Genomic DNA, 121,765 nt, shown 5'->3' on the forward strand with positions numbered 1-121,765 from the left:
ACTATTCATACTTTGCAGTTCTCCATGGGTTTCATTTTACCTTTAAATAACAAACTCGGCATTATCTAACATGCTGCCTCTAAAAATTCAATCAGCAGCACTTTCTTCACAGCCTATATTTAATTCTTAGCACTTGAATAGTATTCTACATCTTCAAAGCAAGCACAGTAAAAATATTTAAGCTAATCCTTATGACGCTTCAAGATCTACATGAGGTAAATTATTTAAAACAAAGTGAAAGGATTTCTAATACAAAGAAAAAATAGTTCCAGAAAAGGGAAATAAATACAACATACGTTCATTATCCTGAACATGCATATGAAACTCCAGGACTGCTTGAGAGACAGCATGGCCCACACAAGTGAAGATATTCTGAAATGTGTTAGTAGTAGAAAGCCAGCACTGCATATGTAATGTCTCAAGAAAAAAAACACTCCTAATAACACCTCACCAACCCAGCTTCATTTGCAAACCAACTTTTATCAGCACATCCTACTCCTTCCACACTTAGCCAGCATAATGCTCAACTTGGTCTCCTGAGTGCAAACCCTGAGTGAAAAGTTGTCAGAGTAGAAAGCAGCTCCCTCCCCTGGATTATATATTATATGTTGTTTATATTGCTACATCAGTCATGGAGATCAACCTGCTCAGGAAGCTTTTGGCAGCAAATAAACCACCCCAGCCTTTCATGGGTAATCCTAGGGCAGCTGTGACTGTCACAATCAGAGCTTCTGCTCTGCAACGGTTTTGCAAAGTCGATGTATTTGTCTTGTCCTACCTGCTCACTTCATTAGTAACTGTGGGAGGTTTACAAATTCTGTAACTCCTGTGTACATTTAAGCATTTTAAGGACCAGATTTTCAAAGGTTTTTAAGCATATAACTTGCTTACTACAGCTAAAGTCAGACAACTAACTCTCTCCAGCTCTTTGCCTTAGTTATGTACAAACGATCATCTCCCAGCTCCAGTTAGAGTTAATCTGATTATTTGACACTAACAACTCATTTGTGTCACTTTCTCCAGTCAGGTTCTTTTTGCTTCCTTTCCCTGGCTCTCTCAGTATGTATTGGCTTCTTCTTTCCTTCATGTTAGATTATATAGTTCAAATTGATCCCCACTTGTAGCTTATTTCTGGGACTCCACTTGGTATCTAATTTCACATTCAATTTATTTTTAGAGTAGATGCTATAAAACCAAGGTGGACAATTGGGATCTAATTTAGGTAATCAAACTATGCTGATGTTGCCATCGGCTGACCACTTACTTGGAGTGACCATGAGAAACTCTTCCAGTTCATAAACTGTCCAAGTTTAGTAAAAACAATTTTGCTGCACCTGGCAAGGCCACCACCTCCTTCCCTTGCTCATATGACTGTCTGGAAAAATACTTCAACCACATAGGATGGAAATGTCCTCTATAAAGTTGTTTAGGACTGATTGTGCAGAACTCCTCAGTTCCTCCTGCAGAGAGAAAGGTTCAGGTGTTGCTCAGGGCTGGCACATCTGGAGCTGCTCTTGCAGTGATGGATGCTGTTCTTGACCACAAAGCCACACGTAGTAAACCACTGTAGAGTCAGTCACACAACCAAGTAGTCCCTAACTTCCCGTATCAACTTGATCGACTGAATAGCCAAAATGGAAATGGAAAAATCAACAGTATCTTTTTTTGCCCTTCCTGGCAGTTGTATCTGCCATATCAGAGAATCTCTCTCAAATTCTTTCATACAGTTTCCCAGATCTGTAGAGCTGGAAACTTGACTGCAAAAGGGAAAGATGTGGGAGGCAAAAGGCACAGATTTTTTTTTTTCCTGAGGAAGCTTAATTAATTGTATTTATAACACATTAATGATGTTAAAATTCTTTGGAAGTGCCAAGTTTTTTTCCCATTTACTACCACAAACAGTCATGGAGAGCAAGAAATAGCATTACCACTGTAATTGGGGACTGATTTTACGTTGTGACTTAAGTGTTCTGTAGCTTTTTCTTTCAACAGATAATCACAGAGCACATAATGCTGTAGTGGAAAGCTCTTCTAGTACAAATAAAGGATGTGTGGGGGGAACTAAGAAAAAATGCTCAATTCCTGCCCCCTCTAATATGTTTCTATGGTATTGGAGCCTCAGCCCGCCTTTTACCTATTCATGTCCATGCCGGTTTTATTCTGTTCTGAAAATATCTTTGTTCTATTAGAAGGCACTGCTCCCAGGTGAAATGGCTAAATACAAAGGATGAGTTGGCAATTAAATGTTGCTTTTCTTCCTCCAGCTTCTACACAGGGTTCGTCCTTACTTGCAGTCCCAGCTAGAAGACTACAGTGCCATCTCTCTCTCTGAGCAGTGTTTGCAACATCATTTTACCTGCCTTGGCCATGGCACAGAGTTCTTGTCAGGATGAATTATGTTGGTGTATGCTAAGCAGGCAACCATTGCAGCTACTGTGCATCCCAGCATCTCTTTTATGTAGCTACAAACACTTGCCCCACAGCCATTTTGCTGTGGCCATTCAGTTTCAGTAACACCATAGTGAAAGAATGTGAAATCCATTATTTAACATCCTCTGTGCTATTTGATTGAAATACTGCAGTTATGTAGCATATCAGAACAACTCTGTTCTGCAGAAACAATGGAGCTGGATTACAATGGAATATAGGTGAGACAAATAGGCTTACCTGGCATAGCTCATGAGCAGCCTTTGCTGATGAGAGCATTAGGCAGGCTGGTAATGCATTGCTGTGTTCCAGGAACAAGCACACATAGCTGCAGCCAGCACTCGTGACTACCACCAGTTACCAGCCTGAGCAGGGGCAAAAGTTCAGTGTCTTAAATAGTGAAGAAGAGATTTCTCAAAGCAAGCTGGAAGCTTTCCTGGGAATATTGCATATCTGGCTCGGGAAGTTCATCTCTAGAGATGGTGAGGTTAAATAAGTTGAAAACTGTGTGACCACAGAACTGCAGAAACAGTCTTGATGTGTTAGGTCTGTCCACTGCAGAAAGTATTTGATTTTTGTTCATATAGACCGTTACCCATATTTAAGCCAATATGATTTAGAAAGTGTCTTTGTCAGCCTTAGGTTGCAGGTCATATGAGATGGTGATCTGCCTAACAGGACATGTTAGGAAAATTATGTTAGGAAAACACAATTCCAGCTAGTCCTGTGAATTAAAATTCAATAAACCTGTACAGATACTAGTGAGCAGTGCGTGACATCATGCAGAGTTTAAAACACAAACCCAGTACATCTTTCCCTGTGTCTCTCACAAGATAAAGTTTTTCCCATACAATTAAAAACTCCAATAGGAAATGAACAGTGTTTCACTGACTTAAGAAAGTTCAAAGCTACTAAAGCAGCAGCTCAGCTCAAGTGAGCCAGTGCTTACAAAGAACACATGCTACCAGTTACACACTTGGAGACTAATTTACTGTAGTGCTGAGTGCTCACAATGCCAGCTGCAGCAGCACGTCAGAAGATCAGGCTCTTTGATTTAAAGAGGCATAGAAAGCCACCAGTGGGATGAAAGTGTGGAAGACAATGACTGTCAGTAAGAGTCAAACATTTTGGAAAAACAGGCTGAAGCCAACAAAATTATCTGATCTGTGTCCCACTCCTCAGAAAGGTATAAAACTCAGCACTCTAAGAACCTGGGGGTAAGAAATATCAATAGAGAGGGAAAAAAGTGGTAAGTGTTGCAGTAGCTGGGTTTTTAAGGTGAGTGCTGGACAGATGCTTGATGGGTGTACCTAAAGGAAGGCTATTATGTTCTCCAACTGGTAGAACCCATCTCTGCAAATAGTTGGTGTAGGAATTCTTGTATTCTTGCAGAAGCAGAAGCAGATACCCATGTACACAGCCCTGTGACTTGTCTGCCCAGCTGTTCAGCAGTTTCCAAATCTGCATAAATATAATAAATCATATTTTACTGCAAAATATATTCTCTCGAGTACCCATAAACATGGCAGTGTCCTCATTTAGTAAATGCTTCACCTACTGACAGCTACAGCTCTATCAAGATGATCCTAGTGATATTCATTATATAGTTATATACTAAAATTATGTCACACTCTACTCTTTCCCCGTGGTTTTTGGTAACCACAGAGGAGGAATTGAGTACATGTATATCAAACAGCAGCAACATGTTACAGGTTCTTTGAGTTTGTAAATTAGCCCGTTCCCACTTGTGTCAAACTGCAGGCTCTGGATTGGATCAATGATGTCCACAAACGTGAAAATGAAGCAAAGTCTTTCAGACTGTTTTGTCAGGCTGGAAAGATTCAGTGCTGACCTTCTTTTTAATGTTTCCTTTACCCTTCCTCATCCTCAAGACTATCTAATAGTAGATAATGCCTTCACCTGTGCCCTGCTGCTGTTTCTCAATTGTTACCAATTTTTTCTGCCTTGAGAAATGCAGAGAGAGCCTGAGTAAACTAGACCACACCAGTATATAGCAATTAAAAAAAAAAAAAAGCCTCATTCTGTTGGATGTAAAACATAAAACTAGGAGAGAACTACTTTGTAGCTCATCCAATATTTTTAAGATAAAAGTGTCTCCACCTCTCCTATCACTTAATAACAAAAGTTGAAATATACACATCTGGAAAGTAGGATGCTCCCAGAACCTGTGAGAATCACTGGACATCCGCGTGAAGCTTTTCTCTTCTATTTTTTTTCTTTTCTTTCGGTGTGATCCACACCATAAATCTTTCAAGCAGTAAACTCCCAAAGCCACCCTGATTGCCTGCATTCAGAAGGCAACTGCAATGTACTGCAGAGGGAGAAAAAGCACTAGTTAATACAGCCTCAAATGCCTTTAGATAAGTAGAGGCTTTCATCTGGCTAGAGAAATAGATGGAGGCAATGTATTTAACCTGGGAGAACAAGTCCAAGATAAACTTCCCTGTGGAAACTGGACACAGAGAAAAACAAGGGGATTCCAAAAGGTAAATAGGATATTCAGAAGAGGCTTAGAGGACAGCAAGTGAAAAGGAGGTGCCATTTTCTATTTCTTCAGGAAAGATAATCTTTCATGGCTCCCTAGTCACTGAATGCCAAATATTGTGATAAGTACATTGCTAGTATAGTAAAACTCCAATTAAATAGTTTATCTCGTCACACCAATGTCAAGTCAAGTCTCACACATTGCAGTAACACATTTTGAAAGAACAACATTTATGGCTCTTTGTAGAGAGGAGATGGATATAAATGTCTATAATTTCTTTGCTGTGTTATGCATTAATGCTTGTTATCAGTTCTTACCAGAGCTGAGCAATTTGTGAATATGTTATTTTAAGCCACCCCTGTTGCAGCCTGTGGATGCCTTGAGTTTTGCCTATATTTATGCAATTAAGCAGCATTTAGGTTTCCACTGCCAGGGGTGATTTCTGTGGTAATGTGTTGTGAGCTTCTCTCCAGGACAGGCTTTCAATAAAACAGATCCAACCAAAGCTTTAGTGTAAACACACTGTTGAACCTTGAGGATGAAATGCACAGGATTTGAGTACTAAAAATAAAGGCAAGTTTGGTATCTGTCTTCGTGTTTTTTCTTGGCTGGATGAGCAAGCTTTGCTGAACAGGAAATGATCTTGCTATGAATTTAATCAGCCTTGCATTTAGTGTGCCCTAAGTTTCACATCTTTCCATATTTTCCCTGGCTATAACTGTTTTCCAACAGCTGTTAGTGAAAACTGCAAGAAAAAAACCCCTATATTCTGACAGTCTCTTAAATATATATGCACAAATCTGTATATACCTTCTCATTTGCTTTAACACAAATTTGGATAGGACAATAGGTCCTACATGTTCTCAATGTTCCTTGTAAGAAATTGAAGGAAGAGGAATAATTAGAAAATAAACATAAGATGCTTAGAATTAACAGGTTTCTCTAGGATAAAGGAGAACATAATGGTGCCATTAAAGTTTGCATGTGGTTCATGTTTACGGTGGATCATAAAGCTGCATGCAAACCCTTGTGCAAAGCTCCCACTGAGGCCTGCAGGGGACGTTTAATGTCATTTAGCCATAAATCACACTTTGCAGAAGACCTAATCAGCAAATTGATAAAATACACTGATACTACACTTGCTTAGCTTGAAATATCCAAAGTAAATGTCTACATACTGGTTTATGTCTGACCGGAATGAAGATAACACAGTTTACTCTGTGCATCCAGGCTCCCAGCTGCAGTCCCTACAAGCCTGATGCACCTTGCCCAGTAGCTCAGACTGTAGCTGAAACTGAAGACTAGCCAAACTCAAGAAGATGTGTGTCTTTCTAAACACCAGTCACATTAAGCAACTTAAGGAAAGGGTTTTGACTGAAAAAGAAATGTGAGAAATTTATGCTCTTTCTCAGCTGGCGTACAGGAAAAATACCAGATAAGATGGATCAGGTAAAAAGTTCTACCAATTACAGTTAAAACAAACTGGACACAAAATATTTGCAAAAAAATTTTGTTTCTTTTTAGGGGCAGTAATTAGACCTGTTGTAGCCATGTCAATGTGTATGTGTTTTGAGGATACTATACTCTCATCTTTCAGGGAAGAAGGTCAGGGCTTGCAAAAGAAAAAAATCAACAAGGAGTCTACCCCACATCCCTGAACAAGTGTAGCTGCTTTCTGAGTGACTTAGATTGGCATATTTGTAGAAGGGTAGTCCTTCATTCTCTGAACAACCAGATTATAAAACAGTAGACATTGCTGAGGGCAGGAAATCAAACTCGATGTTCTGATGGAATATGGCAATTCCTAGAGCACTACCAGTGGTTCATTTCCATACAGAGTCCTCCAAACAGCCAGATAAGAATTTCACCCTCCCTTGGATATCTCTGTCAACAGAATTTGAATTGCATGCAGTATTTATTACATCCTTCAGGCATTCCACGACTTGTCTTACACTGGCATGTGCACGTGTCCAGGTGCATGTCATATTCCCTGACGGGTTATGGAGGAACCCCCTTGGCACAAGAACTCCAAAGGGCAGTCATGGGACTAAGTATCAAAATATTCAGTTGGGAATATAGTGAGACCAGAAAATATTATGAATTAGCTCTGTGAAAATACCTGTTCAAGGCAAAAATTAAGACACAGCAGGCATTCCACATTAAGAAACAGTCTGGCACACCGATAGCTAATTGATTGTTATCGTTTAGTGTATTTGCAGAATGGAGCATAAGGAAACAATTAAGCCTGCATACTGCCGATAAGCTGTAAAGTGATTTTTGAAAATCTTGTTTGATAGAAAATAAGAGCAGTCTCCAGCCTGCTAAGTAGGCAATGCAGGTTTCTTCTGATGTTATATCACTTACTTAGCATTTAAGATCAGAATGCACACTCTTCCCCTGCTTTTATTGTCAATTATCTTCTCTTTAATAAAACTGCATGTTTTAGAGGCAGAAAACAATCCCACACTTCTAAAAAAGTGAACTGAACCAGAGCTGTTTACTTTGGAGTGTTTAGTAACATCAGACCAACTTCACTTCCCTTCAAACAAAGAGCTGGGTTTTAGTCTATTTCCCGAGCAGCATTTTCTATTCAAATATGTGTTAAGTAGCATTTCCCCCCTCAATTATTGGAAAGTATGCAAAACAAATACTAGAAAAAATGTGGTTTTCATTTCACTCTAGAAAACATACACATTTAGGGGTTTAGCGTAAGTAAATTCCTTTTGAAATAAGGAACCCCCAGCTAAACTCTAGATGAAGGGAAATAAAAAGAGATATAAAGCAGTTTTCTCCTTTGTCATCATACTAAGCAGAGAATTCACCTGTGATTTCTAGCAAATATTTTCAATGAGAGCAAGATGAGTTCTTTATGAACAGAGAGGTAAAGACAAAATATGCTTCACTAACTGAGCTCTGGAAATAAAATATCTTCCCTTTGGTAATTTTACCAGGGTGTTGTGTCTTTTTCCATTTGTTTGGGATGAAATCTATTTGTTTATAACCAGCCAGTGGACATTTCATCATATCATGTGTTTTATATACTTACATGTAGCACATATTTTTTGTCATCTTTAAAATGTCCTAGAAATGCCTTCTCCACCCACCTCCCCCTCTTCAAGGAATCCCTCGTAGCAAAACATAGTTCATATGAGTCAAAAAAGATATCCTGAAACACGCTGCTAAGTTTTCTTCTGTTCCAAAAACTTGTCTACCCGTGCAGTGCATCTGCCCCTAGCCACAACTTCTTTTCAGAGTACCTCACCATCTCCCCATTGGCCTGGGATGCATCTGACAAGGGTTTGTAGTCATTTGTGTGACACCAGCACTAACTTCCCCCTAATGCTTCCTAATGGCCTCTGAACACACTGTCCCTCTGGTGCCCCAAGGTGAACCGACAAGCTGTTCTGCAGCAGAGAGCACAGCCAGCAGCTCCTTTTGGATTTGAGCTGATGTCCCTTCTGTGCACAGCATTGCAAACACTACTGAATGGCTTTTGCCTGGGTGCTGCTCCTATCCCCTCTTCCTCAACATCATCACCTCCATTTTTATACTTCTGGCCACTCCACAGTGACACCAAAGGTGCTGAGGGATGATCTTGTGCCTCTCCCTGCTCTTTGAGACGCTTTCGGACCACACTGGATCTCTTAACTATCCCAAAGACCCATAGGCATTATTGAATCTGGAAAAATACTTGGTAACTATTCTAAATTTACTTCACCTGCATGCCTTGAGGTAGACATATTCCTAATGATTCTATTTCTCTGGCTCTAAACAGAATTCTTTAGATGCTGTGTGCCCTCTTCATCTTCACTGTTTGACATAGCTTTCACCTCACCTTGATTGCCCTCTCCCAGCACCTGTCAGAGCTTGGTACAGTGCTGAATGTGGTTTTTTGGGGGGTTGGGCTTTTTCTGTTTGGTTGGGGGGTTTTCCCTGCTTTGTTTTGGGGTTTTTTTTTGGTTTGTTTTTTGTTTGGTTGGTTGGGTTTTGAGGTTGGTTTTGGTTTGGGGTTTTTTTGGTGATTTTTTGGGGTTTCTTGTTGTTGTTGTTTGGGGTTTTTTTCCTAAGAACATCTCATGAAATCCATAGCAAGGGTTGTTAAGGGGTTTATAGCTCTTTCTCATATTAGTGTCCTGATCCCAAAACTGAGCACTGCAGGATGATCCTATACCTTACAGTTATTGAATGAATGTTACACTTAGGACTTTTTTTGCCTGAAGTTTCTGAGGTATTATTTTATGGAGGCCTTGACACTTTCAGGACAAATGTCAAAACCTGATTATAATTTCTTCTGACAATGTTTCTGTTGAAATATATAGGGCATCACAAACAATATTTTTGACCTTGTACTTTTTGAGATCCAAGAGTGCACAAGACTTCACAGGAATCTGTCAAAAATATTACTGGATCTTGAACATGAACTTAAAAATGTTTCTACAGAGCCCTTTTTATCCTTTATTTTTAAAACAAAAAGAAGACATTTCTCCCAAAGTTTAACTGACAGCAATAATTATAGCTAATGAAGACAAAGGGACAACGTTTATGAAAGTTTGTCATTTTGACATGACTGAATCATCTGATGTGTTCTATTTTCTGTGGGGATTTTTTGTTAAAATAGATACAGCTTGCTACCATCACAAGTGAAAGGGTTAAGGTTATAGCAAGGTCTCACTCATCTGGAGAGGAAGCAGGTAAAACCCAAACAATTTCAAAGCTTCCTTCTTTGTTATTAAGTTAGGTCTGGTAACGTCTCTCTGCATTATGCACTGACATTGTGACAATTAATTACTAGCTTATATACTCTCATACATTCTTTGCCACATCTGACAGCCCCCTGTATCAGAATCATAACAAATTTAAAAGAAAAAAATCAAATAGTGCAATATTCAATGATTATAAGTGAAAAACTACTCTTAGACTTATTATCAACTTATTTTGCCTCTATAACCATTTCATAAATTATATACTAGTCAGGCGCTTAGCTAAAATATTCCATACAAAATCTTATGATTTGTAATAGAAACAAGCATAAAATAATCATATAGGAAACAGCAAAAAAGAAATTTTACACATCTAAATGCAATCTCCAGCAATTCAGGTCTTTTCTCGTGCTTATAATAGAACTGCTTAGATTTAACAGCAGAAGACAATTACATGTCACGGAGTAGCCTAATATAAAATGAGAAATCTGTAATATCTACAAGAAAAATGACATTATTAGCATTCATAGCACAACCAATAATGCACTGTATTTCCATTACTTAAGAGTAGCATTTTTTAATCTATTCAGAGCAGTTCTGGATATGAAGGTCTAATTCCTGGACACAATCTTATTACAGCATGCAAGATCAACAGGACTATTGCTGCCTTTCCTCTGCTCACAGGACTTGTGGGCACAGGCTGTGAGGACGTATTCCTGTTTAATTATAATGAAAATGTCTCATAAAGAAAAAGAAGGGTGTTAAATCACCATACAAAGATTTAAACTGGAAGCTGGTAAGGTTTTAATAACACTCTGTGAATTATGCTTCCAATAACACATAAATGTATTATGGAGCTTTAGCTGCTATAAGGCAGTTTCTTATGGTTTAATGTATTTGAAATGAGAATGGCTGTACTTTGTGGTAACAGAAACACCACTTATGAATCAAACTCTTAGTTTAATTCACCTAATGATAGCTGCAGTTAAGGCAGATGTTTAAATGCTTAAACGCTTTCTCTTCAGTTTGTGAAGAGAGACAATATCCGTTCCCCATATTTATGGGAGTGCAGTCATGGAAGCCTCTTTTTGCTCGGGGATAAGAGCCTGCCCTGTCCTGGAGCGGCTCCTGCCTGTCCAGCCCCGCGCTGCTGCCGGCAAGGCGCTCGCTCGGTCCTCGGTGTTCCGGCGTCCGAGCCCGGCGCTGCTGGGAGCCGCTGTGAGGAGGGGTCGCGGCTGCCCCGTGCCCCACCCGGCCCCTTCCAGACCGAGGGGGAAAGTGCGGGCTGCGAGGGGCAAAGGAGCCCCGGGAGTACTCGGGTCGGAGGCGCACGGGGAGGAGATGCTCCAGCTGCCTGTGCAGCCCCCGGAGAGAGCGCGGCGGAGCAGACTTCTCCCTGAAGGAGCAGAGCCTGTGGAGAAGATCCACGCAGGGCAGAGCAGAAGAGACACAAGCTCTCGGCTGCGCAAGCTGGGGACGGCACCGGTGATCGCTCTGCCATGAGCCGTGGGAATCGTCCCTGCACAAACCCAGCCCGCTGAGCCCACCGCAGCTGGCCTGGGGCAGCCTCCTGTGAAAAGCTGCTCGGTCTTCAGAGTCTTCTTCATTTGACCGACTGATGAAGACAGGAGGAGTATCTCTGTTCTTCCAGTACAATCACCACAGTAAAAAGTTGGGATTTTTTTTTTCCAATCCCATGGTGACGCACTGAGTTCTAGCTCTAGACAGTACCTCTGTAAGAAAAATTATGTTATGGAGAATGTGGAAGAAGGGATATGTATTGTATTACAAGATTTTTTAGCTCATGAATAGGGAAACATTATTTCATTTTAAAAAGGCCTCATCATAATCCTGACCAAAAGGGAGTCATGACAGAGCCTGACTGTTCAGATTTGTCCTGACTACTTATTTAGGATTTAAATAGCAGCCTTCACACTCAGCACCCATACCTCTATCTGCTTTACCTGGAAGTGAAAACATCCAAAATTTACACAGATGGACACCTTTTGGCCTCAGAACAGCTGCCAGCCCTTCAAAAGCCACAGCAATTCTGCTTCCACAGTTCCATCACTGAGAATGCATCCACAATATTTCACAGAGATTTAGTACTAAATGAAATATTGATCAACCTTTTCAATTTTAAGTTCTGTTTGGCATTTTATCTTAAATTGCCACCAACCCAACCCCCCTCCCCAATACAACTGGAAAGATTTCATTCCCTAAGTCCATGAAAGCTATAGTTGAGTTACTTCACAAGATCACAAAAGTTTATTTGCATTTCACAAGATCACAAAAGTTTGATCTTTTGCATTGTACATAATCACCATTCTTACACTCTAAATTATCTTGCAATTACAGAGGTACAGGAACTTTTTAAGAGGTATTAAAAGATTTGAACCAGCATTATCTCGTTGCTCTTATATGTTCAGTCAATAAATTAATTTATTGTCAATGACTGGACTTGCCTGGCATATTTCTTCATCGCTTTCTACCCCAACAGTAAAATTCCCTTTAACATTCCGGGCATTTCAGATCTCACACTTTAACGTCCAATGCAACACAAAGCCCTCATTATACTGTAGCATCCCATCTTTAAAATCCCACAAGAGTGCTAACTGAAACTAGCCCCCTGGCCAAGCACAGGGTTTGGGACTTGCCTTCCCTAGGCTCCACCTCGGTACTTCCATCCACTCCCCACAAAACTTGTTTGAAGAAACAATGTGCTGATACATTAAGAGCCTCCCTGAATAATAGTCACACTTCTGTCTTATACTATTGTTCCCTCCAAGACTCTACCTTCTCAAGGCCAGAAAAAAAAAAAAAAAAAAAAAAAGCAACAAAAAACCAAAAACAAAACAAAGAAACCCAAAACAAAACAAAAAAATCCCACTAAAAATACACTTAAAATACATTTTGAAATCATATCAAAGTCTGTTTTCTGTTACGTTAACCACTGGCTGATCAACATCCTTTCCTGGCTTTAAGGAGAGCAGCTGCCAAGAAATGGCCTTCAACTTGCTTACAGTGCAAAGGCTTTTTTAGAGAATTCCCCTGCAAGAGACAAGTTCCAGTTGGATATTATTTCATGTTATTCCCATATGTAAAACATTTTAAAATATACAAGTTACTTTAGCTTTAAGCAAAGTGCTAAAATACAAAGACTAAAGCTTCTCCTTTATTAAGAAGACAGTGCATTAGTTCTGCTTGTCTCTGCTTTTGCTGAAACAAGTGAAGTTACATCTTACTTCACATGTCCTTAGCCACTACTCTATTGCACATTCAAGTTCCACCTTATTAGTCAGACATATTTTTTTTCTGGGAGAAACTCCCATCTGAATGGGAGCCTTAAACAAGAGGTGGTCCCTCCAGCACCCATCTCCTCTCACGCCCCTCTTGCTCATGGGGTAATGAATTTTCACTGTTCTTACAGTTCCACAATTTTGGGTATAAGATGCAGGACTTCCTCCTATTTTTAAAAAGTGACAGCTCATTTCGAAAGGTTAAAATAAAATCACCTTATTGTGTGCAACAGACTAATAAAAATGCTATGTATCAGCATAACAGGCAACATGCAGTTCTGACAGTTCTGCTTGTGGAAGAAGTTATGCAAAGCCTCCTGGTGGTCAAGCAGCAAGAACAGCTCTTCTCTTGCAGGCAAATCAAGTATTCCAGATTTTTAGCACTGCTTTCCCTTGTGTCAGCAGCTCCTGTGAACAATCCATCCAAGGAAAGAGGACACACTTTCCATCTCTCAACAGTGGTATTCCTGAAGAAAGGCACACAGGTTTCAGTCTACATGTGCAGAGAATTAAATACAATTAGCAAGCAGGAGAGAACAGTAGGAAAGTCACTCAAACAGGATAAAACCGTAGAAACGTCCCTCAGACACGTCCTTGTTGAGTCATTTTGTTTGCTAGAGTTGTATTTGTGACACAGGAGTACTCCAGGCTGGGGGCTCAGAAGGGGTCTGCAGAAGCCTTCCACGTTGCAGAGATGGGAGATGGAGATAGTTCTACATATCCAGAGTCAGCTGAATGAAGGAAATAAATCTCCTTTGACTTTGCCTATCATCAAATATACACAACAAGATCACTGCATCTCAGCAGTCTGTGTTGACACCTCACAGAAACCAGAAGAGCATTCTCAGTTGCATTTCCAGTTCTCCTTCTCATCAGCCTCTGAATGGGTGTGTAGCGAATCCTTTGAGAAGAAAAAAAAAAAACAACAACCAAATTTATTTTGTACCCACTTCTCCTTCCTTCCTTACTGCAAGAGGAGGATCAAAGAATCCCAACCCATCCTTTCACCAGGTAGTGTTACACAACCCCAACACTACCCTGGATATTTTGTCACCAAGAGCTGCCCTGCTACATGCCCTCTCTGCAGTTTAATCTCTCCTGCCACTACAAGTGTCGATCTTGCTTAGGAAGAAGAAGAAACATCTTGGTGCCCACATCTCTCATCCTGGTTGCACAAGGCAGGCTTTGCTGGTGTGAGATTTTTCTTTACCTGGGTTAGGAGCTGATGACGTCTCAGCTGTCTGTAGAACTGCAGCACAGCAGGATCAGCTCTCACTACTTTTGGGTCAAAATCCAGAACTCTGAGACCTGCAAGGCTTCGGGCTCGGGAGAGGGCTACATAAGCCTGCCCACTTTCAAAGACACGAGACAGGGAGATTTCCACGCAGTCTAAAGACATGCCCTATAAACGGCACAGAGAGCTTTGTTACAGAGCAAACAAACCAGAACATTGTGATGTATCAACACTAAACTAGTCCTGTGAGTCTGTCCAAGGGTAGCATCTTTGGTAAAAGGTTTTGATTTTAAAAAAGGGAAGCAGTAGAAAGCAAAGGCATTTTTCTACTGTCAGGAAATTTCTAGTAGATAGTAGGATCCACTAACTAACTCCAGTGAGGCTCTTGTTGCATGAAACTCCGTAAATCCCATCTAATCAACACAGCAGGGAAAGAAATCCTGCTGGTTTCACTCTTAGTTAACTGGAACAGGCACCATTCTCAAGCAGTCCTCAGGCAGACCTGAGAGAGAATTCGGGTAAAGCCTGGCCAGCCCTGTCTCATGGGTTGTCCCAGGTGCAGCAGAATTTACGGCATAGCCTAGTTTAAACTGTGGCATGGGAACAAACCCACACATCACTGGTCTCCTGTTTCACCAGCAAGGCAGGCGCACCCAGGAAATAAGGTTTATAATGGTGTAAAAGTCTATAGACAGTTGTACAAGAACACCCACCTGACTCTTGTGAATGGAAATGGCCCATGCCAATTTTAAAGGTAATTGCTGACGACTCAGATGAACTCCGGATGGTCCTTTGATGACCCATTTCTCCATTTTTATGACCTGTGTGACCCCACAGAGAAACCTGACCTTAGGCAGCCCTGTAGGAGTGGGAGCAGGAAAGAAACAGACACACTCAACACTGACACTCAACAGCTTAAGAACACCTTTTTTCTGCCTAAACCAAACCTAAATCCACAGACCGTTAATAGCATGTCCTGAAATGATGTTTGACGCCTACTTAAGCAGGAGAATTAAGAGCAGGTATTTTACCACTTGAGATGCAGAGAAAAATACATTTTGCAGGTAGCAGAACATTATTCTTTGAGAAAAACAAACAAAAATCCATCAGAACTTGCTTCAACAGAACAAACAGGTAATTCAAATGAGCATACACATTTACACACAGAATACAGAACACAAGAGGCCTACAGATAGCTATAGCTGATGCAGTACATGACATCTCAACTCGTGAGAGCCCCAAGCTTGCAGAGATTGCTCTGCTTTCCCTCAAATTATTACCAAGCCGTAACCAAAATTAAGAAGTCATCAGCCACCAATGACAAACTGTTTTGTTATTTTCCCACTTTTTTCAACAAAAGATCAAAAGACTGACTTACCCTTCTGTTCACTTTCAAACCCTACAACAACACCTCGTGCCCCATTCACCAGCCCTTGAGACACATCCAGGTTCTTTGCTAACATGACCTACAGAGGAAAAGAAAAATCTTTAATGCACTGCTTCTACAGCCTGTTCAGCTACCTGCAGCCAAACTTCTCACCAGGAAGCATGAGCACATCAGGCTGATTTGGCCAAATCATTCTATCCTGCCTATTGCAGCACCATCTTCAATTTGATTGGAATTATTTCACAGCCTTTCCTTCCTAGGATTCCTAACTACACCATTTTACAGCACTGAACACTTTACTTGAACTATTTCTGTCCACAGCTGTGAGCTCAGATCCAGGGAGCAGTTTTCCCTTCGCCAGGCATCACCAGCATATGCATATACAGATTTTGGGAACAACTAAGGAACAAACTTCCAAAGCAAATAGTGCTACTACTAAGTACAATCCTACATCCTTTCCACTCTGACAGCCCTAGCTCAGGTGCCCAGTCCAGCAAACATGGCAAGCTGTGCCATACATTTACAGGTGGGGAAGGCTGCTGTACCTGGAGCTGAGACTGCAGGCAAGGACTGCTTGTGCTCTCTGCTACTGGAAAGCTTCTAAATTTGATTGGTCTGTCAAAGTCACAGCAAACACCACTGTCCCCAGGACATGAACCTGAACTCATCCTCTGTCTGGATAAGATTCTAAGCAGAAAAGATCCAAAGATTAGGATAGAGTCTTCTCTTGGCCTGGCATAGACATTCTAGACTGAATTTGCATTCTATATATTAATCTATTCTATACATTTCTCTGATATTCCTCCATTTTTCTTTTGCCATTTGATCTGGTCTATCACACATGTATTTACACACACTTACCTGAGCTCCAGGCTTTAGCTCAACTCTACCACCCACAGGACACTGAGCATCAATTAACTTCACTAGCATTGGGTCACTGTCCAAAGCCTCAAACACATGCACTTTTCCTGTTCAGGAAAGAAGGACAGAACTTAACAACTGTTGAACATATTCTACACAGCATTTCGGGAGGTTCAGCAATTATTTCTAACAGGAATTCCTCTTTTAACATACATTCTGCTCTGCTGCTAGGACACCCTCACACAAATTTTGTCACATCTAACAGCAGAGAGCTCACTGTTGCCTCTCTTGCCTAAATAACTTCTGGAGCATGAAAAAGCACAGGAATGAAAAGTCAGCAGTAAATAAGAACTGAGCAGACAGCATTTTGAGCAGTTTGGCTCCCTACCAACACCAGATCTCCAAAGCAGACTAAGGAAGAATCCAAGGGCCAGCCAGGGAGGCAAAAAATTAAATAGTCTTTAATTCAATTCATAGCTGGATAGAGCATGGCCTTTCTAAGATGCTATAGAAAGAAAAAGCAGGGGTGTGGAGGCAATAAATTACCCACCCTACTTCACAGCAGGCAATGAGCTTGCTGTCTCTTACAAACCAAAGAATGACATTGTGGATTTTTAAACAAAAAACTGTGATTTTTTTTTCCCCAGAAACCTCAATTCCAACACATAGAGCTTGGACTGGCACTGCTGTGCATGACAGAACACTAGTTCCACCCCAGTACCCCCATTGCATCCACACAGAGCTCAGCCCCAAAGCCAGCAGTTTCCTCCACCAAGTTCACCTGGTAGCTGCTGCAAGCGTCTCTCATTGGTTATTTCTACATCATCTTTATGGGTGCAGAGCCTGGTAGCCAGGATCCCATCACGCTCAGACCTGTGAGCAGCTGTCTGCATTAGCTGTCTGGTAACCTCTTCTGTGCACCTGGTAGCCAGGAAAAGGGAATTCTTCTTTAAAGTGATCAGGAACTGGTTAAGCAGCAGTAACCTCCACACAGCTAGATCAGTCTGTGCAAGCTACAGCTTCCAGAGAGGACAGAGAAAGATACCTGCATAAAATCAGAGAGCAGAGCCAGTATGTGCCCCAGCCCTCCCCTGGCCACTGCCAGCTAGGGTCCTTTGAATGAATTCACAGAAATTGCAGAGGGACCCTAAGAATTGTCCTTCCTTACCAGAGCAGCATATGTGAAACCTGTCTAGGTTAACTAAGGCATTTATAGCTTTTGCCCACAGCTACACATTTCTGACAGAGCACAGAAAAGTGACAAACTGCTCTTTCCTCTTCTCCATCAGTGGGGATCAGGGATTACAAAGAGAGAGGAGTTTCTCCTCACCTGCCTACACGAATTGCACTGAGGAGTGAGACAAAGGCCTTGTCAGTCTGTCTCCGTACTTCAGTCAGCTCCATATTTATGTGGATGCATTTCTTCCAGCTTTTTGCCTGAAAAATCATTCTCTTGTTAAAGAAGAGGCAGTCTTAAAGTATGAGAATGAGTTTCGGGACAGTTTTGTACCTGGAAGCAGAACTTGGTTTCTTCATTAGCCTTGCAGACTGGAGGTAGCTGTAAGAAATCCCCACAGATAATTAACTGAATTCCTCCAAAAGGCTCATCCCGTTTTCTGACTGCCCTGAAAGGGATGGAAGAGAAATTTTCAATGTCTCCAGAAGGTGGACATAGCCATGTCTCAGATGTTACTTCTTAATCTGTCAGTATATTCAAACCTAGACAATCTGCAGTGAAAGATGTTTATCCCCAGCTGCCTCAGAAGAGGTCAAATAATTAAGCAATGCTAGTGCAAGACATTAAATTTGCTTTGCTTACCTACCCCAGAGGTCATTACCAGTCTCAGTTCTTTAGTAGCTGTTATACTACAGCTACTTCTCTCTGCCAAGAGAGACCTTTTGGGCACAGCTGTATATTCTGGACTCAGTTCTACAGACAGCCCTTAGCTCAGGAGACAGAGAGTACAACCCTAAGAGCCACAGCTGTGAGTGAGGAGTGGACATGACTAAAACCTATCTCATAGTAAGGATCAACCCAGATGCTATGATTTCATGCTTCCTTACAGTCCTGTAAAAGCAGCTGCCTTGTATCCATTCACAAAACTAGAGAAAGGAAGCAAACTGAAGTTTAGGGAAATTTAGCAGAAGTTTAGGGAAATTAAGTTCTGCTGGTTTGACCTAACAATTTCTCACCTTGCCACTGCCTCCAGCTTGTCAAAGAACTTGCCATCCACCATTGAGATCTCATCAATAATTAAGTGCTGGCAGGCCAGCCAATGCTGGCGCACCCCTGGCCTCTCTGCCAGCTGAATGCACTGTTCCAGCGGTGCCTGCCCAGAGCCGATCCCTGTCACAGGACAAAAAACGTAATGCTTTAGGATACTGCTGATTCTTTGAGAAGGGAGTAAGAGCTCCCAGCTCCTCGCCGTCGGGCAGGCCAGCACCTGCAAAGGCGTGGAGAGTAGTGCCACCGATGTGACAAGCCGCCACTCCCGTGCTGGCTGTAGCGTAGGTGATGTTCGGAGGGAGGGAGCCCACGATCCTCTTCAACAGGAACGACTTCCCAGTCCCTTCGAAGGAGAAGCAACAAGTCAACGGCCAGGACTTTCCCCCGGGGAGTCGATGAGAGTCGCCGGGGCCCCTCACCTGCAGAGCCGGTGAAGAAGATGCTCTTCCCGCTCCGCACGGCGCCCAGCACCGCCTCCTGCTCCGCCGAGAGCCTCGCCGGGGGCCGCCTCTCCCGGGGCACCTGCGGGACGGGCGGGGGTGAGGGCAGGGCCGCTACCCGGGGCCGCCCCCTCGCCCCGGGACTCACCTCCGCCGGGCGCTCGCCCCGCTCTTGGCCGGCGCGGCGGCGGCCGGGGCCGCACAGCAGGTCCCGCTCCTGCACCGGGCTGATGAGGGAGAAGGACGGCGGCGGCCGGTCCAGCAGGCGGGGGCGGCGCGGCCCCTCCCGCGACCCGGCGGCCACCTTGAGCCGCAGGAGCCGGAGGAAGCGGAGCAGCGCGTCCGGGGGGCAGTCGGACAGCAGCACCTGGGCGCCGTCCGGCGCCACCCGCACCGCCGCCCTCCCCTCGCCCGCGAACCGCGTGAAGAGCCGGACGGCGTCACCGGCCAGCACGAAACTCATCACCGCCGCCGCCGCGCCGCTGCCGCCGGCCACCCGCAGCACGGGCTGCCGCAGCTCGTTGCGGCCCAGCAGCACGGTGGCGTCCCGCATCACGCGGCGGCGCGGGCCGAGCCCCCCCGGCAGCGGCTGCTCCACGGCCGCCGTGCAGCGCAGCTCCGCCGCCTCCATCGCCCCGCCGGCCGTTCAAACGCGCCGCGTGCGCCGCCGCCAATCAGCGTCGGGGGCTTTAACTCGGCGGCCAATAGGAGGCGGGAGGGGAGGGGCGCGAGGCGGAGCGGCGGGCGGCCAATCACGGCCTCGCCGGCGGCAGGCGGGCGTTGCCAAGGCCGCGGGACGCGCGGGGGCGGCGGGGCCATGGCCGCTCGCCGCACCGGGAGGGAGCCCCCGGACGCGCTGCAGAACCGCTTCCACGCCGAGCGGGCCAAGAGGGAGCGCCAGTGGCAGCTGCTCTTCACGCAGTACACCGTGAACCCCTTCCGTCCCAGTGAGGCCTCGCGGCCACAGGGAACTGGCGTAAAGCCCCGGGGGCAAGACAAGGGCAGTGGGGGGTGCCGGAGGCGGGCCCGCGGCGCTCTGCTGCGCGTCAGGGACAGGCAGCTGCACCCAAGCGTGGCGGCAGCGGCCACTGAGAAGGGTAAAGCTGGAAACGGCAACTGGTGGGCTCCCCTTTTGCCTGGGGAACCGGTCTGCACACTCACACTTGCGCAGATGGTGCCTTTAGTAACCACGTAGAAGTGAGGCAACTGTTTAGGATGTGGAACTTAAAAATTCTGTGTAAATACAGAGCCAAGATGGGGTCGAGGGCCCCAGCAATACACCATGTTCCTTCAGGTCCTGATCTGCTTTCTACCTGTCAATTCACACTCTGTGCTAGCATAGGCAGGTGATGTCAGTAGATTCTTTCAGGTCTAGGTTTTGCAATAAAGCAACAAGGGAAAACAATTTCGAGACTTGGCACTCTGCAGGCCGCCCCTTGGGTGGGGTGGGACTCTGATATGGTAAGTACAGCAGCATCCTGTTGAAAGGCCTTTAGCACACTTAACGCCCTTCCCTTCCTAAAAGCTGCCATTAATCAGTATTTCTAACTCATTTTCTTCTATGCACATGCAGTTCAGTAATACATATTCTGTACGTGGCTGTGATTCCAAATTCACATTAAAGTCATTCATTTGTCTCATTTCTTTCCAGTTCACATGGTCGCTAGGAAGCCAATGTCTTGGCATGAGAACATACATGAGCCAATAGATGGTAAGAAGTCTCTGAAAAGCTTGTGATAACTACGTAAGAAAATTATTAACACATAAAATTTAATACTTGTAATCAGTCTAACATATCATGTATGTGGAAACACCTCTGTGACCACAAAAGTAAGTTAAACTCATTTATGATTTTTGTTTGTAGAGCAGGTTTTTTTTCCACTCTTAGGCCCTTTCCCGTTACTTTCCAGTTTCAGCACAAGTTTGCATCCATGCAATTACACCCTTATTTTTGTTTTTAATTAAAATATATATAAACTATAAAATATATAAAATTCCTCATATTCATACTATCACTTTTTGGTTGAGAATCTAAAGCTCTCAACCAACACCATGTAGTGTAGGAAAAGGAAGATGCTGCAGTACAGTAGACAGGGATACCAGAATTAACAGGACAGTACTGTCAGGCAAATTTTGAAACTTCCTCAGGAAATATTCTAATAGAAACATCACTGTGCATTCTAACAGTATCATTCACAGAAGCAGAGAGGCTGCCTCTACCCTTGGAGTTCTAGTTGTTGCTTGGACAGTGTTAAGATGTCCCATTCTAACACATGTCCACAGGTGACTGATTTTTAAACACTTTGTGTTTGTGTCTCTTAAAACAACAGATGAATTCCTGAATCTTCTTCACCGTGCAGCAGTGGTGCCAAGAGAGAAATACTCAGAGCCACAAACTGAAGGCCAGGAAATTGGCTGGCATACAACACCTTTGGTGAGTAGGATGCTTAAAGACTCAGCTTTTTACAAGATTCAGAGACGTTAAGCCAGCCACACTGGAAAGTACTCATACAGGAAAACAATTTGTGACAAACAAGGAAAACAAGAATTACAGGGAATGAACAGAACTGTTCACAGAAAACAATTTTTTTTAATTTACACCTAAGAGGACTCTTCACACTGGCATAGACTTGTGAACAGAGAAGCAGCACACTTCCCCTGGGAAACCTGACTGCAAAGCATCTAGTGACAGTGACAGCACACTGCCAAATGCCACAGGTGTACTCAGGGCTGTTTATTAGAGCATTCAGCCATGAAAAATGGTGTAGTGAGCAATGTGAAGTGACATACAGAAGTACTGTGAAAAGAAATGTGCTCCTGCACAGCATCTTTCAAACAAATTGCAAGCAGAACCATAAAATTAATAATCATGTAAGTATACCCAAAGCAGATACACCAGTGAGGATTCATCTGGGGAAGTGTGAATAAACAAGAGGAAAAGAAATATGATTAACAAGCTGAGACATCAGTCATATCTGACAAACAGCTGTGATGATGACTGACTTTGTGGATTGGTGTTCTGGGACAGGCAAATTTTGGTGTGTTATAAAGAAAACTAAGATAAATAAGAAAATAAAACAGTCTTCATTGACTTTTCATATTATACATCAAGTAGTTACTCATGACAAGGGTAGAGACAGACATCCCAGCTGGGCTCTGTGGCATTAAGGAACTGCTGGTAGGATTAGTCTGACAGGGCAGAGGCAAATAAACTTGTGTGTAGGGGAGCAAGTTCAGTTTTTAGAGTCACAACTCATGATGTTGTTTAACTTGTTAAGTTTTCCTTTTTCGGCGGGTTTGACCATGACAAAGCAGTGAACAGTACAGTGGTACCCTGCTTTTCTGTCATTTGGACATTTCTCAGCAGTGGAACACCTTGCATTACTCTCCCCAGGAAGGAAAACTACTACTAATTTTAATAAAAGCACATGACTGTTTGTCATTTTTGTTTCCCAGGTTCCTTTGGACCGCAGTGATATCAGATTCTACTTCCCACGCCAGACAACTGAGATTACCATCCATGGCTACCCTGCACCACGGGGAGGGAAGTCTAAAGACTAGGACAGGGGGAAAGCCACAGAGAGAATCTTAATGACATCTGATGTCTTAGGCCCTGCTCATTATCTACCAAGTCTGGCAGGTTGCTAATGAGAGACAACAGGAAAAAGAAAAGCTTAATCTGTCCAGATTTGCAACCTGACAAGTGACACAAATAAACCTATCTGTAAGGCTCTGTATTCGTCTCACTGCTGTTTCTATACCCATCTACACAAATAGTCTAAAAAAACCAATATAACATCTCAAAAAGCTTCAGACTTCTTATTTTGACCTTGGCAACATGACCCAGAACTCAAGGTCACCAACTTCATCTTAACAGTAGTGGTGGAAAAAGCTGTCAGAATGACGGGAACAAAGGGCAGGCTTCAGCCACCATTCACCGAACAGCTAAACATGAGTTACACATAGTTCTGTGCAAACCATTTAATGCGTTCACACACCACAGGTTCAAGTAGAAAACAATCCTTCAACAAGACAGACAGTAAGAAGAAATTAGTGATAAGGCACTGGTTTCCACTGACTTTTTTTCCTTGCCACTGCAAAGCATCCAGCTTGCTCCACAGCTGCTTAGTGACAGCAGAAACACATCTTGCAACAGAAAGAAACACAACAACCCCACTGGGGAGCACAGTTCTCTCAGCGGGCTCGGTTCTTCATTTTCTGCCTTGCTCTCTTTCCAGGTCTCTTCTGCAAAAAAAAAAAAGAACAGATTCAGATCTTTATTTTCATGTTCTCCTTCATTGTTCTAGCTCTATAGCTTGGGAAGGATACCAAGGAGAGGGTATTTGTCAGAACATCTGGAGAGGGAGGTTTTGGCACACGGGTAGCAAACAGCACTTTTAAGTTCCCCTTCTTATTTTCCTGCTGATACCAAACCACTGTCCCCAGCTCTGTTACTAACTGAATTATGCTTAGCTCCCAAAGACAGGCATCACTTCCAGATGCTGGAGGCACCCATCATGCACTTGTCTCTCCCTACCAGACATGGCCTGGCTTCCTAGCCAACCAGGATCATTTTCATGCAACATTTTACTTACATTAAGGGCTTTTTTCCCTCCTTTTCCTCCTCTTCCTCCTTTTCCTGGGCCTTTGTTGTGAGCCACTTTTGACTGGAAGCTGGATACGTCATTAAAACTCTCCTTTGTGTTCCACTTTGAGCCCTTCTTCTTCCCACCAAAACCAAACTTCTGATTTTTGTATCGTCTTTTGGCATTTGGTCTGAAAAACAGCCAACCAGAATGACTGCCTATATTCCTTGTTTCAGAAAACTCTAAATACACACATATATATACACTCATGGTCTCCCATCAACCATCATAAACCTTTCCCCTCTTAACAAAGATGCAGAAATTAGTACATTTCAGTCTCTGTTCCATTTTGGCCATAGTTTTCTTCTCTTTAGGGACAGAAAGGCACCTTGGAATTACTTTAATACTAAACAGAACAGTTTTCTTGTTCCCCAAAATTATCCCCTAAAAAGACTGAAAAAATCAGACATTCTGTGTTTTAACTATCTTTTGTTTCTGGTCTCACCCCTTCTTTGTCCGTTGATTTGCATTCCCTTTTTTATTCCCTTGAGATGATGTCTGCTCTTCATCTAGAAAGTCCAGCTTGTCAGTGAGACCTGCAAGAGTGAAATACAAATTTTCAGTCTAAGCAAGTAATAGCAACAGGTCACCCTCACTGAAGAACAGCTGCCTGAGAAGCTTTTGACTGCCACTAGCACACAATTCTGCACAGCAACAGCTTTCCAACCTCAAGACCCAGAACTACAGACATAGTGACCACATCACACTGCCCCAGACTGCTCACATACACTACTGACCTCACACATTTGCTCTCTTAGACAAGTTGACTTTACCTTTCTGGTACTTCTTGACTGCATTCAACATATTTTTCTTCTCCTTCTGTCTCCTCTGCAGAATCTCAACTTGCACCTGAGATTAGAAGCAGAATGTTAGTGCTGATCCTTGCAGTGTCCCATACTTTTTTTTAAAGGAATTCTATCTTTTTTTCTGTTTTCCTTCAGAGCACCTAGACAGAAGACTAGACAGATTCTGTGTGGTTTAGCCAGACTTCTGTGGTCTCACTTTTCCAGCTCCCCTCTCAGGCTCTAAATCCTTGTCACCGATCCTTTTGCATATGTCCCTTTGATAGCTCCTCACCTTCTTGCCATATTTTCTCATTGCACGGAGTTGTTTTGCTTTCTCAGACCTTTCCATTGCTTCCTGTTTACTCTTAAGTTTCTGTCGAATCTAATTAGGGAACAGAAAAAACAAAATTTACCAGTAACACAAAAGAAAAAAGAGAATTTTATAATTTCTGTGCAGTCCTGAAGTCAATATTTGTGAACTATCTATGAGTGTAAAAAAGAAAACATCCTTTAATCAGATAATGCCTATAAGGCATACCATCCTTTCAAGTCAAGGAACAGTTATCACAGAAATTCCTGAACTGATCTGTGGCGAAAATCTGGCTAAAAAGACAAAACTCACACAAGAGAGAAGACAAAGCCTTATAATGTGCTCTAATGGAACAGAGAGTATCTTGTCAGACTGAGTCTATCTGGGTGTATAAAGAAGACTTTATAGTTTCTTTCTTGTTATTATTAAAAGTAAAGCACTGAAGAAATGTCAACAGTCCTGTAGAAAACATCTTTTCTGTTCTGTCCTTGCTCACAAACATTTTTATAAGGATGCTGCCTGATGAAGAATTACTAATATTTCAATACAGATCTTCATGATTCAGTCTAGTGACTCCAGTAGGAGATAAAAATTGTTCTTCAAATGGAGGTCAGCAGAAGAAGAGTACAGTAATGTGCAGGATTGACTTAAGCCTTAGTACGAGCTAATTATCGTTCTTCATCTTATCTAGAAAGGTTCCATCAGAAAGCAAAAGAGTGACCCAATGATACATGAATCTTCAAACTACACTGCAGCTCATGTTTGTTTAATATATACAATGTAGTATTTTTTCCAAATCTAAACCAAAAAATAGAGTACCACTTTGAACAAAGACTACAGTCAAGAAGGAAATGTGTGAAAGTCTTATTTCCTATGCCAATCTAATTTTCTATCTAAAACAGATTCATTCAATAACATACAGTTTAAAATCACAGAAAAGCAGAACACACTGACAATAAACAAAAGGTGATACTTAGATAGGAAAAAAAGGATTGCCTTAAAACCACAGTCAACTACAAGTTTTATGACAAAGAGCAAAAACACAGGCAACTTTACATCCACTGTTACACACACTAAGAAAAAATTCTCCCTGTTTAATATTAAACACATTCAGGACAAAGTATAAATCATGCTTTTCTACTCTATCATCCACCCTGTTATAAAAATCCCCACGTTGCACCAAAACACCTTAACAAAAAGAAATCTCCTGTCACAGAGTTTCAAACCCAATCACTGTCACAGGAATCAGAAAAGAGATGAAGGTCAGTACTCACACATCAGACCTTAAATTTAATACCTACCACAGACCAAAACACACACATTACACAGGAAAGAAAGACATTCATCGCATGTACCTTCTGCATCTGTTGGTCTGATTTGGCCATCTCTGCAAAGTAATCATCCGGCCTCCGTGTCGGAACTTGGAGCTTACGCAGCCGAGGGAGAGCTTCCAGGACAGCTGCCTGTGCCTGCCGGTAGCTGGGAGAGAGCACAGCACCAGCTGTCACCGCACCAGCCCTGCCACTGCCCCAGCTGTCACTGCACCAGCCCTGTCTCCACACCAGCCCTGTCCCCACACCGGCTCTGTCACTGCATGTTGGGCACCTCTCAGTGCTGACACAAACTGCTCACACAAGCAGACTGATACTGGCATCTAGCAAGCATTGGTCTGGAATTGTATCAAAATTCCGTGCACATCCAGTGCAGCTTAGGTGCCAGTAGAGTATTTATATCCTGCACATATACATTTATCTTATTTTCAGTTATGTTTGGGGTTTTTTTGGGTTTTTTTTTATGTTGGAATATTAAAGGCAAAGCAAAACAAGAGAACTGTGAGAACACCAAAATAAACTCACAAAGAAAAATCCATATCTTGCGTTAAAGCGTTAGTCCTGCTATCAAGGCGCTTTTAAAATAAACTTCTCAGCAAAGGATGAAGTCTGCTATGAAGACTGAAATTATTTATTTTCAGTCACACAGCAGTTAAATATACTAGTACTAATTTGTAGTTATTTTGGAAAACATTCAGAACCATCAAATGTAAAATAACATGGCCCATGAGTACCACAGTGACAGCCAGTGTACTGTCCATAGAGCATTGGTGAAACGTAACTCCAAAAACGCAGCAACACATTGGGACACTGCATGAAATCTCTTTTTGACACTTACAAACTCATCTCTCTCTGGAAATCATTCTCAGGGTCAACAGCATCAGACGTAGAAGCATTCTGAGAAACGGGGTCCGCGACCGGGCCCAGGGTCACGTCCAACCTTTCCACCCACGTGAGCTGCTGCCTGAATTCGGCCAGGCACTGCTTCAGGCCGTCCTGTGAAAGGAGCACAGCTCAGCACAGCACCGCACGGACCGATCCGCACGGCTGGCCCGGCTCAGTGTCGCAGTCACACCGCGGGCTGCTCCCCGGGGCCGCGGGGACACAGCCGCAGCGCACAGCACCGCAGCCCGCCCGGCCCCGGCCCCGGCCCCGCCGCGCCTCCTGCGCCCCGCAGCCGGCGCTGGGGCCGCGGGCCTGTGCCGGGGTCTTCCCGGCCCCCGCATTCCCCGCTCACCGTGTCATTGCGCCGCTTCGGCCGCTCCTCCAGCACCACGTTGAGCCCCGGCTTCAGCTCGCCCCTCGCGAAGGCCTCCTGGAGCTGTGGGAGAGTTCGGTCAGTCCGCGCCGCCGGCAGCGGGCGGCCGTTCCCCACCGGCCTCGCCACCGCGGCCACGGGCTCACCTCCGAGTCCGAGAGCGAGGAATCCTCCGAGTCCGAGCCGGAGTCCGAGAAGGACCCGCGCCGCGCCAGGGCCGCCGCCATCGCTGCCGCCACCGCCGCTTCCGGCCGCGTGCGCCGCCGCTTCCGGGCCCGCCGGGGCCGCGGTCACCAGGGCGACGGCGGCAGCGGCAGCATGGCGGGCGCGGACGTGCTGCCCGTGGCCGTGTTCGGCTGCCGGCCGCGGGTGGCCGGCGGTGTCTGCTTCCTGGAGGAGCAGGTGGTGCTGCACGCCGCGGGGGCGGGCTGCCTGCGGCTGCACCTCGAGCACAAGTGGCACAACTTCATCCCAGGTGGGACCGACCCCGGTCCCGACCCTAACCCCCGGCCCGGTCCCGACCCCGGCCCGCCCTGACCGCTCTGCTCCCCGCAGGCACGGAGAAGAGCCGGGGCGTGCAGGCGCTGGCCGTCAGCCCCGACCGGCGGTTCCTGGCGGTGTCGGAGGCGGCGGGGGAGCAGCCGGTGCTGGCGGTCTATGAGCTGACGGCGGAGCGGGCGCGGCTGCGGAAGGTGCTGGCCGCCGACGAGCTGCCGGCGCGGCCGACCGTGTCCCTGGCCTTCTCCCCCGACAGCCGGCTCCTGGCGGCCGCCACGGGCCCCCCCGACGGGCACCTCACCTGCTGGCTCTGGGAGAAGCAGCAGCTGGTGGCGACTGTCCGCGTCCCGGCCGCGGGCGACGGCCCCTGCCAGGTAATGGCTCCAGCTCCGCCTGCTTCCAAAACTTCCAAACCCGAGCTGTGCCAGCCTCTCTGCGGCCTATTTTTAACACTCCCCTTCGCAGCTGACTGGCTCTTCGGGAGCATACTTCACTTTTCGAAAAGGTGGATAAAGTAAAATTTAGTTCAACGAGTAGCAGGTGCAAGGTTGGACACATACATTCATCCTTCAGGACATGTGTACAGTGTATTTTCCCGTGGCCACGTGGCTTTTATCCATGGCAAGAGGAGGAGAGGGCTCCACACTAGATTTCATACAGTTTCTCCGATCTTTCTTGACATCTGCTGTTGGCCTCCCTCAGCAACAGGACACTAGGCTAAAGTTTTGCAGTGACCCATAATGGACATTCGCATGTCTGTGTCTGTTGTATCACATGAGATTCTCTTATATCACATGAGATCTATGCTGCAGGGCCAGTACAACAGGCCAGTGAGTGTGCAATGTGTCTCTTGTGTCCCTGCGAAAGCACACACTAAGTGTATAGGCTGTGCTCAACTTGAAAGCTCTCAGTGCACCTTTTCCCTCCTGCAGTCTTCTGTGTTCAGATCAGAGAAGAGTGGCTAGGAGCAGGCTGATGGCACACAAATGATTTCTGCATCCAGCTTTGGGTGCCCCTTTTTAGATGCTTTCATGTAGGGAGGTCAGATACTTTCAGTTCATGTGTTGGTTGAACTCCAGCTGCCAATTTTTCTGGGGTACAGCTACAAGCAGAGGTTGGCTGAACTACTGAATTCATGAGCTCAGTTCCTAAAGAGAGGAGAGTGTAAAGACTCTGACTGTCTAAAGTCCCATTAACCATAAAAAAATTACTTCAAACTATCCTTCATGTTGAGTGTTGTGATGGCTATTCCATCATTTTCACAAATAAACACCTAATTACATGAATTCATGTGCACACTGTTAGCCTGAAATATGGGAATACAGAACTTATTCCTGGCCTTTTGAGAACAAATGGTTCCACTTTTCAGGAAGCTTGCTACTGGAAAAAAAATGTTAATCAGTAGTTAAGAGATATTTGGGCCTTACTTTTGTAATTTAATTTGAATAGACACACTTTTGAAAGGGGGAAAACTGCAGTATGTAGTTATGGTGGTGAATTCTTACTCTCTTTGGTGTTCTTGTATGTTTCTATGAACCATCTTCCCTTGTTTGTTTTCCTTTATCTGGTATAGAAAGTCTTCAGAATAGGCATAATATTTGCTTATTTGTGAACATAGTTGAAAAAAATGCTTCTCTTTTTTATTCATAGGTGAGCTTTAATCCTCAAGACAATACCCAGGTTTGTATCACTGGAAATGGCTTTTTTAAACTTTTCAAGTACAGTGAAGGATATTTAAAGCAGATGAATTTACAAAGGGGAGAGCCAGAAAACTATTTGTGCCATGCCTGGCTGTCCCAGGAGGAAGTTATATGTGGCACTGACACAGGCAAACTGAGCTTGTTTGAAACTGGAGAGCTGCACTGGGAGACACGTTTGGAGTACAGAAAACCACACAGGGAACTAGGAGATACAACAACAAAAGAACATGACAGGTAAATCTGTTAAATATTATTAGTAATAGTTCCGTGCTTCTGCCTGCAGATTAGTTACCTCCTTCTTGTCCAGTTTATGAAGTCAGTTGATGCTTAGCAATTTTGATTTGTGCTTCTTTATTTTTAAGTTGTTATGCATTTCCTAATTGCATTTCTGGCGTTTCTAGCGGACTGGCCTTTGAAGATAATGCTTTACAACAGAATTCTGTGCCTCAAATATCTGCAGTGGCAGCATATTCCAAAGGCTTTGCATGTTCACCTAGCCCAGGAGTTGTTCTTCTGTTCGAGAAGACCGTGGAAAAGGAGCTCTACAAGGAGAGTCAAGAAGTCTGGGTAAGGAGGAAAAAAGCTTTTATAAGCAATTGTGCAGCAGAGCCCTGTTTCTGATTCAGTTATAAATAATATATTTTAGCACACTGCTAAATTGCATTGTAAGGATTAACTGTCCTGGTGATGTTGAAAGGAGTTGCCAAAGGTCACACTGAAAGTCAGTGCCTGATGACCTTTTGCAAGGTAGTTCTGTATATTCCCTCCCCACATATAAAATGTGCTTTGAGGCTTCTAAACTTCAGGAAAACTTTTAAGAAACTTTAATTCATGGAGACTTTTGGGACTAAGAGATAGTTTACATCAGTTTTGAAGAACTTGGTTGCTTGTTTTTTTCCAAAGGGAAGCTTTTCGCCCCTCAGGTACTTATTAGAGCTGTCATGAGACCTGTGCACTCTTAAATAATCCTTCTGTTATATCTATCTATCTGTCTATCTATCTATCTATCTATCTATCTATCTATCTATCTATCTCAAACTCTATGCATTGATCTACTGAAATATCTGGGTAAGAACATTTAACTCTAATGAGCTGTTCAAGACTTCATACGCTCATTCTAAAAGGTCAGATTTGCCCTATGCATGAGCCTCTGTAATAAGACTTACCAATCTTAGTGATACATTACAAAGAACTGTTTTTCCGAAATCGCAGGTTTTAGGCAGCTCTCATTCTGACACTTGCTAGTTTGGTTTTTTGTTGTTGTTGTTGTTGTTGTTGATATTTTTCTACTACCATTTTAATTCTTGTTTAGTGCAATACTTCAGATTACTGCTGAAACGACCCCTGACTATTTCAGCTTTAATGTTATAGATACCATCAGGTTGTCCTCTTGTCCTCTATTCCCCACCTTGCAGTAGTTATATGCTATTAAATATCCAAGTTGTCTTGCTGATATTATGTATGTGCTTATTAGAGGAGCATTACAACAAAAGTTTGTGTGTGTGCATGCCTACTACCAAAATATGGAAACCTGGCACAACCCATGGGATGCCTTTCTTGTGCAGCTTCCTCAGGACCTGTTCAGCACCCAGCCAAAAAAGTCAGGCAGACAGGACATTACATGTATATGCTTCAGCCCCTCTGAGGAAATGATGGTCGTTAGCACAAATAAAAATCAGCTCTACATGTTTACTATGTTCTCCACCAAACTTAAAAGGGTAAGTGCAGTTCAGTCACATTCCACAGCTTTCATGTCCAGTATTGTAATGATACAGGCGAGTCAGTGTTGTTTTCTGTGATGCATTCTCATGAAATCCTTCAAATGGACCCTTAAAGCTCAAGATATGAAGTGCTCAGTGTGCTTCTCTGAGGGCAGTGTTTCTGTAGCCCCTTGCTCAAGCATCCCTCCCTGTAAATACCTGATACTATTCAGCAGAATGATAGAGGACACTTAATATCATTTAAGGGTGCCTGTTACTGCTGAACCACTTCTTTAAGGCTTTAACTGAAATATCCTCAATGTAACTGTGTGGTCTGTGCTCCACTGTAATATGCAGAAACTTTATTGCAATGATAAAGCTGGAACAGCCATGGGAAGGAATCTCATTCGACTCTAAAATGATAGTTGTTGAAGTCTTAGCTAGAAGTGAAACCTCTTTGTGAAATACAAACATAATGAAAAACCTTCCCTACTCTGAAGGAATTAAATAATACAAAGACAAGTGAAAAATGTGTTATCGTGAAATAGACTTATATAGAACTGAGTACCTAACCTGTGTATGGACATACAGAAAGATCCTTACAGGAAGAGGGGCTGTAGTTAGGGGTCCGATTTCCACATGCAGCCTAAAATTTTATCGGTGCTTCACTTCACTACTTGTGGTAGCTAGACATTCTAGTGAAGATTTCTATCACTCAGCATTGACTTTTTTTTTAAATATCTGCATGACCAGAAAGTATTAACTGAATTCTTGCAGGTCCAGTTTTATTTATTTATCTAACTTGCCTTTTTTAATATATCTACAGTTATGTTCTGCTCTCACTGCTCTGCCCTGCATCACTTTTCTTGTTTATTAATTATAAACTTAAAACTAACATTGTTAGGTTTTTAGCATTATTATGTTCAGACCAGTGCAGTGAAAGGATTAAGTGGTTCCCTCAGATCTATTCTACAACTGTATGCACAAACTATGATAGATATTTTTTTTATCTGACTTACTGCTTGCAATGAAATATTTGTGATTTCTTAATGTTTTCATTCCTTCTCAGGAGAAGACATCTTATTTTTCATACATGAATTTCCCATTGCATTCTAATTCAATCACTGGTCTGGACATGTGTACATGGAAACCCATTCTTGCCACATGTTCCCTGGATAGATCTGTCCGCATCTGGAATTACAAGAGGAAGTAAAGAGTTGTTTGTATTTGTTATTACCTCTTGCTTTTTTGTATATTGTATTTAGGAGGCAGCAGCAGCAGCAATCTCATATGAATGAGAGTGTTGTTCTAATAAAATTCTTGTGTGGTGTGGGATGTAAATGGTATTACTGAAATAATTTGGGGAGTGTGAATATGCAGTGCCTTTAAAACTGGTGCCAAAAGAACACAAAACCTTTTCTATTAAGCTATTTTTGTGTTAAACTTCTTGTGTTTTTGAAAAAACTCTTCAGAAAAGTTTCATTCGACTTTGTCTTAAGATACTGTTGTCCCATATCCTGCTTCTTAGGCATGGTTCTTAAGCAAAATTACTCCTCTCTTGAGATTCCCTGGAGGGAAAAACAAATCTCAAGAGATGCTTGTGTAGGATTGCAATCAGCAATTCATTTACCTTCTTCATTATATTACAGTACACAAGGATTTGCTCTTGCACCTTCCACACCTTCTCTGTGAACCAGAAAGTCAAATTTGCTTTTGTTTCCTGTAACATCTCTGTGACCATTACTTAACTGAAGAACAACACAGTTCCTCAAGGACAAGGCAGAGTCAGATTTTAGCTGCAGGTGTCCTTGCTGGGCCAGATATATCCTGTCAAGTGTGCAATGGGGAGTTTGTCCTATTCCATACTGCTCAATGGTTTTCTCTTTCAGCACTTTGGAGCTGTGTAAGGAATATCAGGAGGAAGCATACACAGTATCACTTCATCCCACTGGCTTTTTCTGTTTGGTTGGGTTTGCTGACAAACTACGATTTATAAGTCTTCTGTATGAGGACATGAATGTTTTCAAGGAGTTTGCTGTGAAAAAGTGTAGAGAGGTAAGGAGTGGTGCAAAAATGAAGTTATGGGGGGAATTATGGGGAGCAGAATGGTGAAGAACATGACAGAAAATAAAAACTTCTCCAAACATCCTAGTAGGCTATAGGATGTCCTATATCAAAGCTTAGAGAAATTGATTCTGACTATTGAAGAAAAGGCTCAGGGGCTGACGTGTAAGTGTGGACCTGGGAAGCAGCAGAAGGGATAATTTGCTCAGAAATACTCCAGAACTGAATTTTACAGGGGAAAGCATTGATTAAGAAAACAGTAAGTGGCTAATTATGTCATGGAGTTTTCTTTTCACGCAACAATTTGATATTAAAAGATGTAGTTGAAATTCAATGCATGAATGTTTTTATCCATTCCGTCTACAGTAATGGGTGGTTATGTTCTTTTTGTAGTGCTCGTTCAGTAATGGAGGCCATCTTTTTGCTGCAGTTAATGGAAATGTGATTCAAATTTATTCCACCATCACCTTTGAGAATGTTACCAATCTGAAAGGACATACTGGGAAGGTTAGTAAACAAATCGTATACAGTACAACTTATTACTCTATTAACTAGTTGATAAGATGCATTTTGAAGAGGTAAAGCACAATTTTGGATCTTGAGATGGCCCCAAAAAGTAAAAACAGAAATAGAAAACTCAATTTTCATTGGTCAGAAGGCAAAATGTTCATGCACATCTGAAAAGTCTGCCCTTAAATTGGAGGTGAATTATTGGCAGCTGGCTGATCAAAATAAAATATCCCAGTAATATAAAAATAAAATCTACTACTCTGTATTAAAATTAACTTTTTCCTGGTAGTGTGTTCATAAGGTAGTTCTCACTCGGTTTGGTTTTTTCTAATGCTAAAATAGAATTGGTTGAGAAACATCAAGAGGTTTTTCAGTAAGACTTTGAAGTATGATTCTGAAGTTGTGGCTTTACCAGTACAATGACTCCATGCTGTATGTCTGTAATATACACATCAAACTCCTTGGTGTGTTTTGATTTTGGCAGGTACATGCAATTAAATGGAGTGCAGATGACACGAAAATTGTCTCCTGTGACACACATGGTGCTGTGTATGAGTGGAATTTGTTGACAGGTAAAAAGGAGTCAGAGTGTGTGCTCAAGACCTGCATCTACAGCAGCATTTCCCTGACTTATGATGCCAAAATTATATTTGCTGTTGGATCTGACCAAACTCTCAAAGAAATTTCAAAGTCTTCGGTGAGCTAACAAACACTCTAGGATTTTGCCACTTTCTCTGGGGAGAATACTGGTGCTTTGTTTTCCTTAGTATCCACTTGGTAAATAGGAATCAGTCTGGTTTTGTAAGTTGTGATGTAAGTTGTGATGTTTACTGACAGTTTTGTGTTCTTATGTACTTAACAATGAAACCTGAGATTTTCTTGTAGTTTTATATTTTTGTAATTTTACTTGGATTTACCTAGAGATCTTCTAATCCAGCTAACAAGCTAACTAGGCATATTTGTATCAACTGTTCTGCTGAAATACCAGTGTATCACATCTTCCACTGTATCTACATGCATTTTCTTCCAGAAAAGTAGTAAATTGTATGTGATAACCATTACGTCTTTTAGATCACACATCAGCTTGGCTTGAAATTTTAATACTGCTAGCTTTAACAAATATAGAGATTTTATATCTAAATATTTCTTCTAAATCTAAATTTTAAAAAAAAAGTATAAAACTTAATACTAATTACTGTTCAGGCTATACTTCTATAGGCATATAGATTCTTTTAACTGCATTATGTGCTGCAGGCAGAGGTGTAACAATTGCTCATGCAATATGTAATCAAATACTTAATGTAACATGGTTTAATGGTTTATATGGTTTAATCATGGTTTTATCTGGTGGTTTGTGGTGTTGATTTATGTTTTAGATCCAACACGAAGTCCCTGCTTATGATGTTGTTTACACAACTGTCGCTGTCTCTCGTTCCGGGCGCATGGTATTTGTTGGTACATCCCTGGGGACTATTCGAGCTATGAAGTACCCATTACCTCTGAAGAAGGATTTCAGCGAGTACCAGGCCCATGCAGGTGCTGTTACAAAGGTAGCACAGAATTCTTTCTTTTCCCTGTGGTGTCAGCTGCACACAGCTCCTTTGGGGCTGATTCTCCTTCTCAATTCGTAGCATAATACGTTAAAAATTCAGGCTGAGTCTGCACATGGAGAATGAATATTGCAGCATTCACGGGAGTCCTGTCTCTAGATATGTCAGGGAATAAGCTGTTGGCTAAAAAGTAGCTTGCACCAGATTACAAAACATAGCATATTGGATGAAGACCTTTGATACAGTTTCTTTGGAAAAGAGGAAGGTAATTTTGTCATAGAATCATTTAGGTTAGAAAAGAGCTTTTAGATCATCAAGTGGAACTGTTAACCCAGCACTGCCAAGCCCACAGTAAACCTGTAGACCACAGTAAACCACGTCCTCAAGCGCCACATCTGCACATCTCTTAAATATCTCCAGGGATGGTGACTGCACCACTTTCACTTGTAGAGGGGCATCACATTTGCCCATTTCCAGACAGCTGAGACTTCTCTAGTGAGCCAGTACTGCTGTCAAATGACCGAAAGGGCTCAGTGAACACTTCTGCCAGCTCCCTCAGTGTGCTTCGGTAGATCCCCATACTCCAGAAAGCCACATGTTCTGTGTTGTTAAAACTGGTCATAATTTTGGTATTTTAAGTATCACTGTCAACTACGGCACCTTGACTTATCCTTGCACAGTCCAACAGTAGAAACTGCACTCCAGTTACTGTAACTCTACTTTCACCTCAGTTGCAAGCTGTATCAGCTCCCAGGTACTCTATGCCAGATCAGGCAGCCACAGGAGGTCTGGAGGAGGTGACAGCAGTTACTACTACATAGTTCTTGGTGAGCTTAGTTGTAGTTTCAAAAGAAAACATTTAGCCATCGGTGGCTCACTCAGTCACTCACACAACTTCTCAAAGAAAAACACTAGAGACCTTGGGAATTGTCATATAAATTGTCTGTCTGCGCTATAACTGTCTAGAAGGTCTTTTCTGTTTCAGTTTTTAAAAGTCTTCCTGTGGCTTTGAGACCAGAAGCAGATCCAGTGTCTGCACATATTCTTTCCCTTCCCTTTGTTGTTTCAACCAGGGTCGAACAGGAGTAGGGGACATAATCAAAATGTTGGTAGTGGGACTGTGTTATTTCCACTGTTGTCTTTCTGGGGTAGAAATGAAGAGAGTATGTGGGTGGGGAGAAAAATGTGGTGTAAAATAAACCTGTGTCTCCATTCTTCCATGTCTTATCCATTATTTTGTTGTCTCTTCCTTCTAAGATGACAGTAACAAGTGATGACCAATTTCTACTGACTGCCTCAGAGGATGGCTGTGTATTTATCTGGAAAGTGCATGATAAGGAAGGTGGGGGAGTGGAAGGACAGGAACTTGAGTATGCCGAGGAAGTGTTGATCATGAGATCAGATATAGATGAGAAGGTAGGAGGAGCAACTTGTGAACATAAACCATAGGGTTTCTGTGAACTGCTTTTGCATAATGCTTGTTACCAGCCAGTCCTACATGGCTTGCATGGCTTTGGTCAAGGAGGTTACAGCAAATTGCTGCAGTGACTTGTCAATATGCAAACAGCATTGTGCAAACAGCGAGTGTGGAGAAAGGTTTAAAGTTTTCTCTAATAGTTTCCGCAATCTCTTGAAAATTCTTTTAATAGAGTAGAGAAGTCAGATGATGCACTTCTATAAACCATCTTGTAAGACAGCAAAGGAACTTTACTTCTAGAACTTCTTGGTCGTCTGTTTGAAGATTCTCTGTAAAGGCTGTTGGACATAAATAAGTGCATTTAAATAAAACATCCTTAACAAGCTGTTGCTAATGGCAAATATTCTCTCTCTTAAAACTGTTTTCTCATCCATGTCCTAACAGAGTCAGGCAATACAAGACCTGCAGATTTGTGTGAGAGATCTACAGACAGAAAGTGATTACGAGCTACGTCTCAAGGACATGTACTGTGAAGGAAAAATAAAAGTATTGGAAGAGAATTTCACTCAGGAAATAAACTCCCTTAAAACTAAACACCAGGTATAATTCATGTTGCAGAACCAAATACGAAGAAATCTTCCACTGAAGAGTTGAATTCAAGCTTGCATTACATATGTAGAAATGCTATACAGCATCTGAAATCATTCCTTTCCAGTTTCAAATGTTCTTGATATTCATAAAGCATGAAGCTACCTTTGAGTCAAGTATCTTATAGGTACAAGGGGATGCAAGAGTTCTCTTAGGTAGCCTGTAAGTATCTTCGCATAAAACCAGCACAATAAATACTGCCTGAGACTGAGGATCAGTAGTAGAAATGGCACTGTGCCTTAAAAGCTCCTTTCCATATAAGGTTGCAGCTGCTGCAGGATCTAACAATTATTCTCCTTAATGCTGCCATTTTTATGTCCTGTCTGCTTAGATCTTTAGGAACATCTGCTGAGGTTTCTTGTTTATGTTTTTTGAAAATAAAAGTAAAATATATTCCCGAATGTCTTCTGTTCATGTGCTTATTGATTTCTTTGTGGTCATGAAGCAGGACTCCCCTGAAAAGCAAAGGCTATGATAATTCTTCCCAGTGTCTTATTTATCTGTGTCTGATAATGCTATTCTGTCCATCTGTCTGGTGCACACACTGGATTTCTGACCTGTAATTTATTATATTTCTGGACTTCTTCTAGATGTAGAAGGCAAGGGATCCAGCAGTAATTTCTCTGGCAGTAAAACAGCTTGAAATAAGGGATTATGTATCACATGATTCAATCCTGTCAACCTCATGTTCTTTTTGAGCTTTTGGGTGAATATTGTCCTGTCCTGGTGATTTGTTACAGCTTATTTTGTTGAGTTGTGCATAGTCCCTTCAAGCAGTATTTCTATTTGACTCCACATACAGGAGTTCAGTATGAAAGCTTGCCAAGTTATTTATTAGTTGTAGTATTTTACAGGTTTGTAATTTTCAAGTGCTCTTTTTATACCTCTCTTGTCTTTTGGCCCTACAATTGTTCTAGGAAGTTTTTGATATACAGTTTTTGAGGCGATTTAATTATTCATTTTAATGTTTTCTTCAAGTATTTTTTCAGACTCTTTGGCTTGTCTCATTGTGGGTTTTGGGCTTTTTTTGTCTAAATAACTTGAGGTTTAACCTTTCTATTTTTCTTCTCTTTTGTAGAACCTAACCTTGTACAAGAAAGCCATTTAAATTCTTGTGGATTCCTCTACTTCTGTTTTATCTCTGCTGGGTTTTTTTTCTGCAGTTCTTCAGGTCTTTTGATAAGTAGTGCTTGGCTATAAAGTTATAATAATCTCAGCTACACTGACAATTCTTTAGACTTCTTGATTATAAGCTTGCAAACAAATGCTTTTAAAAGTGAATAAAAGTTCTCTAGGGAGGCAAGTTGTACTTCCTGTCCAAGTATCAGTACATGTTAAGATTGAACTGAATGACAGCTTTAAACTTGAGGCGAACCTTTCTAGTTGTATCCATCTGACAAATGGAATATTTCTGCTTATGCAAGACCCATGCAGTTCTTGCATGAAGAAAGTGAAAATATTGTAACTATGGTACAATTCCTGGCATCTCTGGGAAATTTCTCAGCTGTTTTCTTGCTCCAGTTCTTTGTGCTTTTTTAGAAGATTAAGTAATTTGTAGTGGCAGGCTGACATTCCAAGCAAATGGCATTTAAAATTCACTCTTGCTTAGGTTTGTGTCATACTATGCAAATGCCAGCATTTTAGGACCTCAAAGTTGCCTCGAGTGAGACAGGAAGCAGCTTGAACTTTAATATCTGGACAATAATTTATGGAACTGCAAATTCTCCTCAAGCAGGCATAAAGAAAGGAGTGGAGGCTTTTGTAGCTCACAAACTTTTCTTTTTTAGATTAGGATCAGTTCCTTGTATTATATGAACCCTGTTTGCTGCTTTTCCGTAGCTTTCCTTAGCTCAACTTGTCAAAACAAGTGGGAAATATGTGGGAAAATATATGTGGGAAAAAATAATATATGTGGGAAAACTTGTTTTAGTGACACATGGCATCTCAGTTTTGGTGAGAGATTTCAAACATATTTCTGTTGGGTATGTATTACTCACCAGGGGCAAGAGCACAAAGAATTTGGACATTGCTTTGTCTAGTTTCAAATTAAAATGTATTTTTCTTAATTTTTATCCCAGATTTTAGAAGAAGAGAAAGAAAAACAGGAGCTACAGCACCAGGTTCAACTGTCTGAGCTGATGGATAAACAGGCCAAGGAGGTGCAACGGCTAGGTTAGACTACAACAAGTTTATGTAACTAGAAACTGGGGAAAATGCTTTATTGATAGCAATTGATGTGACAGGGAGGGATTACTAGAGTAGAGGTATAAAGAAATATGGATGTATGTCTTGTAGGTATTTGGTGCAGACCAAATGGTTGTCTAAACTGCACCATACATGTGCCCATGATGAGAACATGCACATGGGCCCTGTATCTTAGAGGTTTGGTTCTTGAGATTAGTCATGTCTTCATTTATTTTATGCACAGCTCACTGTGCAAAAACAGTGCAGTCATTCAATTCAGCAAAGAGGTGCACACAGCCTGGAAATACCTGGACTCCAGATTTGTAATCAAGATAAAAATACTGCAAATTACTACCAAAGTGTCCCCCCAAAAAATAAGTCCATTGCCTTTGTAGCAGTTGAGCTTATTCAACTCTGCCATGGTTGTCATCCCAAGGAAATGCCTAGATGAGTTGTCAATTTTGCATGGCTACAGAGTCTAAAGTTCCTGTATATCTGATGAAGAAAGTAATGAAATACTTCTACTTGTAATTTATTGCAACCAGCTGCCAAAAAGACAGTAAACAATAAGGCAGTGATAGCTGCAGAAGGGTAGGATTCACTCCGCTTTTCTGTTAGTTTTAGCCTTTCCATATGTTTCCTGTTAACAGAATCTGACAGTCGTCAGAAACTCTCAATGCAAAATGAGAAATACCAGGAGCTTCAGGTGAAATCCCAGAAGATGGAGGAGGAATACGAGAAACAATTGCACAATTTGGAGGAAAGCAAAACCAGGGCTGTGGCGGAGCTAAAAGAACATTACGAGAAAAAACTTAAACATAAATCTGTTCAGCTGGAAGAGGTAGGAGACTTGATTTGCAGTTTGATTTGTCGACCAAGTTTATCTTCAGCTGTGATAAAATGTTGCCTAGGACAGGAGAGGTTGGTATCTTCCATGTAAATCCTAATCTGCCTGTAACCATGGGAAAGTATTTTGACAGGTAGAATAGTAAGAAGGAAGATCCAGATGAGGTATCAACTTTTCAGGGTTTCATACCTTGAGTAACTTGCAGGGATTAATATCCTTGGGCTTTCTCAGCTTCATCTCCATTTCTCCTACATCCTAGAACTCCTGTTTATTAATGTGACCTAGATGATACGTTTACACTAATTGAAGAAAGAAAGATTCAATCATGTTGTTCTACTGAAGAGATAACATTTTGAAAACAGTGAATTACATTCCTGAGTCCTTGAGGTTCTTACCTGCATAATTTGGGGAACAAAGATAAATGTCCTGAATACTTAAAAAACTCCTGCACACTGAGGTCAAAGACTTGGCTTGACAAAAGGCAGCCAGATAACTGATAGTTGCATATTTAGAGACAGAAAATCCAATCACCATTACTGTTTGCAGCCCTGTGTTGCAATACCAATCTGGAAAGCATGTAGGAAGAGAGGTACAGAGACTGAGGCAAATCTGAATGCTTCTTGGTCCTAATGCATCAGAAATAGCAATTTGAAAAGATCCGAGGTGATACTGGTTTGTGATTTTTGCAGCCAGAACAAGTTTGCTTATGTTAGTATTTGGGCCAGATTCCTAACTTGAAGCTTTCAAGTCTTAAGAATTAATTAATTAAATAAATAAATAAATAAATAAATAAGAACCTCAATATGGATGTTATCAGTTTCTAAAGTGACTTTAATCCACTAAAAAGTTGTCTTAGATGATATTGCTGCAATTGAATATTCCACTAAACATAGATTCTCCCAGGAGAAACACAGTTACAAGTAACCTTTTATTTCTCTACTTTATTTGTGTCTTACTCTTGCCTTCTCTAATGTTAGTTTTCCTTAACTGCAGGCAAAAGGCAAGATTAGGAAGCAGATTGAAGTACATCAAGAAATGGAGAAACAAATTTATGAAGAGGGAGACAAAGAAATCTTGGAACTCAAAGACAAGTATGAGAGACAGCTCTTGGAAGAAAAGGAGTCCAACATACAACTGAAAGGAGAAATAGGAGTCTTGAATAAAAGGGTATCTTTTATTCCATGCTAGTATCAGACCTGCACAAGAAGACCTATAAGTGAGGATTGAATGTGATTAATGGCATGTCAATTTAGTCCATTAATCTAGTGTGTAAATATGTGGCATTTCATATGAGAAACAGTAGCCCATTCTTAGGTTAGTTTGAATGTTTAGAGTATTTGGGCAGAAGAAGAAGCTCTCTGCTGATTGTATTGCTGATATGATTAGAAATAGATGATAAAGGAGGTATGTTTTTATTAGTACACTTTCTCTGATCTACATAGTTTTAAACTATAAATAATATTGTTCATCCTATGACAGGAAAGAAATTAATTTTTAATTTTTCTAACATCAAATACTTTGCTTTATTAGTAAAATATTTCTACTGCTTCGTTCGATGCAATAATCCCTGTGTTTTGTTTGCATCATAATTTTTTATTTGCTTTACTGGGATTTTTAAGGGGGTGTAAAATATTTTACTTCTTTTATTGTCTGAGTATTACATTTGCCTAAGGATGTTAGAGGGACATTTTTTCTTTTGAATCTTCTTCAGTATCTATCTGGAGACAGAGAGGTTCTTTTCATATCCTCTACTGTCATGATACTGTCTTTAGTTTCTTTGTCTTTTAGACCTCAGGGATTTCTTCATGTGTCCTTATAGTTTGTCCAGCACCATTCATTGGTTCCAGCTTTCTTGGCTATGCAGATCTTAGTACTGAGGCAGGGATTTTGAAGGTAGCCAAGAGCTATGAACTGGGCACTCTTCCAGTACTCCATCTTTAGAGACATATTGCCTCTACCTTATAAGAATATTCTGTGGATTAAGTGTTATCTGCAGCTGATACTTAGGTATCCATAATATCCATACCCTTATTGCTGCTGGATGCAATTTCCTTCCTTCCTTTTTTCCTTCTTGTGCAGTAGGTATTCTCGTCAGAATATACAGAAAAAGCAAAAACGGATACTCAACCCCCTTTTTGGGCTTAGAGGCATTAAAGTGATGTGCTGCTCCTTCATCATATCTTAATTTGGTCTCCTTTATCCCACACTGTCTATAAGATATTTTACAGAATAAGATGGCCAAGTTGTGCACAGCTTTTGGAGACTGTTAAGTTCTGACTAGTTTGCCTCTCTAGTTGAACAGCCTACAGAAAGATCTCAAGGACCGAAACAGGGATATTGAGGAAATGAAACTGGAACAGCAGAAACTGCAAGACATCATTAAATCACTGGAAAAGGACATCTTGGCACTAAAGGCAGATATTAAAGAGAGAACTGAAACTATCCTAGAGAAGGTGAGAAAGTGGACAATTGGATGAGGTCAAAATCACCTCCATTAATTAGAGATATTTATTTTAATAGTATTTGTTTTGATAATATCACATGATTGGAAACTCAGTTTCAACTTAAGGAATTTGTGATCTCCAGTTTGGGATTTTGGTTTTTAGTTGGTATTCTAAGCTTTTCTTGGGGAGCTCAAGTTCAGAATGTTGACTTTCTCATCCCCTGTTCTGGGATCTGCAGATGGCTCAGCATTATTTGCCCCCTCCCATCTAAGCTGTAGATTTGCAACTCGAGTTCAGTCTTCCACAAGATCTGTGACTGCTGGTTTTGCCTCTTCTATATTTGTCCCTTGCTCTAGGGGTCTGTTTGAGAGTTCTGGGTCTGATTCAGATCTCTGTACCCATTACTTCCAGGAGAAGCATATATACGATCTAAAAATGAAAAATCAGGAACTGCAAAATTTCAAGTTTGTACTGAGTTGCAGAATAGAGGAGTTTAAGAAGCAAATAGAGTCACGTGAAAATGATATTGAGACAATGAAGAAACAGATCAGTGAGGTGAGTAACACTCTCATTTGGCCTTTGCTACTAAGCCCATTGTCTAAATACAAAGATGACTCAACAAGTCCATGAAAGATTCCACCCCGGTTGTTTCTTGACTTCTTTCAAGGATACACAGCACTGATTCAATATCCATGCAGCTAATAAATCTGTACACAGTAGCTATTTAATTTGTTTCTTTTCAGTATCAGGTTCTAGTTATTGTTGCCCATACACTTTCCAGTATTGACTGTCCATTTCCACCTCATCCATTTTTATTCAGATGGAACGGTAGAGCTCCCGTTCAGCTCAAGGAATTTAAGGGGTATTGCATAATTTAAAACAGTGTGACTCAGCAGGGAGTTGCACATTCATTTGTGTCGTTTCTGGATATTCTGACAGAGGGCAGTGTTGTTACAAAATTGTCGTTTCTCATGTTGCCATGCAACCTGAAGGGGGACCTATTCCCTCAAGTCTGTGTTTCCAGTCTCTGGTTTTCCTGTTATGTGTTGTTTTTTCACATCTCCTTTTAGCCCTGATTTCCTCCTCCTGCTTTCTTTCAGATGGAGAAGGAGCTGGAACAATTCCGCAAGGAGAGCATAGAGCTGAAGCTGAAAATCATACAACTGCAACAGAAACAGAAGGCAACTGCTCGTGAGGTGCACAGAGAGATGGAAAAGGTATGGGGTACCCCCACCATGCAGGTCCCACAGAATGACATTGGTAGGGACAGAACACTGGTAAGGCATTAATCTGAGTAAACACTTACTTCAAGGGTGCTGTGTCCAAGGATCAAGAGAGTCTCTGGTCAGTGGGGACAAAGACACAAAACTTCCAAGCCTGCAACCAGCTTAGAGTGTTCATATTTTTTTAAAAATCCAGTTATTTATGCATGAACACATATTGTCCTGAGTTTAACAGAACAGTGAGGCAAACGCTGAACTGCATGTTCCTGCCCAAGCCTGAAATCAGGGAACACTTGGCCTAAACAGGAGCAGTATGTAGGATACCACCTAGGCATTAGTAGGATGACGTAAAGGAAGGTCTCATTAATGGAGGAGTCAAAGATATGTTTGACAACATATCAGACATGAGGGAGGAAAAGGGACTGCAGGCAAAGGTGGAGGAGCTTAGCAGGCAGTGCATGAGTGAGGAAACAGGTAGAGAGGCTTGGCAGAAACCAGAAGAGAATGAGAAGGCAATCTTGATGTGAAATCAGCAAGATGTGCATGTGTCTGATGTGTTTTTTGCCTTTTCTTCGTAACTGTTGGTGTGTTGTTTCTAAATAAGGAGGTAGGACAGCATTTGGACAATGCTCTCAGGCACATGAGGTGGCTTCTGGAGATGTCCTGTGCAGTGCTGAGTTGGACTCAATGATCCTGGTGGGTCTCTTCCAACTCAGCATATTCCGTGATTCTGTGTTTAGGAAAGGACAGTGGGCAATAGCACAATGAGCCACTGTTTTTCAGATGTCATCTTTGGAGGCTGGCACTGATATTATCTAATGAAAGCATCTTGGCTTATTATTACTACTAAAATCTATCACTGTTGTTCAACATGTAGTGCTCACATTCCCAGTGAGTTTTTAATTAATTTTTTAAAAATTAAGTGGAAGAAAGTATATGAGAGTTTTCACCAGTTCCACTAGACTTTCTAGAAAATTGCACGATGGAATGTTCTGATGAACCAAATAAGGATGTGACTACATCATTCTTGCAGAAGCAAGATATGGAAACCCTCATCAAACGATTTAAGGCAGATCTTCATAATTGTGTGAGCTTCATTAATGATTCTAAAAAAATGAAAGATAATATTCGTGAACTCTACACCAAGTGTGTGCATCAACCAGACATGGTGAGTCAGGACCTTTCCCTTCTCCTTTCCCATGACTTTGTCTGGTAGTGTAATTACTGAGGCAACATGCTGTGCCCTCTCAGGTGGAGGCTCAAGCAGAAGATACAGATTTACAGCAGCAGCACAAGAAACAGCAAGAGCGTAATGAGAGGCATTTGGCAGTTATAAGGAAGAGGGTGATGAAGGATAAGGAAATGCACCACACTGCTTACATGCGTGTCATCCAGGTAACAAGCTTTTTCCCTGTGGTATGGAGGGGGAACAAAGGAAGTGGCTGCACAAAAGAGTCTTCAGTAACCTTACTGTTATGGTTTCTTAGGACTTTGAAATAGGTTTGGTTGGCTTTCTTGCCAGAAATTCCTATATTTTTCAAGTGCTTCCATTAACTTTTGTGAACAAAAAGAGCAAGATCTCTGAAGTCAGAAATGGCTGCTGTTTTGTGGATACTTTTGTTTAACTCCTTCTCCCTAAAAGGAGATAGGGAACTTCTGTTGCATGGATGTTTTTAAGGAAATAATGTACTTATTTTTTATTTCAAACAGTATTTATAATTGCCATCATAGTCAATTTGCCCTTGTTTGGATATCAAGCCGTATCTGCTTTGTAGTAATGTTTAGAAAGTAATTTTGGAGGAAGAAAAGAAAAAAAAAACCCTTCTTTGCCCACATTGTCCCATGCCTACTGGTGTGAATTGAGAAGAACTTTCTGCTTTTCACATCCAAAAATTTCAAGGAAGTTCAGAAATATGAGGGGAATGTGTCTATTTGTACTAAGATCTCTTGCCCAGAATCCTTGTTTTACAGAGCAAAGTAAGCTTGTGACTGCTGGGGTCAAAGATCCAATTTGTTTTCATCTGGAGTGGGAGGACCTAGAGCCCCACACCAGACATCCTAGAAGGACAGCTTTTCTAGTCTCCTCTTAACATGATCTCCTTCTGCTCAGTCAGCATTTCCTTTTAGCCCTTTCTGCATTGTTACTTTATTATGCTTCCTCAAGATCATTAAATCTCAGTCCCCTCCTAAGTCATCTGTTGTTTGCTATTTATTCATAATTTGCTTCTTCAGGGCTAGGCAGCAGCAGTCTTCTTTCCTGTCACTATTTTAATTTTTTTTTTACTCTTTCTGTGAGTTAGATGTTTCCTTTGGCACAAAAGGAGATAGGTTCAGAAAATAACTTGAAGAATTTCCTTACTAGAATAGGGTGACAGATGGTGTTCATAATGATAATACTTGATGTCTTGGATCAGTAAGCCTAACATGAAATGATGATTAAAACCAAATTAATAAAACATCTGGAAGATGAAGATATCAAAGATTCTAACCAGCCTGGTTTCTTGAAAGAAAAAGCAGTTCTCTGAAGTCCAGTAGATTAATGAGATTTTACAGCCAGCAGGAATTATCATGGCCTTCCAGTCTTTCGCGGGGGCTTTTAAGACTAGTTTAGACAAACTCCTGTGAGGATTTGCTTTGAAAAAGCAAATGACATCTTGACAGTCTTCTAGCTCTGTATTTCTATTATTCCTCAGTTGCGCTTACATTTTCAGAGCTATGCCCTCCTCTTGGAGAGATTATTCATTGGTACATTCCACTAGTAACTGCTGCAACAGATGATTAGAACTGTCAAGATAATTTTAATTATTCTTACCAGTTGACAAGTTGCCTGTTATTCAACTAATAGTTTTTCCTCCAGCCTTCTGTATTTGTAATGGCTTCTTTGGATACATAAAAACAGAGACCCTGAATAACCTTAAAGTAGTGCTGCTTAAACTGAAGCCCATATAGGATGAAATTTTCTCCATGTCCTACCTGTCTCTGACAGTCAGCACACTAGGGACTTCCTAGACTGTAGATTGCATCCATACAACGTGTCATTGTACCTGATGGCCTCATCATCCATGCATTTGATCAGTCCCTTTTCTGAAACAATTGGTTCTTTGCCACAATATCCAGTGACAATGGATTTTCCCATGAATGTTTATTTTAATCCATTCTTGACGTTACATTGCAGTGCAAGCATTCTGTCAGAATGCAAATATTGAATTAAAGGCTAATCTCTCTGGAGAATATTTTCTTTAGGAAAATATTATCAGTGTCAACCAACAGCCTTTTAGCACCAAGAAAACCAAACAAGACATTTCTACATAGCCCAGATTGCTTCATACAAGATACTCTGTATTATATTTTCTGATAGACCAAAAGCAAGATCTTCATTGGACAGCAGCAGGTAATCACTTGGACTGAACATATGAAGATGCTCATGACTAAAGTACACCTAAAGGCAAATTCTATGACCCAGCCCTGAAGGTGGTCAAAAGAAAATTACCTTGACTGATTATTAGAAGTTACCCTCTTCATGTGTTCTTTCAGGATCAAGCTCTGGAATAAATGCATAGAGTCAATTTTCATCTTTATTTAAAGGCTTGAATTAGACAAGTCAGACTCAACAAAATATTACAGTTCCAGAGCTTCCTGAGCACACCAACTCCTGCTGCATTTATAGTCCAACATAACAACACTGCAAGAGCTACTCTTCTTGCTGGACAAGTTCAGATCTTAATGAATCCCACATTCTTCCTCCAGTCAGTGATTTTCAGCTGAGGAGAAACTAAAGCACAGGTGCTGTACTTGCCTTAGTGTGAAGCCTTGATAATCTTGCCACACACGTGCTCTGAGCTACTGCCGCCAACTCAAAGTCCTTGAGTGCAGCCACACACTGAGAGGTGCAGTGAGCTTTGTGCTTCACTGCTAACCAGCCTCTAGTTGTGTGGTGCCAACACTTTTAGAAATATACTCGAAGGAACTGAATCATATGCTTTGCACAATCTTTAATGGCAACATAATTATTTCTATCAACCAAAATTATCATTAAAACAAAAGTAAAAACCAAGATTTGAAGACACCATTTTCATGGAAAAATTTCATTCATCCTAGTTCTCACCTCCTGTTGTTTTACTGGGCACCCTACTGCTTGAGGCTGGTATTGTGAGGTACACTACACATGCCTTTTTGCCACCTATATTTTTTTAAATATTGCCACTGTGTTCCAAAAGTTCTAAAAAAACCACCACAGGTAGCTGAAATAGTTGCTATTATTTGTTGAAGTATGATGGCAGCTGTTTAACATTTGGCCTAGTTGTTGAGATATAAAGGTATTTCACTGTCCTTGTAAGAGGCAAATATACAATTGTACTTCACTCTTTTGAATACAGAAAAGAAATATTTAGTTAATGGTGCTCCTGTTTATAAATCATGAGCAGCAGTGTCATCATCCTTCACCAGTATTAACCCGTACTGGTTTTGCTGAACTCTTTGAACCTGTTGCAACAATGGGTAAATTACATTTACTGGCACTTTCACAGCTCCTTCAGCAAGATGCTTCACGGTAGGCTACTAAAAAAATTAGAGGACTGAACTTGGGCTGAAAACTGACACAAAAAAAACCAGCCTAAAGATTAATACATTGCTAACTTTTCCTTTTAACAACATGTTAGCAGTAGGTATCTCAAGTCTCCACATATTTTATATATTTTCTAATAATTTGGAAGGAGTGTGGAAAAGTCTGATGTCTGCCAGAACTAATGAAGGGGGCTTTGAATTATTTCAAGGAGATAATTTAGGTGAACAAATACATAGTGACAAATAAAAGTCAAAATAATACACACTGAAGGCAGAGATGGGAATTCTTCGCATTAATTCTGAATTAATTGGATCAATTTAGGAAGGCCCTGAGCTTCCCCTTGGAATTGGCAAGGAAGATGATACCTTGGAGTGCAGCTGCAGTCAGAAAAGCAAAACAAGTATTAGTTTTTTGAGCTAATGTGGTTTGAATATTGTCACATTCTGTGTCACGTCAACTGTGGTCTTCCCTGAAATGTCATGTACTCTCCTGATTGCCCGGCACCTTTGGTTTGTGATACTGATTCTATACTGTCTTCTGTCTTTCTCAAAGAGATGAAGATACATATTGTTCAGCAAGGTAGTGCCTGTGCTTTTCCTTAGACAGCATGTTGCTTTTGCAGGAAAATGTGAGTCTGATTAAGGAAATCAATGACTTGCGGCAGGAATTGAGCATGGCCAACACGCATGTGCACGACCTCCAGTCAGCACTGAGATTATACAAGCACAAAAAGGCAATTCAAGACACAGGTGAATAGTTCTTGTATATTTTCCAAATTGATAGTACTCATGGCAGAGGCCCTTTTTGTCTGTGGTGAACAATTCTATTACTGTCTGTGTTTCATTCTAGCTTGTCTGCCTGGTGGTACCTGTTTATATATTTTCATGTTAATTGTAGAAGCTGCCAAATCCTGCAGATTCTTACTATTTAGATCTACTCCTTCAGCCCTGAAAGATGCTTTCCCTTGCTCATGCCAAAAGACTGTATGAGCTGGACCTTTGTTACTGTACTATGTCCTCTATTTTATCTTCTAGCTCCCACCAGTGAACTTCTGTCCAGCCCAGCTGTCCTGAGGTTGAATCCACAGATGGAATGTGAAAACATCATAGAAATGCAGCAGCTAGAAATTCAATATCTGCGAGGCAAAATCCAGGAGAAGGGGCAAGCCCTGAACTGTCCAGGTTCAGTCTCTGTTGGTCAGAAATCTCCCTGAACTGAATCTGGAAAGAAGCCCCAAGACACAGCAACACTGACGTGGTTCAAGGACGCCTTATGTTATTACATCCTCCTGGCAAGATCAGAAATGCAGTGGCATAGAGTAGACTTACATGATCCTATACTCTTCCACTAGAAGCATTTATGAAACAATCAATGCTCTGAACACTTCTACTTTCCTGAAATCTGCCTTTTTCATGAGACTTGGAAGCCAAAAGAAAAAAAAATAAATTCGTGTTAGTGTAAGACTAAGCTTTGTGCCTCCATGCTAGGTATTCATCTTTCTCTTGAAAACTAATGTGGCCTAATTTAGAAGAGCTGGTCAAACTGTAAGCCTTTTCTGCTAACATTCTAATTTGGTGTCATTAAGCTGCAAAATTGAACATCAGCCTTTTATTTTCCAGTATTAAATTGCCTATATCCATACAAAGGACTGCTGCTCCTAAGACCGATGTAATTGTTATTCCAAGCAGGTATACAGTCACAGATTAACAATCAATTACCTTGTGAGGGCACCCTTTGACTCAAGCACACCTGAGCTATAGCACATCTCTAGGCCCTTGGTAAAGCCTAGAGATGTGTTGCTTCATCTCCTACAATAATTTCAGCAGGACAAAAAAGGCAGCCCAGTTTCAAACTCCCAAAATCTGGAATAAAGTCCAAACCTTATGTCATAACTCCTGTAACTTTGATAAATTTATTTTTGTCTTTTTTTCAACATCCACCAATTCCTTTAGTTCAATTTTTCAGTGAAATTCTCCTAATAAGTCACTCTGCAAAGTACTCATACACAGAAAAAGGCAGGGAGTAATTTCTTTAATAATGAGGGGGGAAAAAAACCCTAAATTTCTCATCTTTTTTTTGTCAGTACATGACACACTGTCCCACTGAGGAGTATTTCACATCTATCAAAAGATTGAGCTACTGGTTGAGCATGGAACTATATGGGATTGGCAGTATGTTTCATTTCCTATCCTGAGTTGTGGAAAAGTGATGAGTGCTTTTATATACTCCTAATAATATTATACAGAAGAAGGTGGTGGCAGCACTAGGTAACATGTAAGCTGCATTACCATTAGGAACAGCAGATTCATTTCCAGGGCAATACCATGGCAAAATAGATGGTTCCATGAGCTCCAATGATTTTGGAGACTTCAGCTGAGTGCTTTGTCCATGAATGTGGAATTAAATTTCTTTAGTCTATTTTTTTTTTCCATTTTGCATCTTTAACCTGTATAGAGCATAGGTTTCACAGAAGCAAAAGGAAGAAGTTAATGGTCTGTTTATGGGCTAGCTTAACACCCTTTCTTCCTCCTCCCCTCCCCATATAATCACCTTGATGCTTCCTGTACAGAAAGAGGATGTAATTAATGTAATTAGTAAATATTTTAGAAACTAGTTCCCTCTAAGATTTTCAGGACACACCCATTTTAATTTGCTAGGCTCTCATGTGGTATAATTTTCCCCTCTCTATGTCAGGACAAATTGAGGGCTAGAATCATACAACACACTGCTTTAATAGTTGTGGTTTAGAGAAATGCAATCAACTTTTCTGAAAAAGAAGAATCTTTTCCTAATATACCTATACAGATAGCAAATTATTTCTAAATGGTGACTGATGTGCTTAAAAATATGTCCCTATGTCACCCCTGTTAGCAAATTTTAAAGGCAAAACACAGCCTGTCAGAGGAAGCCTAGGTAGCTTGAGCTGCCAGAGTAGGCTGAAGAGGATTTTGAACTTGATCTTAGTGGCTAAGGGGCAGCCAAAACATTGCTTGTATAGGGGAGCATTAAACAACAGCAGAGTGTTAAAACTAAACTTCAGCAGACCTGCTGGAAGCAAAATAGATATACAAGCCCCTTCTATACTGGGAAAAGCAGGCCAAGGTCAAACTCCCCCACATACATTCTATAAATGTTTTAGAATTAAGTTGTAACTGGATTATGGTTTTGTGTGCTAATGGTCTTCTGAATTCTCTCAGGGTGCAAAAACATTTTCTGCTTTCATCCTCTCTTGACCTGCATTGTTCTGTTTCTCCTTTTGGTACCTCCCTAAAGGAGCTGGTAAGCATTTCATGCTCCTACAAAGCTGCTGCCCACTTTTTAAAATGATTATATGGCTGTTTGAATAAGGTTTCCCTTTAGATGACTTCTTTGTTAACCTGGCCAACTAAAAAGCCAAGGTTTTTCTGGATAGGGGTCAAGCTCATTGTTCAAAGGTGTTTGTATAGGAAACCCTATCACATACCATTTGGGGTTTTTACATGTAGGACAACATCCCCTGGACAGATGATATTTCACAAGTCTTGAAAGACCTATCAGATTTTTCTCAGACAAATTCCCGAACCTTTCACACCACTTGGTTTCTATTTGATTAGTATATCCTAAGCTTCCCTTCTGACAGCCTGATAAAAAAGTAGCATGTGACTTAATAACTTTCCATTAGCCAGGCAAGGGCTGTTGTTCAGTCCCGTTCTCTTCTTCCTGCATTTCCCTGGAAAATTTCCAGCTGCTCAGACTAATGGTAATGATTTCTTCTGCTGCCATGAAACCTAGCCAGGAAGGAGGGGACATTGATCAGTCTGGGAATCCCATTCCCCTGCTGACTTTAACATTCCTGCTACTCTTTTTTTTTTTTTTTTTTTTCCCAACGCTTAAATGAATCCTTTGCTGTTTCCCTTATTCCTCTCAAAATAGTTACCCTTTTCCCCCACTGGATTACCAGGAAATCAGCTCTTCTGCAGTATGGTAAACTCTGCTGGTGCTGCTGTCTCCCAGGGAGGGGATTCTGCAGCTGCCTTTTGGTCGTACGATGTGACAGTGGCATCTTGCCTGACTTAAGTGCCTGCCTGAACTTCTGCCACAGAAAGAGGCAGCCCTGTTATGACTAGATGGCCCTAACCAATACAGTAGAGCAGGAGCTACTTTACTTAATACCAAATACTCGCTGAATGTGTCAAACGTGCCCTAGCACTGCCAGCCTGGCGGCAGGCTTCTTCTCACCTTGCTGCCTGGGAGCTGCTCCCGGGCTCTGGCACCCCTTCACCTCCAGCTGGGAGGAAATGAGCCACGTTCCAGGATCGGTGTGTGGCCAGAGGCCAGATCCTGCCCGAGCAGGGAGGGAGGGGTAGCACCTGCACACCGGCGCGGCTCTGGAGCGTCTCCAAGAGCAGCAGCAGGTTTGCTGAGACGCCACCCAGCTGGGGAATGCACCTGCCCGGGCAGGAGGTGAGGGCTGCAGCCGGACCTCGGTGCTGCCGCGGCACCAGGAAGGGGAGCCTCACCTGGGTCTTGGCAAGCACTTGCAAGAGGAAAGGCAGAGATTTTCCCCGTGGGCTCCCTCGTTAGCTGGATCCAGTGGAAGAAAAACGAGGAAAAAACATTGCTGGCAGGCTGGAGCAGGGAAGTGCACTGGGTTGTCGCGTGTGGGCAGAGTCTGCCGCAGGTGAGCGATCCCTTCCTCCCTGGGAGCTGCGCGGGAAGGACCTTCAGCAGTAGCTGCTGGCAGGTTTGAGGCTGCTTCAGACTTACTTCTTAAGAGACCCTGCTTCTTGTCTCCAATTCATTTCTTCCTTGTGCCACTGTTTGCCCTCAGCATGTAAGGCTTGGGAGTTTCTTGTTCCCTTGGAAATCCCAGGCCACCCTTGGCAGAGGTGCATCAGGAGAGGTCTGTGGGGTCAGGACAATGGATGCCTGTTGAGCATGCAGAGAGGAAGAGGAACATGGCATTTTACAATGGAGCGTGCCAAAACTGTCTAGATCTGTGTACAAAGCAGCTGTGCACTGACCCTGTTAGAACAAGCCCTCCACCATCCTTAAGCCCACAGCTCCTAGGCTTGGGGAGAGGAAGGGACAATCCACCAATACCCAGGGCTTCCCTAGGGCTTTCCAAATGGAGTCTCATGGCAGGAGTGCTGGTGGGACAGATGGTCACTTCTGGGAAAGCATTACCCTTCTGTCAGGGGAGTGAGGGTGGGCTCTCCCCAGAGGTGCAGATCAAACTGCACAGGTTTGCACGGATTTTGAGCAGCCCAGGAATTGATGGTTGGTGTGGCAGGCAAAGGAGTGTGGATCTCCTACTAGGATTTTGGGCGAGATAGATAGATGCCACAAAAAAGCCCCATTATTCCCACTCCTTGCAGGTTCCTCTATCCCCAGTCCTGAGTTCTCTTAGAAGGAACCTTCCCACATGCTCCCAGGTGCACGGACAGGCCTTGAGCACCTTGACACTCAGAGCTTCTGCTTTGTGCATTGGTAGTAATTCAGACATAAAACAAGATACATGAACTTTATTCTCTTTGAGCCTATAGGGGGTTAGAACAGAATCAAATATGCTTAGGAAGCATTTCTTTACTGAAAAGGTGGTCAAACACTGGAACACACTTCCTAGAGAACTGGTTGATAGCCCAAGCCTCAGTATTGAAGATGGTTCCGGGCAAGGCCCTAAAAAACATTCTTGAATTAGGTCAGCCCTGAATTGGTCAGGCAGTTGGACTAGATGATCATTTTAGGTCCTTTTCCACTGAAATACAATAGAATAGACAATACAGTAGGCTAGAATAGACAAACAGAATACAATAGACAGAATAGAATGTACTGTTTCAGTTGGAAGGAACATACAACAATTCAGGGCTGAATCTCTTGCCAAAGAAATGCTTCCTAAAGCATTAGAAATTGGAAAAAATTACATTAAATTATGGGAAAATGTTTATGCCTGTTCTGGACTAAAGATTATTGTGAGGTATAGAGTGGTGACAAGTCCATCCTAAACAGGCTATGCACAGACCAGGCAAAGAAGAAAAAAAGCTGTGATGGACTGGGAAAGCAGAGGGCTGAGATGACTTGGATTTGTTTGAGATTGTGAAGCTCTGCTGGCTCTCATCCAACACTGCTCATGTAAATAATTTTATGTATTGTTATTTTATAGCAAATCTTGTTGGACTCTCCCAGTCTCCATGATGCTCAAAGTCCACATAAAAGCTGCATAAAACCCTTCCAAGGCTGGAAGCACAAGGAAGTACTGAAGGAGCCTGTCTCATCCCCAGACTTCCCCTCCTAAACCCTGTGGGTAAGCATTGTTTCAGGGGGTACCTGGGTTCAAGGAGAGGAGGGAAGTGAGGAATATTTCAAGAGCTGAATTGTATGTGGCTCTAAAATTGAAGTGTTAATTAATATACAGTCCATGGTCTGTCTGTCAGATATCAGTCTGTCAGGCACAAAAGGTTTATAAGTAAATAAATATATGCATGCATCATTCTGAGGTGTTCAGCCAGTCTACATCTCCCACACCTGCAGCCAGGAGTGGCCAGGAGCACATTGATGATGACCCTCAATTTCCACTTAAATGTTGTCAGAGGAGGGAAAGAAAAAAATGGCCAACACAATGAAAAAGGAAAAACATGAATATTTTTGTTTTCCTGCATTCCCAGTGCTTTCCTGTTCTTCCTCCACAGCTGCCAGCCAGCAGTGGGGAAGGACGGCATGTCACTTTTTTCCTGAAATGTGCTCTTTGGACTTAAAGCATTGTGTGGCTGGGCTGGTGCTCTCTTCCTTTTTCTCCTGCATACAGAGATGGGAACACAGAAGGTGCTGGCTTCAGTAGTGAGTAAGTGTAGATTAATCATCTGTGATCCACACTATCAAACACACCAATCTGATGGGCCAACTGGCTTGTTATGGTCTGTCCCAGACCAATGAGACCAGGTAGCCCAAAGAACACCAAAAGAAAGGGCAACAGCTTTGGATGGCTGTCCTCCCTCATGGCAGAACAGGGATCTGTATTCCTTCCTTTCCTTCAGTCTGATCTGGGCAAAGTGATGTGCTGCACAACGCCAAGAAGGCAGATCAGCAAAGGTGCTGAAGGGAGTGCTGGGTGACAGCCCAGGATAGCGCTGCTTTGGTTTAACATATAAAGAGAGTTTTCTGAAGAGGGTGGGAGGCAATGCACCCAGCCTGAGGAATGAGAAACTGTAGCTAGATTTAAGGAGGAATGTTTTCATGGTGAGGGTGATTCAGCTCTGGAATGATCCCTGAGGGGCTACAGATCCTCCACCCTTGGCACCTAAATGAATAGGGCCCTGACCTGCTCAGTCTGACTTTTAGGTGAAGTCTGCTTTAAGCAGGTGACTTCACAAGGTCCCATCCCACCTTAATTATTCTGTGATTCTAGGAGTAAAAATACTGTTATTAGCAGCACCAACCCTCATGGTCTAGAGAAGCAAGTGTGGATGATTTTAGAGCAAAAGATTATATTCCCAGAACATTTTCAAACAGACGTAAGGAAACATGAAAGTACACTTCAGTGGAAGCCTTTGCCTCTCCAAATCATTTGTTTAATATAGGTTAATGTAGCACTGGGAAACTCTCCAAATCATTCGGTTAATAGAGGTTAATATAACACTGGGAAATACATGCTTGTTGAGGGGATACCTAACTTTTTTTCCTCAGCCAGATAGATGCTCCTGTAGTTTTATTTTGCTCCCTTGCCCTTCTGAGCAAATAAAAAACTAAAAGGGTTAAATTTTAAAAAGTAACATAAGAATGCAGTGCTGTAGCTTGATTTTTGATCCCATTTTCCCTCATTGTGGTTTATGTTGTGTTTTTTTTGTTTACTGTTTGACTCACGTAACTTGAGTCAAGCAGCAGAATGACACAGACTTTGCACTTCTCCAAGCTTTATGTTCTCTTAGTCCAAAATCTCAGTCTAATCTACAAACTTTCTATCTACTAGACCCACCCACAAGGAGGAGATAAGGCACCTCTGTGCTTGGAGAAGGAAAGACAGGAGGGAACAATGTTTAGCACCAAGCTGATTTGCATAGGCCGAGGAAACAACCCCAGACTCCATGTCTCCTTGCCTCTCTGTACTTTAATAGTGCCCCGTGACATCCTCACCTTCCTGGGGACTTGTGTCCTGGGCACACGCCGACTGCACAAGGTATCTGCTGTCTCATGCAAAACCAAAGTGCATCCCAGCAGGCACAAACCAACGTGTTCAGCCGCAGCCCTTGTCTCTCTCTGTTTGATACTTTCTGATTGTTCTGGCCCCAGCCCGGAGCTGTGCGTCTCTCACGGGCCTCCCCAGCAAGGGTGCCCTGGTTTCTGTGCCGCAGCCCGGGCTCTGCCAGCAGCAGCAGCAGCAGTGCAGAAGCGGCTCCCGGGGCGGGGGGCTCCCGCGCCCGCCAACCCGCCGTGCTCACAGACTTCCTGCACACGTGTGCCGCTGGCAGCAGGCGCTGAGCCACGTCCAGAGTGACCTCATGCTCCATCACAGCCGGGGAGTGACTCAGGAGGGGCTTGGCCTGACACTGTCAGGCGGTGTCTGGTTCGGGCACTCCCCACACAATTGTCCTCCCTCTCCCCCCGCCCCGTGTTGCCCGGGCCCCTAAGGAGGGGGTTTTGAGGTGTTTGCTGGCAGCGAAGGCATTGCCATTACGGGATGCAGTCTGTGGAGAACAGAGACAGGGAGAGGGATGGGAGGAAAGATCCCTGGTGTGTGCAGAGCTGCCGTGTGTGGAGGTCATAAATTGTCCCCGCCTGTGTATGGAGGCCTGAGCCCCAGTGCCGAGCAGGGTACAGAGTGTGTTTGACACGGGCTGATGCGCTCTTGAGAGCCATTTCTAGCAGGCAGAGTGACTGTCCCCCCACGCAGGAGAAGTGACACGGCTCTGACACAAGGGACCCGAGTCAGTTCCTGTCACTGCCATGGGCTCCTGCAGGGCTCAGAGCAGTTCGTGTGTGTGCTTGTGATGGTCAAGGGTGCATTGCCCTGTCTAGGAGGTGACCGGAGAGGCTGTTCTTGGGTCTCCAGGGTTTGCCCCGTGTCTCCCAGGCTCAGCCATTCCTGACGAGCTCCCGTGCTGTCCTCTCCAGCACTTCTCCATGGTTTGGGTACTAGGTGTTCTAGAGGGTCCCTGTGGTGCTGTGGGACCAGCTGGAGCACTCACATGCCAGGGAGGAACATTATGTGAGAGAAATGCATGGGGTTTCCACTTTTAGTCTAAAACTGTACCCAAAGAATTATTGAGGGGGGCCAGGATAGCAGGGACACAAGCCTGAGAAGAACCACGAGTGATGGGCTGAGACAAGGTGCTGTGCCCAGGGGAGCCCAGCTAAGCACAGCACCTCGGAGCCAATACTGCCCTTCCTCTGCACCCCTCCAGTGGCAAAGTGCTTCACAGACCAGCAGCAAGGAGGGCAAAATCTCAGGGTGCCAGGCCACAGCTAAGGGCTCTTTCCAGAGAAGTGCTGAGATCACTGGAGATGTAGCTACCCTATCTCTGTAGGGAACTCCTGATAGGAAACCACTGGCAGTGCAGGGGTGGGGACAGGGCTGAGAACATGCAACTATGGCAGCTGTCACTCTTCCAGCCACTGGAGTGGAAGGGTTAAACCCTGGTCCTGACCCCCACCTCCCGTTCTGGGCAGCAGAGCCAGTTGGTGACAAGAGGCTGATGCTGATGAGGGAGCATGTGAAGCCAGAGCTGTGAATGGGGCTTTATCCCAGGAGGGACTTGCCTGTGCTCTGTCCCTGCCCTGCTGCCAGCACCAGCTGCAGGCAGAGTCCTCTGGGCAGCAATGTGCCAGCAGCTTCTGAGCAGGGCACATGGTGTTGGGGAGGCAGGAGACTCTCCCTTGGGGCAGGCCGGGGTTCCCCTACAGCACATGGAGGTTTCCCGGGAAGACGTGCAGCTGATCTGTTCTTCAGCACAGGGGGCTTCTGTGAGGGAAGCACAGTAAGGTCTGCAGGCCAGCCTGGAGCAACCAAGGCCCAGGGTTAGGCACAGGATTATTTGGTACAGGGGAGCAGGGTCTCTGTTTAATGATATCTTCTCTTCTTGACTTTTTCAGATGAAAGACAAAGGAAAGGAAGGAGACAGTCCTGACTGTTCCCCTGTGGTGCTGCTCTGGGAACGCTCCATCATGTTTCACAGCCCTGCTACGGTGGTGGGCTCAGCCCCAGCCCATGGACCATAGCTCTCCAGGTGGCACCACTGCAAAAGGAAATTCCATCAGGATCCAAAGAATGAGACCGAGACATCACTGCTGGAGAAATGCAGCTGCCTTCACTGCTGCTGCATTGAGCCTCCATTTGCTGTAAGGGTACAAATTCATCTGTGCCACCTCTGTGCCCTCTTCACCCAGTTGCTCACCATGCCAGAGCTGGCAGAGCTGAGCAGCCCCCGCACTCCTGCGGATGCGGACCACATCCAGAGGAATATCTTGGAAGAGCATGTGGAGCTCTGGTGGTTCCAGGACCCCAAAAAGGCCATCCTGTGCTATGGGATGGCCGTGGTGCTGATCCTGGCCTGCGGGATTGGGGGCATCATCCTGCTGTACAGCACTAGCAGCCGATCTGGAGAGTGGCGGCTCGCCGTGGGCACCACGCTCTGCCTCCTGGCCCTGCTCGTACTGCTGAAGCAGCTGCTGAGCTCTGCAATCCAGGACATGAATTGCATCCGCAGCCGGGACCAGATCGAGCTTCTGAAGAGCGGAGGCTTCTCGGACTGCCTGGTGCTGCTGCTGAGCGCCCTGGTGCTGCTGATCTGCGGGGTGGTGCTCACCATCCTCTCCACCACCACCATGCAGCTCAGCCCCGCACGGCCTCTGGCCAGCATGTTCACCAGCGGGGTCATCCTGCTGACTGCCGGCAGCGCCATCCTCCTCTGCCTGCTGCTGTACCTGCTGTGCACCTCCTGCCGCCGGGCGGCTCCTCGCAGCCTGGAGACCGGCGAGATCCGCGTCTTCACCATCTCCGGCCGCCTCGCTGGGAACAGGCGGCTCCCTCCCACCTCCAGCATGGCCAACCTGATCTGACCCAGGACACTTCTGCGTGAGCCTGAGCGGATACAGCCTGTCGGTGATGGCCTTTCCCCAAGGAAGGGCGAGACCTGCAGTGTGCCTTGTGTTTCTGTTGGAGATGACTGGCATTTGCTTTGCCCCAGGCTGGTGGCACAGCACAGACTCGGGGTGCCTGGGCGGGCTCTGACCTGGCTGGCATTTTATCTCCACAAAGCCTCCTGTGGCAGCTGCTGCCTGCCTGGCTGTGACCATGTTACAGAGTGAAGGTGAGCCTGTCCTGTACCCCTGGGGACCCTAGCACTTGCTTGGTTCCTGCAGTTCCTGGAACTGCATCATACACTCTCCTGGCAGGAGAGGCTGTAATTGCGGGTGGTGTAAAACCAACCTGTGCTCTGTGCAGAGCCTCCAGCCCCCGAGTGAAGTAGAGCCTCTAGCAGCTGGTGAATGGCAGGAGATATTTTGTGTGTCAGCAGGCACGAGGGAGCCTGGTGGGAGGTATGGCTGCAGGGGCTGCTCCCAAGAAATCACTGGTGTCTGTGGGAGTGAGTATTGGATTTGCATAGGATTGTATGTGCCAGAGCCACAGCATGGCTGTCCTCACATAAAATGCTGTCTGTGTTTGCAATGCCAGGGTCTGTTCCAGTCTTACATTTCTGCAGACCATCATGACCTGTGGTTTATCAAAGGGGTGTTCAAGGGGTGTCAGTGTCAAGACCCTGATGTATTATCTGTGCTGGACTGAGTGTTTGGGCTCTGTTATCATGCCAGGGTGCTCCAGCTACATGAGCCACAAACAGCAAGGTGCAGTTGCTGGGGGATGGTGATGGGATGCCCGAATCCTGGGGCTGGGGTGCCCTCTGCAAAAGCTGTGCAAGGGGAGAGTGCTGTGCCCTCCCACAGGAGTTTCCCAGGCAGAGGCACCTCTGCTGGCAGGAGCCCTGCAGCTCATCCCAGTCCCTGCTTGTTCCCACGCTGTTTCTGTCTCCCAAGTGCTGCACTTGCTGCAGTGCAGAAAAGTTCTTCTACTGTCACTTGGGCCTTCACCTGGAGCTTTTTTAGGCTTCTGTCTCTACAAGGTGTCTTGTTTTATCGCCAAGGTGTCTCTCTCAGAGGCAGACTAACAATTCACCGCAGGAACTTTTCCTGTGATTTAAGTCTAATTTACCTGTCAAAATTCTCATTTCCCTCATAGACACACTAACCCTTTCACTGCCCTTTCCAAAGACATAGATCCCAATCTCCTGCTGAAGATGCTTCTGTGCAACCTTCTCTTCCTCTTAGCCAGTTGGTCAGAGCATGGTGCTAATAACACCAGGGTCACAGGTTTGAATTCCATGTGGGCCGTTCCTTAAGAGTTGGACTCTATGATTCTTCTGTGCCCCTTCCAGCTCAGACTAATCTGTGATTCTTCATCTTGTCTGCTCCTATCTTTCCTTCACCTGGGTTGCTCTGCCCCAGATGTTGGTTTTGCTCATTATTGACAAGTTTCCTCTGCAATGGAACAAGACTGAGATATTGTTTTTTGGTGCCTGGTAGCAAATTCATTTGGGAGAGGATGGTAGCTGATTCTTTTGCTAACAGCACAAATCACTGTCCGTGTTACACCTGGAGGCAGTGTCAGAGTTCACCATCAGCTGGTCAGAGAGGGCTTCATCCCTTCACAGCTCCACACCAACCATCCCCAATGCAGTGAGATCTCATGAAACCACATCTGTATTCACCTGCTCTTGTCCTGCTCCTGCTGACTTTCCTTTGCCTGAAGCCTTGGATTGCTTTCCCCAATGTAAAGGTACATCATTTGGGCTGTTCTCTCTCTGTCTCTATTATTTCTACATTTTCCTCTGCCACTTTCACATCATCTGTAGATTTTATTAAACTGTTGTTTCCTCTTCTCTCTGTATCTCCTCCCTTAATCTGCCCAAGAGCTCAGAAGGTGATGGTGAGCTCAGATCTTCCTGTGCTAAATCGCTTCAAAGCCGAGCTGTTCTTCCCCTCTGGGCTGTTTGGCCCCAGGTCCAGCAGGGACCCCTATGTCCGCACAGGAGGGGACAGGCCAGAGCAGAATGGTTTTGCACCATCACTATTGCTGCTGCTCTGCATGTCTGTGTCAGTGCATGTGCAGTTTTGCCAGGCTGCACCCCTCCGCCAGCACCAGCGGTCTAGCAGTGACTGCCAGCTCCACCAGCCTGCACGTGCTGACAGGCCACAGCTGCCTGCACACCAGCTGTTTTGCACATCTGGACATTTCTGTGAAGAGGCGTGACTGTGCCCAGCTCACTGCCTGCATGTCAATGTGAATCCTGTCCCCTCCACAGCCCCTTCAAAATGTGCCCCAAGTGCCTGTGAATTGTGCCAGAAAAGGGTGACTGACTGGGCCAGGACAGCAACCGAAGGAGATTATGGCTGAGAACAGGCTGTGCCTGAAGATGGTGGTTGGGTGTCCAGCTGCCCAGAGGGACAGCCTGTGCTGCCCCATCATTGGCTCCCCTCTGCAGCACAGGTGCTGGTTTGTTTCTTGGTTCCTGTGTTGTGTGTGGACATACATAATAAAGTGTTAGAGAAGTTGACTGTGTTGACGTCTAATGCTTGAGCCCAGGCCTCTCTGCAGAGCAGGAGGTGTCAGGGCTTTTCAGGGCTGGCCTCAGCCCAGGGCTATAATTAATCAAAACAGCCCAGGGTCCCTCGTGTGGCTGTGGTTTTGGATCACCAGCTAGTGTGACAATGCCACCACAGCCCCAAAAATGCATGTACTTCTTTCCCGATACACAATTCCCACCTCCAGATGCATGTTAATCTCTCTCTGTTTAATAACCCAGATGTATCCAGATCCCCTAACCACTGCTCTATGAACCTGAGACCTGGCCGTGCCCCTGCAAGATGCTCACATGGAGCACACAAAGCCTCCTGAATATGTCAGTGCTGGCTGGTTTGTTTACAGAGAAGCTGTTTCCCCCTGTGGCAGGGCTGAGCCTCACGGCGGCAGCTGCTGCCTGACACGAGCCTGGAACCAGTCTGCCTGCATACCTGCTCCTGCTCCAGGCCAGCCCCAGCCAGGCCCTCACAGCAGCTTCCTGGGTGGACCCCTGGAGAAGGATCCTCCTTTTCATGCTCTGACCCCCTGTATTCCCAGCTCTGCGTGACAGATGTATTTCCCCCCAAACAGGAGTTGCCAGGTTCCTGCCCACTTACACTGCAGCTGCCTGAGAGGGGGCAGAAAATGTGCACACACACACACACACATGCATAAACACAAGAAAACCTGCCATGTCTGCTTGGCTAAAAATAAATAAATGGGTGGGCCTATCAGCAGGGTCAAAGTAGACAAGTCATCCAACTAGGTGCTGATGGACTGGTGAGTAAGATCCTGAACAAATAAGCCTGGGCACTTCTCTTTTTAACTTCTTTTAAGGTATCACCGAGACTAAAAAAAAAGCCAAAAACCTGCATCTAGCATTAATTCATGTGATTGAAAAGCATGTTGAAAAGCCCAGAAAATACTCTTCAAAAGATAACTGAAATGCTTTTCCCCAGCCCCCAGATTTATATCTCCTACCCAAAAGACATTAGAGATTTCCAAAAATACAGTATATAGTGTATTTTCATGGGTAGCTGATGAGCCCAGAAGGCAAACAATGAGACAGTAACTGAAAAAGTAAAGCTCACTTTAGAGATAAGGCATTTAAGATCAAAAGCTGGCTCACCACTGAAAGAAGCCAGCAGGTTTTCCTCCTGCTCATGGCTTCAAGTGGTACATTTGCTCTCTAGCCTGTGTCATCCTTCTAATGCCTGACCCATTTTCCCCTTTAGTTTACATTCTCTGAGGTGTATTTTTTTAAATACACTGTAAATGTTTTAATGAGTGAAGAAATAGAAAGGCAGTTAGCAGTGAAACAGAGATTTGAAAAAGGTGGGGTAATTAGCTGTGTGGCAGAGCTTTGAGAAATGCTGTCCTATGTTGATAGCTCATGCTCTGGAGCATGACAGAGAGACTCTTGAGCTATCAGCGATGGTAATAACTGGGCTGTACCCTGGGAAATCTTCCCAACCAGTTGATACCAGCCTTATGAATCACTTACTAAAGGTGAATGCCACTGCTGCTCCCTGCCTTTAACTCCAGCGTAACCCATGAAGGCACGACCAACTCCAGCAGAAATAACTTGCAGTTACCTGTGTCTCATGTGCTGTTCATTGTACCACAAAGATGACAGGAATGTAAAAATTATCTCATTTGTACAACTCCACAGTTAAACAGACACGTGGAACTCTGTAATGGGTGCTGGAGGAGAGGGTCACCTCGCCCCAGCACATGTGCCTGGCACTACAACTGACAGCACTGATGAGTTTGCTCAGCTCTGCAGAGCTGGCAAGAGAAAGGTGTCTTTTAGCTGGAGAGGAGAGACAAAAGAGCTTCCTGGAGAGGAAAGAGAGAAAACAAAGAAGGGCCATGGCTGGAGAGACATGCACAGAAACCCTATGATGATGCACCAAGGCTGCCTGCAGCACAGCAGGTGAAATATTTGTTTGGACAAGAGCACTCGTGCCACAGATGTGGTCTCTCATTGCCACATTTAGAGGAATGTATTTATGGGCCTTGAAATCACATGCAAAAAAAGGCACATCCCAGCTGTGGGGCTGGGGTCTCCTCCTGGCACTGCCACTGGGAGAATTCCAACAAACCACTGCAGGCAAAGGCAGGGCTAAATCATGCTTTAATCACACCTCAGAGTGACAACGCATTGAGGGAACAAAGCAGGCCTGGGTCTGGCGCCATGGGGCAGTGGAGCCAGTGCCCAAGACCCTGTGGCAGCACCAGGGCAGGCTCCTCTTCCCACTGCATCCAGCTTCCTGGGCACAATGGGCACCACCTCCTTCAGCCTCAGCATCTGAGCAAGGCTGGGAAAGCAGCAGCTGGTTTGGTGTCCCTGTGACAGTGCAGCCTACTGCTGTCATGCTGGGACACTCTGGGACCAGCTGCCTTCAGCTCCATCACCATTCTGAGCCCATCCCTCTCTCTCCTCCTCTCTGCTCCTTTCCTCCTGCCCCCAACATGTGGGGCCCAAAGCCAAGGGCAGGTGGGAAAGGGGTGGAGCTAGGGAGACAGCTAGAGGCCACAGCAGTGGTGGCTGGGTTGTAAGCTTGGAAACTCAGATGGAGCGATGCAACTCCCGCTCCTCTTTTGTTGGCAGCTGCTCACTGGGCTGGATGTAGTTGTCCTCAATGAAGCCATCATCATCCTCGGCTTGCAGGTCGGCAGCATCAGGTATGAAATGACTCCCGCAGGAGCCCCTGTCCCAGTTGCTGCTATCCTCCATGGGGCTGCCTCCAATGGAGCTGATTTCGGGCAGTGGCCGGTGACGGTAGCTGGCAAAGTTCTTGTGGACAAGCTTGCACTTGGCAGCCAGTGCGATCAGGATGGAGATGCTAACCGCTGCCACCAGGAATCCCACCAGGTATGGCCAGCTCCTTCCCCCCTTCCCAGAGGGCAGTGCAGTGGCTGTGACACAGGAAAGGCACATGGTCAGCCTGTGGCACACCCAGTGCTCCCCGTTCTCCAGCCCTGTGCCTGCCTGCAGTGTGCAGCCAGCACTAGATCACTTTCATTAGGAGCAATACAGATGCTCTTCACCAAGACCCAGCTACCAAGGGAGTGTGAACCCTGGGGGCAAAACTGCCTGACAGCTGGCTGGTACTGCTGCCCATCACTGTGGGTCTGTGCTCCATGTGGCTTCGTGGCACCTGTTAACTTTCCTGTCACAAAGCCAGCAAACACCTCCAGGTGTGGGCCACCCTCCCACCAAACCACTGCACCAGCGTGGCCGAGCAGCCTGAGCCTCTTGGGACTATGGGGCAGAGCAGGGGGTCTCCACCTGCAGCCCCATCCAGTATAACAGAGGACAGGAAGGTGCTAGACCTTCTGGACACCTCTGAATTTGCACAACTTACTGTTGTTCTCAGTCACTGTGATCTCCTGTGGTGTGGTGAGCTCACGAGCAAACCGCTGCTTAATCTGGCAGCCCAGGTCCTGAGAATCCAGAGCTGCGATCTCTTGGCCCCTGAGCCCCGGGGGCGACACGCAGGTCACCTGCACAGCTGGGAGACAAATGGGCTAAGGTGGGATGGGGGTCTGCGCCTATCCCCTCTCCCATTTAGAGAACATGATCCCCGCTTCCTTCTGAGTTGATGGGATGCGTTGCAAGGTGTTCCTGGCTCTGTCTTACAGTCTTGCTGACCCTCAGAATTTTGTAGGGAACAATAAAGGGAAAATCCTCTGACAAAGGAACTGTTTGACTCTGATTAGCAGCTCCTTTAAACTGGATACAGACAAATTCATGGATACCCACAGAAACCCCACTGCTCTTACTTAGTGCTGAGCTCAGATGGTTGGAGCCTGACCTGGCTCCAGAGGGGGAGCTGCCAAGCCCTCAACAATGAAAATGTGGTCATTCCACAAAGATACATAAAGATGGATTTAGAGGCCAAAGGGTATGTGCAACCCACTTCCCAGAAGAATGGCCAAATAATCATCCTGCTGACATTCTCAGAAATCCTCGGTATCCTGCAGAACTGCAATGAACAGACACATCACCTTTTGGTTTGCTGTCCCTCAGCAGGGTAGGACAGAGAGCCATCTCAGACTTGCCCAGGGGTCAGAGCAAATGGATCAAGCAAGACTCCTACACTCGGGGTTCTGCCTGCCCGACACATCCCCTGCCACCATCCCCTCTGCTCACCTCGCCTGTGCTGCAGCCACTGCTGCAGAGGGTGCACGCTGCAGTCGCACACCCAGGGGTTCCCCTCCAGACGGACCCGTGGGATTGTCTCCATCAGCTGCAGGCTCCAAGTGCCCACAGAGACCAGCGCATTGTGCTGCAGGTCCAGGTGGGAAAGAGCCTTCAGTGGCAAAAGGAAAGGGACATCAAGCTCCTGCAAGCTGTTGTTTCTTAGAAGCAGTGTGTGCAAGTTTCCCAGGCCCTTGAAAGTGTCCATGTGGATGTAGGTGATGCCGCAGCTGCTCAGGTCCAGCAGACGCAGCGCCCCGAGGTTGGAGAAGATTGCCGGGCTCAGCATGAGCTTGGCATTGCTGGAGAGGTTGAGAGAGTGCAGGGAAGGGAAATGCTTCAAGAGAGTCCTGTGATGGGGCATGACCAAGGAGTTGAAGGAGAGGTCCAAACTGGTGATGTTTCTTGGAAGGGAACTTGGAGTGTACTGAAGGCTCTTCCCACTGCAGTCAGCCCGTCCCTGGGAAAAGAGCTTCTGTCTGAGATGGGCTACCCATGATGGGGAGTGTCTCTACAGAGAGACTCCCCAAGGATTCAAATGTCTTAATTACCCTTGCAGAGTTTTAAAAAAGCAAAGACACACACATGTTTAAAAAACACATGAGCTGCCAGATTGGAGTGGGCCATGGAGAAAGATGAGCAGGACAGCCCAGAACTGAGAGCAGCTGACTAAAACAGTAAAAGAGGAGCATTCAGGGCTGGGGAAAAACCCAAATGGATGAGTGCAAAGCACTGACAGGTTGTCAGCCCCCTGTCCTTCCGTACAGGGCAGTTGTCACACAGGGTCAGTTTGCAGAGGGCCTTCCTTTTCCTCCCCTGGATCCCCACCTCCAGCCCCCTGGGAGCTCTTGTGTGACACAGGGGCATCCTCCCAGCTGGAGAGAGAAGCAGGCAAGCCTTGCCTGTTGCAAGGGCAGGCAGGAAGCTGACCAGGCTGCAGAGCTATAGGCACGTGTACCAGTCACCCATGCTAGGAGCAGCTCCTTGAGGCCTGTGCAGGACAATGCACCAATCCTTCCATCTATCCCACGTTCCTGAGGATACACAGTGAATGGCTGTGGCTTACTGCTGGCTGGCTGGCTGTGTCAGTATCAGGAAACAGAACAGACCAAGGACCATTCCCTGTCCCAAAAGACCAGCAGATCAGGATGGAAGGATTAGTCAACCCAGACAGATGGATTTTTTTTTTTTCCAGTAAAACAGGGTGCCTCAGCTCAGATAGTTTTGGGGAGCAGCCCCCAGCGTGGGTTACTCTTGCCTGGGCTTTTAGTGGGAGGGGATCAAATGTCCAAACTGAAGCTGCCAGAGAGCAGGTCAGCAATTTAAGTTTGGTTGGGCAGACACAAGCTCCTGCTGTGTTTGACCTTGGAAGTAGAGATGTTGCGCTTTTAGCTTACTGTGGTCCATAGCCCTGGGTTTCAATGTCTGGCTACATTCCAGCTAGCTGGGCTTTCCATTTCTTTCACCTCTCCTTTCATCCTCCTGTCCACCTAAATCTCCTATCAGATCCTGCTGCTCCTGCTTGGTAGAGGGACAGATATGGCCTTAAACTGGGGTTCTGAGGACCCGGTTATAATTGGGCCAAGCCACAGGGGCACCACATGGATCCTGTTTCCAGCTCAAACACAGCTGGGTTCAGGGAGGCTTTGGAAAACAGTGGAAACCTTTGGGTGGAATAACTGAGAGCTCAGTGGAAAGGTCAGTGGCCCATGACAGCCACTTTCCTTCATTCTCCCAGCTCCTGCCTGATGCAGCCAAGCTGCTGGCTGCAGTGCTTGTCTCAGTGGGTTAGCTGTGTTTCCTGCTCCTTGCCAGGTGCTCAGGGATCCTGGCCCCATGCTTGCCACCACCCTGGTTCCAGTCACTGCATCACCATGCACTGGGAAAGGGAGTGAGTGGTTGGGACCTCCTCAGGGATGTGTGTCACGGCTGCTTGCCATGCACCCAGCTGTGTTACACCTGCAGCCAAGAGACCTCCACAGTCAGAAATGCCATGGATCAGATAGTGCTTTCCCAGGCCATGCTCTGGTGAACAGGCTGGACAACATGACATGTTCAGTCCGAGGCTGGGAGCAGGACAGCCAGGCTTTGGGCATGAGCAAACCACCCCCGTGGCTGGCGGCCACTGGCACAGCACACCTCCCAATTAACTCCGCTGGCTCCCACGGGTTTTCACCGCTCCTCCTCTCTTGAGCCGTGCAGAGCAGGCGCTGCCTGCCAGGCCCTGCTGCCCCGTGGGCGCCCCCGCTGTGGTGGCAGGACCGGGCGCGGGGGCCCTGCCCACCCCCGGCCGCTGCTCCCACCGCAGCCCCACGGCCCCCCTACCTGGTGGTCAAGGCTGCAGGGGTGTCCCATCACCGCTGACCAGACGCACAGGAGGCTACAGACCCAGTAGAGCAGGCACGTAGGAGCCATTTGGCTCCAGGAAACTTCCGGCCAGAAAAACAGGTCTCGGGGAAAGCTGGGAAGCCGGCAGAGCCGGCCGTGCCGGGCGAGGTGTGGCTGCGGCCGCAGGGCTCAGGGCCGCCACCGAGCCCCCACACGCCGGCCGCGCGGACAGCAGCGCCCGCGACCCAGCCCGGCCCCGCTGCCGCCCCGGCCCCGCTGCCGCCCCGGCCCCGCTGCCGCCCCGGCCCCGCTCCTCCCCGGCTGGTGAAAGGTGGAGGTGCCGGTTACACATTAACAGCCGCGCCCCTTCACCTCCCACCCGTGTGTCCGCCCGTGATCGGTGACAGGGCTGCCTGCTGCACCGAGCGGTGCCGTGGGGCTGCCGGAGTGGCAGCAGGACACTGGGAGGGCTGGGGGGGCCTCCAGAAGGAGCGGGAGACACCTCTGTGGCATCTGCCGTGCTGGAGGAGAGCAGCCAGAGCCTGGTCCAGGTGTTGGTCCACACACCTGGGACAGGGGCACACAGCCCCGGCTGGGGAAGCTGGGGCTGAGGCAGCAGGAAAGTGTCCTACAGGAAAATAAAAGCCTTGCTGGGATTCCAGGAGAAAGGTGTTTGAAGCATGCAGCAAACTGGCAGGTCTCTGGGCCAAGCAGCAGCAGCAGCTCAGTGAGCAGCAGCTGTCCCTGAGGGTCCCAGAGGATGGGGTGCTCCACCACCTTCAGCATGCCCCATGCAGACCTGCCACTTATCAGTAGTTTTCCCTCCCAGTCCTGCTGTGGGGTAAGTTGAAAGTCTGAGAAATCATGTCAAAGCAGCATCTCATGGGTGTTTGCTGGCACACCAGACCTGCTCCTGTACCCAAGGGTGATGGGGTAGGTGAAGCGGGCAAGGCTGACAGAGCCACAGGCCAGGCAGGGAAAGTGCTGGCTGCACCTGCTCCTGGCTTTGCCTCAGCAGCAAGAGGGAGTCCCAAGCTCTCTTCCCTGCTCCCCATTCCCTGGTCCCACGCCTGCTCAAAAAACAGGAAGCTGATTGCCAGCAAGAGCACTTTGAGCTGTCAGCAACTGGGGCAGGATGGCTCCTCCTCACCCAGCTGCCAAAGGGCTCCTCCACAGCCACACGTCCCACCCTTTCCTCAGGGAAAGGGCTTCCCAGCAGCCTGTCCTTCATCCTGTGGGCATGTGCTGGATGCCAACGCAGCAGGCAGCTCCTGCTTCCCAGCTGTCCAGGCGGGCTGGGGTTGGTCAACTACCCTGCTTCCAGGATGTTCTATGCCTGGTGGGAGCAGTCCTTAGCCCAGCCTTGCAGGGCCTCCCCAGGACCTGCTGATCACATAAAAGAAAACAAGCATCCAGAGAAGCAGGGCTAGAAAGTGTTGCTGAGGCAGCCCAGTCCATTGGTGGATCTGTAGGGCGGTCGCATTTCCTATCAGGAAATGTATCTGGTTTCTGGCATGTGGTGCCGTGCATTAGAATGTGCAAATGATAACAAAAAGTGGTATTTTTGTCAGTCTTTGGGGTTTTTTTTTTTTTTGTTTGTTTGTTTTAGTCTGTTGTGATTCAGCAAAAAAGCTGAGGTCCGTGAAATCAGCAGATATTCAGGTGCTTGGAGTGTCCTGTGGATTGGGTAACTGGAGCTTTCCATGTTGCAGGAGAGCAAACATGGACAGCTGCTTCGGCTGTGCTCAGCTGTGCCTATCTCTCTGGTGCCACCTCTGGAGACAGATGAACTTAAGCTGGAGCTGTAAGGTCCTAGCTGGACACCCCCACAAAACTCTCCAGAAAGGTTTCCTACCCTACCTCCAGCCAAAGGAACCTGCACAGATACACAGCACAGCTCCTATCCAGGTGCTCCTAGGAAAAAGCACACACGAGCAAATCACATTGGGTCAGATTCCTCAGTGGATCCCTGAGATCTCCTGAGTATGGCCTGGTGCAGAGAATGACACCATGCGGCTCCCATTCTGCAAAAATTCAGTGTACATAATCCCATCCTCAAACAGATCCTCCTGAAACAGGACATTTCACAGAGTGCACTGTAACTCAGGCTCTGTTTGATGCACTCCCCCGCAGCTGCCAGGGAAGCACAGAATGAGTTGCACATGTAAGCACACAGTTCTGAGCCTGATTTGCCTCTGCATTCTCTTCAGCCAGCTTCATTTTCCAGGCAAATGAGGGCAGCTGCACCTGGTGTCCACCTGTTTCAGATCCTTTCCACCCCTCCTGCCGTGGAGTGGCCAGGCAGCTGCACTGTGGGAGCTCCTGCTCACTGCCATCCCTCCCTCGGCATGCCATGGGCACCTCGCGGCCCCAGAGCACTCTGTAAATAGTCGGAAGCGATGAATGGATTTCCTTTTCCTCTCCATGTGTGCTTTAGATTTTTGGCCGGATACAGCATGGGCTCAGGACACATCAAAACATGAGACTCACTCCCTGGCAGCCCTGGCTTTCACATGGGAACAGTTTGATTTGTGAGGCAGTGTGAGGTTTGGTGCATGAAACTTATGATGATTTCCTGGGAAACGCTTTTTGTTTGCCAGGCAAAGAGCCCGGAGCCTGCTGGTGGCCAGCACAACCTCCCTGGAATTCTGTGTGTGAGACCCTCTGCGGCTGGGTTGTGGCAAGGCCATGCCGTGCTGCGCCCATGTCAGCAGTGTGTATGGGAAAGTGCTCAGGGAAAGCCAGGCTTTTCTCCTGCTTCCACTTCACCCCGGACACGTTTACCACAACACAGAGGGCTTTTTCCCGGCCGTGGCCACCCTCCCACGTGAGCTGGGCAGCTTGTTGGCGCCCTGCCTGTGCTCCCACTCAGCCCCTTTCAAGCTGGGCAGTGTCCCCACGATGTCCCCCCTGCAGGACGAGTCAGCCTGGCACAGCACGGAGCTCAGGTGGGCCATGCCTCGCCCCCCGGCTCGTGGCGGCGGGAGGCTGAGGTGTCACGAGGTGTGCGCGGCCTCAGCCCCGCCGCACGCCGCTCCCCGGGGGACAGCCTGTGCAGGGCTGCTCCCGGCGGCTCCTGGAGTCAGGGCCGTCTCCAAACAATGGGTGGAGAGCAGGAAACGCCGCATGGGAAACAGGATTTGGCTCCGCCGCCGCCGCCAGCCACGGCCCCTTGGCCCCTTTCCTTTCCCTGCTCCAGAGAGCCCTTCCCACAGGCATCAGCCACGGGGCTGCACCGAGGGGATGGGGATGCCGCCGCCCGGGCGGGCTGGGGCATGAGGCACTCTGAACCTTGGAAAAAAAAGCAGGGCTGGGACACCTTCTGCCTGGGCTAGGGGCTCAGCATGGCTCAGGGAACCCTGAGCATGCAGCCCTAGCCCTGGAGGAGTGGGTGGCTGCCTTTCCCTGGAAGAGCTGCCACCAGACGGGGGACCCCAGTGGCCCCTTGGCCAGCAAGCCCTGCTCCTGAGCAGCTGGCTGGCCACGGAGCCAGCAGAAACAGGGGCATCTCTCGGTCCGTGCCCAGGCTATGCACCACAGGAGGTGGTCCCAGCTGCCCTCGAAGTCAAGCAACAGCATGGAGAAGAGATGGGAGGCACAGGCGAGGAGCAGAGGTCCTGAGCTGCCGCTCACGTGGAGCTCCTAGGCAGCCACAGCCTCCAGCTCTGACCCCCGTAGCCAGGAAATGCTGGGGATTTTCTGACCTCTGGCAGATTCAGAACAAGCTCCAAGGACATGGGACTCCAGGTTTATCTTCTACTTCTCTTCCCACATCTGGCAGGTAAATTGCCCCTTTTCATCTGCCCCAAGTGAGCAGCCCCTGCCTCAGGGTGGCTTGGTGGGATGAGGCAGCTGTGGAAGCTCAGTGGCGCCATCGGAGCAGGGTTGGGAGGGAGGAAATATCCCTTTGTGTTCAGCCATTTGGAGCCTTCAGAGGCCCCTGGCTGTCTCTCCCTGACATGGGAGGACAGGCACCCCAAGACCCCCATTCCGATGCGTGCTCGGCTCGTGCTGGGGAGCTGATCCAGCTGGGGTCTCCAAAGGAGAGCAGAAACGACACTGTGTCATCCCAGTGTGTCTGCAATGCACCTTACTTTGCCCTAGTTGTGCCTTCTGGGCTGGGGGTGGCAAAAATATCCTGGAAAGGGGGAGACATCTGGGTAACAGGATCCGGCCCTGAGGCAGGGCTGGTGTGGCTATGCTCTTGCCCAGCTGTGAACACACCCTTGTGCTCCCTCACCCCAGGGGCCATCCTGGACATCACCCTGATCGCCAACGTGCAGAGCCTCTCCCACTCCGACTTCTTCCTCTCCTGTGTTGTGGGGGAGCACGACGTGAGCTACCTGCAGATCGAGCGGGAGAACAAGATCGTGATGACACACCCCAAAATGGGCTTCCAAAACTACCGCAACCGCAGCAACCAAGTCCAGGCCAGGGGCTTCTCCAAGGCTGACCTGGTGGGGATCCTCTACTGCCTGGGGCGCACCCCGACCGAGCAGGCCCAGGTGGTCTACGTGCACAACAGCCACAATGGTGAGTGGCTTTTGGGGGCAGCAGGAGGCCCCTGCCTGCCAGTCAGGTGCACAGGGGACCTGCCTGCCGTGTGCTTCACAATCCCAGTACCAACCAGGGTGGTGGGGGGACAGTGGTGATCCATAAGCTAGGTTTGGGGCCCACCAGCACCAGTGGGGTGGAGATGGAAGGGATGTTCAGCTGGAGGAGCATGGCCGAGCCCCATGGAGGAGCTGTCTGGATTTGTAATGGTGCCTGGGAGAAGGGGCAAGGTCCAAGAGGAAGTTGAGTGCCCTTGGAGGAGGTTGTGGGGTCTGGAAATCATTAACCAGAGCAGGGGGCAGCCCTTTGGAGCTGTGCCAGCCCATGTCCCCACCACAGGCTCAAGGGGAGGAGGTGGTGCTGGGGCAGATCTTTGGCAGCCTCCCCAGGTGCTGGACAAACACCTTCCATGCTGCCACTCCAGCAGTGGGGCTTGCTGAGAGGCACTGCCAGACTGCACTGTAGCCAAGAACAGTGCTGGGCTCGTCTCCCACTCCTGTTTTGGGCCATAAGAATTGAAAGGGCCTGGGCTGCCCAGCAGCAGGGATACCACCTGGGGCAGCATTCTCCCACACTGCCCCTCTGACCTCCCCTCCCTATGCTTGAGACTTTGCAAAACTATTAGGACTGAAATTTTCTCTGATGTTTGCCTCAGGATGCTTTCTAGCTCCTTTTTAGAAGTTCTAGCTAAAACCGTTGACCTTTTGCTGAGAATAAGAGGAGGGGATAAAGTTTCCCCGCCTCTGTTAAGACACAGCTTCAGCAAGGAGACTGAGTGTCTCCAAGCTGGGGCGCAGAGGCTGCTGGTGGGGCCCAAGCATCCACCAGGGAGCAGGGCTCAGCTTTTGTCCTTGTAAAGAGGCTCAAGTTGAAAAATGGTGGTGGTCCTATTGGGAATGGAGCTGGATGGTCTGAGCAAGCAGGGAGGCACTGAGAAATGGGGCAGAGGCAAAGGGAGACAGTGTGGGAGACATGACCAGCAGTGTGGGGTGAGGAGCACAGAGGGATTTCTACACCCCCAGATGTCCTTGTTTTTAAATCATGGATGGAGGTGATGGCTCTGGGGCTCCATCCTTGGGACTGTGTTTCCCATGGTGGGGTGTTCTCAGTCAGCCCCCACTCCTGGGTTCACTTAGCCAGGCCAAAACAGTGCTTTGGGAGGAGCTGGTCAGTGCCTGGGTTCAAGCCCCTGTGGGAGTTACAAAAAGGTGTCTCTTTCCCAAGTTTCAAAGAAGCTGCTATTGCTCTCTTTAGATCAGAAATTTAAAAAATAAAGGAATTAGTAAGCAAAAAATTTGTATGTTTGCAGGAGGGCTGGATATAGAACCCACTGAAGGGGCTTGGTGTGTGTTGTTTCTCCTGTTTAGCTTGAGAGCACACCAAAGCAGGCCAGGGCGATGAAACAGTGGGTGGGGAATGCTGTTAGAGGAAAGCTGGCAACTCCCAGAAGGTCATGCATGGAGAAGAACTTAGGAAGTTTGATAAATTTTGGAAGCATTGCTAAAAAAACAAAGAAAAGGAAACAAAAGAGATCCTGAGAAGTAATTTCAGAAGTGTTTAAATCTATCAATAAACTATTTTTTACACTTTCCAGAGCAGAAAGACAACTACAGAAAACCAACAATTTTAAAATTTTTGAATCTGTGTGCACAACAGAAAAGTTGGGAAAATTTGCTGGGGCATCCATCTAAAATGCCACTGTTGGTAGCAGGAGACAGGCGATAAATAGTGGAACAGAGCAGCACGACATCTCCAGGCTGGGTGTGCAGTGAGCAAGGCTGTGTTGCTGCCCTTGGGAAAACAGACTTTTCTAAGACTTCTGGGTAGGGAGTTACAGGCCTGAAAACTCAAGTCAGAACCTGGCAAAATAGCAGAAACTGTAATAAAGAGCAGAATATGTGGTTATGTGGTCTCTGAGGAAGAGGCAGCTGAATTTGGAGTGGTAGGGTCTCTGGAGCAGCAGCACTGAGGATGCTGAGGAAGACCAAATTGATACTGTCTGCTCAGATTCCTGGAGAAAACTGTGAAAACTCTCTTTCAAAGGTTCTTTGAGAGAAACTTTGCACTGGGGGTGGCAGGAGAGATCTTTGCATGGGTAAATAACTGACTAAAAGAAGGGAGAGTAGGCATAGAAATGGTCCGTGTCACACGAGGAAGCTCCCACTGGCATGGCACTGAGGTCTTTGCATGGACCTGTGTCACCACCTGTGGGTGCAAAAAGCTGAACAAGCAACCATGCTGGCTGCTGTCCCCGAGCTGCCTGGGGAGATGATGAATGCACTATGGAGTGACAGAGAGGCAGGGGAGGGATGTAGTCTGGGAGGGCTGCACTGATGGAGTGACAGGTAAATAGGTGTGCACAAATGTGTTTGCATTGTGTTTGGGAGTCCCCAGGGAACTGTCACCTTTCGTTCCAGGGAGTGAGGTGGAGTGAAACAGAGTGAGCCCACCACTGGGGGCTTCAAAGTCCATGGAAGAAAGATCCCTACTAGAGGGTGGGGAGGCTATTCTGGGAAATTACTGTGAAGTGTGACCTGCGGTGCCCTTCCCTGGGCGTCTGCGACGTGTGCTGCTTCCTCCTGGTCCTTGGCCTCAGAGGCGCAGGACACAGGGCTGGATGTGTTTTAGCTCCAACCTGGCCTGGCTCCTTTTAGTGTGTGCAAGCTGGAGTACTGCCAGGCTCCCAAAGCCAGCAGCCGCCTGTGTCCTCCTTTGTGTCTGTCCTGGCACGCCCAGGGCTTGGTTTCCCAGGCCTTAAGATATTTATAGCCCTGTTTGTGCTCAGGCTGGGGTCTGGCTGACTCACATTAACACTCTGGGAGTTCATGGCTGCTGCACCCCCCAGCACACGGGGAATCAGGAGAACAGCCATGATGGGGCTGCCAGTCCTGGGGGCTGGAGTGCAGCCTCCTGCACACTTAGTTCCTCTCACCTGCCCTGCTTTCCGTGCCTGCAGCACTCCACACCTCACCAGCAGGCGGGGTGCACCGTGCACACTTGTTCCAGATGTCACGTCTCCAGACTGCTGCCACCAGCATCCTGTGCAGATGGTGGGCTGGTCAGAGATCAGGGTGCCAAATCCCATTCCTTGGTGTCTGCCTGAAGGGGCCAGGAAGGGAACCTGTCCCTTCAGAGGCCTGGGGGGGGTCTTGGGTCCAACATGGAGCAAACAGGGAGATGTATCATGACATTTCAGCAGAAGCATGTGGGGGATGCTGGGCTGTGCCAGGGTGTGTCCTGGTGTGACTGGGCTGAGGGTGTCAGCACTGCCCTCGGGGGTTAGTGCCCTCGGGGGTTACTGCTGTGCAACCTGTGCCTCCTCCTCTGCAGCCCACCTCTTCCCGGTGAAGGCCACACAGTCTGTGAATGTTGCTGAGGCGGCCACCTTCTCTGCCAGGATCCTCAAGAGGAAGGAGACAGATGTGATGTGGAAAAGAAACGGCAAGTGGTTCCAAGAGCAGACACAGGGCTGGAGCTGCTCCCAGCTGGTGCCTGGTGCTGGCCCTGGGGGCAGAGGAAGTCACAGATAATCCTTGTCCCCTTGCAGGCACCTACTACCAAACCACGGACCGGGGCGAGGTGCAGGATGACCACGTCGTCCTGACACTCCCCAGTGTCAGTGTCAGTGAAAACGGTGTCTATAGTGCCACATTCATGGGGGACAGCCCTCTGTGGAGTGCCTTCTACCGCCTCATCGTGAGAGGTGAGCAGGGCCCTGTCTGCCTGGGGACTGGGGACAGCCTGCCTGCCCGGAGGCAGGTGGCACTCTGTCCCTCTCTGCTCTCTCTGCAGCCTGCCCTGCGAAGAAATGGGGACCATCCTGTGAGAAGGACTGTCCCGACTGTCTGAACGGCGGCATCTGCCACGAGCACGTTGGTGAATGCATCTGCCCTCCAGGGTTCATGGGCACCCGCTGTGAGAGAGGTGAGTTCCACCTGCCCAGCACTGGCTGCTGTGTCCAGAGCATATGTGGGGCCTCTCTTGCACCCCTAGACCTAAGCACGGTGTCTAGAAATGCCGTGTTCACCCCCAGCGCCTCCCCACCCTCAGTGCCCTTTGTTTCTGGGCCAGGGCTGGACCACCCACACGGGTCCCATGTCTCCTCGAGGTGCCGATACAGGGCTTGGGGCACCCGAGCCAGCTCTGTGCCGTGCACAAGCAGGAACTGCATGGATGAATGGTGGGTGAGGGCAGACCATGCTTCTTTTTCCAGCCTGCCAGGAAGGCCAGTTTGGCCGCAACTGCCAGGAGATGTGCCAGAGAGCCCAGGGCTGCCAGGGGCTGAGCTTCTGCCTGCCCGACCCCTACGGCTGCTCCTGCGCCTCGGGCTGGAGTGGCTCCCGCTGCGACCAAGGTACAGGGACATGGGTGTCCATCAGCTCTCCCCCCCAGCCTGGGCTTCCTCCAGGGCCTGGCTGCTCTCCAGCAGCATCTCTGCAAACCACTCTCCATCTGAGGGTGGGCACAGGCTGAGCAGTACTGCTGCCTGCATCAGCTGCTTGCTGTCTCTGCAGTCCTGTGACATGGCCAGGGGTAGCAGTGAGCTCTCCTCTTCCCACAGCCTGTCCCTCAGGATTCTACGGCCCTGACTGTGCCCTGGAGTGCACCTGCCAAAACGGAGGCAGCTGTAACCGCTTCAGTGGCTGTGTCTGCCCTGCAGGCTGGCATGGGCAGCACTGTGAGAAGTCAGGTGAGACTGGCATAGGGCTGCGGTGGGTTTCCATCCCCCACCCTCAAGTAGGCACTGGCTCCTTCCTCACCAGTGACTGGGACAACCATTGGCTACTGGTCTTGCCAGCTGGTTCAGCAGGACTCCTTGGCTGTAGAAATAGCCTCCAAGTCTGTGGAAACCACAAAAAAGCTGCAAGGACAGCATCTGGTCTGCCATCCCAGCATTATCTGTGCTGAGAGTGAGGCTGAGCCCAGCATGTGGGGTGGGGATCAGGGCTGGACCACAGCATCCATCATCTTTCCTTTGGCATTACAGTCTGGCTGCACCTGGGTCCAAGAAAAGGTGCCAGGCTTTCTTGTGCCTGGGGAGGAGCAGGACCAGCCCTAATGTTGATTTCTGTGTACCAGACCGGTTCCCCCAGATCATCCAACTGGCCTCAGAGCTGGAGTTCAACCTGGGCTCAGAGCCCATCATCAGCTGTGTGGCCATTGGCAACCCACTGCCCACCAGGGACAGCGTGGAGCTGCGCAAGGCTGACGGCACTGTGCTCAAGGTACTGCCCCGTGCCCTTGCCCCACCACCATCTCCATGTTGACAACTTCCTCAAGAATACGTGGGGCTGCCGAGCAGCTTCAGACTGATGGGAGCTGAGTGGAGGGGCTGACAGCACCCTCTGTGCCGCAGGTCATCAAAACCATCATCGAGCCGAAGCAGATCACCTGTGAGTTTGAGGTGCGGCACCTGACGAAGGCGGACACGGGGCTCTGGGAGTGCCGGGTCTCCACAACTGGGGGCCAAGACAGCCGGAAAGTCAAAGTCAATATCCGAGGTGAGGAAAGTGTGGTGGCATCAGCAGGACATGCCAGGGTTGCTGGAGGAGGCTGCCAGCATGGTGTGGCAATACCATCCCTGTGTCGGACTGGGTGCCTCCCATCATGAGCTGCAGTGCCAGCAGGCAGGATTGGGTGATTATAAAAGACTTTCCTGACAAAACTGGAAGGAGCCAAGAGGTGGTAGATGTATCCACGCTCTGCTCCCTGTTTCTCCCAGTCTCACCAGTGTCATTCCCTTCTTCCCAAGTGCCACCAGTGCCCCTGAGCGCCCCCCGGCTCTTGGCCAAGCAGAGTCGCCAGCTTGTGGTGTCACCTGTGGACAGCTTCTCTGGCGACGGACCCATCACCTCCATCAAGCTCTTCTACAAGCCCAAGGATGACAATTCAGCATGGTCGTCCATTGTGGGTATGTGTCTGCAGGGCTGGGAGACACAGGACCTGTGTGGGAGGGTGAGGTCTGGGGTGGGTAGATGTCTCCATACCAGGCCCCCAATGGTGAGGAGGGTGCTGGTGGTAGGGCAGACTGTGGCTGATGGGAATGGTTTTGACATATCCTCTTGGCCAACAGTCGACAACAGCGAGAACATCACCCTCATGAACCTCCGGCCAGTGACCGCCTACATCGTCAAGGTGCAGCTGAGCCGGCCAGGGGCTGGTGGGGAGGGCCGCAAGGGTCCCGAAGCCATCATGGTGACTGACTGCCTTGGTGAGCCTCCACCTCCCTGACCCTGACCCTTCACAGCACAGAGCCTGCAAAGTCTCACAGCTGATGATGAGGTTTTGCTGCCTTTTTTTGTTGCAGAGCCCACAGTCAAACCTGTGATTGAAGGCTGGTCCATAGAAGATAAAAACATGCTTCACATCAACTGGAAGTTGCCAAGCAACCATGAGCCAGCACATGGGTTCATTGTCCACCTCTTTGACTCTGCAAGGCGGTTGGTCTCTGAGAAAAACATCACGTCCATCTCTGTGCACTCTGCCCGCATCGGGGACTTGGAGTTTAACAAGGAGTACAGGCTGGAGGTGTTGGTGTACCACTGCACCAGCCTGGGGCCACCCTCTGACCCCTATAAGGTCATGATCAACAGCAAAGGTGGGTCCAGCAGAATGCAGGGAATTATAACAGGGAATTACATTGATATATCAGTTATAATTGTAACAGCAACCATCCCCAGGTCTGGCTACTCCTTATCCCATCTCTGATAGAATATCAACAGCTGTTTGGGGAAAATAGGCCCTCCTTTCCTCACTAGACCCCGCAGTCACCGCCACCAAGGAGCTGAGAATCATCCTAAGCCGAATGTGACATTGGGGCCATCATAAGTGATGCTCACAAACAGATTTTTTTTCTGCACCCTTGCCCAAACCCTGATGGACTTGTCTATTCTTGCAGCCTTTACAATACCCTGTAGCAACAAGTTCTTTCATATAATTATACTCTGCATGAAAAAAATATTCCCCTTTGGTTTGCTTTAACCCTGCTGCCAGGTATTTTTGTTGGGTGGTCACTAGGGCTGGGGAGCCCTGCAGTCCCACCTGTGGGCACGCACACATGCAGCCCCTGAAGTAGGGGAGGTGGAGCACCAGCCTGACCAAGCTTTCTGGCAACCAAGGGGAAAGGCATGCATGAGGCCTTTGGGGAGGCTTGGCACCATACAGTACACATTGAGAGGACTGGTAGGCATCAGGCTTAAGGGATAAGAGGTTTCCTCTGCTCTCTGCTTGTAAGAGCTTTGTATGACTTGAGAATATGAGGTTAGGCATGTGGGCAGACAGCAGAGGGCTTAGAGGAGGTGGGAGCACAGCAGGTGAGGGAGGGCTAAAGAAATAAAATGTCACAAGAGCTAGTCAATACACAGGCATCTAGACCTCAGATGGTCTGTATGGCTGGAACATTTGGGGGTACAGTCCTGATTCACTGTGGTATATGGAGAGCACCTCCACCTCCTCCAAGCAGGGGCCAGGGGTCCCTGAAGGTCCCTCAAAGCTGACCTGGCTCTTGCTGCCATTGCCATCCACAGCATCCAATCCTAACAGCAGCATTGAGCCCCTGCAGCATGAGGAGCCCCGTACTGGGATTGACACTCTCCTCTCCTGGTCGCAGGGCCCTCCTCTCCGCAGTTGCTGTCGGCAGAGCCCGTGTCTGACACCGCTGTCAGGCTCTCCTGGCAGGTGCCCGAGTACCCCAATGGGGGCATCACCAAGTACATTGTGGAGCTGCAACAGGTGGGGGGCACCAGTGAACCCCAGTGGATTGACACCGACAGCGGCGCCGAGACCACCAAGATCGTGGGGGGCCTCAATGCCAGCACCAGCTACCAGTTTCGTGTCCGTGCCAATTCCCATGTTCCAGGGGAATGGAGCCAGCCTGTGAAAGCCAAGACCCTTGGGGACGGTGAGAGGGGTGTCCCAGCAGGCAGGGGCTCACAGCTCCGCTGCAGCTTGGGCTCAGATTCTGGGTCAGCAAAAAATGATTGGGGTGCTTGTGGTAACCTCTGAGTGTGGCTCTGAAGCAGCAGCCCAAGACCAAAACTGTTGTTCTCTTAAGAAAACCTGTTCCTCCTAGTCCTACAGGGGCAGGGGTGGCATGATGACAGCATGGCACCTACAGAGTGGCTCTGCCTGGGGCAGAGGGGGATGGGAATCAAGGGGCTAGGGGAGCAGAGCACAGCCAACATATGAGGAGATTGTGGTTTGACCCAAAGCTGGTTGGAGGTCCAGAAACCAGTGGTTCAGTGTCAGGAGCTGGGCTGTGACACTTTCCCCTCTGTGCCACTGTGACACCAGGAGCTCAGGATGCAGTTATGGTATCTTCACTGGGGGCTGGGCGGTTGGCCACTAGTGCAGGCCAGGCAGGGCTTGACCATGGACCACAACCCTCCGTCCCTCCTTTTGGCAGGAGCACTGAGCGTGCCGCCCAGCCTGGGCAGCCAGAGCACTGAGCAGGCGGAAACAGACCAGCAGCTGCTCTTGGCCATTGTTGGCTCTGTGTCCGTCACTTGCTTCACCATCCTCTTTGCTCTCCTGGCACTTTTCCTCATCAAGAAGAATTTTTTCCACCGGCGCCGCACCTTTACGTACCAGTCTGGCTCGGTGAGTGCCGCCTGCCCCACCAGGACCGTGTCCCCTGCTCCCCACGTCCCAGCCCGATCCAGGTCACGTTCCATAGCCTCCAGTCCGGATGCAGCCAGACCTCACTTCCACACGGAGAGGGTGCGGAGCCCACCCTTGCCCATGACTCCTGTCCTGCTGGGACTGCCGCATGGGCAGAGAGGTGCCTGGTGCCTCTAACCTCACCCGCTTCCATCTGCCAGGGGGAAGAGACCATCCTACAGTTCAACTCGGGGACCCTGACCCTGACACGCCGGCCCAAGCCACAGCCTGAGCCCCTCAGCTACCCCATCCTGGAATGGGAAGACATCAAGTTTGAGGACATGATCGGGGAGGGCAACTTCGGGCAGGTAATCAGGGCCATGATCAAAAAGGACGGCCTGAAAATGAATGCAGCCATCAAGATGCTGAAAGGTGAGTGTTGGTGGGGGCAGGCAGGATGGGCTGAGCCATGCTTGTGTTGGGGAGCATGAGGAGTCATTTGCAGAGAAGCAGAGGAAAGGCCACTGTTGTTGGCCGGAGGTGTTCATCCCTTCTTTGCTTCCAGAGTTTGCTTCAGAGAATGACCATCGGGACTTTGCTGGGGAGCTGGAGGTGCTGTGCAAACTGGGCCATCACCCCAACATCATCAACTTGCTGGGTGCCTGTGAGAACAAGGGTGAGGGCTGTCCCATTCTACCCTGGCCCCACAACCTCTGCCCAGCTGCTTTTTGCTGGGGAGAGCCCCAGTAGCCCAACCTCCTCCTTCCCCCCAGGCTACCTGTACATCGCCATTGAGTATGCTCCATATGGGAACCTCCTCGACTTCCTCCGCAAAAGCCGAGTCTTGGAGACAGACCCGGCCTTTGCCAAGGAGCATGGCACTGCCTCCACCCTCACATCCCAGCAGCTCCTCCAGTTTGCTTCTGACGTGGCCAAGGGGATGCAGTACTTGAGTGAGAAGCAGGTACATCCCAGCAAGCCCTTCAGCTCACCCTTTCCCTGAGGTCTGGGGGTTCCCCATCAAGGCATGAGGTCCCTGGGGCCAGTAGGAGGGAGTGTGTAGCTCCTGCTAATTGCTCTTGCCTTTCAGTTCATCCACAGGGACCTGGCAGCAAGAAACATCCTGGTGGGAGAAAACCTGGCCTCCAAAATTGCTGACTTTGGCCTTTCCAGAGGGGAGGAGGTCTATGTGAAGAAGACAATGGTGAGCCAGGAGTGAAACATCTTCATGGGGCTTGCACCAGTGTGGTGGGCAGGATGACCAACATCAGTGTGACCAACCCACCATGCCAGGACTGGCTGGATCACAGCTATTTTTCAACCAAGGGGCACCCCCCAGCCCTGATGGTGGCTCTTTCTTTCCCCAGGGCCGTTTGCCAGTTCGCTGGATGGCCATCGAGTCCCTCAACTACAGCGTGTACACCACCAAGAGCGATGTGTAAGTGCTGCAGGCGGGGCCACCAGGCTGGAGCATGGCTGTGGCCACCTCCACCCTTCTCTGGCGCAGTCAGAGAGGCAATGCTATTGCTCTGGGTGCTGCAAGGGCAGGAGGTAATGCTGCTGCATCTCCCTGAGGAGCTGCTAGCTCAGCCTAAGCCCTGGCTGCCTGTTCCACCCCGGGCTTTACCCTGTGCCCATCAGCAGGGCACAGCTGGGCACTCTGTCACAGCCTCGGCTCCTCCCCTTTCAGGTGGTCATTCGGTGTCCTGCTCTGGGAGATTGTCAGCCTGGGTAAGGCTCTTCTCTGTCCCCTGCCTTCACCCAGGTCCCTGTAGGTCTGGTTATCCTGGAGCTCTGGGAGAATAGCCTAGGGACTGTCACCTCCTCAGCCCCTGTGTGTCTCTGGCTGTAGGGGGAACACCGTACTGCGGGATGACCTGTGCTGAGCTGTACGAGAAGCTGCCCCAGGGATACCGCATGGAGAAGCCACGCAACTGCGACGACGAGGTGTAAGTGGACAGAGGCTTGGCTGATGGTGGCACCCACATAACCTCACTCCCCCACGGGGCTCGCACCAGCTTTCAGTAGCTTCTGTCTGGTTGCCTCTGCATTATGGATGAGGGTTCGGCTGAGGTCCCCCACCCAAACACCTTTCCTGAGTTTAGTTTCCTGCCTGCTTCCCTCATCTCCCAAAAGAACTTTTCTGTCCCCTCTCCTCCTGTGCGCACTGAGGCGCCCACGACTCTCCGCCCCCAGGTACGAGCTGATGCGGCAGTGCTGGCGGGACCGCCCCTACGAGCGCCCTCCCTTCGCCCAGATCTCCATGCAGCTCATCCGCATGCTGGAGGCCAGGAAGGTGAGTGGTAGCGGCTCAGTGGGAGGGATCCCCACGGGGCACGCGGCTTTTCCACGTGCTGGAGCATCCCTTGGGCTCGAAGATCGGACAGCTAGCAGCAGAACCATGTGTGGGGGTTAACCCCACCATCACTTTTTGGGTGCGGGGAGACAACGGGGCACAGAGCCCATGGGCATGCTGGTGGGGATGGGCGGTAGATGTGGACATGCCCACAACTGGCTCCTAACTGGGGTTCCCCCACAGGCCTACGTGAACATGGCCCTGTTTGAGAACTTCACCTACGCGGGGATTGATGCCACGGCCGAGGAGGCGTGAGGCTGCGCTGGCACCGCTCAGAGGGGCAACGCTGGCCCCAGCCTGCTGGAACAGTGCTGTGGGGACAAGGGGCTGCCTGTCCCCTCCAGAGCCAAGCACCCAAATGGCAGTGCCCCTTCCCAAGAGCGCCTTCCCTGCAGCAGGACTGTGCCATCCCCTCCCTGGCATGGTGCCAGCCACTCACAGCCCCACACTGCTGGGGACACGCTGGGATGGCCCCCAAGGACAAGCAGCAGCAGGGTGCTGGCAGCAGAGCAGGCAGCTCCCTCAGGAGCCAGGGTACTGCCTAAGCCCACGGACACAAATGCTCAAGCTTTGGGTTGAGGAAGCAGCAACACAGCAGCTGCCTGCCCTGCAGCTCTCAGCATACTCTGGGCCTGAAGTGGGGCCAGGGGTTGTGAGGAGCACTGCTGGCATGGGATGGGGCCACCCTGGCAGGTGCAAAGGGGCAGTGTTGGCTGTGCACAGCCTCCAGCTCTGCAGTGGCCCTTCAGAGGTATCAGCTCTGCCTTATGGACAATAAAGATCACGCAACAGCTGGGTCCAGAGGAGTGTTGCTGGGGACCCAGCTCTGGCCCGCTGACAGCACTGGAGAACAGAATGTGGGGGCCCAGTGATCTGCTGCTATGGTGGGCACTCCTGAGAATCCTGTTCCCATTGGGGTCCACTGATAATTCCCAGGAATGTCCCAGCATTCCCAGACTAGTCCCAGGTCTCATCATGCCATGGAGACAGGTTTTCTTAGGATCCAGCTGGGATCTTTTCCCACACACACAATTAAGACTTGGTCTTGTCCCCAAAGGGATATGGAGAACAGACTATGTCCTTCCTTTGCACAGCTGCCTGTTGCATGCTTGAAAATTGTTCCTGCAGCTTCCCCTCAGCTGGCTGCTCTTTAAAGGGATGGCCCTGCTCCTCCAGCTGGGTCCTGTGGAGCTGTGCAACCCCACACCCTTCCCACCCTGGCCAGCTGGCACCTCCCAGCACTGCGCTGAGCTATCAGGTAACTTCCCACATCTGGCAAAGTTTGACCAGCCTGCTCAAACATGTGCTGCTGGGGTGATCCTCACATGCCCATTCCTCGAGGGTCACCTGGGCTCTGTGCTGACCCTCCTGGAGGAGCACCTGTCCCAGGCTTCAGTCCCTCACCTGCACTGCTGTTGTTTGTTACCCTGAGGGTGGCTGGGCTTCACCTCTGCTGGCTTCAGCTTGCTCAGCCCTGGACATGCCATCCAACTGTCTATCTTTCTGCAGTCCCACGAGAAGCAAGAGTGGCTCCTGCAGAGCCTGGTATCCCTGCTGGAGACAGGCATTTGCATTGTCCTCCTGGGCAAGAGTCTTTTATCCCCAGAAGGTCTCTGAACCCTGCCAATACCATTCTGATTTTCCATTCTGGCCTCCAGTGCTCTTTGGTGTCAACTGCAGCTGTTAGTGAGCAGCCTCTCTGCCCCATCCCTGAGGTTCCCAGTGAATCAGTGATGGGGACCAGATATGTGCCACTGCCTCTGCACCCCCTCTGCTCCCAGCCGGGAACAGTGTCTGGGGCAGTGTCACCAGTCCTGCTCACACCTAGGTCTTTCTGCTTTTTTTGACAAAATTTGTCTGTGGCAAGTTGGGGCTGGCTGCTCCTGTGTCCCCTCAGTGCCTCTGGTGCTGTCCCCAGCTGCTGGGCTTGAAGAAGCAAACATGGCCTTGGTGCACAGGGGACACATGTGCAAGTGGCTCCTTGTGCCCTTGGCTGGTGCCCCCTGGGCTGTGCAGCTGTGCTGTGCCCTGGCAGGGCAGGAGACCCTTCAGCCACTGCAAGTAGTGGACTGGCATGAGGTTGGGCGTGACTGTGGGTCACCACATGTGACCTCACTGTGGTGGCCCTGCTCCTGCACCACTGGCACCTCTGTGGGCTCTGCCCCCTGTGCCCGCAGCTCTGCTCCCAGCACAGCCATGGAGACGGTGCTGCTGGCAGAGCACACCTGGAGCACAGCGGTGCCAGGCAGCACAGGACACAATGGATGCAGATCAGCTGTGCCACATCCCATGCTCCCATGTGGCAGCAGCCCCAACAGCCTGCCCTGCCCCACACAGGGGCCTCCCTAGTTTCTCGGGTGTTGTTTTTCTTCCTGCCCCATCCTCCCAGCATGCCAGTAGCCACAAGGGCAGGACATGCCGCCTATCTGATAGGAGCAGTCTCTCTTGGCACTGCGGCCAGCGGCAGAGGGACTGTGGCATTGTGGTTTCAGGCACAGGGAAGTGCTGGTGATGGGGCGGGGGGAGCCCCCAGCCAGGCTTCCTGAGCGGCACAGCCACCACTTCCCAGATAAAGGTATCGCCCAGAGGAGCCGCAGCAGCTCCCAGGACACTGGGAAGGGCCGAGTGCGGCACGTGTGGCTCCGGCACACAGGTTGCAGGATGGCAGCCTGCCTGTGCCAGGGCTGGCAGCTCTCACTGCTCCCTGCCATCCTGCTCAGCCTCTGCAGCCCACCATCAGCCCCTGAGCCAGTGACATCCCAAGGTAGGTCTTTGGGGCTATTTTCTCCCCCGAAGGATGGGCCAGAGAGGAGCTAGAGTGCCGGCTGTGGGCAGTGAGCATCTCACACCAGCCAAAATCTACTGGATTGGCAAGAGGGGGGTCCTCATTCCAGGAGGGTGTGCAGGGGGTGTTCAGGGTGAGCAATGGAGTGCCCTTCTCACCTGTGGGACACCCTGAGATGCTTGGAGTAAAGGAACATCCATGCTTTCTGCAAGCAGAGACTAGCTGCCCATGGGTTGCCCCTGGGTATGGCAGCCTGGTGCTCCCAGTCCTGCTCAGGTAGCAGAGGGGCTCCTCACTCATCAGAAGTTCTCAGATTTTTGACATGATGAGAGTTCGAGCAAGACTCAACATCTGATGGCACAGCTCTGCATCACGGGCAATGCAGTGGCACTTCCAGGCTAACCCCAGTGCTCCTGCACTAGCCTTGCCATGATCTTACTGTCCCACTGGACAGTCTCGTCTTAGCTGATAGCTGGCCCCAGTCTGGCTCACTGCACCTGCCAGAGCCACTCCCCAGCTTTGTCTCATTTCAGGCTTCTCCATGCATTCTTTGAGCGCCTCTTTAGCCCCTTCAAAACTTTCTGTAACACCATAAAAAGCATTAACTGAATAAAACCCTGTTGATCTCCTGCTTGTCTCTCCAGCCCCATCCCAGGTCTCTGGCCAGGACAGAGTTGGGAGCACATTTTGAGTCACCCTCATAGGGGCAGTGGGATGAGGGTCAGGGTTGGACTCATCCTCTCTCTGCCCACAGCTTCTGCAAAATCATTGTGCCTTGAGCCCTCCACTGGCTTGGCAGCACTGCGTGAGCATGGCTGATGTGGGCTGCAGAGCTGGGCAGCTGCCATTCCTAAGAAATGGGCTGTGCTCAGCAAAGATGCTCTGGTAGCCCACAGGACCAGGGTGGCCTCCCACTGATGCTATGGGTCCCTGTGCCACCGAGCTGCTGGGACCTGGCCACTTCATCTCCTGGTGCTCAGAGCTGGGTGAGGTCATACAGCCAGCATGAGGCCTGGGGTGGGGTACTGGGAGGCAAAAAGAGAAGAACGGGTAGGGGGGGCTGTGGCAGAGATAGGACAATGGGCATGGAGAAGAAGGCAACACAGGACTGGGAAATGAGGAACAGGGCTGGGGGGGGGGGGGGGTCAGGGCTAGAGAAGGGAAAGGGTAAGCAGAAGGACACCAAGGTGGTGAGAACATTTGGGAACAGTGACTTATTCTTTGCCCAGGGTGGGCTCGATTGCCAGTGCAGTGGATGTATAGCAGAGAATGGATATACTCAGCAAATGCAGCAGACATTGGCAGCGGGCTTGTGGGGTCCCAAAGCTGGGGGCAACCCCTGAGGAAGGCAGCAAATACCAGTAGGAAGAGGAGGAGGAAGAGGGCTGGAGGAGGTCCCAGGGAAGAGGGAATGGAGGAGAAGGGACTGCTGAAGCAATGCTGGGGGCAGCACAACCACCCCTGTGCATCACACATCTGCATCTTGGGGCTGTCCCCTCTTCCACGACAACAGGAGCAGGCTCCCCTATGTCAGCAGAGCTACCAGTGCTTCAGATGGAGATCCTGCAGGGTGTGATGCTCCAGTTTGTCCTTGTAATGACAGGGAGCATGGCTTACTGAGGGGGACAGAGAAACCCACATGCCCCCAAGGGTTGGGCAGGGTTTTGGGCATCCCCCCCCGCCCAGGACCACATGCCCCCACAGCAGCCCCCAGGCCCTTTCCCTTTCTCTGGGGTGCTGCTCCTCCTTATCTCACTTCCGCACACCTTCCGGCATGAGCAGGGCAGGGGTGTTTCCCCTAATCGCTGGGCCCTGAGCTCCCCTCTGACCGCAGGGCTATTTTGGGATGTTTGTTTGTCCTCAAGGACCTCGCATACTCAGGAGGGGGGCGTGGTGGGGCCGGGGGCAGCCCTGCACCAGCCAGGACCCCAGTGCAAGCCAGCAGTCAGCATGGGTGCCGTGCCCCTCCCCAGTGTGCCAAGCTGGTGGACAGCACCTGTGCCACGGCCATGCTCAGGCTGCCCCACGTGCCAGCGGGCATGGGGCAGGTGGAAGCAGGTGAGATGGGGACAAGTTTGTGCCCAGGGGCTCCTTCATGCCCACACTCCTCCCAGACGCTGCACTGCTAGCAGGCGTGTCCGAGGACATCCTCTGTTTCTCCCGCTCCTTCGAGGACCTCACCTGCTTCTGGGACGAGGAGGAGACAACAACTGGGATATGCCACTTCTACTACTGGTACAGCAGGTAGGAGACGATGGGGACACAGCCCAGCCTCCTCCTTGCTGCACAGAGAGCAGCAGGGTCGGGGTGTAACAGCAATCTGGGCCATCCCAGTGGCTGCAAGCTGCAAGGAGAGATGGAGAGCCCACAGAAGCTACACAGCAGCCACTGCACACCCGGCAGCAGGGCTAGGGCCTTGGCTGTCCCTCAGTCCCGTGGGGATGGTGCCCTGCAGAGGACAGTGGCACAGGAAAGGAGCTGGTGACACCGAGGTCTCGGTGCTGTGCCCCACATTCCCTCTCCTCAAGCTTGGCCGGAGGCGTGAGGTGCTGCAAGACCCTGATCTCCATTCCTCAGGGATGTGCCCACAGTGTGCATGGTCTCCACGTGGCACCGTGGGGCTGGTGGGAAGCGACACGTCTGCGTCTTCCCCAGCCAGGACGTGCGGCTCTTCACCCAGCTCCACCTCCGCGTCCTGGATGCCACCACAAACCACACCAAGTATTGGCGGGAGCTCAGCGTGGATGCAGTGGGTGAGTCCCTCTGACTGGGCAATGCCCTGTGACAACTGGACAGTCTCCAGATCTGGTCCCCTGACCTTCTGCCTTCGACAGGGGCTGGCAACACACTGAGCCCTGCATGCTGGGCACAGAGGCAGCCTTGGAGGGACTTCCATGTGTCCCCCAGCATGACCAGGCATTGCCCAGACCAGGGCTGCTGCAGGAGGGCAAACACCCTGGCATGTTCTCTGCAGGTCTCATTGCTCCCCCAGTGAACATCACAGCCCGCTGGGCTGGGGCTGTGGGGCAGCTCTGCGTGTCGTGGCAGCCACCACTCGCTGACTTCCTGAACTTCTTCCTCTACGAGGTGTGGTGCTGCCCTGCCAGCTCACCAGGGATGCCCTGCAGCACCACATTGAATCCCAGTGGGCAGCACCCTGGAGACCCCTCCCTCCAGTCAACTGTCAGCACCCACACACCCAGGGCTGGGGCAGCCTCCCCAGGAGTGGGGCAGGTACACAGAGGGGTCAGGGATGGGCAGGGGGTTTGGGGCCGGCAGCTGCTCCTCAGCTTGGCCCCTCTCCTACAGAGGCTGGTCCAGGCCAACACCTGGGTGGTGCTCCAGGACCTGCAGCCAGGGGTGAGGTACCACATCCAGGTGCGCAGCAAGCCTGATGGTACCTCCATGGACGGTGTCTGGGGGCCCTGGTCACAGGCAGTGGCTGCGGAGACACCGCATTCCTCTGGTGAGCAGCCATCCCCTCTGCAGGGGTGCTGGCAGGAACAGCAGGGAGGCACCCACGCCTGGGGCTGCAGGGGGTGGGGGATCTATTGTAGGCGAGGTGCAACACCCTAGTTTTTGAGGGCCAAGGGGAAGCAGCCCCCTCCCTGCCCTGGCTCTCGCCTGCCCAGGAGACATCGGGCTGTGCTGCAGCACCCCTGACCTGCGGCACGTGCGCTGCGAGTGGAGCTGGGACCCTGCAGAGCCCCACAGCTCCCACCAGCTCTTCTACCGGCCACCTCCAAGCGGGCCTGGCACAAGGTAAGGGGCATGGCAGGCATATGGCACTCAGGCAGACACATTCCTGCTGAACCACTGGTCCTGCTGTGTCCCAATAACCCACACTGGGCCCCTTGCCCATGCCCTGCTCTACCACCACCAACCTCATACCTCCTCACCACCTCTCCTGGTCACATTGCACATCCAACTACAAGCAGCAGTAGCTTTCCTGAGAAAGTGCAGGAGGAATGCTGGCAGCGGGTATGCTTTGGTGGGACTGACTGGCTCCCCACTCCTCCCACAGGGAAGATGCATGGGAACAGTGTGAGGAAGTGAGCAGGGGGGCACAGAGCACCCATGCCTGCACCTTCCAGCCCAAGGCTGGCAGAGCCATCTCCGTCCTGGTGAATGTTACCCGGACCCACAAGTTGCCCACACTCAGCTACTTCAAGGAGCCCTTTTTGCTGCACCAGGCTGGTGAGTCCCAGTGCCACCACAGCCCCTGCCTGGCTCACAGGGGACAGAGTGTCCCATGTCCCATTTCACAGGAGCGACACATGCCTGTCCCCAACACCAACAGTGCTCACAGAGGCGCCACAGCTTGTGCAGGCGACGGTGTCGCAGGGCCGGCTGAGCTTGCAGTGGCTGCCGCCCCTGGAGCTGCTGGCAGAGCAGCTGGACTACCAGGTCCGCTATGCTGTGGAGGACAGCCATGACTGGAAGGTAAGGCCTGGCCAGGACACCCTGAGCAGCCCTGCCCACCTCCGCTGCTGACACATGGCAGGAGCAAGGTCGGCTGAACCGCAATCCGCCCCTTGCTGGCCACCCCACAGCAGTCATACCTCCAGCTCGGCTCTGCCCCGCAGGTCCTGCAGGTTCCACGAGCAGCTAGGAAAGAAGTCCTGGACCTGCGGCCAGGCACCCGCTACCATGCCCAGGTGCGGGCCCAGCCCAGCGGGCCGTGGTACCAGGGCAGCTGGAGCGCCTGGTCCAAACCTGTTGTGGTTGATGCCATGGCTGATGTGGGTAAGGGACAGGGCAGGGCTGGACGCTGGGGCCAGAGGAGCCACATGGCTGACCGCAGGAGATGGAGAGTGCTGGAAATGGGGTGGGGAGCACCGGGCAGAGGGTGACAGGGCAGCGAAGGGCTCAGAGGTGGTGGGTCTGGGAAAGGCTACAGTTCCAGCGTTCCTCCTCCGATGCAGGCTGGCTCATCCCCAGTGTTACGGTCGTGCCGCTGCTTTTCTCAGCAGTGCTCCTGGGGCTGCGGTGCACCTTCCCCTCCCTCTACAGGTAAAGGGCTGTGCCGGGGACAGGCGGGGGGGTCCAGCACGAAGCCTGGGCACCTTGCACGGGGCATCAGGGCACCCCAAGTCTGAGGGTATCTTCGATGCCCCTTTCCCCGTACCCAGCAACGTGAAGCAGAAACTCTGGCCACCCGTTCCTGACTTGCACCGTGCTCTGGGCAACTTCCTCCAGGAGAGTAGCAAGCACGGCCAGGTGAGGGGCTAGGGCAGGGCGACTCAGCTCCCCCCGGGGGCAGCTCGAAGGGCCGCCCCTACCGCGTCCACTTCGTGTTCCCCCAGGCCAGTGCTTTCGACAAGCAGCCGCCGGAAGAGGCCGTCGTGCCCTGCCTGCTGGAGGTGCTGCCCGGCCCGCGGCGCGGGGCGGGCCCGCCGCCGGAGCACGCTGGGGGCCGCCTGTCCAGCACCGACATCGCCAACCAATCCTACCTGCTGATGAGCGGCTGGGAGCCGCGGGGAACCACGACCGCCCCCACCCCGCCATAAAGGCGCGTCCCCACTCAAGCACCCGCCTGGTTCCTCCTTCGCCGCCCCGCGCCCGGTCCGGATCGCTCCGCCCCTTGTCCCGGATCGCTCCGCCCCTTGTCCCGGATCGCTCCGCCCCTTGTCCCGATCGCTCCGCTCCATCAAGAACGCCCCGCCCCCATCCCGCGCCCTACCTGCACGAGCGGAGCGCCCCGCCCCGCCCCGCGGCTCAGCCAATCGCGTTGCGTCGCGCGGCCGTCGCCTGGCAGCGTGCGGCCGTTGGGTTTGAAGCGGCCAACCGGGGCCCCGTCCGCGCGCCGTTTAAAATGCTGCGGCGCAGGCGGGGTGGGCGAGCGGCTGCGGCGCGGCGGAGGTGAGAGTGCGATAGGGCCGGGGTGGTCGGGGCGGCAGCTTTGAGGCGCAATCTCGAGGGGGAGGCTGTGGTGAAGCGGGCAAGGGAAAGGGAGAATGTCCCTTAGCGGAGAGAGCCCCGAAGAGCGGCTGGAAGGGGTGTCGGCTGATGGAAAGGAGTCCCGACGAACGGAGGGGAGCTGTGTCGGCTGATGGAAAGTGCCCCGAGGAGCGGTTGGGGAGAGTGAAGGGTGTCCGGGGGTGGGGAGGGGCTCGAGGAGCGGCCGAAGGGCTGGGAAGTTCCGGTGGTGGGGAGGCCGGCGGGGCCTGTCGGAGCAGGCTGCAGCCCGGCCGATGGGCCGGGCTGACGCCGCCCGCCCGCAGGACCATGGCGCAGTTCCTGTTCGAGGCGGACCTGCACGGGCTGCTGAAGCTGGACACGCCGATCCCGAACGCGCCGCCTGCGCGATGGCAGCGCAAGGCCAAGGAGAGCGGCCCCGGGCCGAGCCCCGCCGGCGTGTCGCCCATGAAGCCGGCCAATCGCTCCCATAGCTCCAGCAAGACGCCGTCCAAGACACCCGGTGAGCCCCGGCCAACAGCGGCAGAGTTTGAGTGCGGGAGCCTCGCCCGGGCTGCTTGTCTGTAGCCATGAGGCTCTGGGCTCCCTGCCCCACGGGCTTGCTGGTCAGGCAGGAGGAGGTGGGCTGTGCTCCTGGCAATCACCCACCTCCTTCCCAGCATGAGGGGCAGAGCTCTGAGCACTGGGGCTGGCGAACTGCTGATTCCCCAGTTGAACCTTGCTGGCACAGCTGCATGGGACAAGTGTGGGCGGGACTGTCAGCTGACAGCTTTACATCCTGTAACACTGTTTTTGTATCCTCCCCTTGTCTGTGGACACTGAAATTGTTGCACTAGACTCAAGGAGTTGCCTCCTGACAGTCCTTAACCAGAGTTTGGTGGCAGGGGGGAAAATGTAAGTTAGTTGTGACTGGGTGGCATGAGATCTCAGAATCCTGCTTGCTTGGAACCTGTCTGCTGGGTGGGATGTAGAAGGGTGCTGGCTTTGCTCTCTTAGAATGAAAGCTCTAATACAGGCTGTTAAATAGCTGTAAGACAATATTTTCACATGTGAATGCAGGTAAATCTGGATCCAAAATTCAAAGCACCCCCACAAAGGCTGGGGGGGATCGCTACATTCCCAACCGCAGCACTATGCAGATGGAGATGGCAAATTTCCTCCTAACCAAAGAGAATGACCCTGCTGAGGAATCTCCTACCAAGAAGGTGAGCATGTTGCTAAGTTACAATTACTTCAACAAACACTACCAAACACCTAATCCTTCCTGCCCCTTTACAGAGAAGTAAACTATAGGTTCCATCAAGTGGGCACACTGGACTGACAAGCCCCAGCCATCACTACTTGTAACTCTGGGCTTCAGGAGCCTAGGATGAGATTGAAGCTGTAGAGCCTGCCACGCACTCTAGCCCATGCTGCTTCTGGTAGCAAAATTTAGCTTTTGACTAATGAGGCTTTAAAATATAGCAGGCAACAAAAACACAAAGCTGTGAGCCTATGCAAAGTGAAACTGCTGGTGGTAGCTATTCTAGGACAATGTCTACACAGGGAACACTTCTGGAATGTTTTACACTGTGTTCTGAAATCTGTTTATGAAGCATTTGGTGGCTTGTGGCTGTGGCTTTTCCCACTGGCAATGACACTGAATTTGCCATTGTATGAAAATGTGAGCAGGACAATGTGTGAATGTCTGAGGAAAAACTGCTTTGACCTGCCTGTCTGTGGCTGACCCTTGCAGCACAGTTGAACGCCTCCTGATTCTAAGAAAAGGGGACCTAGGTATCTGTTTTAATTGCAGTGTTGGAGTTTTAAATGCATTGCATTGAGAGTGATTTGTCTCTGTAGGAGCAACAGAAAGCCTGGGCAGTCAATCTGAATGGTTTTGATGTAGAAGAAGCAAAGATCCTCCGCCTCAGTGGAAAACCACAGAATGCTCCAGAAGGTATGATACAGGGTCTGTGTGAGCTGAATCAGCAGAAAAGATCTGGTCAGGGGAGAACAGCAACACTGAGGCTCTGTGTGTGGTCACAGGATAAATCAACTGGTTTCTGAGAGCTATACACACTGGAGTCTCCTTTCTTAGGGTTCCTGATGTTGAGGGAGGGCATAACAGCTAAAGTGAATTTATTTAGGATAGTTGCTATGACTGCCAGGTGCTCACCTGTACTGCAGGTTGCAAACCTTCACGAGGTCTGTGAGAGCATCAAACTCCCTGCTGTGCACTTTGTAGCTTAACTGTACCTAAGCATAATGGGATACAAAACCCCAAGTGTTTGTTAAATTTGTTTCCATGAATGAGGCAGTTGTAGCTCACCCGGGTTCAGCAGTTCATACTGCCAGTGATGTTAGCACTCTGAACTCTGGTGCAGAGAGACACTCAGAATGTATCTCTTAGGACTTTATTTTTCACTCCAAGGGATTCCTAGGTGGGTGAGCAGCACTCAGCTGGGAGGAAACTAACTCAGGTTAACAAACCTGTTCCTCTGCACACAGGCTATCAGAATAACCTGAAAGTGCTCTACAGTCAGAAAATGACACCTGGATCCAGCAGGAAGAATAGCAGATATATTCCCTCAATGCCAGACCGCATCTTGGATGCACCGGAGATCCGCAATGACTACTGTAAGTAGGCTGCAGGGTTGAGTGCTGGGCATCCAGAACATTCTGCACTGAAGTGCTGTTCCTAGGACAGTGTTACTGGGCAGTTTGTATTATTTTATGCACCCAGGCTAGCACAGACCACTTCTGGAGTGTCCCTGTGTAGCCTTACAGGAACAGTGATCTAGGGCACAGTGTAAGATGACTTAGAGCAGGGTATCTGACCCCACCAGCTGGGCACTGACACCCAGAAGGCTGCCCCTTACTTGTGTGTGCCTGTGTGCACGTGTGCATTCACACACCTGCTGCATCAGCACTGGTGAAGGGCAGGGCTCTCCAGGTAAGCCTGGTGTGACCTGCATTGCTTTTTCAAATTGTAGATCTGAATCTCATAGACTGGAGCTCCCAGAACTTCCTGGCAGTGGCTCTGGACAACTCTGTTTATCTGTGGAATAACGCTTCTGGGGAGATTATCCAGCTGCTGCAGATGGAGCATCCAGATGTCTACATTTCCTCTGTGTCATGGATTAAAGAAGGAAACTACCTTGCTGTTGGCACAAGCAGTGCTGAGGTCCAGGTGAATGCAAGAATAAAACTAGAGGTGTTTTCTAGGAATTGACAGAACTGTGGGCCTGGGGACAAAAAGCTTGGCTGGCAGAGGAAGGATGCCATGCACCTGACTTGTCTTCCCTGGTGTAGGGTGAAACTGCCCCAGCCAAGAGCAGTGTGCAAGGCAGGGTTTTGTTTGGGGGGTTTCTGAGAAGTAGTGTTACCTTCTGTGCTGTAGTCATGAGATAAAAATTTTCTCTGTTCCCATACTGAGAAAGTTGAATGCCAGAGTCTGTGCAGTAAGGCTTCTAGGGCATAGCAACAGGACTGAGTTTCCTCTGAAGAACTTTTTGCTTTGCCTCTCTAGCTATGGGACATTCAGCAGCAGAAACGTCTCCGAAACATGACCAGCCATTGTGCCCGTGTGGGAACCCTCAGCTGGAACAGCTACATCCTCTCCAGGTAAAGCAGTGGGTCAAGGCCAGTTTCCAGTTGTTGCAACTTCCTATCCCTCAATCTATGCATGGCAGAGACACACCAACAGACCAGTGTTGCTGCTAACACTGGTTGAAACCCAGTGGCAGGTATAGCAGTCTTGCAACAACAGAAATGGATTTGGGTGAAAATGTGTCGGTGTGACCCTGCAAGCCTTCTCTTCTCTGTGCAGTGGGGCACGGACTGGCCACATCCATCACCATGATGTCCGAGTGGCTGAGCATCATGTGGCTACCCTTGCTGGCCACACACAGGAGGTGTGCGGACTCAAATGGTCTCTAGATGGCCGCTACCTGGCCAGTGGTGGCAATGACAATCTGGTGAACGTCTGGCCATGCACCCAAGGTGGGGGTGGAGACTTTGCTCCTGTACAGACGTTCACTCAGCACCAGGGTGCTGTCAAGGTGAGCACAGGGCTGCCACGGGCAGATGTCTGTGTGCAAGGCAGACGTGCCGCACTGGCTGGGTGCAGGTTGCCTCTTGCATGTCTTAAAATGAACTCTTCTCTCTCAGGCTGTGGCATGGTGCCCATGGCAGATGAATGTTCTAGCCACTGGAGGTGGCACTAGTGACAGACATATCCGCATCTGGAATGTGTGTTCTGGCGCCTGCCTCAGTACTGTTGATGCCCATTCCCAGGTAAGATATGAACAGCAGCTTGGAGACAAACACCTTCTGGCAGCACACCTACACAGATCTGCTGCCTCCTCAGGCCCAGAGGCACGGGAAAGGAGGGGACCATGCTCACCTAAGTGGTGAGCATCAGCACAAGCAGCTTGTCTTACCTGCATTACTGCCTGTTCTCAGGTTTGTTCTATCCTGTGGTCAACAAACTACAAGGAGTTCATTTCAGGCCATGGCTTTGCACAGAATCAGCTGGTTATATGGAAATATCCAACAATGACTAAGGTTGCAGAGCTGCAAGGTAGGTGGACAGGGCCTGGGCAAGGGGGGACTGTGAGAGGTTGAAGGCAGCTACACTCCTTAGTTTAAGCCCACAGCATCACTGATACAGGATGGTATCCAGGGGCATGCTGCTAGGAGTAAGGCACGCCCGTGGGCCGTGGAAGAAATACCATTGCTGCAAATGTATGCTTGGGGTCTGAAATCATGCCTGCCACAGCCAGTGGCAGGGGGATAGCTCTGCAAGCTGGCAGGGCTCATGGGGAGCACACAGGAGTAAATAAATGGTGCTGATCAGCTCAGCCCTGACTGCACACTCCTCCTCAGGTCATACGGCCAGAATCTTGAACCTGACCATGAGCCCTGATGGTACAACAGTGGCCTCAGCAGCTGCTGATGAAACACTGCGGCTCTGGCGCTGTTTTGAGATGGACCCCATAAAGAAGAAGGAGAAAGAGAAGGCAAACAGTGCCAAAAGCAGTATTATTCACCAGAGCATCCGCTGAGAGCACTGGGTTGTTGTGGGAAGGGGGATATTTGGTTTACACACTGTACAGTATTTTAAATGTTAATAAACTGCTTAACTTGACCTTTTCTTAATGGAGTCCGATGGAAGAAAAAGTTATGGCTCCCAGACCCAAGTCCTTCTCCCTGGGGCTGGGGATCTTAGGGTCAGTTAACAGGCACCCTGAGCCTAGGCAGAAGGATGCTGTGCTTCTGTTTCTGTCCCAGCTAAGATAGATACATCACCTGCCCTATCTAGATGCTGACTACAAGCACAGCAGCTTCACCAGAAGCTGAACTGAAAGCACAGCATGTCTGTGGCCTCAGTTTCTGTTGTGTCCTGTCTTACAACCACAGGGGCTGTACGGTGGCTCTGCAGGCATCCCTCAGTTCGTCCTGTTAGATACAGGCAGCCATCACTTCCTGCTTATGGTGCTGGAGTAGAATAGCTATTGGAATTGCTATTAGAATAAAAAAGGAGGGGGAAAACATATAGCAACAGCTGTAATCACCCCAAAGGCCAGAAAGGGGCTGGCACTGGCATAAAAAGCCTGATGCAAAACAAAAGGTTAGTTTACACTGCCACAGCCAGCCGGGATGTCATGCAAGAGCCATGCAAAGCACCACCAACCCTGTGCTCAGCCTTCAGTCATGTATTCTTCCAACAACTCTAATCTGTCTTCCCCTCCTGCTGACAGGAAGCCCTGGTACCTTGCTGAGGCTTCATGCAGGGGAGCAGGCACGAGGGCTCAGCTGACATTTGTTAGCTTGACTCCCCTGCACTTGGAAAAGTGCCTTTTTTTCCAGGCTGAATTGTGCTGGAGCAAGTTGCAAGAAACATATTTGAGCCCTTACCTGAGGAACAGCCAGCTCAGCCATGCATGGTCATGGTGGAGTCACAGTGTCTGAGGTTGTGGGGCTGCACCAGACCCATCAAGCCTGTCCTTCAGCTGCACCAGCATTGCCAGGGGCTGCTGGGGACACTGCACAGCTGATAAGCACCTTGGCCTGTGCAAAGCAGCTCCACCAAGCCTGTGCCTCTCATCAGCCTTCAGTGATTAGCTGAGGGTGGATTATTAACTGTTTTCACCTTCCCCTCAGCACAGTACCACACTGTACCTAGCACCAGCTCTGCCTCCTGAGCTTTATGCCAACTGGAACCTTCAAAGGTTCCAACTTGTGCTCTGCCAAGGCCAGTGACGCTGTAACCACACCTACCAGTGCACCCCCCTACACATACACGGCTGATATGGAAGGCATAGTCTCAAAAAACAGCAGCTGAGCCCAGCACCTTCCCAGCAGCACTGCTGGTGCATCCTCATTTGGCCACTTGGGAAAGATCAGAGGAGGTCCAAGGAAGGAGCTCTCCCTCTTCAAATCCTAGGGTGGCAGCTGTCTCCAATGGGGATGCAGGCAGGAACCCAGATGCAAGACTGGGCTCTTTTCCAGAGCTGTGCTGCTGTTGTAGGAGCCCTGCCCCACACCTCTGCACTTTGGTGCTGGGAGCTAGCACAGACTTGCTCTTTAGGCCCACAGCTGGTCCAGGTCTGGTCCCTGACCTGGAAGGAAGGCTTTGTATGTCTGAAAGCTGCTGTAATTTTTTCGATCCCATGTAAGAGCAGCTCAGCTTTCACTGACAGGCTCTTTCTCCTTAGCACATACCCCACCCCCAGATGCTGTGCACTACACAGTCCTTAAAGGTCCTCTGAGCATTACTAGAGGTCAATGACATTGCAGGGTCTCTGGCCCCATACTGATCCCTTACAGTGCTGGAGTGAGGAGGAGCAGAGGAAGGAAGTGGGCACTGGTCCAGCAGGCCCAGTAAACACAGCCCTATAAGGTGTGAATTCAGTTCACAACATGACAGCATACTAATTACCAAGTGCCATGGCCAGCCCATAGAAGAGCACAGCTAACAGGAACAATTGGAGGAAGAGAGAGCAGAGCACATGCAGGGAACAGCCCATCCTAAAATACCAAGCATAAGTAGTTTAAAGCATTGTTACTATTTTGGGCAAAAGCAAAGAGTCCTGTCTTTACCAAGAGCCAGCTGGAGGGGAGAAGGAGGCTTGACAGGAAAAGGTCCATATCAGCTAGACCATCACCTACAGCTCCTGAAGTGCACTGAACTAATTTTACAGACCACTTCAGCGTGGACCAGAGCAAATTCTCATCCAAGTCTTTGCTCCCAGAGAAGCATCAACAACTGGGAGAACAGTGCACTGTGCAGGAGACAGATCCAACTTTATGACTTCTTGTAAACAAGGACATTGAGCGCTGTAGGAGAAGGTGATGTCCGTGTGTAGTTTAGGCATATTAGTTACACCAGTTCAGGTCACTTGAAAATGCTTTCTGGCATTTCAGAGCATGGTCTTGAGGTGTACAGCAGCCCAGATCAAAGCAGCAGAGCTCTGCTCCAGGGCTTTGGCTGGACATCCACGAAAGCCCTCCCCCCCCACAACCAAACCTACAGTGAAACTCAGCATCTGAAGCCCGCTGCTCTAACACATTCCTCCCAGCCACAAGCTGCCCAGTTGGCTCCCCACTCTTCTTCCCAGGCTTGAGTCAGCACCCAGGCAGGCTCTGGTCAAGAGGCCCCAGTCATGGGGTGATGGGGAAGGCAGCCCTGCACCCCAACAGCACTGAAAGGATACCAGAAGGAGACAGTTGGAAAGATAACAGAACGCAGTCAGGCCAACATGCACTTCTGCAGCAAAAGCAAGGCATCAACCTTCCTCTAACCAACCTGAGCTACATTCTGCACAGATCCATGCTACAGGGGCGTGGCAGCAGTTTTTGCTTTGTCAGATGCAGTAAGCAACAAACTGCTGTCTCCCAAGCACTCAAGTTTCCAAAGTCTCTATTTCTTGCTCTGCCATCTCTCAAATCCTCATGATTTCTGAAAAGCAGCAGTTCTTCCTGGGCAGGTGGCCCAGGGCCCAGCCCACACCCACACTCCACCCCAGCCATTTTTTGACAGGGTGGAGTCACTTTCACAACAGAAGCCTTGACACATATCCAGCCCTGAGCACTGCTCTACCAAAACACTTGGAAACAATCTGCCATCTGCTTCATCAGCACACAACTATCACCCTCTTCCCCCAGCACAAACCTGCTATGCCAGCTGCTTCTCTCAGCCCTGCCCCCAACCACCCTGGGTAGAACTAAGCACCTGGAACAGCTTTTGCGTATATTGAGGCAAGAAAACAAGAGCAAAACAAGAGGACAGAGCCATTTCTCCTTCTGTTTGTTTATTTGTGATAGAAGAGCAGCCCAATCTGACAGGGTCTGGCTCCTTCACCTCATCCTCGAGGCCATCAGCATGTTTTGGTTACAGTCAGAGCAGGTGACAGGCATCAGGCCAGGAGAGCTGCTGCACTGCCCTGCTGAAGGGCAAAGCACATCTTCACACAGGCCCAGTCAGATCCACAGAGGCAAGAGGTGCTCACTCTTGCACCACAGCCGAGCACACTAAAAACCACCCTCTACTGTGCTCAGGCTAGGCCAGAGCAGGGCTGATCCCAAGCAGGAGAGCCCAGGAGCTGATTTTAGGGGCACTTATTGCTCAAGTCTTGAATTTACAGGAGTGGAAGTGGTCCAAGACTAGGCTGAGCTTGGTCTCCCCCGCTCTGGAGCAAGCCACCAGCTGCCATAGAGGATCAGGTAAGTGTGGCTTAAGCACACACTGAGCACCCAGCCCAGGCACAAGAACAGCAAGGCAACCTGGGCTTATCATGTGGGGGGAAGAAGCCTTTCAGGCTGTCACAGCCCCTGCTAAGTACTAGGCACAGGGCATGTGTACTGTACTGGGCAGGTCTGGGCCCTGAAGTCCCGTAAGTACTGCCCCTACGTTCTCCACAGACACCTGGGCACAGATATGCCAGGGCAGGACTCCCAAGCTGGGCACACAGGGACCAGAAGGGACATGCAGCACTGTGGCATGGAACAAAGTGGCACAAGGCATCCTAGAGCAGGAGCGCTCACATGTGAGCTGGCAGTAACAAGCAGCCAGGGACGAATCTGCTCATCCACACAAGCTCTTGTGAGACAGGGAAGAGGAGAGGGCACCAGGACAGGAAGCAGTCTCTTCTTTTTGGTCCTACTCAGAAGGAAATGGCCCCTAGGCAGAAGAGCCAGATGTAGGCACTTGGGGAAAATTCCTTTGGAAACACTGGAATGGGACTGCAGCCCCACAGCTGTGATGCAGGCAGCTGCCTCTCTGCTCAGCAACACTGAGAAACAGCACAAGCCCTCCCAGGAGGAGAAGTGGCCCATGGCTGCTCAGAGCAGAGGGGCTGAGCATGCAGACAGGGGACAGCAGGACTGGGCACAGGGGTACAACAGTCTGTAGGCACTTGACTTGGCTAGTGGCACCCAGGAGCAGAGAGACAGGTCCCAGCTGCCTCTGCCCCGGGGCTCTCATTGGCTCTGGGAGCGCTTTACCCTCTAGTTGGCTTTGACCTTGCCATTGGTGACAGTGCCATTTTCATGGATGCTGCTACCATTGTGCTGGGCTGCTTGCTGAGCCGCCCTGGGCAACCGTTTGCCCTTGGTGTAGGACTGGTACCAAAAGTTGGAGAAGAGGATGAAGAAGATGGTCCCATATATCCAGATAAGGTGAATGAAGATGGGAAACTGGTATTGGCAGTTGGGCATGAAGTAATACTGGGAGATGTGGACGGAGACAATCACAAACTGTGCCTGGGAGCAAGGCAGAGTAAGAACAAGTTATTCATGGGAGCAGGGGCAGGGAACCCACTAGAGACCTTATTTTTAAAGGCAACACCTAGACTCCTTTCCCAGTCTAATGCAGAGGTCCTTATGGTGAGGCAGTCAGCAGCAGCTGGAAGAGGCAGGCACAAGTCTCAGAGCAGCAAGTGCCTCTCACCCTCCCAACTGGCTGCAGCCCAGGAGCTGAACAGCACCCACATCCCAAGCAGGCTGGTAGGGCTATCAGAGGCCCACAGTGGGGCAGAGGTACTAAAATCTCAGAGCAATATGCTACATAGGAGACAATTACTGCTGCTGGCTACACCTTTCAAAGGTACAAGGGCTGGCCTGCCCTTCACATCGGGCACAGGCTCTGTTCCACTGCACAGACTCACCAGCTGGATGGCTGTGATGTGCTTCTTCCACCACAGGTACTTCTGAAAGGCAGGTCCTGCTGCTGAGAGCCCGTAGTAGAAATACATGACAACATGCACCATGGAATTGATCATGGCATGGAATGAGCCCATTCCCCCTGTTAAGATAGATTTTGCTTAGTGTAAGTCAATACTCCACAGTAATCAGCACTACACAGAGCTGCTAAGAGCACAGCAGGGCCAAAAGCCCCTTCTCAGCATGCTGGGGTAACCCTTCCCAATCCATACACCCAGTTGCCATCTTACCTGGACCAAACTTTGCTCCCCACCACCAGCTCCATGGCAGTACAGAGTGGTGGAAAAGGTGCAGGAACGTGACCTGTTCATTCTTCTTCCTCAGGACAAAAATCACCTGCAGTGAAAGCCCAACAGCATCAAGGACCTGCAGCCTTGAGAGCAGCTAGAGCAGGCTGGGCCACTAATTTGGTGTCTGATGTCAGTGATGCCTCCCTCCCTCCACACTCATTGTCATCACCCAACAGGTCCCCCCACAGCTTCCAGAGCTGTAGCATGTAAAGAGAGGCCTCCTTGACAGTGATGCCAGACAGAAGCACTAGCAGGTGAGACTGAAAGGGCTGCAAAAGCACCTACTCCAATACACTGGACCTCAACTCCCTGCCCAGCAAGTGGTGACAAGGCCTTCTCAGTAACTCACCGTGTCTGTCAGTTCAATGAACTTGGAGAAAACAAAGAGCCAAGCAACACTGACCATCTGTAAAAGAACAGGATCACATTAGAGACCCACCTCAGCCTGAACATGCCCACTGAGTGCAGGACTTCATACCCTGGCATGAAACCAAGGCTCAGAGATTGCACATCTGCCTCAGGAAAGGCAGGAGCCATGACACTGCTGTCCAAACAGAAGCACTAAAGGCCATGCCCACTTATCAGGAGAGGGATGAGAACTCACCCTGAGGGCCTTGGGGTCTTGTGAGAAGTCCACAGGGTCACATCGCCAGGTGTACCCAGTAAGCCACCCTGCCATCAGGAACTGCAACAAGAGCATCATCAGGGTGAGGCCTAACACATCACCCACTGCACCTCAAGCTCTGCACAGAAGGGCAGGGAACAGCCAGAAAAAGGGCTCCCCATCACCCACACAGCCTGCACACGCTGTTTCACACGTGCCCAACCAAGCTACTGACAACTCACCTCATAGACTATGTAAAGGGAGAGTCCCACCAGAAAAAAGTTGTATAGCACCATGAACTTCTTCAGGTTTAAAGGCTTCCTGTTGGCCATTAGTCGGGGACCCAAGGATAGGACAAAGTAGACATATCCAAGAAGGATGCCCATCACAAGGAATGGGGACTGCATCAGTGGATAATCAGCGATGCGGGGGTCTGCAGAAAGAGCCATAGTGCAGAGCAGTTAGCATCCTCACCCCAGCCTGCTGCCAGCAGGGCTACTGCCACAGTGGGGGGAAGGGCACAGCAATCCTGGTCTAGGACACAAATGCAAGTAGGGAAGCAGTCTGGGAGCAGAGGCTGGTGAAGTCAGCCAGACTCAGCACGGTATGGCCTGAAGCCATGCTGCAGGGCAGCCTGGAGATCTTCTGCCCAGGAGAACACAAGTGCCCCAAAATGATTTGCACAGGCACTCAGGCAAGACAGCCTCTTAACACACTGCACATAAACCCCAGAGCTGCATCTGTGTAAGGGCAAAGACAGGATGCAGTTAGACCCAGGGATGCTTCAGGGATGACAGACCACCCCCAGTGCCTCTGGCAGTAAAGTATGTAGTGCTACCTGTCTGATAGCTGGGCAGAGCCAAACACTCACCTGCTTTCTTCATGAAGTCCTGATACATGGTCACAATCCCCTCCATGGTGGTGGCAGTATCTCTGTGGAAAGAGGCAGGGAAGATCAAGTAGCTGTTTTTTCCCCAGGAGGGCAGCCTACACAGCATAGCCCTGAAGATCAGCAAGCTCTAAGCCCAATTAAAGAGAAACAGTCATCTATCTGGCCAGTGTTGCTTTCAGCTGATCACACACCAGCATCCACTTTCCAGCTGAGCCACAGGCCTGGCCCTGTTTCTACAGCTCTGCTGGGAGCCCCATCATCCAATGCCAGCAGTCCTTCCCAGGCAAGAATCCAACATTTCAAGCCAGCTAGGAAAGTTTCCAACCTCAGCACTGTATCTCCATCCTTTAATCTTGCTCCTGCTGTACAAGTTCAAGCATTATCATCCACAAGCACCATGACATTGCCAGCAGCATTAGCAGCCATACCTACTCAGCACACTGCTCTGTCTGACCCTGGTGTGGAGATGCAGGGCTGACCCCCACACTCCACAGCACAGTGCCTTTATGATCAGCTTTGGGCTCCTGCCAACTGATTCCAACCACAGAAGCAGCACACCATCACTGGCAGGCCCATTACATGAGGAAGGAAATCCATAAGTTCTGAAACAAACATCAGCTTCTGGTGTCAAAGTTCCTGGTTTCACATCCTTGCACAAAACTATCCGGACAAGAAACTACCACATAACCTAGTACCTCAGAGGCCAGGTGCATCCTGCTTGGCAATGGCACTTCCACTCCCCTTCCAGACCAGAGAAAGCTGTATGATGTAAGGCTGCAGAGAGAAGGACTGGCACTCCCCACACTCGCTCAGCCTCAGTATGAACACACACCAGAAAGTGATCTGGGCAGATGCTCTCCAGAAAAGCAGGAAGAGCCCAGGTTCTTACCACTGCAGGCAAGTTTGAAACACCCTCACCCACCCCCCTGTGCTCCCCCAACCTCTCCCCAGCCCACAGGACACCAGAGCAGCAGGAAGGGAGGCAGAGCATAGGCCCAGCCTCACCTTACTCATCCATCTGCAAGGGAGGCATTCCCCACAGCTGCTACCAGACACTCCACCTACCCCTTCCCTCCAAGAAGGTGCACAGGAGCACCTCAGCAGCAAAATAATGTTCACTCTCCCAATGCAAGGTTTCAAAGGGTTTAATAGCAAGAAATACTCACTTGTAGTATCACCATGATGCAATTAATATTTAAGGTTCTGCCTTTATATTTAAGGGCACTGCCAAGATAAGCCACTCTGCACATGCAGCAAAGGTTGGCTAAAAGTGTAGCATGAACTGTTGCAAACTATGGCACCCTTAAGAGACACTCAAGGCTCAGCTGTGGGAAATACAGTAAGTACAAGCCTGGAGAGCTGCTGAGCTTTATGCTGCTTTAATGGCTAAAAGCAAGCTCCAAACTTGTCTGTCTAGTTTCAACTTTCAACCACTATATCCAGCTACACCTTTATTTGCTAGATTGAGGAGCCCTCAAGAGTCAGCTCCCAGCAGAGGCACCTGACTATTCAAGGTCTGTGTTTATCTTATCAAGGTAAATGAGTCAGCCTTACTACAGGTCCAGGGCAGAGACAAAAATCCTGTCGAGTATTTGCCTATTTTGGGCAGGCTAGGGTGAGAAGAGAGTGTCTTTGAGCCCAAAGCTACATCTCACAGTGTTTTTTGAAGCAAAACACTGCAGCTCAGGCACTACAGATCAGTTCACTGACCTTGGGCCAAAACCTCCAGTACCACTGGCTAACAAGGACCACAGCTCAAAACAATTCAGGGTCCATGACAACTATTGCCCCAAGCAGTGGGAGAAGCCCACTTCAAACCAGGACTAGCACAGAAGTCCCCATCTGAGTGAACAGTAAAAAGTCTCTCTTATTGCTGTTTTATGAAGTACCTTCAACACTCCTAGAGTCACCCATGCCACAGGAAGTTGGGAGGCATTGGTCTTGTCCTGAACAGAGGCTCTGGGCAAGCACCAAGACTCCTACCAGGACAGAAATAGTAGAATTATGCTACAGGCCCTTATGGAAAGGACCTAAAAGTTTTCCTCAGTTTCTCTAGGCAGAACAACATCCTGTTAAATTAAGCTAACACAGCAATCACATCTCCAGGGAAAGCCCTGAGGCCTTCAGGTCTTGGCAAGACCTGTCATCATCCATGCTGGCATGCTACGTCATCCTGCATCAAAGTGGCCAAAGAGATGCAGGAATGTCTTGCCCTCCTCCATCCCCCAAGGGGCAGCCACTGGCCTTGGAGTGTTGACAATGGGGCAGCAAAGTTCGAGTTGCAGGGCAGGCCCAAGAGTTACCTTCACTAGGTAGGGGGATGTGAAGTGCACTGGCCTGCCTAAACCATGATTGCTCCATGCCAGCCCTTCTGCTGCAGGCAGGGGTTTTCCAGCACAGAGTACCAACTGTCCCAGAACCTGAAGTCTCCTGTCATCTCCTCTGTGCACAACACCCCTCTGCACTTAGAGGGGGGTTCACCATTCAGACAGGCATCTGCTCTTACTCTTATGGCACTCCACATCACACACTGCAGGTGTTCACAGCTCAGTGGTAGGATCTGTCCTCTCTGCATACAGGGGACACTTACTTTCCTCTGACTCCACCTAAATCTTAACCTTCTTAGGCAAGTTGGGAGGAGATGAGGAACCCAAAGCTGAGCCTTGAACAGCTGAGGAGAAATCAAGCAAATAGGTCCAAGCATCCCAAATGATCAGGAACCCTAAGGGCCCCAAACACACCCTGCATGATACAGAGAAACCTTGCAACCTCTCCTGTCTCTCAGCAACAGATAATCACTTCCCTATGTCAGAGAAAAAGCTCCCACTATTTGCAAACTAGTGTATCAGGCCACAATCTGTTCCACTAACCAACACCAAGGATTAAATACTTGCTTACACCACGCACTGCGTACACTGCATATTTCCAGCAAGCTATACAGCTAATGCAACTTCAGCAACAACAGCAAGGCCTTTCATGACCAGCCCCAGTGGGACCACAGCACTGTCAGAACCACAACACTGACAGAGACCAGAGCTCAACCCAGTGAGCTTTGTTAACAGCCTTGCAGGGCACACATCTCACCACACAACAACTATCTGCAAGCAACAGACTCTGCCCCAGACTTTGAACACTCCTACTCCTTAGCATCCAGGTCAAAAATCAGTCCTGTAATAAGTGCAAAAGCAAACACCCTCATCTCCCCACTAGTTTAATTAAAGGCAGCGCCAAATCCATCTGGTAGGTGGCCACAGAGCTGCCACCCCAGGGAGAGCTGGCACAGGGCCCTCGCTGAACTGGCTAAAGCAGGCTTGGCCCCTGTGGGGCTTCCCAGGGAGTAGCAGCCCCCAAAGGTCAGGAGATAATCAGTTGGCCAGATGTGAAACTGACTCACATCCCTGACCTACAAGCTGGCATCAAGGCTTGCTGCCTGATGCTGCTTTGAGCTCCACCAGCTCTCAGGGAGAAGCACCTTCCTCCCCCAGCCCCCCACCACAGCACCTGCCCAGGTGCCTGGAGTTCCAGAAAGTCACTGTGGGGTCCAGCAAGGCCTGCACACAGCCTCTTGTGCCCATGGACTATTTCCCTGCAGAAGAGTTGAACTGATGAAGCCAGGCTCTGGCAGCACCAGACCAGGCACAGATAGGGGTGTGTACTGCACAAACAAGGCTGGCACCACAAAAGATCACCACCAAGAGCTGGCAGACACAGCTCCAGAAGCTTTCCTGTGCTTATGCACAAGTGAACCCAGCAAGATCAGCAACATGAAACTTTATCTACCCCAAACAACACACAGGCAGCAAGGCAGACAGAGCAAGACAAGAGGGAGGAGCCCAGCCAGCATAAGCTGCAAACCCCTGTTTTTTATCAACTCTGCAGTGGGCTCACTCTAAGACTGAAGTGTACAGTGAAGCACAGAAAACTGACTTTGGATCTCTCTGTCTGCTGCTCTGTGCCCAGTGAAAAGGAGAGGGGCTTGTAACCAGGCAGGACACACTTATTACACACACAGCATCTCCTGACACCAGCTCAAACACATGCAGCAGAGGCCACTCAACAGGAGAGCTGTATTCAAGGACACTTGTGTTCCTGCTAATAATTTCAGCCATTCACTGAAGACTCAAGGTAGCATTGTTCACATGCTTCTTAAGTAATATTTTTCCCAAAAGAAATCAGTCTAAAGACACACCTGTCACCAGCTCACCAGCCACAGAAGACAAGTCTGGAAGGACAACCAGAGCTTCTATGTTTTAAGTATGGAAAGCCATACCAACAGATTAGGGCAGAGCAGTAAAGCAGCTCTGCTAGCCTGGCACCTCAGCTCTGACGACTTGGGGCAAACTCTGGAGTTTGAGAAAAACCAGTCCGAGAACTCAGTCCACAACATAACTACAAAGACTGCATGGAAGCTTTATGCTAGCACCACCAGATAAATTTTCCTATTTGAATCCTATCCACTGGTCACTTTCCCTGGCTAACCTGCTTCAAGCTGAATGCCGAAGGACATGGCCAACAACCTGGTACCGTGTGTTCTGCATCAGCAAATACTGAAGTCAGTACAGGGGGTGTATGTTCACATAAGGGATGCAAACTCTCAAATCCTGACATGTAACAGCTCTTGCAAGAGCTGCCATTGCAACCAGTGCAGGAATGACACTGGCTGGGTGCTGCTCCTGGCACACTGGATCCAAGTGGCAGGAAGTGCCCTGCCTGAAGTTGAGCAGTTTCCTCATTTTCACCAAGTGTGTGTTAATACCCCACCACTCTCTCACGAAGTGGCTGTAAAACCCTGAGGCCTTTGGATAGCATCCTACAAACAGATTAAGCTCTCCCAGTCCCATACTCATGGGAAGCCGGGAAAGCAAGAGGAGACTCCCAGATTAGCAGAAAAGCTCTGACTGACAGCCAGTGTGGCACCTCACAAGCTTTCAGAGAAAGGAGGACACCTGGTAACCTTGTACAAAAATCAAGGCAGATAATCAGACTTCAAGGTCCCACAAGAGCATACCTTGCAGTAAGAGGTTTAATATACACAGCCTACTTTTTTCAGGGGCAGCACCTCCCCAAGCTGTTAAGAGTAGGTTTACTCCTTATCACATTCAAAGCTGGTGGCTGCATATTAGAGAACTGATATCAGTAGAGATGAGAGTAGTCAGAGAAAAAAAAAAAAAAAAACAGAAAAGGCAACAATAAGGCAGAAAATCTGACATAGCAAGGAACAAAGGAGTAAAGAAGAGAAGGAAGAAAAGAAACAACGTGAGATACAAACAAAAGTGGAAAGTAAGGTATTTCCTTTCTGAGCTAACCATATTGATCTGTGTCACCCCCTCATACAGCACCAGGTGAAAGGGAAAGGTAGAGATGGCTGAGCTCCCTCTCTGAAGTGAAGGCACCCAGCAGCCCCCCAGAGTGCACAGAGCACACTCAGCAAGGACAGGACCAGGCAGGTGACAGGAAGGCAGGCAGGGCTACATTGAGCAAGGCCAGCTTCTAACACCTGCATCCAAAACCAGGTCAAGCCTTGTAAAGCCACCTAGCAAAGAAAGAGTACCCCTCTCTGGAGGTGGGACAGGCTGCACCACAGCATTCATCTCTGGTTTTAATCACTATGCAAATGCCTCAATACAAGGCTTCACCTCGGCTCTCCCAGCCCCGGCTCTAATCATGACACGGCATGTAATGATTATGATACTCTGCCCCATTCAGGCCTGCGCATTCATCAGACAGGCACATCAAGATAAGATGGACATTAAAATCTACAAAGCAAGATGCAGAAAGGAAAACACTTAAAAATTCCCTCCAACAGTTTTATTTGGACTATTCAAGAAGCCCAGGTGTGAACCCAGAGCCACTTCTCAACTGGACAAGGGGTCACTGCCTGGAACTTACCATGACATCAGTTTTGGGTCCTGTACCCTCCACACCAAGAAAGCAGTGCAGTCACACAATCTTCTAACAAGAGAGCAGGATGTTCTCTGACAGTATGAAGATGTCATACTCCAGTAGCACAGTACATGCACCTAGAACCCAACAGGCCTGAGGCTTAATGGTTACCACAGTCAAGCAGGTCCACAGCCTTCCAAGCACAAAGAAAGTGACACATAAAGCCTGGATATCTCAACACAGGTGCAGACTTGACCACTCAAAGTCAGCACACTTGCTTCTACTGCTGTACAGACAGGGAAAGCCTCTTAGGGTTAAGTAGAAGCAGCACGAGTTATAAAATCTGTGTGTGTACAAAGCAAATCTTAAACTGTGAGAGCAAGCTTGCTGACCTGATCCACAGGGTAAGAGCACTCCTTGCAACAAAGCTGGAGAACTTGCTGCCCATGACAGGTCACCACCCCGATCCATCTCAGAGGGAAGAATTCCCTATGACACACTAAGGGGAATCAAGAAACATCAGACCTAGTTACCACCTCCTCCATCCTCAAGCCACTAAAGGCTCAGAATGCAGACAACAGCCTGGTGGTGGGGAATAGGCTGTGGCAGCTGCAACTTGTCATCTCTGAACAACAGCAGCCCCACAGCTCCTGCAGGGAAGAGTCCTGGCTCCTGGGGACCGTCTCCTCCCTGTAAGAGCCCAAGCTGCCCCACCTGTTTGACTGGCAAACACTAGAATTTCCAGCCCAAGTACTCCCACCATCTGACATCCAGTAGGGCACACACTACCAGAACTCCAATACAAAAAGCACAGAAAGACAGAGCATCTCTTGGGCCATCACAGGCACCACTCCCAGTGTCCCTCATAAGCATCCAGGCAGAGTGTTCACTGTGCTGTAGCCCCCAGCAGAAAAGGAGAAAGCATTAACCTGTAACATTTGAGGACAGTGCCCAGCCAAGCACATGCTTCTGGCACCAGTTCAGAGGTTCCTCAGGATGAAAGCTTTTCTCCACCAGGAGAAAAAGGAGACACTATGCAACTTCAGTAAGCTCCCTTATGTTTTATCTCTAACATATGGTATGAGGCACCTCTAGGTCAGAGTGAGCTTTTACTCCCAAGTCTCAGTTTTAACAGTACTTTCTCTCATACTACACATCTTCCCTGAAGGACCACATAATCCCCCCACCAACAGACTTTCAGGAAACAAAAAATAAGAATACAATATAAGGCAGGACCACAGAGCCCCAGGCTGTGTGGGTGGCACAGTTTAATCCCCGCAGCAAGATGCAGCAAGTAGATGCTGCAATAGCTGGCATCTTGCTGTTTCTCATAGGAACAAGCTGTTAGCAGCAGCTCACACCCATAAGCTAGAGGGGCTTCCTAGGAAAGAGATAAGGCACAGCAGTCTCACTCAAACCCCAAGGGCTCAGCCAACTGTTTGACTCCCAACTATCCTCAAGAAGCTGCCCAGCAGGTCTGGCAGGAAGGTCAGCTCCATCCAGCTAGGAATCCGCCCTGGCTGCATTCTGGTAGACAAAAAGGTGGTCAGTTTGGGACAGCACAGAAGGATGGATGCACTGCTGCATACACAATCCTGGTGTCCAAGAGGGGAAGAGATGTTCTGAGGAAACACACTAGTAGCTATAGTACCCAGTGTTATCCCATGCTGCCCACGGAGCATAGGAAGGGGTATTAACTCCACTTCTCCCTGCCTTTATCATTTCAGAACCAATATCAGCCACAGGCAAAGCACCTGACAGTCCCTCGGCAGGCAGCAGTCCAGGCACTGCGGCATAGACCGCAACCCCCAAAGCTCTGCCTCTTTTTGCAAGGCCTATTTATGCTGCCTCATTTGGTCTGTTACAACGTAAAAAATAAGTACCTTTCCCTTCCTTACAACAGAGGAACTGGTCCACATAAAGAGCTACAGACCAAGCCCTCTACTGCCAGCGGTTATGGAGCCCGCAGTGGTCCAGGAAGCGCAGACCCCTGTGCAGGACCACGCCAGTGCCAGGTGAGCCCGGGGCCAGGCAACTGCTGCCACCAGGGGGGTGACAGTGACCCCCTCCTCCTCCTGCCACCGCGTTCCGGAGCGAGGGCCAGCGGGAGGCCAAGCACCTACACGAGCCGGCACTCAAAGCTGACATTGTGTCGCAGTAGCGGGGGAGGCCTGGTAGTGCCACCCTGCCCGGAGGAGGAGGGAAGAGCCATCTGAATGGTTACATTGATGCCGAGAGCTGGGTAAAAGAAAGCTCCCCGGCCGCCGGGGGCTGCTCTCTCCGCGCTGCAGAGAAGCCCCAGGAGACCACAGCCCTCGGCTGCTCATCGTACCCGCAGCTCTCAGCCCGGTGCCCACGGTAGGAGCCGGGCAGCGCCCCGCTCAGCCTTGCTGCCACCCCTGCGAGCCCCTCTGGCAAAGGCCCCGGCCCCGCTGCCGCCGGAGGGAGCGCCGGGTCCCCCCCCGCCCGGGCGGTTCCCGGCCCGCTCGGGTGTGGCGCGGACGGGCCCGGAAGCGGGGCCGCGGCCCAGCGGGGCCTGCGCGGCTGGGAAGGGCCGCGGCGGGCCCAGAGAGGCCCCGCGCCGCCGCCACGATGTGTGGGTGTTCAGCCACCTTCCAGCGAGCCCGCGGGGCTACTCCGCTGCCTGTGGGGCTGGACAGTACCGCCAAAACGCCAACAGGGCGATGCCGATCTCGTCCCTGAGCCGAGAAGCAGGCGTACCCTGGGCTCGGGCCACCGGCCAGCAGCAGGGAGACAGCCCCGTCACGGCCGGGACACAGCGCGGCCTCCGGCAGAGACCTCCCGGGGCGGAGGCCGGTGTTTGTGCCACGGCACACAGCGCGGAGGGACGGTCCTTCCCCCGGCCGGCCGGGAAAGCATCCCAGCCTCGCACAGAGGGGCCGGCTCTGCCCCGGAGGAGAGCAGCCGACTGCGGGAAGGGAATTGCACCCTGCCCTGGCACCATGGGTGCGCTAGGGCAGCGGCACCAGGCTGTGAGCCAAGGAGCACTGCTGCTCCTCACGCAGTCAGGACCCTGCTGCTTTTGAGGGAAAAAAAAAAACACACACGCACTTCAGCAACTCCTCGTGTGTCCCTCCGTCTGACACGGGCGGGTTTGCACACCGGTGGACTTGCCACACGGCACTGCGGGTGCCCCCCTTTCCGGGGGGTGACAGCCTCCACAGCCGCACCCAGCGTGATCACCCGCCAAGGGCACGTCACAGTATCACAACACATCAGGCCACGGCCTCCCCAGACGCGTCCCTCCACCCCTGTGATGAGGAGACACCACACACCTCCTCCTACGACCATGAGCATCCCAGGTGACGGGAACATGGACCTATACATACACGAGCCTCCTCCAGAAGGCTAGTTAACAGGTGCCAAGCCAGCACGTGGCTTCTCCGGGGAGGACCCACCATTCCTGGCAGCGAAGCTTAACCCCCCCAAGCAGCGAAACCCTGCTAAGGCCTCCCCAGCACCCTCCTGCTCTGCAACCATCCTCCAAAGCCCCCTCAGCATGCCCCGACAACCAGCCTCAACCCACCGCTGACCTCGGACGCCTCCACCCAGATTCCCCCCTCACAAACATCCCAAAGGACCGCTGGGACAGACCAGATATCCCCAGACCACCCCCGTGAGGAAAGAATGGACCCCACACCCTCCACCCCACGGCCACTCGCACTCACCACCAGCCGCACCCCGTTCTACCGCCACCACGGCCCCCCCCGCCATTAAAGCGGGAAGCCCCGCCCCTTTGTCGCTGCCGATTGGCAGAAAATTTAGAGCTCCGCCCTCGGGAGAGCGGGGACCAATCGGCGCGTCCGCTGCATCCCGCCCGCTCTGTGGCCACGCCCAGAGGGGCGGGGCTTGAGGGGCCGGCGCCGCGGCGGGAGCCGGGCGGGAGCCGGGCGGGCTCTGCCTGTGGGGCTGAGCGCTGTGAGGGGAAGGTGAAAAATGGCTGGGAAAGGGTGCGGGTTGGGGCAGGGTCAGTGTGCGGTGCGGAGGCCTGGCTCGAGGGTGGTGACGGCATGAGGGAGACCCGTACAAGTCCAGCAGCTCATAGGCATAAACCTGCAGCTCATAGGCTTTTTTCCCCCTCATTGCACCGCCACAGGCGCCGCGAGCTTTCGGAGACACTGGACAGAACCCAGAGTCGCCGGCTCTGGCCCCGTGCAGTTTCCAGAGTGTTTCCATCCTGTGGCGCCTTCACAGCCATGCCAATCTGCATCCTAAAAAGTGGCCGGGACTTGACTCAGCTCGTCTGGTCTGAAGGCGTTTTCAGAACTCACTGATCTAATTGTTAGGAATCATCTTCTCATTTCCAGCCTAATTTGATCCACGGCTGGTTAATAAACATTTGTTCCTGTGCCAGCGCTGTAATTTATCTCGCCCAGGTTTTGCCTTGGTGTTCGTGCTACAGTGTATTTGTAGACTGCAGTCATCTCCCTCTCAGCCATTACAGGAAAGACTAAAGTTTTTCCAGCATTTTCTTTCTGGTCTGCCTGTCGCTGCACTTAATGTCATGGTAGCTCTTTTTGCTCTAGTGCTGTTCACATTTCCTCCCCTGAAGAAGGGTGACCAGGAGCAGTTGCAGACTTGTACTCACCTAGTGAGAATTCCCCACCTGGATACAGGCAGGGATGCATTTGCAGAGGCAGGTCAATGTCTTTTCTGGTGACTTTCTTGCTCTTTTTTGGTGGTAGAGCATTCCTTTACTTTCCTCTACATTGTTAATGCACTACAACATTCTGATTTCATCAGATTACACCTAATATTTGTGACAATTTATACAGAAACTAATTTATAAAAATATCCACAAAGTACCTCGGTAGTGACCTGTGTGTCCTGATATGCTCCCTTTCCTTAGTCTTAGTTTTCATCTTGACCTTAACTACTCCTTCCCACATGAAATTCCTGTGCCTGTTTCTGCCCCAACATCTACCAAGGTTCCTAATTGGTCCCAAGGTTCAGAGCTGCTTCCCTGGAGTCCGTACAGGGCCTATAGCTTTATAGAAAGGGGTGGGAGTTTTGTGTTTTGTTTTGTTTTGTTTGTTTGTTTGTTTAACTATCAAGTTAGTCGACATAATAAACTTTCTGTTATCCTCCATATTATGCCTTTGTGCTGTGTTACTCTTTAGCTGGATACTGTTAACACCAGACTGGCAGAACCAAAGCAGCCTGGATCACTTCTTCTCCCTTGTTAAGTAGAGGTATCAGCCTTTTATGTTACTCTTCACTTTTTTTTCCCCCCCCCTTTTTTGTCCTCCTTTTATTTTGCAACATTACTCTATTGTTAGTTGATTTGTGGTCCAATTCAGTGGAAACCTTGCTATGTAGTTCGTCATAGATCTCATGAAATTAGAGATCAGTGGATTCCTGCACACTCCCTAGGTGGATTCTTTTCCACCTCGTATCCTGCATCTCACAGCTTTCTCCAAGCATTCCTTCTCTCCTCTGGATACACCCTTGCTGGCAGGCTTGTCAGGCTCTAACAATGAGCCCCAAATTGCACAGCCCAGCCTCTTCCTGCTATTGGAATTAATTTCCAGGTCACTCTCTTTTCTTCTGCTCTGAATGCAATTTATTTCTCTCTTGGTCCTGGACTCTATTTTCCTGCTGTGTCTGCCATCTCCACCACTATTTCTGTGTGGTATTTGCTCATTAGTTTTTCCTTTCTACTGCAGCTTCTGCTTCTCTCCTTAATTCCCCAGAATGATTTTATCATTTTATTTCTCCTCCATCAGATTGTTCTTCTTTTTGCACTCGCTAGCTTTGATGGGTTCCCTTTGTCTGCAGGTTGGCCTTTGTTTACTTCTCATGCTCAGCAGGTGTCTGGGTTCCTTGGTGTTCACCCTTCCCACAACATTTGCAGTCCTGCAGCAGCCAGGGCAGGAGCTCCAGCTGGAGCAAGGATTCTGGGCTGCAGGAGCACCCTGGCTGCAGGGACATGGATTTGGTGCTGTGCTATGCAAGGGGGTGATGCAGGGTCCCCTCCTAACCCTTGGGAACAGGCCTCCAGCAAGGATTTGACTGATCTGCTATGTGTTGTGGATCTGGGTTTCTGCCTTCCAGCCTCTTTGGAAGCAGGGTAGCACCAGAACACACAGCAAAGAGAATCCCTCAAAAATAAGGAAGGTGGGGGAGACAGGTGATGTGACCTGTTGTGAACAGCCTGATCTTCCCAAAGTGTCTTGGGACAGAATCTTTTGTAGATGGGTAATCTACTGCTTCCATCTTGAATCCTGCTCATCTGACCTAAATCTGGGAGAGAGAAGCTGTTCACAGGCAGCCAAGTGTGTCACCCTGGCTACAGTCTGGACCTCCAGACCAGAGGTGATCCCGTCACATGCCTGCACGAGGGAGTCCTGCCTGCACTAGCCACTCCTGCAGCTGGCAAAGCCCTACAAGTCATTAACTCTTCACCCGCAATTCAGGAAACAACCTATGCTTGGTCCCAGCACCCTGGGCTGCACCAGGCTACGCTTCAGAAAAGCTTAAACTTCTTCCTCCATTTCTTATTCTGGAGAACACGCCATTTTCACTTCAGATTCAGTAAGGGTCTTGCTGGTACTTCTTAGCATGGGGATTCAATCAGACGGAGGTGGGTGGGAGCCTCTGTATTCCTCCTTTGCACTGTTCCCTCCACCAGTCCTTGTCTTCTGCTTTCTCCTTGCTCCTTGCAGAGCCAAGTGCACCTCTCTTTCCCCTCATGGCTCTGCCCTGGTGCAAAAAGCAGGCGTGGGCTAATGTAACTTGCTGAAGGCACAGATACTGGAGCCATCCTCAGTGCACATAATTATCAGACTATCAGATGGGAAGGTATGTAAGAACTAAGCAACAGAAAAGGAATGAAGTTCATTGAGAGGTTATGACCTCAGGGATTAGTAATGATAATGTTTTTCTGCATGTAATGAGAGATGCTGGTGCAGTGTTGCACCTTTTCTGGTGCCAGTCTTGAAGACTGGCTTAGGCTTACCATGCAGCTGGGTAGGAAAAGAGAGGTTTCAGTCTCTTCAGGTGTCAAGTTTCTCAGTTTTCTGAGAGTTTAGAAATTCTAAAAATTCTATTTTTCTGGGGAACTAAAATATCTCTTTGATCATGCCTGCTTTATATAGTAAATTTATATTCTCTTATTAAATGAATTTATAACTATGAATTTTTTTTAAATACTGATCAATTGAATGGTGAGGGTTTTATTTGGCAAAAATATTAACATCATTCAATTTGAAAAATCTAAAAGAAAATAAAAACTTCAAACGAATTCAGTGAAATTAAGCACATGAACAATTGGCATTGTAATTTTTCAGTAATGGATTTGAAACACATAGTTAGTAAATTTACACATCTTACTACACTTGGGGAGTGAGAAGAAAATTTACAGACCCTCCCATCCTTTTTTATTTAATCCTGAAAAACCAAAGATTTTGCATGTGACCAGATAAAAACACTGAATGTAAATTGGCTCTCTAATGTCATTTTACCCTTCTCCCTTTCCCTGAGGTTGGACTCTAAAGCACTATCAACCACAAATTATTGCTGCACACTTTCTCTGTGGCTCCATGGAAGAAAATGGTAAGTTGATTATGCTCAGAATCGCAAAACATCCAAGAAATGCTCCTACAACACCTCTGTCTATACAGAGAGAATCAAAAAAGGCTTTCATGGCCACTAAAAGTGTGACACTACTTGGCACCTGAAGGCCCATTAAATGCCATCATGTCACTCTGCAATTTCAATAAATGGAGGTGGTCAGGTAGGCCATGCCTGGGCATGTATTGTTCAGGCTGATGTGTTGCCTCCGTCCACAGCTGATATCAAGATCAAGTGACTCACCTTGTGCAAAATTTTGTATGTTACTTGTGCTGATTACATTGTAATGGCAGTCAAGGCCAATTACCCCAACACCGTTGCCCTCTCCCTTTGAGCCAAAAGAAATGCTTTCGTTTCTGGAACTTGAGGTCCCTGTAAGCCCCTCAAGCTACCAGCAAACAATACACATTTCTGTAGCCAACAGGCATGAAATGACCCCTCTGAAACCCCTGTTGTAATGTGATATTGTAGTTTTACATTAAAACGTCACCTGTGAAAAGGCATTCTGTGAGCTGAAAGGGGTGGTGGAAGCATCACCAGGAAACTTGCTGGCACTGTGGCAGTGCACTGGAGCTTTGACAGCAGACTTTCACCCCGGTGTGTTTAATTGCTGGACTTTGCCTGCCAGCTGGGGTGGGCAGCACACATGACTGTTGTTTCCTGCTGGGACAAGAATTCTTTGTCAGCTGTATAGCAGCCTCTCCAGCGTGAGCCCTGACACCCACCTCCATGGGCTGGCAGCAACACCCCAGCAATACAGGACACCCTGGGGTCCTCCACAGATGTGCCAGAAGTCTCAGCCCGCTCTGTACCTGTTAAAGCATCCTTATTTGTTCCCGTGGCCTGCAGGATAGTCTTATGGAATAATGGTGCTTGTTTAAAATCCATCAAATCATGGGGCGGGGGGAGGGAAAGAAGCAGAGCCATAGCCACAGCAAGGTGTCTGAGAATACTGAAAGCCAGGAGAAGCCCATTCTTCAGCGTCTCTGCCTGGCAGCAGGCATGGCAGGACCACCTCGAGGCCTAGAGGCAAGAGGCTGGGAAGAGTCAGGAGGTCTGAAGGTTTCAGCACATGCAGCTCAACAGGAGTCCTTGGTTGCTGTACGAGTATTGGTGACGGGCCACATGCAGCAAACTCTGGCAGAAGACCACGGGAGCTCTGGGAGCACTGTCTCTTGTAGGGACCTGAAAACTGCCTCTTCTCAGGGACCTTTTAAGTCTGTCTGATGAGCACATGCTCCTGAAGAGAGAAAATGCAGGTGATGAGAAAGCCATGGTCCTGCTCGTCCTGAGTTGCCTTTCCGTGCTAAGTTATTTCATTATACCTCTGTGATTTCAAGCCCACATGAGCTGATCATCTCTGGCAACCTGTCCCAGACTGCCTGGAGTCTGAAAGAGCACCTTGACAAAGCTGGGTGACTTCTTCACTCAGGCAGTTGGGGTTACAGTCAGATTTGGTGACTTGACACCCATATGTCATGCTCCACAACTGTGTCCCAGGGTTGTCCTCCTAACTTGTAGAACAGTGGTGCCATGCAGCTCCATGGAGTGAGCAATGGTAGAAGAAAAAAACCCTCCCAAGTGTTCCAGGCTGTGCTGGGGACTTTTCTGAGAAGACTTTGCCTTGACTTGAAGTGTCCACAGAGTCCCCAGCAGAGACTGCCCAGGGCAGGGGTCCCAGGTGCTGTACCTCGGCCATGGGGTGTGAGCTGCCAGGCATCAGGCTGAGCACACTGCTGGTCACTCCACAGGGACTAAGCCATAGAACGGATATTGTCAGAGCAGAGGATTGTTCTGGGAGAACAGGCTGCACAAAGAGGAATTGTTTTGCCATGAAATGAGGCCGTTTAGCTCCAGCCAGGACTGGGCTTTGCCTGCCTGTCTGGGCTGCAGGCTGGCAGGGAATACTGTCCTCTGTGGCCTGCCTGGCATCTTCTCTGCTTCTGAGGTTGTCCACTGGCACAGTCAGCAGCACAAGTACATGCCCTGAGACCCATGATGGGTAGGGAGAAAATAGAAATTGAGGGACAAGAAAACTTGTGGCATGTTTGCCATGGCCTCCTGTACCTGCCTGGCAGGTCCAAGGGGCACAGGGGAAGGGGAGAGCAGCAGCGGAGCAGCTCCCATGGTGAGGGGCTGCACTGTTTCTCCCAGTGACTCACCTCTCCAAAAAGTGTTGTTGATGGCCTCCTTGAATGCGTATCAGGGGACAAGCATTGTGCACCTAAGCTCCAGCAAGACACATCAGAGAGCACAGGACACAAAGAGGCAAAAGGGAGAGGGAGCTGCATGCTCAAAATGTGGGTTGGAACACTCCTATAATTTCCTATTGGTTTTACTCCCTGTGTGACTGAATGCCAACATTTAAGAGCAATGGTGGATGCACCCACAGAAGCATTCTGTGAGTCATTCCTTCCTCAGCAGCTGCAGTGGTGTTTCTGCAGCCCAGGGCTGCCTGGCTCCTCCTGCCTGCAGCCCCAGTGCTGCCCAGCTCCCTGCCCAGCCCACGCTCTGCAGCTGGGGCTGCACACGTAGGAGCTCCTGTGCAGCTCCATGTGCAATCAAGTCACGACTGGATGCATTGTTCTGCTGACTGGAGCAAAACAGGCTGTGCCATGATGATGACGACGATGATGATTGACAGTGTTTCTACTGCTGTGATGCCCATGAGAACCTAAATATACAAAAACAAGACAGCCAGAATTGGTTCTGCAGCCCCACTCACGCAGAACATGCTTCTCAGGGCAAACCATTCCTGTATTAGCTACTGCCGTGAGCTCTTAGAGCAGAGCTTTGAAGTCCTGCCACGCTGCTGCAGTGAGCAGGAGACAAGAGCTGTCTGTCTCGTACCACACAGCAGGACCCCGGCTTCAGTACTGCACCAGTACCAAAAATAAACTGCACATAAACATCCGCTGCACGTTTCAAAGCCAAATTCCCACAGGAGCAGTACACCTCTGTGCTGCACACCAGGGTGGGCAGAGCTCAAGACTGGCACATGGCAGTGGGAGACAGACACGACCCCCCAAAGCCACCTGGCAACAGGCATAGAGGAGGGAGGTCTGCGTTCAAAAGAGGAACATCCTGGGAAATGCTGCAGCTTTGAAATAACACCCACAGACAGCAATGTCCCAAAGCATGGCCTCTACCCCAACGTATGGCCAGCAAATAAAAAACTTAATGCAAAAGTACCCTGGGGCAC

General features: G+C 48.9%; 10 protein-coding genes across 18 annotated transcripts; 6 read left to right on the forward strand and 4 right to left on the reverse strand.

The window, feature by feature from the left end:
* Positions 1 to 11,495: 11,495 nt before the first annotated feature.
* PIF1 (PIF1 5'-to-3' DNA helicase) lies at positions 11,496 to 19,712 on the reverse strand. Its single transcript, XM_066192623.1, has 12 exons — positions 19,230 to 19,712; positions 19,061 to 19,163; positions 18,859 to 18,984; positions 18,608 to 18,761; positions 17,925 to 18,039; positions 17,745 to 17,851; positions 17,196 to 17,335; positions 16,415 to 16,521; positions 15,545 to 15,632; positions 14,880 to 15,025; positions 14,143 to 14,334; positions 11,496 to 13,833 (listed from the first exon to the last, which is right to left on the reverse strand). Exons 1-12 carry the CDS (start codon positions 19,710 to 19,712, stop codon positions 13,777 to 13,779), a joined length of 1,818 nt encoding a protein of 605 aa, XP_066048720.1. The 3' UTR covers positions 11,496 to 13,776.
* Positions 19,713 to 19,886: 174 nt separating this feature from the next.
* Positions 19,887 to 22,831, forward strand: CFAP144 (cilia and flagella associated protein 144). The gene is made up of 4 exons (XM_066192635.1): positions 19,887 to 20,028; positions 20,733 to 20,792; positions 21,412 to 21,515; positions 22,538 to 22,831. The coding sequence occupies exons 1-4, from the start codon at positions 19,899 to 19,901 to the stop codon at positions 22,640 to 22,642; spliced, it is 399 nt and encodes a 132-aa protein (XP_066048732.1). The 5' UTR covers positions 19,887 to 19,898; the 3' UTR covers positions 22,643 to 22,831.
* A 216-nt stretch (positions 22,832 to 23,047) lies between these two features.
* Positions 23,048 to 27,656, reverse strand: EBNA1BP2 (EBNA1 binding protein 2). The gene is made up of 9 exons (XM_066192626.1): positions 27,558 to 27,656; positions 27,391 to 27,474; positions 26,992 to 27,149; positions 26,178 to 26,301; positions 24,805 to 24,894; positions 24,501 to 24,576; positions 24,173 to 24,263; positions 23,677 to 23,857; positions 23,048 to 23,326 (listed from the first exon to the last, which is right to left on the reverse strand). Exons 1-9 carry the CDS (start codon positions 27,636 to 27,638, stop codon positions 23,276 to 23,278), a joined length of 936 nt encoding a protein of 311 aa, XP_066048723.1. The 5' UTR covers positions 27,639 to 27,656; the 3' UTR covers positions 23,048 to 23,275.
* Positions 27,657 to 27,729: 73 nt separating this feature from the next.
* On the forward strand, positions 27,730 to 51,063 carry CFAP57 (cilia and flagella associated protein 57). The gene is made up of 22 exons (XM_066192625.1): positions 27,730 to 27,886; positions 27,967 to 28,283; positions 29,560 to 29,843; positions 30,011 to 30,176; positions 31,175 to 31,327; positions 32,379 to 32,518; positions 33,199 to 33,364; positions 33,767 to 33,880; positions 34,368 to 34,580; positions 35,260 to 35,433; positions 36,691 to 36,849; positions 37,295 to 37,450; positions 39,577 to 39,670; positions 40,333 to 40,523; positions 41,523 to 41,696; positions 42,824 to 42,982; positions 43,385 to 43,528; positions 44,074 to 44,190; positions 45,230 to 45,364; positions 45,448 to 45,591; positions 49,383 to 49,509; positions 49,795 to 51,063. The coding sequence occupies exons 1-22, from the start codon at positions 27,730 to 27,732 to the stop codon at positions 49,971 to 49,973; spliced, it is 3,663 nt and encodes a 1,220-aa protein (XP_066048722.1). The 3' UTR covers positions 49,974 to 51,063.
* Positions 51,064 to 53,114: 2,051 nt separating this feature from the next.
* TMEM125 (transmembrane protein 125) lies at positions 53,115 to 62,341 on the forward strand. Of its 4 annotated transcripts, none has more exons than XM_066192632.1 (4): positions 53,115 to 53,203; positions 54,903 to 55,043; positions 55,429 to 55,580; positions 58,826 to 62,341. In XM_066192632.1, the coding sequence occupies exon 4, from the start codon at positions 59,129 to 59,131 to the stop codon at positions 59,789 to 59,791; it is 663 nt and encodes a 220-aa protein (XP_066048729.1). In that variant the 5' UTR covers positions 53,115 to 53,203; positions 54,903 to 55,043; positions 55,429 to 55,580; positions 58,826 to 59,128; the 3' UTR covers positions 59,792 to 62,341. The 4 variants fall into 4 exon arrangements, with proteins under 4 accessions (XP_066048729.1, XP_066048728.1, XP_066048731.1 ...); XM_066192631.1 differs by lacking the exon at positions 53,115 to 53,203 and adding an exon at positions 53,207 to 53,420; XM_066192634.1 differs by lacking the exons at positions 53,115 to 53,203; positions 55,429 to 55,580 and adding an exon at positions 53,207 to 53,420.
* Positions 62,342 to 63,504: 1,163 nt separating this feature from the next.
* Positions 63,505 to 69,172, reverse strand: CUNH1orf210 (chromosome unknown C1orf210 homolog). Its single transcript, XM_066192636.1, has 4 exons — positions 68,881 to 69,172; positions 66,508 to 67,015; positions 65,720 to 65,866; positions 63,505 to 65,270 (listed from the first exon to the last, which is right to left on the reverse strand). The coding sequence occupies exons 1-4, from the start codon at positions 68,968 to 68,970 to the stop codon at positions 64,921 to 64,923; spliced, it is 1,095 nt and encodes a 364-aa protein (XP_066048733.1). The 5' UTR covers positions 68,971 to 69,172; the 3' UTR covers positions 63,505 to 64,920.
* Positions 69,173 to 72,051: 2,879 nt separating this feature from the next.
* TIE1 (tyrosine kinase with immunoglobulin like and EGF like domains 1) lies at positions 72,052 to 85,186 on the forward strand. Of its 3 annotated transcripts, none has more exons than XM_066192637.1 (23): positions 72,066 to 72,664; positions 73,129 to 73,416; positions 76,768 to 76,878; positions 76,985 to 77,140; positions 77,230 to 77,361; positions 77,651 to 77,791; positions 77,999 to 78,127; positions 78,517 to 78,662; positions 78,794 to 78,938; positions 79,190 to 79,348; positions 79,511 to 79,648; positions 79,745 to 80,035; positions 81,047 to 81,337; positions 81,842 to 82,155; positions 82,257 to 82,467; positions 82,601 to 82,711; positions 82,809 to 82,999; positions 83,126 to 83,239; positions 83,403 to 83,473; positions 83,726 to 83,766; positions 83,888 to 83,984; positions 84,232 to 84,331; positions 84,575 to 85,186. In XM_066192637.1, the coding sequence occupies exons 1-23, from the start codon at positions 72,619 to 72,621 to the stop codon at positions 84,644 to 84,646; spliced, it is 3,495 nt and encodes a 1,164-aa protein (XP_066048734.1). In that variant the 5' UTR covers positions 72,066 to 72,618; the 3' UTR covers positions 84,647 to 85,186. The 3 variants fall into 3 exon arrangements, with proteins under 3 accessions (XP_066048736.1, XP_066048734.1, XP_066048735.1); XM_066192638.1 differs by having other exon boundaries at positions 72,067 to 72,664; positions 81,842 to 82,035; XM_066192639.1 differs by lacking the exons at positions 82,809 to 82,999; positions 83,126 to 83,239; positions 83,403 to 83,473; ... (2 more) ...; positions 84,232 to 84,331; positions 84,575 to 85,186 and having other exon boundaries at positions 72,052 to 72,664; positions 82,257 to 82,621.
* Positions 85,187 to 85,272: 86 nt separating this feature from the next.
* Positions 85,273 to 92,704, forward strand: MPL (MPL proto-oncogene, thrombopoietin receptor). Of its 3 annotated transcripts, none has more exons than XM_066192640.1 (12): positions 85,273 to 87,155; positions 89,291 to 89,420; positions 89,754 to 89,929; positions 90,151 to 90,410; positions 90,486 to 90,642; positions 90,809 to 90,938; positions 91,201 to 91,373; positions 91,477 to 91,619; positions 91,763 to 91,922; positions 92,102 to 92,189; positions 92,309 to 92,396; positions 92,483 to 92,704. In XM_066192640.1, the coding sequence occupies exons 1-12, from the start codon at positions 86,903 to 86,905 to the stop codon at positions 92,684 to 92,686; spliced, it is 1,962 nt and encodes a 653-aa protein (XP_066048737.1). In that variant the 5' UTR covers positions 85,273 to 86,902; the 3' UTR covers positions 92,687 to 92,704. The 3 variants fall into 3 exon arrangements, with proteins under 3 accessions (XP_066048737.1, XP_066048740.1, XP_066048738.1); XM_066192641.1 differs by lacking the exon at positions 85,273 to 87,155 and adding an exon at positions 87,933 to 88,162; XM_066192643.1 differs by lacking the exon at positions 92,483 to 92,704 and having other exon boundaries at positions 91,763 to 91,834; positions 92,309 to 92,394.
* Positions 92,705 to 92,791: 87 nt separating this feature from the next.
* CDC20 (cell division cycle 20) lies at positions 92,792 to 98,226 on the forward strand. The gene is made up of 11 exons (XM_066192644.1): positions 92,792 to 93,038; positions 93,401 to 93,597; positions 94,155 to 94,300; positions 94,938 to 95,034; positions 95,586 to 95,714; positions 96,071 to 96,267; positions 96,607 to 96,701; positions 96,907 to 97,138; positions 97,248 to 97,373; positions 97,542 to 97,659; positions 97,965 to 98,226. The coding sequence occupies exons 1-11, from the start codon at positions 92,992 to 92,994 to the stop codon at positions 98,141 to 98,143; spliced, it is 1,563 nt and encodes a 520-aa protein (XP_066048741.1). The 5' UTR covers positions 92,792 to 92,991; the 3' UTR covers positions 98,144 to 98,226.
* Positions 98,227 to 101,375: 3,149 nt separating this feature from the next.
* ELOVL1 (ELOVL fatty acid elongase 1) lies at positions 101,376 to 114,681 on the reverse strand. 2 transcript variants are annotated; one of them, XM_066192646.1, is made up of 8 exons: positions 114,660 to 114,681; positions 105,067 to 105,128; positions 104,438 to 104,628; positions 104,196 to 104,276; positions 103,941 to 103,997; positions 103,532 to 103,637; positions 103,247 to 103,383; positions 101,376 to 102,842 (listed from the first exon to the last, which is right to left on the reverse strand). In XM_066192646.1, exons 2-8 carry the CDS (start codon positions 105,110 to 105,112, stop codon positions 102,588 to 102,590), a joined length of 873 nt encoding a protein of 290 aa, XP_066048743.1. In that variant the 5' UTR covers positions 105,113 to 105,128; positions 114,660 to 114,681; the 3' UTR covers positions 101,376 to 102,587. The 2 variants fall into 2 exon arrangements, with proteins under 2 accessions (XP_066048743.1, XP_066048742.1); XM_066192645.1 differs by lacking the exon at positions 114,660 to 114,681 and adding an exon at positions 110,977 to 111,076.
* Positions 114,682 to 121,765: the final 7,084 nt, after the last annotated feature.

Source organism: Chamaea fasciata, unplaced genomic scaffold, assembly GCF_029207755.1.
Source record: "Chamaea fasciata isolate MVZ Bird 193981 ecotype frontalis unplaced genomic scaffold, bChaFas1.0.hap1 SCAF_10, whole genome shotgun sequence".
In the NCBI taxonomy this organism is placed as follows: domain Eukaryota; kingdom Metazoa; phylum Chordata; class Aves; order Passeriformes; family Sylviidae; genus Chamaea; species Chamaea fasciata.

Bases quoted from the DNA above. Each gene is read 5' to 3' on its own strand.
- PIF1 (XM_066192623.1), bottom strand. From the start codon at position 19,712: ATGGAGGCGGCGGAGCTGCGCTGCACGGCGGCCGTGGAGCAGCCGCTG. The intron at 15,633-16,414 runs GTAAGTGTGTGT...TTTCCTCTGTAG, and splicing joins AGCTAAAGCCTGGAGCTCAG to GTCATGTTAGCAAAGAACCT. The intron at 14,335-14,879 runs GTGGGTGTTCTT...TGCCGTTTATAG, and splicing joins TTTCCATTCACAAGAGTCAG to GGCATGTCTTTAGACTGCGT.
- CFAP144 (XM_066192635.1), top strand. From the start codon at position 19,899: ATGGCCGCTCGCCGCACCGGGAGGGAGCCCCCGGACGCGCTGCAGAAC. The intron at 20,793-21,411 runs GTAAGAAGTCTC...TTAAAACAACAG, and splicing joins CATACATGAGCCAATAGATG to ATGAATTCCTGAATCTTCTT. The intron at 21,516-22,537 runs GTGAGTAGGATG...TTTGTTTCCCAG, and splicing joins GCTGGCATACAACACCTTTG to GTTCCTTTGGACCGCAGTGA.
- EBNA1BP2 (XM_066192626.1), bottom strand. From the start codon at position 27,638: ATGGCGGCGGCCCTGGCGCGGCGCGGGTCCTTCTCGGACTCCGGCTCG. The intron at 24,577-24,804 runs GTGAGGAGCTAT...TTCTAATCTCAG, and splicing joins TGAGAAAATATGGCAAGAAG to GTGCAAGTTGAGATTCTGCA. The intron at 24,264-24,500 runs GTAAAGTCAACT...TCACTCTTGCAG, and splicing joins AGTCAAGAAGTACCAGAAAG to GTCTCACTGACAAGCTGGAC.
- CFAP57 (XM_066192625.1), top strand. From the start codon at position 27,730: ATGGCGGGCGCGGACGTGCTGCCCGTGGCCGTGTTCGGCTGCCGGCCG. The intron at 35,434-36,690 runs GTAGCACAGAAT...CTTCCTTCTAAG, and splicing joins ATGCAGGTGCTGTTACAAAG to ATGACAGTAACAAGTGATGA. The intron at 36,850-37,294 runs GTAGGAGGAGCA...ATGTCCTAACAG, and splicing joins GATCAGATATAGATGAGAAG to AGTCAGGCAATACAAGACCT.
- TMEM125 (XM_066192632.1), top strand. From the start codon at position 59,129: ATGCCAGAGCTGGCAGAGCTGAGCAGCCCCCGCACTCCTGCGGATGCG.
- CUNH1orf210 (XM_066192636.1), bottom strand. From the start codon at position 68,970: ATGGCTCCTACGTGCCTGCTCTACTGGGTCTGTAGCCTCCTGTGCGTC. The intron at 67,016-68,880 runs GTAGGGGGGCCG...CTCTTTTCCCAG, and splicing joins CCTGCAGCCTTGACCACCAG to GGACGGGCTGACTGCAGTGG. The intron at 65,271-65,719 runs GTAAGTTGTGCA...CCTGTGTCACAG, and splicing joins CACAGTGACTGAGAACAACA to CCACTGCACTGCCCTCTGGG.
- TIE1 (XM_066192637.1), top strand. From the start codon at position 72,619: ATGGGACTCCAGGTTTATCTTCTACTTCTCTTCCCACATCTGGCAG. The intron at 81,338-81,841 runs GTGAGAGGGGTG...TCCTTTTGGCAG, and splicing joins AGCCAAGACCCTTGGGGACG to GAGCACTGAGCGTGCCGCCC. The intron at 82,156-82,256 runs GTGCGGAGCCCA...TCCATCTGCCAG, and splicing joins CTCACTTCCACACGGAGAGG to GGGGAAGAGACCATCCTACA.
- MPL (XM_066192640.1), top strand. From the start codon at position 86,903: ATGGGGCGGGGGGAGCCCCCAGCCAGGCTTCCTGAGCGGCACAGCCAC. The intron at 89,421-89,753 runs GTAGGAGACGAT...TCCATTCCTCAG, and splicing joins TTCTACTACTGGTACAGCAG to GGATGTGCCCACAGTGTGCA. The intron at 91,374-91,476 runs GTGAGTCCCAGT...CAACACCAACAG, and splicing joins CTTTTTGCTGCACCAGGCTG to TGCTCACAGAGGCGCCACAG.
- CDC20 (XM_066192644.1), top strand. From the start codon at position 92,992: ATGCTGCGGCGCAGGCGGGGTGGGCGAGCGGCTGCGGCGCGGCGGAG. The intron at 95,035-95,585 runs GTATGATACAGG...CTCTGCACACAG, and splicing joins ACCACAGAATGCTCCAGAAG to GCTATCAGAATAACCTGAAA. The intron at 97,374-97,541 runs GTAAGATATGAA...GCCTGTTCTCAG, and splicing joins CTGTTGATGCCCATTCCCAG to GTTTGTTCTATCCTGTGGTC.
- ELOVL1 (XM_066192646.1), bottom strand. From the start codon at position 105,112: ATGGAGGGGATTGTGACCATGTATCAGGACTTCATGAAGAAAGCAG. The intron at 104,277-104,437 runs GTGAGTTGTCAG...CTCTTGTTGCAG, and splicing joins CCCTTTACATAGTCTATGAG to TTCCTGATGGCAGGGTGGCT. The intron at 102,843-103,246 runs GTGAGTCTGTGC...CCTTGCTCCCAG, and splicing joins ACATCACAGCCATCCAGCTG to GCACAGTTTGTGATTGTCTC.